Source organism: Nycticebus coucang, chromosome 18 (assembly GCF_027406575.1).
Source record: "Nycticebus coucang isolate mNycCou1 chromosome 18, mNycCou1.pri, whole genome shotgun sequence".
Lineage (NCBI taxonomy): Eukaryota > Metazoa > Chordata > Mammalia > Primates > Lorisidae > Nycticebus > Nycticebus coucang.
This window is the reverse complement of record NC_069797.1, coordinates 55,596,705-55,740,883: the sequence shown is the minus strand read 5'-3', so window position 1 is coordinate 55,740,883 and position 144,179 is coordinate 55,596,705. Positions and strand designations below refer to the sequence as shown.

General features: G+C 40.6%; 2 protein-coding genes, 1 non-coding gene and 2 pseudogenes across 10 annotated transcripts; 2 read left to right on the top strand and 3 right to left on the bottom strand.

Annotated features, from left to right (window-relative positions):
• Positions 1-5,094: 5,094 nt before the first annotated feature.
• ZPBP2 (zona pellucida binding protein 2) lies at positions 5,095-22,724 on the bottom strand. 6 transcript variants are annotated; one of them, XM_053570321.1, is made up of 9 exons: positions 22,528-22,724; positions 22,322-22,387; positions 21,030-21,155; positions 19,923-20,084; positions 18,066-18,284; positions 17,447-17,529; positions 15,922-16,102; positions 14,590-14,719; positions 5,096-5,426 (listed from the first exon to the last, which is right to left on the bottom strand). In XM_053570321.1, exons 1-8 carry the CDS (start codon positions 22,574-22,576, stop codon positions 14,625-14,627), a joined length of 981 nt encoding a protein of 326 aa, XP_053426296.1. In that variant the 5' UTR covers positions 22,577-22,724; the 3' UTR covers positions 5,096-5,426; positions 14,590-14,624. The 6 variants fall into 6 exon arrangements, with proteins under 6 accessions (XP_053426298.1, XP_053426296.1, XP_053426295.1 ...); XM_053570323.1 differs by lacking the exon at positions 14,590-14,719 and having other exon boundaries at positions 5,095-5,426; XM_053570320.1 differs by lacking the exon at positions 5,096-5,426 and having other exon boundaries at positions 13,486-14,719.
• A 3,727-nt stretch (positions 22,725-26,451) lies between these two features.
• Positions 26,452-142,343, top strand: IKZF3 (IKAROS family zinc finger 3). 3 transcript variants are annotated; one of them, XM_053570029.1, is made up of 8 exons: positions 26,452-26,617; positions 68,537-68,590; positions 71,088-71,189; positions 106,546-106,806; positions 107,991-108,158; positions 110,847-110,963; positions 123,259-123,375; positions 137,324-142,343. In XM_053570029.1, exons 1-8 carry the CDS (start codon positions 26,611-26,613, stop codon positions 138,025-138,027), a joined length of 1,530 nt encoding a protein of 509 aa, XP_053426004.1. In that variant the 5' UTR covers positions 26,452-26,610; the 3' UTR covers positions 138,028-142,343. The 3 variants fall into 3 exon arrangements, with proteins under 3 accessions (XP_053426004.1, XP_053426005.1, XP_053426006.1); XM_053570030.1 differs by lacking the exon at positions 110,847-110,963; XM_053570031.1 differs by lacking the exons at positions 26,452-26,617; positions 68,537-68,590; positions 71,088-71,189; ... (1 more) ...; positions 107,991-108,158; positions 110,847-110,963 and adding an exon at positions 122,935-123,141.
• LOC128571424 (small Cajal body-specific RNA 13) lies at positions 46,367-46,591 on the bottom strand. Its single transcript, XR_008375840.1, has one exon. It is a non-coding gene; the product is annotated as a small Cajal body-specific RNA 13 (non-coding RNA).
• LOC128570657 (riboflavin kinase-like) lies at positions 113,687-114,158 on the top strand (annotated as a pseudogene).
• On the bottom strand, positions 125,946-126,361 carry LOC128570656 (ATP synthase-coupling factor 6, mitochondrial-like; annotated as a pseudogene).
• Positions 142,344-144,179: the final 1,836 nt, after the last annotated feature.

Genomic DNA, 144,179 nt, shown 5'->3' with positions numbered 1-144,179 from the left:
TCCTGGCTTAGAAAAAAAAAAATCATAAACTCAACAGCAGTGCCTATATTCTGTGGAATTTTCTATGGCAAGGGGAACAAAAGTCAAACCAGAATCACGTTGAAAAGAAGCAGGTGGCAATCTTGTGGGATGTAAAACCATCACTAGTTCACTTACACTGTTAGTTTCCCCTCACTGGGAAAAATGCTTAGTTAATATTTCTATTTTGCTGTATCTTAACTTGTCTAACAGGCACTTTGCCATTAAACTGCTTTGTTTGAAGAGCTCATGTAAAATGTTAGGAATAATCAGAACCTTTAAGATAAAACTTACTATCAAAGACAGACTAGTTAGTAATTAAGAGCCTAATTTCTGGAGACATCCAGTGTCAACTCTATCACTTTCTAGTTGAGTGACTTTGGGTGACTTACTTAACCGTCATGTGCCTCTGTTTTGACATCTATAAAATGTAGATCCTAATAGTATCTTCCTCCTATGATGAATGCTATTGATTACATCAAAAATACCTGGACCAGCTCCCGAGACACAGGACTCTATGTACGTACGTCAGTTAGTATTAAATGGCTGAGAGCACATGTGGCTTTTCTTTTCAGGCTTCCTAGGAGTCTGTCTCTCTTGGCTGGTGCTGGTGTTAGCTCTACCTTCAGGAAGAAACCATTCAGTTCTCATGGGGACAGAAATTACCCTTTATAATCTTAGCATTAAAATGTCCATGTTCACTTTCTTACTTTTATAAAATTCTGCTGTTTCAAAATGAGACATGCTGTTATAAATCAAAAAGAATAATGCATTAGTCTATCTCGGGATTCCATTCTCTTCATTAACCTGTATGCCTAATTTTTTTTATGCCATCAGCATAAAACTATCCAAACAACAGATTCATCCTCAGTGCAACAGACACATTCTGGATGTGGACTTCCTGTCCTGCTCATAATGCCGCGGCCAGCACTGTCCCCTGGGGATGCATACAGTACGTCATCTACCATCACGGCATGCTATACAGCACTGTGTCTGATCAAGGAAGTCACTTCACTGCTGCAAAGGCTATGAAGCCAGGGGCTTATGACCATGGAATTAGCTGGTCTTACCCCCTATCCCATCACCTAGAAGCGACCGGCCCACCAGTTGCTGGAGACTAGAGAAGTTCAACATGCTACCAGAGCCTGCCAAGGCAACAACCCAGAACCAGGAAGAAAATTCCTTTCTTCCTCATCCTCTTCTGACAAAGTTTATTAACTGGAAGGTAAAGTGGCTTACTAAAATTGGTTACAGTGTCCCTTGGTAGACAACATTCTGAAAGAAAGGGGTTCTGTTTTATAGGATGCAGTATATGCTTTGAATTAGAGACCACAATATAATGGTCTCTCCCTCATAGCCGGAAAAGTCCAGAAGTCAAAGGGTGGGTATGGGAGTGGATCCTCTCACTAGTGTACCAGCCTAATAATCCATTTTGCAGAATTTTTGCTTCCTATCCTGGGAACTTCAAGCTCTGCTGGTTTGGAGATCCTTGTCCCCAGTTGGGGGGATGCTTCCACCAGGGGACACAATAATGGTTCTTCCCTGATCTGTGCCACATGGACATTTTGGGTTCCATATATCACTGAACCAACAACTAGGGAAAAAAACAGGGGCAGGGGGAAAGGGTGTTGATTTATTGGCGGGAGTGACGGATCCCGATTACTAAGGATAAACGGGGTTGCTACATAAGGGAGGCTATCAAGACTATTTGGAACCCAGAAGATTCTCTGGGGTACCTCTTGTTCTTCCATGTCCCATAAAAAAGGTTAATAAAAAACTACATAAAACCCATCCCCCAAACCAAAAAATAACCACACAGCAACCAAACAACAACAACAACCCCCCCAAAAAACAAAGGAGTGGGCGTGCAGAACGCTGAGGACTTAAACCCTTTGGGAATGAAGGTTTCAGTCAGTCCACCAGATAAAGGGTGGATATGGGAGAGGATCTTCTCACTGGTGTACCGGCCTAATAATCTGGTACACTAACAAGAACCCACAGGGACGCTGAGGGGGAAGAAAGGATCCCTTGAGCCCAGGATGTGATGACCACTGCACTCTAGCAGGGTAACAGAATGAGACCCTATCTCCTCTTAAAACAAAAATAAAAACAACCCCTCCCTCAAAGAAAAAAAAACAACTCATGGTAGCTGAAGTTCTCGCTGAGGGCAAGAAAATATGGGACAAATAGCTGAAGAAGGAAGCCGTAGATACAAACTACTCATGACCAAACGCAAGAGCAAAGTAGCTCTGCCATATTTTCTTTTTGCTTTCTGTATTCACACTCTAATTTTAATATCCTCTCCTTCCCATTTCTAATTTTATATGCAAGTTGTTGGAAATTATTTACAAGTTAGTCTTTTTTTTTTTTTGTAGAGACAGAGTCTCACTGTACCGCCCTCGGGTAGAGTGCCGTGGTGTCACACGGCTCACAGCAACCTCTAACTCTTGGGCTTACGCGATTCTCTTGCCTCAGCCTCCCGAGCAGCTGGGACTACAGGCGCCCGCCACAACGCCCGGCTACTTTTTTTGTTGTTGTTGCAGTTTGGCCGGGGCTGGGTTTGAACCCGCCACCCTCAGCATATGGGGCCGGCGCCCTACTCACTGAGCCACAGGCGTCGCCCACAAGTTAGTCTTTAGGTAACAGTAACTGAATTTGAGAAATAACTGACATAAGCAATAGAAACAATGACGGTTGGGACTACGTCTCCCCACATTTTTTAGAAATGATGAGTATTTGTATGATGGCTAGATATATCATTATCTCCTTAGGTAGAAATACAAAATCATTTTGTCCATGTACAAGAAGAGTTCAAGTGTGTGTAGAAAGGGGCATGTGGAAGTTGAATAGTTAGACTGTATTAGTTATCAATTTTTTTGCCTCTCAAGTCCAAATTCATCCTTTTTGCCAGCTCCATGATAATGGATCTGGGCCTTTTAAATATTTTTTCTTTGTCAGGTGGCACAATAATAAACAGAAGGGGATGAGGAAGAAACTTTTCTTCCTGGTTCTGTGGTTCTGGGTTGTTGCCTTGGCAGGCTCTGGTAGTAGCAAGTTTAACTTCTCCAGTGTCCATATCCTGAAGCACATGGTGGGCCAGCAACTTCACTGGCAAGCCCTCCTCCTTCTGTGTTTCTGTAGCAGAGTGTCTCTGGTGAGAAACTTTCCCATGAACAGTTTTCCTTCGTATCCTAGAAGGTGGGTCTCAAGTTCCAGAAAGTTTTTAGCATCATCATACTTTTCTTCCTTCTAATGACCTATGGAGAGGTTCTCTTCAACAAGGTGGTAATGCTTTCAACTCAGTCCTAGTGGTAGTAGCTACTTTTTATATCTTCTGTTCCTATATTGCTTAGAGTTCTCTTCACATCTTACTAGCCAATTCCTTGTTATTCCAAACCTCTGTTATGGTTAATGTTATTTTAAAGTTCTCTATTCAAAGTACTGTTTTGACTCCAGAATGGACCCTGACTAATATATAAACCTACAATGTTAATAAATGGGAAATAATAAATATTGTTATATTAATTAGGCAGAGGAGAAATAAAATAGTCTTTGTGTGTTAATATAGACATTTAAAAAATATTGGGTAGTAAAAAAGTTGCAAAGGATACACATAACACTTAGTGTAAAAATTAAGTGGTTAAAGAACTTGGATAAGGATACCCATCAATTTCTGAGTAGTAACTAAGTCCTGGGATGGGTGAGGAAGGAAAATGGTGATAGTGGAGAAGTATAAAGAAGCTTTAAATGAAACTGTAATGTTTTCTTTTTCTTTTTTTTATCTTTATTGAAATTCATCTTTTTTTTTTATTGTTGGGGATTCATTGAGGGTACAAGAAACCAGGTTACGCTGATTGCATTTGTTAGGTAAAGTTCCACTTACAATCGTGTCTTGCCCTCAAAAGGTGTGGCACACACCAAGGCCCCACCCCCCTCACTCCTTCCCTCTCTCTGCTCTTCCTTTCCCCATCCCTCTCTCCTTCTTTCTCTCTCTGCTCTCGTAATGTTTTATTTTTCAAGATCTGAAGTAAACAAAAAACATTAAGAGTGTAATAAAAAAATGAGTATAATAAAAAGGGAATGAAAAATCCCATAATCTGCATTTAAAGCAATTTAGCAGAAAAAGGACAGCTTAAGTAACACTTGAACATTTCTTCCGGATAGTCTGACCAGGTTTACACACAGGAAACAAGTACACACATAATGGTAAGAATTTAAGGACAGTCTAGCTTGTAGTTAGTAAGAAAGCATAAGTTAAGATCAAAATGTCTAGTGTACACTCAGACTCTTATAAGAGATTTTATTAATCATTGATTAGAAAGGTATATAAATATTAGTCTTTAGCTCATAAATTCATAGAGGATAAATGTTTAAGAAATTTAACAGTTTTTTTTTTTTGTAGAGACAGTCTCACTGTACCGCCCTCGGGTAGAGTGCCGTGGCCTCACACGGCTCACAGCAACCTCTAACTCTTGGGCTTACGCGATTCTCCTGCCTCAGCCTCCCAAGCAGCTGGGACTACAGGCGCCCGCCACAACGCCCGGCTATTTTTTTGTTGCAGTTTGGCCGGGGCTGGGTTTGAACCCGCCACCCTCGGCATATGGGGCCGGTGCCCTACTCACTGAGCCACAGGTGCCGCCCGACAGTTTTATATTTTCAGAGATTTTCTTTTACTTCAGTAAACTAATACTTTCACATATGACCAGGAAATTTTACTAAATCTGGACCAAGTAAATCCATTGATTTTTTTAATTTTTTGTTTTTTGGTAGAGACAGAGCCTCACTTTACGGCCTTCAGTAGAGTGCCATGATGTCACAGGACTCACCGCAACCTCTAGCTCTTGGGCTTCCGCGATTCTCCTGCCTCAGCCTCCCAAGCAGCTGGGACTACAGGCGCCCACCACAACGCCCGGCTATTTTTTGGTTGCAGTTCAGTGGGGGCTGGATTTGAACCCGTCACCCTCGGTATATGGGGCCGGCACCCTACTCACTGAGCCACAGGCGCCACCCTCCATTGATTTTTTAATTGCTTCAGACAGAAGCATCTACAATACATGAAGATAAAGGCATCTGCAATTCAGAGCATAATGATACTAACACCACACACATGCCAAAACGATTGCTGGACCAGGCAAATGGAAACCAACTGTTTGTTTATTGTTAATAATCCACCAGTGTTGGAAAATACTCTTGCAGTAGTACAAAGTACATAATTTTATTCAATAGTGACTCTTTTGGTAGATACAGTTATGTGAAATGTGACATCTAAGTACTACAAGTGTACAAGATGAAAAAAAAAGGTAGTCTGAGACTTTTCCAGCATCAAATTTGGGGGATGCTGTTACAACTTCTGTTTCCACTGAGTAAGTCAGAAGATATAACTCTGTTGCCATGTCAGGACTTTATTTCTGTGATAATGAGATAAAGAGGATGACATTTAATTTAATTTTAATATTTCTGGGTTTACCATTTGCAAAATATTAATTCAAGACATGCTTTTTATCCTGCAATGTTATAATATTTAAACAGCTTACACTGGACCAGGGCTGGAGGATAGAAAACACAATGATATGAATAAATGGATAGGAGACAAATGTTCTCAAAGTTCAAAATATTTTAAACAGCAAGCAGTGTGTAACAAAAGTTTATCTTTGTATGCAGACTCAATTTAATTACTTCAGTTAATTATTACAGCTGTTCAACACATAGCAATGTGGGGGCATTCAAAGGGAGTACAGGAAGTTCTTGCATAGGAGTCTGTTATGTAACGGGGAGGGAGGGGAAAAGGCTACAGAAGATGGAAAAGATGAGACATTAAACTTAGATTTAATGCTGGAAGAGATAATATGGATCCCTTAACACAATCCCTTTATTTTACATATAAGGAAAGAGGCTTAAAAATATAAATTATCACAAGTGTGATTACATGCTAAAATTATCAGTGGGGGATGCTAAATTTAAGGAAGGAAGTGATCCTCGTGAGTGGAAGTGTTTTGAATAAAGTAGAATCAAAGAGGAAAGGGCATTCTACATATGAGGAATGATGCTGGAAGTGGTGGCTTACACCTGTAATCCCAGCACTGTGGGAGGCCGAGGGGGGAAGATTGCTTGAGCTCAGGAGTTCCAGACTTTTCTGAGTGAAAGTGAGACCCTGACTCATGAAAAAAAGAAAAACCCAGTTGGGCACCATGTGAGTGCCTGTAATCCCAGAGTCTTCTGGAGGCTGTAGGCGTCCAAGTCTGAGATTGCAGTGAGCTATGACTCCACTGCATTCTGTTCAGGGCACAGGGTGGGACTCTGTCTCAACAACAACAACAAAAACAAGGCAACACATGAGGAATGAGTGTAGTCTGTCTAGGAGGGAGGCAGCAAGATGAGTCTGGTTAGAGAAAAGGATTCAAACCGAGAAGACTCTTAGAGCTGGAAGACATCTTAAGACATCTTGTCCAACCTTTCCCCCAGTGTAGAAATGATAGCAGTAAAGGTTGAAAGGTCAACTGAAAGCAGACTGTAGAAGACCTTGGATGCTATTTTGGAGTTTGATCCTTTGTGCCAGTGCTTGTCAACCCCGCCCCCTTTTATTGCTCCTCTTAAGGGCCTTTTTATACTTTTTTCCCTCTAATTGCCTCCTCCTGAAATTTCAGTACTGCAGATATATTGTATATCTGCTTAAGCAATGTGACCCTTTGGAGAGCCACAAAACATTATAATGTCCAACATCTCCTGTCCTGAACCAGCCGTCACCTCCTTAGTGGCATAGGCACATATAAGCAATGGGTAGCTGCTGAGATGTTTAGGGGGCCTGAGTTTCCTCCCCCATTTTCCCTTTTCTCCCCTCACTTTGCCTTCCTTTCTTCCAAGTCTCTGCTTTCCTCTCAATAGACATGGACAGATATAACTGAATTATATTTTCTAATGTCCCTTGATCTTAACTAAAAATAAAAACAAAACAGAGAGTAAGATCACACTTGAACATTTTTCTTTAAAACTTTTTTTTTTTTGTGATAGAGCCTGTAGTTGTCGCCCTGGGTAGAGTGCTGTCCCATCACAGCTCACAGCAACCTCCAACTCCTGGGCTCAAGTGATTCTCCTGCCTCCGCCTCCCAAGTAGCTGGGACTACAGGCGCCCGCCACAACACCTTGCTATTTTTTGGTTGCAGCTGTCATTGTTGTTTGGCGGGCCCAGGCTGGATTCAAACCCACCAGCTCAGGTATATGAGGCTGGTGCCTTAGCCACTTGAGCCACAGACACTGAGCCTAATTTTTTTTTTTTTTTTACAGAGAGAGAAAACCAAAACCAAAGCCTCAATTTATCCCAAAACAAGCATTGCTTTCTTTTCCCCCTGGTTTTAGTCTGAGGACTCAGTGAGTCTGAACAGAAAAATGTCTCCCATTTCTTTTCTTTCTTTCTTTCTTTTTTTTTTTTTTGCAGTTTTTGGCCAGAGCTGGGTTTGAACCCACCACCTCTGACATATGGAGCTGGTACCTTACTCCGTTGAGCCACAGGGCTACCCCCATTTCTTTTATAGTATAGAGGGGTATCAAACCTTTCTTCTTTTCTGGGGCACATTAGAAGAATAAAAGTTGTCCTGGGCCACACATTAACTAGCGAGCACTAACAAAAGGTGATGAGCAAAAAAAGGTCCATGTACACTTTTCTCAGTATCTGATACCACGAATAAGCAAAACAGTACTCAAATAATCTGCATGTGGCCACAGGTTGGATAGACCTGGGACATTTGTTTTGGATCAGAGAGGACAAAGGATGAGTACTTATTTTATTTTATTTTTTTTTGAGACAGAGTCTCACTATGTCACCTTGGGTAGAGTGCTATGACATCACAGCTCACAGCAACCTCAAACTCTTGGGCTTAAGTGATTCTCTTGCCTCAGCCTCCCAAGTAGCTGAGACTATAGGAGCCCGCCACAATGCCCGGCCAATTTTTTTTTTTTTTTTGGTTATAGTTGCCATTGTTGTTTAGTTGGCCCTGGGCGGGTTCGAACCTGCCAGCCTGGGTGTATGTGGCCCGCACTGTAACCACTGTGCTATAGGTGCCAAGCCGAGTACTTGTTTTTAAAAAATGCTTTCATGGGGCGATGCCTGTGGCTCAGTGGGTAAGGTGCTAGTCCCATAAACCAAGGGTGGCAGGTTTGAGCCCACCCCTGGCCAAACTGCAACAACAACAACAAAAATAACTGGGCGTTATGGTGGGTGCCTGTAGTTCCAGCTACTTGGGAGGCTGAGGCAAGAGAATCGCTTAAGCCCAGGAGTTGGAGGTTGCTGTGAGCTGTTATGCCACAGCATTCTACTGAGGGCGATAAAGTGATACTCTGTCTCTATAATAAACAAATTAAATAAATAAATAAATAAAATAAAATGCTTTCGTGGTTCAGGCTGGGCACAGAGGTGCTTGCCTGTAGTCCCAGTTACTCATGCCTATAATCCTAGCACTCGGGGAGGCCAAGGCAGAAGGATCACTTGAGTTCAGGGGTTCAAGACCAGCTTGAGCAAGAGTGTGACTCCATCTCTAGTAAAAATAAAAAATTAGCCAGGTGTTGTGGTGGTCACTATAGTCCCAGCTACTCCAGAGGCTGTGGCAGGAGGATCACTTGAACCCAGGTGTTTTGAGGTTGCTGTGAATTAGGCTGATGCCATGGCACTTTAGCCTGGGCAAAAGTGTGAGACTCTTTCTCAAACAAACAAAAAGAAAATGAATTAACGTAATCCATTATATTAACAGGCTAAAGAAAAATCATATGACTGTATGAATAAATGTAGAAAAAGCATGTGACAAAATCTACTACCCATTCATGATAAAAACTCTCAGCAGATTAAGAATAGATTATTCAATTTAACAAAGAAAGTATACCAAAAAAGCCTATGGTTAACATCATACTTTATAGTGAGAAACTGTGATGTTTTCCTTCTAAGATTAGGAATGAGGCAAAGATGTTCCCCCTCACTACTCCTATTGAACATTGTACTGGAAGTCTTAGCTAATGCAATTAGAAAATAAGGGAAATAAAAGGTATATAGAATGCCAAGGAAGAAATAAAACTGTCTTTGTTTGCAGATGCTTATTGTCTATATAGAAAATCCCAAAGAGGCCGGGCGCCTAGCACTTTGAGAGGCCAAGGCAGGTGGATTGCTTGAGCTCCCGGGTTTGAGACCAGCCTGAGCAAAAAAAAAGAACCAAGACTCTGTCTCCACTAAAAATAGAAAAACTGACACAAGCGGATCGCTTGAGCCTGAGTTGGAAGTTGCTGTGAGCTATGATGCCATGACACTCTACCCAGGGCAACATCTTGAGAGTCTGTCTCAAAATAAAAAAAAAAAGAAAGAAAAGAAAAAGAAAAAAGAAAATCCCAAAGAATTCCTGGAACTGGATCTAAGTAATTACAATATAGTTACTGGATATACAGTTAATATAAAATAAATATAATATACAAAAGTCAATTGCTTCCCTATATGCCAGCAATGAAAACTTGAAATTTAAAATGAAAAACACAATACCATTCACATAAACACCAAAAAATTAAATATTTAGACATAAACCTAACAATATACATATAGAATCCATATGAGGAAAACTACAAAACTCCAATGAAAGAAATAAAAGAAACAAATGAAGAGATATTCCATGTTCATGGATGGGAAGACTCAATATTATTAATATGTCAATTCTGGCCAGGTGAAATGGCTCTTGCCTATAATCCTAGCACTTTGGGAGGGATTACACTTTCCTTCCAAAAGAGGAAGATTAGGAATGAGGCAAAGATGTTCCCCCTCACTATTCCTATTGAACATTGTACTGGAAGTCTTAGCTAATGCAATTAGAAAATAAGGGAAATAAAAGGTATATAGAATGGCAAGGAAGAAATAAAACTGTAGGAGGATCACTTGAGGCCAGCAATTCAAGATCAGCCTGAGAAACACAGTGAGATCCCCATATCTAAAAAAAAAAGCTGGGGGTAGTGGTGGGCACTTGCAGCCCTAGCTACTTAGAAGGCTGAGAGGTAGGGGGCTCACTTGAACCTAGGAGTAAAAAATCAAATACCAAAACCAAAACAAAACAAAAATCAAAACCAAAAAAAGTCAAGTCTCCCCAACTTGACTAGAGATTCAATGCAATTCAATCAAACTCTCAGCAAGTTATTTCACGATTATAGAAAAACTGATTCTGGCTCAGTGCCCATAGCACAGTGGTTATGGAGGCAGCCACATACACTGAAGCTGGTGGATTCGAGCCCTGCCTGGGGCCTGCTAAACAACAATGACACCTGCAACACAAAATAGCCAGGCGTTGTGATGGGCGCCTGTTGTCCCAGCTACTTGGGAGGCTGAGGCAAGAGAATCACTTAAGGCCAAGAGTTTGAGGTTTTGTGAGCTATGATGCCATGGCACTCTACCCAGGGTGACGAAGTGAGACTCTGTCTCAAAAAAAAAAAACAAAAACACACACACACACAAAAAAAAACAAAACAAAAAAACGGAACTGATTCTAAAGTTTATAGGGAAAGGCAAAAAGACTCAGAATAACAGAATACTGAAGACCAAGGTTAGAGGACTGGCACTACTCAAATTTAGGACTTAATATCCAGTAATCAAGATAGGCTGGTATTGCTAAAAGAAGAAACAAATTGATAATAGAGCAGAACAGAGAGCCCAGACAGACCAACACACATATAATCCAGTGAGATTTGATAAAAGAGCAAAGGCAGGCGGGGCATGCTGGCTCACCTCTATTATCCTTGCGCTCTCAGAGGCTAAGGCAGGGGGATCCCTTGAGCTCAGAAGTTCAAAACCAGCCTGAGCAAAAGCAAGACCCTATCTCTACTAAAAAATAGAAAAACTAGCCAGGTATTATGGTGGGCTCCTGTAGTTCCGGCTACGCAGGAGATTGAGGCAGGAGGATTACTCTGTCCCAAGAATCTGATGTTGCTGTGAGTCAAGCACTCTAGCCTGGGCAACAGAGTAAGACAAGACTCTGCCTCAAAAAAATAAGCAAGCAAGCAAACAAACAAACAAACAAAAAAGCACAAAAGCAATTCATTTGACGAAGAATAGTCTGTTCAACAAATGGTACCAGAACAACTGGATATCTATACCCAAAAAATGAATCTAGACATACAGCTTATATACTTTTGACTAAAGTATAACTAAAGGGCAGCGCCTGTGGCTCAATGGGCAGGGCCCAGGCCCCATACACGGACGGTGGTGGGTTCAAACCCGGCCCCGGCCAATCTGCAACAAAAAAAACAGCCAGGCGTTGTGGCAGGCACCTGTAGTCCCAGCTATTCATGAGGCTGAGGCAAAGGAATCGCCTGAGCCCAGGAGTTGGAGGTTGCTGTGAGCTGTGTGATGCCAAATCACTCTACAGTGGGCGATAAAGTGAAACTGTCTCCACAAAAAAAAAAAAAAGTGTATATATATATACACATATACACATATATATGTATGTATGTATATATAACTAAAAATGGATCTTAAACCTAAACATAAAATGCAAAACTGTATTAATTTGTAGAAGATTAACAGGAGAAAAATCTAGGTGGACTGCGGATTTGGCAATGAGTTTTCAGATATGACACCAAAAGCATAATCCATGAAAGAAAAAATTATTAAGTTGGACTTTATTAAAATTAAAAACTTCTCAGCTCTGGGCGGCACCTGTGGCTCAAGGACTAGGGTGCCGGTCCCATATGCCGGAGGTGGCGAGTTCAAACCCAGCCCTGGCCAAAAAAAAAAAAAAAAAAAAACTTCTCAGCTCTGCGTGAGGGCTGTGAGAGTAAAAAAAATAAATTTAATTTAAAACTTGTGCTCTGTGCGGGCGGTTCCTGTGGCTCAACGAGTAGGGCGCCGGCTCCATATGCCAGAGGTGCTGGGTTCAAACCCAGCCCTGGCCAAAAACTGCAACCAAAAAAAAAAAAAAAAAAAACTTCTGCTCTGTGAAAGACATTGTCAAAGGAATGAAGAAAGAATATGAGAAAATCTTTTTAAACATGTATCTCATAAAAAATTTGTATCCAAAATACACAAAAGAGGGCTGGTTAGGTGGGTCATGCCTGTAACCCTAGCACTCTGGGAGGCTGAGGTGGGAGGATCCCTTGAGCTTTGGAGTTTTAGACTAGCCTAAACAAAGCTAGGCCCCCTCTCTATAAAAAGAGAAAAATTAGCAGGACATAGTGGTGCATGTCTGTAATCCCTCACCCAGCTACTTGGGAGGGTGAGGTGGGAGAACTGCTGAAGCCCAGGAGTCTGAGGTTGCTGTGAACTAGGCTGAGACGATGGCACTCTAGCCTATGTGACAGAGTTAGATTCTGTCTAAACAAACAACCTTCCTCTGTCTTTTTCTCTCTCTCTCTGCATGGATTTCTTTGGGGAAAAAATAAATGCTCAAACAAAAATGTAAAAATGACCGAGGTATGCTGGCTCATTTGATAGTCCTAGCACTGTGGGAGGCTGAGGCGGGTGGATTGCCTGAGCTCAGGAGTTCGATACCAGCCTGAGCAAGAGGGAGACTCTATCTCTACTAAAACAAAAAAAAAAAGAAAGAAAGAAAAACTAGTCAGGCAGGCTTAGTGGCCCATGCCTGTAGTTTCAGGTACTTGGGAGGCAGAGGCAAGATTGCTCAAGCCCAAGACTTTGAGGTTGCTGTGAGCTATGACTCCACGGCACTCTATCCAGGGTGACAGAGTAAGACTCTGTCTGGAAAAAAAAAAAAAAGGAAAAATGTATTGGTTCTTTTTTGCAAACCCTAAAAAAAAATACATAAGTAACTCTTATAACTCAACAATAAGAGAATAAACAACCCAATTAAAAAATGGGCAAAAGATCTGGACACCTCACCAGATATACAGATGGCAAATGACCAAATGAAAAGATGCTCAACATCAGATGTTATTTAGGGACTGCAAATTAAAACAATAAAATACCATTCATTATACACCTAGCAGAATGGCCAAGATCCAAAAACTGACAATACCAAATGCTGGGGAAGATAAGGAAAAACAGGAACACTTACTTACTGCTGTAGAAATGTAAAATTGTAAACCACTTCAGGAGATAGTTTGGCAGTTTCTTTTAGAACCAAACACAGTCTTATCTAATGAGCCAGCAATCACATTCCTAGGTTACTCACCCAAGTGATGTGAAAACTTATGCCTACACAAAAATCTGCACACAAATGTTTACAACAGTTTTCTTCATAATCACCCAAAACTGCAAGCACCCAAGATATCCTTCAGCGGGTAAAAGGATAAACACCGTAAGATGCATCTATACAATGGTATATTATTCAGCAATAAAAAATGAGCTATCAAGTCATAAACAGACATGGCAGAACCTTAAATACTTACTGCTAAGTGGAAGAAACCAATCTGAAAAGTCTACATGTAGTCTACAACTATATGTCATTTTGGAAAAGGCAAAACAACATAGATAAGAAAAAATCAGTGGTTGCCATGGGCTTAGGGTGGGGAGGGATAAACAGGTGAAGCACAGGGGATTTTCAGGGTGGTAAAACTATTCTGTGTGAAACTGAAATGGCAGACACGTCATTAACCATTTGTCAAAACTCAAAGAACTTTACAACACAAAGAATGAATCTTAATATAAACTATGGACTATAGTTAATAACAACGTATGGATATTGGTTCATTAATTGCAACAAATGTGCTACCCAACGCAAGTGGTAATAATAGGGGAAATTGTGAGAAGGGATGAAAGTGTGGGGTGGAGTGGTATATTGAACTCTAACGTATCATCTGCTCAATTTTTCTGTAAATCTAAACTTATACTGAAAAAACAAAATCCATTATTTTATTTTATTTATTTATTTTTGGAGACAGAGTCTCATTTTGTTGCTGTTTGGTAGAGTGCTGTACCACCATAGCTCACAACAACCTCAAACTCTTGGGCTCAAGCAATTCTCTTGCCTTGGCCTCCCAAGTTACTGGGATCACAGGCACCTGCCACAGTGCCTAGTTATTTTTGGCCCTGGCTCAGGCTGGTCTCAAACCTGTGAACTCAGGCAATCCACTCACCTTGGCCTCCTAGACTGCAAGGATTAGAGGCATGAGCCACCTGTAAATCATCATGAGTTCACAGTGAATCCATTATTTTTAAAAATAAAAGCAAACAGACCAAAACAAATAATTGTTTGGTTTTAATTATAAAGGTAATATATACGCCTTTATTTCATATGAGTGATAACAATAAACAAATTAATATATAGAAGTATAAAATTTTTATTATATGATACTTTGCCACTCTTCTTAACCTTAATATAGTCTTAGGTACAAGAGCAACAGATTCCGTTTGTAAACAACAAAACATATTTCATTAAAAAATCATCCACTAATACTTAAAACTTTCCTTTCTTTGTATACTAGAGATACTGGGTGAAATTCCTTCTTAGAAATGCTATGCCAACTTTTAAAATTTCCATAAAGTATGTTTACCAGTGTTTTGGTCTTATTGATGTTACTTAATGGAAATATCTATGATGCTCTGGGATGTGAACAAATCATTTGTCCCCCACCTCCACAAGCGGGTAACAATGCTTTCACCTCTAGCCTTCATATTGCTGATTTTTGTTTGAAGTTTATGGGCAAGATTTAGCTCCGTAGATGTGGATGGAAATGCAGGGCTGACAAATAACATCAACATCGGGACTAAAAGTCCCAGGACTACAAACCACTGCAGAGAAAAACACATAGATTATTATAATTAAGAGTTATTTTATATCTCTATAACTTAGAGGTATTTTATTATAATAATACACATTTGCCTTCAATATTACACTATTTTTATATTATACTGAGTTATGTTCACCTAATTAAACTTCATAATTTGATGATCTTAAAGATAAGAGAAAGTTAGAATCCTATTTTTTCTTTTCTTTTCTTTTTTTGTTATTGAGACAGAGTCTCACTGTGTTGCCTTCGGTATGGTGTTGCAGCTCACGGTAACCTCAAACTCTTGGGCTCAAGCGATTCTCTTGCCTCGGCCTCCCTAGTAGCTGGGACTACAGGCGCCTGCTACAACGTCCAGGCTATTTTTTTTTTTTAGCAGACCCAGGCTGGGTTCGAACCCACCAGCCCTGGTGCATTTGGCCGGCACCCTACCCACTGAGCTACTGGTACTGCTAGAATTCTATTTTTTCTTTTAGATTGTAAAAGAATACTATTTTTTCCTTTAGCACCACTGTTTTCGCCCATGATGACATGATTGTGAGGTGCTTCAGCATTTTCCAGTATTCCTGCAGTGCCCCATTTATGACTTCCTATTCCTAGTTTTCTAGTTCCTATTTCCTACTTCTCTGTCTTCTAGGTAGAACCATTCTGTTTTCCTTCATAGTATAGTGACTTAAGTCAGAAACCACAGAAATGTTTTGTTATACAAAACAGTCCATTAGGAAGAATTAAGACATATTAAGATAATTATATTTTGGGGCGGCGCCTGTGGCTCAGTTGGTAGGGCGCTGGCCCCATATACCCAGGGTGGCGGATTCGAGCCCGGCCCTGGCCAAACTGCAACAAAAAAATAGCCGGGTGTCGTGGCGGGCGCCTGTAGTCCCAGCTACTTGGGAGGCTGAGGCAAGAGACTCGCCTAAGCCCAGGAGTTGGAGGTGAGCTGTGACAGCACGGTACTCTACTGAGGGTGACAAAGTGAGACTGTCTCAAAAAAAAAAAAAATAATAATTGTATTTTGAAATTTAGAGCTTTGAATGTTTATTTCCCTTCAGCTAAATATAAATTTTTGGTAAGAGAATCAGTGCAAAGATTCAATTCAATTATCCTAAGTGAATTACTCATCTATTTTCCTGACTATATAATCTAAATACTTATTTAATTTTTTCTTACTTCTTAAATACTTAGATATTTATATTTTATAATTACCGCAACAGGTAGCACAATTACTGTGTAGACCTTCATTTTTTCCAAAGCCTGGTCGACAGCTATCCAGACGTTCTACTTGAAAACTGTGGTCCACAAAATGCATAGCTGGTACAGTTTTATTAACGTGGTGGTAGAAAATGTATGTTTGACTCCGAAAAAATTCTTCTATTCGATTTCTTGCCTAAAATGTAAAATATCAGAGAGGAGTACAAGTACAAACCACGAACCAAATTTCTCCTCCAGTATCTACAGCAATAAGCTTGCCATACTTTATACAGCAGGTTAATTCCTGAAAAGTCGTGGTAATGCTAACAATTAACCTAGTCTTGACCTCATTAACTTGTCGATTCATATTCAATGGTTAAGAAAAAATTAAGGTTAAAAGAAACTTAAATGATTTGCATGCCTGTTGTATATACAGGTATAGATAACTGGGAGTTCCTTATTTCCATAAGATCATCAAGAAAAAAAGCCAATCAAACTGGAAAATAAGACATAAGACTTTTTTCTACACAGCACTACAAACTAATGATGTACATTTTATTTTTTGAGCATAGATTTAAGTAATAACTGATATTAAATCATAAATCATGCACAACATTAAGGGTATGGGCTCAGGAACTAGACCAGGGGAGTGAGGGATTTTTTTTTTTCTTTTTTTTTGAGACAGAGTCTCACTTTGTCGCCCTGTTGCAGTTGTCATTGTTTTTAGCCGGCCCGGGCCAGGTTTGAACTCGCCAGCCTCGGCATATGTGGCTGGCGCCGTAACCACTGTGCTATGGGTGCCCAGCCAAGTGAAGGGATTTTTAAAACTATATCCTCAGACTCTGAGGATAGCAGAGGACAGAGCAATTATTATGACCTGTATGGATACAATTTTGGAAGCACCATTGTTTTAGCCTATGATGACACGATTGTGAGGTGCTTCTTTAAGCTACTGTTTAATCATCATTTGGGGAACCAGGGACCCATCCTTCTGTTAGATAAAATTCACAGTATTATCTGAAGAGCTGTATAATATTCCAGATATACCTTTCCAAAATAACACATCTTGAAATAGCCAAGAATCTTACAATGTCAGTTAAAAAAACTGAAACCAAAAATCAATAAGACCTTATATTTAAGATTATTTTTAAAAAGAATAATTTTGGGGAGGCTTAAGCTCATGAGTTTGAGACCATCCTGAGCCAAAGCAAGACCCCATCTCTAAAAATAAGCTGGGGGTTGTGGTGGGTGCCTGTAGAATCAGCTACTTTGGAGGTTGAGACAAAGGATCACTTGAGCCCAAGCGTTTGAGGTTGCTGTGAGCTATGATGCCACAGTATTCTACAGAGGGTGACAAAGTGAGACTCTATCTCAAAAAAAAAATTTGCACTTACTTCTTAGAAATGTTTTTATTATTGATAAATACTTACAACACAGTGAAACAGATTTTTGAAGAAACATTTTAATTAATGGTTTACAAATATTTTTAAGTGGCTTTATTGACTACTCAAATACTTCTTCCTTACATTGAAATTCTCACCTGGAGGACATTATGATTGGTAATATCTTCACAGTCATCAGATTTATTGCATAAACTTCTCCATCCTGGTGCAAAAGGATTAACTAGAGAGGAAAATAATGATAGGTTCACAAGAGGATTCTAAAAAGTTCCAAACGTTTCAGTAAAGCTCCAAATGGTGAACTCAGTATGCATGCAGGCATGCATTTAATCCAGCTATCTAATCCTAGTAATAAAGTATGGTGCACGATTTGAATAATTTATACATTATGATTTCACTCCATCTGGGGGCTAATGTAAGTAACTACAAGGTTTTAAAATAAATTTGGTTATTTGGTTTGGTTACTCCTTTTTATTAAGTTCTAAAAATACAATTTAAAATTCTATAAGAAGTTATTAGCTCCACAGTTAAAAGCTATCTTAAATGATACTGATTTCAAAATGTTAATATATCATACATGAAGATAAATAGTGTGTTAATTTTCAAAACCATAACCAGGCTATGACCAACTATATACTTTAGTGGTTAACAAACATTTAAGACCTATTATTTATGAGATATGATATTAACATGGTAATTAATTTATAATCTATCCTGGTTCAGGACTAAATTCGTAAAGAAATGTTTAAAAAAGTTTACCTTGAAAGGCTATAAATAGCTCGTGTATGAGGCCACGTTCTGGAATTTCCACAGAATGACATTTATATGACGGTTCTATGACATGGCATGATAAATCAGACATTAGATTATCCAAGATTTTCTTTAGCACTCTAAAGAGAAGGTCATTATATCTTCCTACACAAGACTTCGTGGTAAAACGTACAGCCATCTGATATGAATAATCAGGTTCTCGATAGGCTTGAAAAAAGATGAGGATAAGAACAATTGTGCCAAGTAATAATAATTTTCTCTACCAATTTTCAAATAATGTGTAATAGATCCCATCAATCTTGCAAATAAGCATAACAACTTTGACTTATCTAATAAAATGTCTTATAAGTTTGTCTTCACAAACATATTCAAAGCTAATAACTTTTTTTTTAGAGACAGAGTCTTACTTTTATTACCCTTGGTAGAGTGCTGTAGTGTCACAGCTCACAGCAACCTCCAACTCTTGGACTTAGGCGATTCTCTTTTCTCAGCTTCCTCAGTAGCTGGGACTACAGGTGCCCACCACAATGCCCAGCTATTTTTTTTGTTGCAGTTTGGCCGGGGCCGGGTTCGAACCTGCCACCCTTGGTATATGGGGCTGGTGCCCTACCCACTCATCCACAGGCACCACCCGAAAGCTAATAACTTAGTATTATTTTCCTCTGATAGTATTTTGTATTATTTACTTAGTACAAGAGGTGAACTGGCTTCTGTGGGTTAGCTATATAGATCAGTTAACAAGTATTAAGCAGAAAAATAAGGCTTTTGGAGAGGGTCTTAATTTTCAGAAAGCATCATTTCTGTCAGCATAGTCCAGCAAAGTATCATTGACATACCTTTATAGCAGTGTTTTTCAACCTTTTTTTTCTCATGGCATACTTGAATCTATAGTTAAACTTCCCTGGCACACTTAAATGTTGATCAAAAAAAAAAAAAAAAGAGTAAAAAAATATACTTACTGTGGTTTGAACTTCTTTCAAAAGTAATTAATGATTGTGGCTTGGCACCCATAGCATAGTGGTTACAGTGCCTGCCACATGCACTGAGGGTAGCAGGTTCAAACCTGGCCCGGACCTGCTAAACAACAGCTAAATAATTGCAACAAAAAAACAGCTGGGCATTGTGGTGAGCCCCTGTAGTCACAGCTACTTGGGAGGCTGAGGCAAGAGAATCGCTTAAGCCCAAGAGTTTGAGGTTGCTGTGAGCTGTGATGCTACAGCACTCTACCGAAGGCGACATAGTCTCAAAAAAACAAAACAAAACAATGATCTTTAGAAATTTTCGCAGCACACTTAAGATCCTCTCATGGCACATCAGTGTGCTATAGCACACTAGCTGAAAATCACTGCTTTATAGAATTAAACATCAGTATTAAACTACCTGCCAAATTGTGATAAAGTAGATTATGCTTATATAGCTAGACAGTGGGAAATGGGGACATTATTGCCTATAACAAATTCATTTTCACTAAATGAAGAAACCATACACTTCTGATCTAATTAAATGTATACATTAAAATGTGCCTAAATTCTTGGCCAGGTGAAGAATGCCTGTAACCCCAGCACTTTGGGAGGCAGAAGCAGGAGGATAATTTGAGGCCAGGCATTTGAGACTAGCCTGGGCAACATAGCAAGATCCTGTCACTAAAAAAAAAAAAAAAAAAGAAATTAACTGGGCATGAGGTGTGCACCTATAGTCCCTGTTACCAGGGAGGCTGAGGCAGGAGAATCCCTTGAGACCAGGAGTTCAAGATTAAGGTAAGCTATGATCATGCTACTGTACTTAAGCCTGAGTGACACAGTGAAACCCTCTGTCTCTTAAAAAAAAAAGTGCCTAAATTCTTACCAAACAGCAGAAAGTCGTATCTCCTTTGTATTGTTTTTTCTTCTTGGGTTTCTGCCTTGACAGTCTTATAAGAAAAAGTACATGTGTAAAGTCCAGACAAAGGTTCCAGAAAATCTTTCACCAATAGCTCTCCTATTTTAGTTATATTTATTCGATTATTTCCTAAACAGAAACAGTAAATTACTTGGCTATTTAATATACAACAATTCAAACATTATTTACAAATACATATAAAAGTTAAAAAAAATGAACTATCATTAATAGTTCAAAAATCCAGCAAAATCTTAACTCTCATATTACTCTATGGAAAAACTACTACATAAGGGCATTTTTGAAATATATTTTAGTTTTCTTTGATTCATTTTTTGGCATTTAGTTTCATCTGGAAGTGAGATTACATTGCCCTGCAATATGATATGACTTCTTCACATATGATAAAAATTAATCAATAATGCTTAAATTTCAAGTCACTCTTCTAACATCATGAAAAATTACATACTTGATATTTCATCTCCTATTCCTGGTGCTACAAGGATAAATTTTATTATTATTTTTTTTTTTGTGAGACACTGTCTCATTGTTGCGTGGGCTGAGTGACCTCAAGTGATCCTCTCCCACCTTGGCCTCCCAAAGTTGCTAGGATTACAGGAAGGAGTCACTGTGTTTGGTTATAAAAGTTTAAGTTTTATAAAGACTTCTGAATTAACACAGCTCTGGGAGGTAGAGTACAAAAATTACTGCTTCAGTTTTGGCCTAAGGAGAAAATAAAGCATAGATCAAGACACATGACTTTTCTAAGGATGGAACAAGCGAAACTGCCAGCAAGATCCTATTTCTACAAAAAATAGAAAAATTGGCCAGATGTAGTGGCACTTGCTTGTAATCCCAGCTACTCAAGAGGCTGAGGGAGGACGATCATATGAGCCAAGGAATTCAAAGTTGCAGTGAGCTATAACAATACCATTGCCCTCTAGTCCAGGTAACAGAGTGAGATCTTGTCTCAAAAAACCAAAAAAATTAAATTTCAATTTGTTCTTTCCCATAAGTCATCATGCTTTTCTAAACAAAGTTCACATCATTAAAAAATAACATTAAAATCAAATTTACCTGTTAATGTCTTTTCATTAGGCCCAATCCATATGTAGGTGGGGTCCACTATTTCTTTCTTAGCATATTTAAAATCCATACAGATAAGGACTGGGCTATTTTGATGTAATTTTACATATATTTTCACTGTGACAAAATAAGATAATACATAACTACATTATATAGCAGACCTAAATTAATAAATACACTCTTAACATTTTGTCCCAAAGATACTAATTAGTTTTTTGAATTTCACTATTCTAAAAAATCAGCATAACATTTTGAATGCTAGTCTAAAGTCCTTTTTGCTTCTCATAGTAGGTTTTAAAAACTTCAGACTGTTAAAAGAGTATTTTTACTTTTTCTGTGTTATTATAGCTTTGTTTATAAAAGAATGTACATAACACATACAGAAGTTTACTTTAATGTACAAATTCAGATCATAATTTCTGATGGGTTAGTGGAATCAATTTAAAGTTCAGCAAAGGAGTTGAGCTTGGTTGCAAAATTATTTTAAAGATGATCATGGTCATCTCTAAGGGAAACTTGATATTTGGCTGCAAATTTCCTGTTAGGAACTACAATTAAGCCTACCTATATGGGGGCATAGTAGGAAGATATTTTGTAATTACTTAATACCTATTCTGTTGCGGTGGAAGCAGCGTTAGTATCTTGGAATCACTGCAGTCACACAAGATATTATCTGATAATTGTAAAGCCTACTGAATGCCAGGCTCTGAGCACATAAAGACACATTCCTACAATTTGGTTAGGGAATGGAAAGGGGAGAGGATCCAAACATAGAACGATTCCAGTGACAAATGCTTTGAACTGGCTCAGAGTTATCTCAAGTTAGCTATGTGACAGTTTTCCTTAGGAAGTATGCCAAAATTTCACCTCAGTGATAAATGAATATTTCAGCTGCACTTCATAAAGGGTGCCTAGGAATTCTAGTTGATAAGGGAGAGACAGGACATTGCAAACACTGGGACTTCCCTCCCTGAAATTAATCCTCTGAGCCGGCCCTCGCGCGTTGCAAAGTGGCAAAGACACCTAGAAGTGAAGTGGCATCAGAGAAAGAGGTCTGGATTGAATTCTAGCTCCTTGAGCCGTGTGGTTTTAGGCAAGGTACTACTACCACTAGGGTCGCTGTAATGAAAAGATGTGACAACCTTCGCGAACTACCAAGCATACAGTAGATGCTCAATAAACATTCGTTCTCTCTCCTTTTCCCTCAGTGGGAAGGACCTTAGCAGGCCCATGGCACCTCCAGCTCTTCTGATAAGCCCTGCGTGTGAAAAGATCCTCATTACCTGGGTGTCCTGGCTGGCCATAAACGTAGCCTTTTTTACTGAATAAGGACGATCGCTGCCATCCAACTGCGGAGGAAAGAAACCACTGACTTTTTAGTAAGAAGAGCCAGGGCTCAGAGTGGGGCGGGACGGGGAGAAGCCGAGGAGGCTGAACAGGGAACTTTGCACTGGGGAGAGGGCTGGGGACTGGGCGGGAGGAGCCCCACCTCCTGCGAGATACCAGAGCACCGCGGAGAATAGGACCCACGCTCGCATCACGGCTCAGGGACTAGCGTCACGGGAGGCGTTAAGGAACGGGCTCCTTCCTACCTCAACCCGAGCCCTACGCCTCCTCATCTCTCCTCCACAGAGCGGAACCAACCGCCGGGGTCGACTTCCCCTACCCGTCGGTCGCGACGGCGGGAGCGCCGCAGAGCGCGTGCGCACGGCGGTCCGCGTGTGCAGGGCGGGGCGAGTGCGCAGGAGAAGGGCGTCCCGCCCCCTCGCGCCCCCTCTGCTGCAGTCCCTTCGACGCTTCGCGCTTGGATCTGGCCCTTTTCTCCCGCGTTCTCGGCCGCGGAAGAATAAAGTAAACGGAAAAGAACCCAGGTCTCTGCATACTGGGGACTCCCTTAGCCTAGAGCCTGAAGAGATTAATGAGGGAGCACCACCGTGTGTCGCAAGGATGGTGGTGCGGTAGAGTGTCTAGGTAATGCGATCCCATTGGAACCTGAGGAAGGGAGAAGCTTGTATGAGTTTTCTCCTTACGTGAAGCATAAAGCCCTGCGTGGAAATGTCCTATGTCTTTCTTCCATGAACTCTGAAACTGTGTCCAATCTCTTTGAAACTGACACGCAACTGCATTGTATCCACAAAATTAAGATCCAGAAGACCCACTTAGTGCCCCAGCAAGAAGCCTTCAGACTTTCCCACTCTAGAGGAACACTGAATCTTCTTTTTCAACTTCAAGAAGGAGACGATGGGGGAGAGAACCCCAATGCAAATTTATCTAGGCTCCTGAAGTAAACTTGCTTTTTAAAAATGAGTCCGATCGAAAGGCAGGAATCCAAGATCTACTTTTCCCGTGGGGATGGATGATTTCTCAAAACCAGAGAGCTTCCTGCAGCTTTCACGGCTCCTTCTTGGCTACTTGTTTGGTGGCCTGAAAGGCCTTATGGGTTGTCTATTTCTTAGTAGCGGGACATTACTCTCAGTAGTGGTTTTGAGTAGGTTGGTAAGTAGACAGCCCAAGGTTCAGATAGGGTGCAGAATGGTTATTTTGGGTGAGATCAAGAGTTTTCAGTTTTATTTCCTTTAGCCGAGTCAGTACTTGGACTATCTTAGATGGTCCAGGAGCAACCTTTGTCAGTAATTTCAGTTTTAGTCACTGTTAATTTTACCTATACATTGTATGCCACGAACTGTGATTCGGTGAGTCAGACCCACCCATTGTCAGTTACTGAGTCTAGATTCGTGGTTTAATCTTAACTGTTCCCTTCTTAGGGGTGACAATGAAGAAAAATTTAGGCATTATCTCTAATTATCTACAAGTGTGTCATTCCAGTTTTAGTCGAAATACATTATAAAACCAATGTGTTTTATTGGCTTCCCAGTTACAAGTAATTGATCCTTTAATTCCTGAGTGATAAACTTTGAATCCTATAAGAAGAGACTCTGAATCCTAACCAAATGAGTAGTAGACTGTTGAAAGTATCCATCCACTCCTTTAACGTGAACTGTTTTTTAGAAAAGTTTTAGATTTACAGAAAAATGGCAAAGATAATAGTTTTCATTTCCCTCCATTTCCCTATTATCGTCATCTTAACATTGGCATGGTATACTTCTTGCAATTAATGAACCATTATTGATACATTATTATTAATTGAAGTCCATACTTTTTGCAGATTTCCTTAGTTTTTACATAATGTCCTTTTTCTGCTCCAGGATCCCATCTGGGATCCACATTATATTAATATTTAGTCATCATGTTTCCTTAAAGTCCTTTTGGCTGTGTCAGTTTCTCAGGCTATTGTTTTTGATGACCTTGATCTGGCCTTAACTGGTCAGGTATTTTGTAGAATGCCTCTCTACTGCAATTTGATATGTTTCTCATTATTTTACTGGGATTATGGAGTTTTGAGAGGAGGACCAAAGAGGTAAAGTGGCACTCTCATCACATTATATCAAGGTTTTGTACTATCAACATGCCTTATCACTGTTGATGTTAACCTTGGTCACCTGGCTGAGGCAGTGTGTTGGCTGGGTTTCTCCACTGTAAACTTACCCCCTCCTTCATACTGTACTCTTTAGAAGGAAGTCCCTACTTGCAGACCACACTAAAAGAGGGAGGATTTATGCTCCACCTCCTTGAGGGTGGGGTACCTACATGAATTATTTTACCCACCTGCTTTTTATCTATCCCCTAGTCTGACATACTCAGTATAGAACTATTTACAGAGTAGTAACATGTTCCACTGTTACAGTGCATAAAGAACTTTGTAATGGAAGATAACAAATTTCTTCACAACTTTTTAATAACCAAATAACTATTCATCCTCATGCCATCCCTGTGAAATTTTACAGTTCCTCTTCTGCTACTTTTGATGTGCTATTTTTGCTTTTAGAAACTAACAAACAACAAATTTCCCCTTTCACAACTAAAATTAGACCTAGTGTTTAGAGTATTTTCTCTAAAATTGATATCCTGCAGAACTCCGACTCATACAGCTATTGAGATACTACCGTGGTACTGTGATTTTAAAGCCAATGCGAGTTATTTGCTCATTTAAATGCACATATACATATTACATAAACTGCTTATGTCTATGCTTATACAAAGGTACTATTTAAAATAAACTAAAATTCATAAAAATACAAGGTACTATTAAAAGGTACTATTTAAAATAAACTAAAATTCATAAAATTACAGCATGCGTACATTAACTCCTGACTGTGGGTTTCTTCAGATATGGTCAGCTAATCCACAAACTCTTAATTTTATGGCCAAATATATTTGAATACATCAATAATATAATTTTGTAACAGGGGTGATAATGACCTTTTGGAAAATCACTCTTATATTTTTGTCTTCAGCGCACTGGGTATCTTCAAAAGGTCTCACTGAAGCCAGGTACAGTGGCAGGCATGTGCAGACCCAGCACTTTGGAAGACTGAGGTGGGAGGATTGTTTGAGCCCAGTTCAAGCCTGCAGTGAGCCATGATCTGGCTTCTGTACTCCAGCCTGGGCCACAGAGCAAGACTCTGCCTTTAAAAAATGAAAAAATAAAAAAATAAAGACTCACCTAAACAATGTCCCTTAGATCTCCATATGAAGAAAAATTCTGCTTTGAAAAACTGTTCTGTGGTCGCTTCCACTTTCCTCTCCCTATAGTCAAATGCGTGCTCTACATGGCGGTGAACACATTGGAAAAAGATGTTGATGGGTGTATTTCTGTGCACTAACGTCTTTAAGTTAATCTTACCATCTCACAATCCCCACCCTTCAGCTCTACTTTTTTTTTGTACTTTTTGATATATCATAAATGCATGTTGTAAAGTGTCCAATTTGGAAGAAGCCGGGTAATATAAAAATACAGGCTGTTAAACGCTCAAGCTAGCAGTGTTATATGAGTGGTGGCAAAAACCTCAAGTAGTTCCCAGTGGGAAAACAAAAGAGAATTGCTTCCAAAAATTAAAAAGTTGAGTTGATAAAAGTGCCTTTGGAACTTTCTGAAAATTTGGACCAAAGACTTTCATCATGTGAAATGAAAAACCGAGGCAGGGAAAAGAAAAGAAATAAGGCTTCAAATAAAGTGAGTTCTCATTGATGGTTTTCATGGTTATCATCCCCAAATCTAGACAAAAAGTTCCACAGCTTTGAATCTGAGCTTGCCAAGAAAGCGTGGCAGATTCCCCAGCCCCCCGCCCCCGCCCCCGCCGCCAACACTCTCGCAAGGTGGCATTTCTCATCCCCTATCCTTCTGAAATAGGCGTTTAGAAACTATTAACTGATGCGCCCTTTCCATCGGGGTTCCTGACATTCAAAAGCGGGCTGGAGGCGCGGAACCTGCAGCGCTCCGCGGTGAGCGTCCTTTAAAGTCGCCGCCAGCCAGCGCCGCTGTAACCCCGCGCACCGGCAGGTCGCCGGCTCCTATCCCTTTCTTGCAATCTGCGCCGACGCGGCGGCCGGATCCCGGGGACTCCCCGCGCCGGGAATCTCCCGCCAGCTGCGCGCCGCGTCCCGGCGACGGCAGGAGCACGTGGAGAGGCCGGGTAGCCTCAGTGGCAGCTCCAGCCCGGACCGGGGCGACATGGAAGGTGAGCCTCCCGCCCGCTTCTTCTCTAAGGGATCTTTGAGAAGCTCGACAGATGCACGTTGCAGCAAGAGTGCCTTCTGAATTTCGGTTTTGCTTCTATTTATTTCTTTTGTCAAAAGTGAATAGGTATTTCAGAGGGAAAAGCGTGTCAGACATCCCTTGTTTGTTCTCCCTTCGCCCTTTGGAGAGTGATAACTTCTCCACAATTTTGTTTCTTAGGAGTTGTCAGATATGAGGGGTCAACCTTGTCTGCAGAGGAAGGGCGCTTAGGGGCATCCCTGAAATGGCAGCACACATGGGTGGAAAAACTAACCCTTTGGATGTTTGGGAGTTTTTTTGGGTGTGTGTGTGGGGTGTTCCATGGCCTCAGTGTCTATTGGAAGTAGGATAATTGGAGTGACTCGTTTTGAATGAAAGGTGACTACTCTTTTCTTCTAAAGATAATATGGGAAAGGTAAATTTTAAAGTGGTTGGGACTTGGCAGTTCCCTTAGAACTTGATCTTCTTAAGAGCCTTCTGTACCAAAGGCAGATGTCAAGGTCACATTAAGAGTTTCATTTGAATTAATTTGGAAAGTCATAAAACTATCCTTGCTTCTCAAACATGTTTCAGTATTACTTCCTTGGGATAACTAAAATTCCACAATGTGATTGTAAACTCTTCAATAGTCTTTTCAACAAGTGTGTCTAAAACCTTGTAAATGGCAGATGTGTCTAAACTTGGGGAGGTGGTGGTATTTAAAGAATCAGGATTTGTGAGAAAAGTATTCTGTTAAAAACGAGATATTAAAAAGTGAGAACTGACACCTAGACAATTACAATGTTAATTTGCTAAATATTGTGAAGATCACAGATACAATAATCTCTTCACAATAATTAAAGGATTTCTCACTGGCAATGAACCTTCATTTTGGTAGCTTTAGTTCTAGAGTATATGAAGTTATTAAATATTATGAAAACTCTTTATGCTTTTTTTTTTTGAATGATCAGGGTTTAAAAAGACTTACAAATTTTGCACTTTGAACAGTTAAATAATGATTTGTGAAGTGTAATTTTTAACATTTAAAGGTTTCATTGACCGGGAACAGGGGGAAAAAAGTTAAGCTGCTGTAAACTATGGGAAAAGCACTTTTTATAAAATTTCTCATGCTTCAATTTTTACAAATGATTGATTTATTTTTGTAAAGTTATACATGAGTCCTCCAACACTGTTTTTCCTAGCCTTAACCATATCACTTCTCACGAATAATGTACAGAACTGTGTGAATCCGTAGAAGTGTTTCTCTTTAAATGTTAATACTACCAAATTCATATATTTAATGTGAAAGAAACTAAACTAAATAGTATATTTTAGGATATTGGTGTCCTAACAAAGACTTTTAGATAAGCCTAGATGAAGGCTTCCTGAAGAAAGGAATGAAAATTTGTGTAGAATTTAATTCAAAATTTATAGACTCTAAATGGAAAGAGAATATAGATAAGTAATTTTTAAAGTTGTCAATCTAGATGACTAGATTTAATTCATAAGTCTATGGAGATAGACAATATAGAGTAGGCTCCATGCAAAACTTAAACATTTAAATCAAAAAATGAAAGATGAAGGATGTGAGTTTGGCGATTCTCATGTCAAGTCCTTGAGGACAGAATTTTTGATACGGTAAAGTATCTAGTTTCCTATAACCACCCCAGGTTAACTAATCAGGTGCATGTTTTTGATATTTAAAATAAAGTATGTTTATATCAGCTTGATATCTTCATCTGGAACAGAGGTGTGACCTATTGGCAATGTAAGAAAGTAGAAAACTTTATGGAATACCTAAAGTTTTATTTTCTGCCTAATTTAGAGGTCGAATGAATAAACTGCAGTTTATTGTGAAATGTAATAGGGTATCATCAGTCATTCATCGTTTAATTAATCAACAGACATCTATTGAGACTTTCTATGTGTGAAGATGTCAGCTATAATAAACTTTTGAAATGGAAATCTTGTCATGTATAATTGAAAAGACTTAATGTATATCATAAATCAGAAGCCATACTTTTTTTCTTTTTTCACAATCTGGGGCCCTAAATAGTTTTGATCTAAAGACTCTTACAGATTGCTAAATTGTATTATTATTGTTTTTTAAAACATCCAGAGTGAGGCCAAAAAAATTTTATTATTTGTGCTGTAATTAATATCTCTCCTGTCTGATATGGTTGGGAAATGAGGTTATTCACAAATAGGAATTTCACAAGTAAGGCAGGTTTCTCATTGAATATAAAACCTTTTTATTTTAACAATATTGGATAGAGGTCTTTGAAGGGTATTTATTATACAGCCCACTGTTTTATGAACAAGATATACAAGAGACAACAATCATCTCGGTGACTCTGGGTCACTGTTCTGACCATCAGGAAATGTTTTGTTCTATAGTATATTCTCACAGGGGTTCTGAACTGTGTAGAGCCAAATGCCCCTGCCTGCACCAAATAGTCCCAGTTTATTGTACAATTTTTGTCTCCTTGATGTCAGCTGCTATTTCTCACTCTATGGATTTTGTGGTGGCCATTTTTTTGTTTGTTTTCAGTCCCTTTATATGTTCCTGGTGGTTGAGATTAGCAGAGATAGAGCCTCCAGGTGGTGAAGTTTACTTGCCCTCCATTATGAGACTATGGAGGATGAAATGGGAAAGTGTTAAGGAACAAAAGCCCCCCCAGAGACCATGGGGTCTTGTTAGAACATGATTTTTCAAAATTCCTATTTGCGCTTCCTGTAACCCAGTATATTAATTTATACTTCCATGTCTTTGCTAACATTTTCACCCCATTCTCTACCTGATTATGCCTACTCATCTTTCAAGCCTCTGCTCAGACGTTACTATGAGGGCTCTATGGGTGACCTCTTTCCAATCATCTCCCCTTAGCGCCTTTTCATTGATCACCCCCACATAGTTCCTCTCCTCTCTCTACTTAGGCTAAGGACTTCTTTCTGCACATACCTATGCCACACTGTATTGAAATTATTTATTGATTTAGGTGTTTATTCCCCTTCTGGTCTTTAAGTTTCTGGAGCGCAGAGACTGTGTCTTATTTTTGTATGCTCAGGACCAGGTTCACAGAAGGCCCTCAGAATTTGGTGTATTCAATAAAGAAAATAGTGCTGAAGGCTGGGTGTGGCAGCTCACGCCTGTAAATTTAGCACTCTTGGAGGCCAAGATCAAGGCAGGCCGATTGCTTGAGGTCAGGAGTTTGAGACAAGGCTAATAAAAAACTTAGCTGGGTGTTGTGGCACCTGCCTGTAGTCCTAGCTACTGGGGAGGCTGAGGCAAGAGGATCGCCTGGCTCAGGTGTTTGAGGTTGCTAAGATGATGCCACTACACTCTACCCAGGGCAACAGATTGAGACTCTGTCTTAAAAAATAAGAAAGAAAGGAAGGGAGGGATAGAGAGAGGAAGGGAGGGAAAGGGAAAGAAGAAAGGACAGAAGGAAAGAAAGAAAAGAAAAGAAGAAAGAAAGAAGTGCTGAAAGGTAATTTTCATTGTGTTTATTATAAAGCACTTTATTAAGTATTTTTTTGTAATTTGAAGATTGGTGCTAGCAATTCTTTGATAAAACTCAGTAATATTTTTAAGTTCTTAAATTATGCAACTGTAAGCAAATAAAAAGCAATGAACTGCCAGCCTGAGCAAGAGTGAGACCGTCCTAAAAACACATAGCTGGGCATTGTGGCAGGCTCTTGTAGTCCCAGCTACTTGGGAGACTGAGGCAAGAGAATCGCTTAAGCCCAGGAGTTTGAGGTTGCTGTGAGCTATGACAACCGTAGCACTCTACTAAGAGTGACAAAGTGAGACTCTGTCTCAAAAAAAAAAAAAATTTTTTTTATAAACTTTTCATTCACATATAAATGTATACACTTTTACTTATTGGGGACTAAAAGATTATTGATAGGTCTTTTATTAGACATCTAATATTAATTGGCTTCTATCTCAATCTGTGGTTTCTAGACTGGGTATGTAAAGATCTGAGTGATGATCATAGAAACCTGCTAGTAGTAGGTGCTCAATGAATGTTTTTTGTGTCCTAAGGATTCATTAATTTTTGTGAAAAGAGACCCAAAGTATCACAAGGCCATTAATGTTCACTTTGCTATATAGACTTTATTACATATAGCTCTCTATTAACTGGTACAGTTATACTAATTAAGATTTAAAATCATACAGATGACCCCAAGGCCTTTTGGATTGCTAAAAAAAGATGAAATAATAAGACAAGAATTCAATAATCACAATGTATTTCTGTTATGTGTACATTATTTGAAAAGTGATATTATAACTTTATTAATTATTATTTCTGTATAATCCATCAAAATACTTTAAGCCTGAATGATTCTGAATGCAATTCTTTTTTCACTGAAATCTACTTTTTGTATCCAAAATTAAAAAAATTTTTTAAATTAAAAAGTTCTTTTAAAAAAATTAATAGTCAAAAGAGGTATAGAGTAAATCAAAATAAGATGGACTAGGTACCCTATTATTTTGGATATATGTCCCATCAGGAGATATTTAAAAACTAAGTGCTTAATTATGGATATGAAACAGTAAAATGCACTTATGGGACAATACTCTTTACTCATTGTTATTACTTTTTTTTTTTGGTAGTTTTTGGCTGGGGCCTGGTTTGAACCCACCACCTCCAGTATATGGGGCTGGCGCCCTACTCCTTGAGTCACAGGCGCGGCCCACTGTTAATACTTTTTTAACAATGAGTTTAAAATAACAAATGTAGCTTACTGCTTGATATTTTAATAACAACGGAATTGGCAACATATCACAAATTGTACTTATAATAAGAAGTCTTTGATACATCAGGTTATTTGTGGTTTATAAAGGAAACTTTTTTTTTTTTTTTGTAGAGACAGAGTCTCACTTTATGGCCCTCGGTAGAGTGCCGTGGCCTCACACAGCTCACAGCAACCTCCAACTCCTGGGCTTAAGTGATTCTCTTGCCTCAGCCTCCCGAGCAGCTGGGACTACAGGCGCCCGCCACAACGCCCGGCTATTTTTTGGTTGCAGTTTGGCCGGGGCTGGGAACATAAAGGAAACTTTTAAGATAAGAGAAATAAAAACATTTCAATAGCATCACTGATGGAATAATGCAAAACTATATTTTCTACTCTTCATTCTTAATTATCTGTGTGACTGTCGATTTCCAAAGTGTAGGAAGGTCTTTATCACCAGTGATAGCTAGGATCCAGCCTAGTCCCCATCACATTTGTAGGACAGCAGACATATTTATTAAATAAATGAGAATGAGTCGCTTATGTGGTTAGTCCTTTGACTTTTTATTTGTTCATCTTTTATGGTATTGAGAGGAAGGAAGATAGTGACATTGAAACTGGTTAAATTTTTTTTTTTTTTGCAGTATTTGGCCAGGGCTGGGTTTGAACCCACCCCCTCCAGCATATGGGGCCGGCGCCCTACTCCTTTGAGCCATAGGCGCCACCCTGAAACTGGTTTTTAATTTTGCTGGTCAATTTGTCTAATGTGCTGTTAAAGTTTTAGTAGAAGAATTATCTCTGCTTTAGAAAAAAAGATACAGTGCCTTTTAAATTTGGGCTTTGTTTAAAAAAAATTTTTTTTTGAGACAGTCTCACTATGTTGTCCTGGGTAGAGTGCTGTGGCATCCTAGCTCACAGCAACCTCAAGGTCTTGGGCTTAAGCGATTCTCTTGCCTCAGCCTCCCGAGTAGCTGGGACTACAGGCATCTGCCACAACGCCCTGCTATTTTTTGGTTGCAATTGTCATTGTTGTTTGGCAAGCTCGGGCTGGATTCGAACCCGCCAGCTCCCTTGTATGTGGCTGGCACCTTAGCTACTAAGCTACAGGCTCTGAGTCAACTTTGTTTAAAAATTTTGATACATTCTTTATTTCACTCTTTACTGCAATTTCCATAGTAAATTATTTCTTCACAGCAAATGTTTTGAGTCTTAAAGTAGTTGAGAATACTTTATAACACTTAATTTGAGTTCTCTATCACAGCAATATCAGTTCAATTGAGAAATGATATCTATTTGAGATACTATTAATTTACCAGAGTATTTGAAGATACTATTAATTTACCAGAGTATTTGACGTATCTGAACAATTTCTTGTAATACTTGGTATATAGTCTGTGGATATGAGAAAATGACCACTATCACCAATTTATGTACATTTTTTATAGATTCAGATTTACATCATTGCTGATGGACAGTATCTCCTGTTTGAAAACTGGAAGTAACTAATTTTTATAATATTTTAACAATGAATCATTTTTGCTGGGCGTGGTGGCTCAGGCCTGTAATCCTAGCACTCTGGGAGGCTGAGGCGGGTGGATTGCCTGAGCTCACGGGTTCAAGTCCAGCTTGAGCAAGACCAAGACCCCACCTCTAAAAATAGCTGGGCGTTGTGGCGGGCGCCTGTAGTCCCAGCTACTGGGGTGGCTGAGGCAAGAGAATCACTTCAGCCCAGGAGTTTGAGGTTGCTATGAGCAGTGATGTGACGGCACTCTACCAAGGGCACTCTACCAAGGGTGACAAAGTGAGACTCTGTCTCAAAAAAATAAAGGAAAAAAAATCACCTGACCCCAACTTTTAGTGCTTATTCATTCACAGTTGATTTATATGTTTGCGTATAGTGTAGATAGTTCCACAAATGTGCTTCAGGAACCAACTTCATTTAAATTTCATTTGATGTTCACATAGAACTCCAAATTTTAGTGTATTGAATTGTATTTAGTGTATTAAAGACTAACAATGTCTGATCTCAAAATAAGACTTTTTTGCAGACTCTGAAAATATTAAAATTTTGTAAACATGATGAGTAGAACTGTGGTTCCGCACTGGTCTTTTTTTCTCTTGTGCTCATGTAAAATTATTTAAGTAATAATATTAGCTGGGTACAGCAGCTCATGCCTATTATCCTAGCACTCTGGGAGGCTGAGGCAGATGGATTGCTTGAGCTCACGAGTTCGAGACCAGCCTAAGTAAGAGTGAGACCCTGTCTCTAAAAAAAATAGCCAGGCGTTGTAGTGGGCACCTGTTGTCCCAGCTACTGGGAGGCTAAAGCAAAAGAATTACTTGAGCCTAGGAATTTGAGGTTGCTGTAAGCTATGACACCATGGCACTCTACCAAGGGTGACAAAATGAGACTGTCTCAAAAACAAAACAAAACAATAAAACAAAAAAGAAAAGAATGTTACTAAGTGTCCTATTTCCTATACTAATTTTTTTTTCTTGAGACAGAGTCTCACTATGTCGCCCTGGGTAGAGTGCCATGGCGTCACAGCTAACAGCAACCTCAAACTCTTGGGCTTAGGCGATTCTCTTGCCTCAGCCTCCCAAATAGCGGAGACTACAGTCGCCCGCTACAACACCCGGCTATTTTTTGGTTGCAGTTGTCATTGTTTAGCAGGCCCGAGCCGGGCTCCAACCCTCCAGCCTCAGAGTATGTGACTGGTGCTTTAACCACTGTGCTACAGCGCTGAACCTTTCCTGTGCTAATTTACTGCCTGGATGGGCTCAGGTGCTTGGGACAGGCTTTGTCACGCAGGATAGTACAAGGACGTGGAACTTGTTACATTATGATTATATATTTTAAGCCTTTTAAATGCTTATTATTAAGTCAGACTACTTGTCTGATTTTTATGTTCAGAACTAAAGAATCTGAATGTTAAATATTTTTAGTGATTCAACTTTGAAATGAAGATTATTTACCATCCTTTTTCAAATTTCTGGGAATAGTCCAATGAAAAACTATTCTGAAATAATAAGGTGAAACACTTGCAAGGGTAATAGTTTTTTATATGTATACATCTTCATTTTTTTCCATGTTGGCAAATAAGACAAAATACAGAAATAATTTACATGTTGTAGTCGATGGGTAGATTTGTAACTTTTAATCCACAGCTCTAGGTTTCTAGTTTTTGTTTGTTTAAAATAACCCTCTTATTCTCATTTTTGGCTGGTTTTTTAGTAATCATTGTATATTTGAAATTATTGTACTTGTACATTAGCAAGATATCCCTTTGCCGGTTTATATCTGGTAATCCATGCAAGATTTCATGTGAAAAAATGAAATCGCTCTTTTAAAAAGGTTTGAAAACTACTGGTGTAGAAACAGATGTTTTCATACTCAATAGTCTCTGGAACCAGGATTGTGTAAGATTCAGCAAGTTCTGAGGTAATTATGACCGTCTGAAATTAAACCCGTGGTCCTTAAGGCTAAATGACCTTCATCATAACCCAGAGCTCCCTAGTTCCACTGTGGCTACCAGTGACGTTATGCTGTACAACCATTCAAACCGAGAAATAAATGGCCCATTAGCCTACAGGAAACATTTGTCCAAAGCAGCTGTGTGCTAGTAGAATCAAGGAGGCCAGGTGAGAGAAATTATTCATAGATGTTATGAACCACTGGTTCTCTGCCTCTTTTAGTTTGTGAATTATTTCAGCAGGACAAAAGAATTTACAGACCATCCTAATTAACATTTTTACTTGCCACTATAAAAACAAAATCTCTCAGAATTAATAAGAATTAGGATAAGATACCACTTTAACATTTTCCATGCACTCTAGAAATAAAATTGTGACTTATTTGGAAAATTCAGTATGAAATAGACCCTTGGCATTTACAAATGTAACCTGCTATCACAACCCTTTGTCAGTGACTCTAAAAGGACATAGTAATACATGGTAATTTGTAAATGGTATAGCTTCTGTAAAAATTTAAAGAGGGTAATGTATATAAAACTCCCAGTTCAAATTTGAATGAATAGAGCTGGGAGAGCAGAGAGCACAAACCAGTACTTCAGTTTATAACTTCTGAGTGTGCCAAACCAATAGCATAGAATGTACCTGTCAGTAAAAGGAATTTGGAGATTTGCAAACATCAGTGATCTAATGTGGACCTACTTGTCCCAAACCTAAACAACTAGGAAATTGTTATGGGTAATCTATTTTGGGGAGGAAGGTACAATTTATATGATAGAAGAAATAATGATTGAATAAGTTGCTATTAGGAATTCATATAGTCGTTATAGATCTTATAGCTACTACTGTACACAGTGATGCTTGATGATTGTGAGATGACCTTGGGGTATTTTAGTGCTAGTCATACAGTTTAACAAGAATTAGGACTAGACACAAAAGCAAGACAAAAACTTATTTTTAGCAATAGAATACCCTTTTGTACCAAAGTCTTACATGGGATCGAATGCAAATACAGTGTTCTAAATGAGAGAGCCGGGAGGAAGCCAGAGATTATTGCTGGGCCTGTCTTCCTCCGCCATAGATCAGCACCTGCAGCAGCCCTCTGGAACCCTGGATTTCCACAGAACACATTTTCAAAACTGCTGATTCAGACTATTACTTTTTTCTACTGGTAGCCTTGCATCTAGACTTGCTTCTTTTAATCTACTTAGAGGATTGCTGCCAGAATGATGTTCCTGAACTTAACTCCCTTACTCAAAAACCATTTTAAGGGCTGGGTGCAGTTGCTCACGCCTGTAATCCCAGCACTTGGGAGGCTGAGGTGGGTGGATTGCCTGAGCTCACAGGTTCAAGACCAGCCTGAACCAGAGCGAGACCTCATCTCTAAAAATAGCCGGGTGTTGTGGTGGGCACCTGTCATCCCAGCTGCTTGGGAAGCTGAGGCAAGAGAATTGCTTAAGTCCAAGAGTTTGAGGTTGCTGTGAGCTGTGATGCCATAGCACTCTACTGAGGGCTACAAAGCAAGACTCTGTCTAAAAAATGAAAAAAACAAAAAAACCCAAACATTTTAAGTATTTCTAAGTTGGGCATTTAAGATACTCCACAATGTAGCTTCAATATACATTTCCTATGGCATACTTTCCAGAGTATTCCTATAGTATATTCTGTCCTCTAGTGTTCTTATTCTGGACCGCTTTTGTGTTCCCTCTACACACATCACTTTTCCTGACTCTTCATTTTTTCTAATGCTATTCTTCCAACTCAGCTAGTCCAAAAATGAGCTAATTCTCTCTCCAGCTGAAACCAACTTCTCCTGACTTTCCAATACTGTCAAGAGCACCACAGCCATGCCAATTGAAATCCTCATTCATCCCTTATGGTACATTCCAAATGCCATCTCCTTTAGGAAACCATTCCTTATTCTTTTACTGGAAGGAATCTCTCCCTTTTCTGAAACTTAGAAAACATTAGGAAACATTTTCAGTCTAATGACTTTTAAGATTCGAACTCCATTTTATGTTTAAACCTGAAGCATTTTTGAATGGTTTTAGTACCCTCTAACTTGTCTAGGATTGCAACTACCATATGCATTGAGGGAGGACAATTTTCTGTTTAGTTCAGAGACAAGACTTTTTTTACCATTATTCATGCAACTTGTATCCTTTTGCATTATTTAGCTGTTGCATTCATGGTGATTCTACACATACATCTGTCTACTTTATTTTTCTGTCTTCTGGAATAATTGTGTTGGTGCGTTTACTTTTTGAAATACAGATTAGTTTATTATCATTTCTTTTCTTTCAGTTGTCATTATGGTTGGGACTTTATTTTTTAAAAAGCTGTGGTTATATTTAATTTATAATGGTAAAAGAGGCATTATAGAGTGCCTCTTTTTTCTAAAAAAAGGACACTGGGTCATGATAGGTTGGAATCTCTGTTTATCACTGTTGTAGATAAACAGGAGTTACCCCTACTTCAAGAGACCAGCCGTAGCTTGAACAAAATAATGTGTATGAGGGCCGAGCGCTGTGGCTCATGCCTATAGCAGGGCGGGTGGATTGCTTGAGCTCATGAGTTCAAGACCAGCCTGAGCAAAAGTGAAACCCCATCTCTAGTAAAAATAGAACAACTGAGGCAAGAGGATTACTTGAGTTTGAGTTGGAGGTTGCTGTGAACTATGATGCCACAGCACTCTACCCAGGGCGACAGCTTGAGACTCTGTCTCAAACAAACAAACAAACAAGCAAACAAAAGAATAATTGGTACAAAATAATCCTGCACAATACTAGACACAGAGTTAGGATCCAGCAAACATTCGGTTTAGTGCACAGATCATTTACAAACATTCTTTAGATTCTCGCTAATTTAAGTATGGACTGTGGATTAGCAGCATCAGCATCATATGGGAATTAAATAAATATGGAATCTCAGGCTAGACTTAGTGAATACAATCTGCATTGTAACAAAATCCCCAGGAAATTGTTATGCGCATTAAAGTTTGACAAGCATTGTCTACACTTTGAACAGTATGAGTGAAACCTATCACCACTCTGATAGCACATGTTATGTCAGTGGATCATCTTTATATGTGTACTTAGCATATATTTTTTATTGTTTAAGTGCTGATTTTAAAAGATAGCTGAATAATGAAAGTTCTGCAGCATTTAATTTTGACTAATTTTGTAATTAAATATTTATTTCACAATATAATTCAAAAGTCAGAAATTTTCATTCGTTCTTCATTCAAAAAATATTTGTTAGGCTGGACGCTGTGACTCAGACCTGTAATCCTAGCACTCTGGGAGGCTGAGGAGGTAGATAGTCTGAGCTCAGGCGTTCAAGACCACCCTGAGCAATAGCAAGACCCTGTCTCTAAAAAAAAAAAAAAAAAAAAATAGCCAGATGTTATGGCGAAGGCCTTTTGTCCTAGCTACTTGGGAGGCTGAGGCAAGAGAATCGCTTGAGCCCAAAAGTTTGAGGTTGCTGTGAGCTGTGATGCTACAGCACTCTACTGAGGGTGACAAAGTGAGACTCTGTTTCAAAAAATATATATATTTATTGAATACTATTATATGCCATCTTTCAAAATATGAGCAACACAGTGGTAAACAAGATAGACAAAGATATGGCCCTCATAGAATTTAATCAAGTGAGAAAGATAGCCCCAAAAGCAAGTAATAACAACCGAAATAATTAAAATTATGCCAAGTAACTATGAAGGAAATAAAAAGAGTGCTAATATAGAGAATAATGGTAGGAGCAGGGTTGGGGCCCTCTCCTCTAAAGAAGAGGTCTGGCTAGAGATGGGAATGTGGTCATTCTGAGAACATAGGTGATATTTAAAGCCAAAGAAATGAATGAGATCTCTTAAACAGAGAATGTATTGAGAGAAGAATGCATTCAGGGGCCCTGAAAAATACCTCGTCTGGTCAGGTCAAAGAGGAGAAGGCAGTAAAAGAGAAAGAGCAGCCAGCCAGACAGGAAGAAAGCCAGCAAAGTGTAGTGTAACAGAATTCAAGAAAGAAGAAGATGTCATGGAGGAGTGAGTCCTCAGCTGTGTTGAGTGTAGCTGAGAAATCAAACAAGATAAGGACAAGTGTGGATTGGTTTGGGCAACATAAAACTTACTAGTGATGTTGGCAAAGTGGCTTCCTTGGAGTGGTGGGAGTGGAAACCAAAGTGGGTAAAGCGGGAATGGGCATAGAAGGAGTAAAAACGTTGATAACAGAGCGGCGCCTGTGGCTCAGTCAGTAAGGTGCCGGCCCCATATACCGAGGGTGGTGGGTTCAAACCCGGCCCCGGCCAAACTGCAACCAAAAAACAGCCGGGCGTTGTGGCGGGCGCCTGTAGTCCCAGCTACTCGGGAGGCTGAGGCAGGAGAATCACTTAAGCCCAGGAGTTGGAGGTTGCTGTGAGCTGTGTGAGGCCACGGCACTCTACCGAGGACCATAAAGTGACACTCTGTCTCTACAAAAAAAAACAAACGTTGATAACTGGCCATTTTCCAGAAGTTTAGCTACGAGGTGAAGAAGAGAAATCAGTGGGGCCATTGCTGGAGGTCAATATGGATTAAGAATGATTTTTTAGTTTGTTTTCCAGAAATAATTGACATCTACACTATCTGTAGCTAAAATTTACCGAAAAAATTAAAAGATGGCAACTGAAGTTGAAACAGATTTGGAAATCCCAGAATTAGCTATCACCGAAAATATCTTTGTATTTAGTTGGCACATGACATGTAAATCAATTTCCTCATCATGAGAATTTTTAAGCTATATGGAGCCTTTCAGTCAATGGTTGGTACAGAGAAATTTGTTTGAGACAGGGTCCCCTCCCTCTGCCACCCAGGCTGGAGTGCAGTGGCCGAATCATAGCTCACTGTAACCTTGAATTCCTGGGCTCAAGTGATTGCCTGGCTAGTTTTTTTATATTTTTGTACATATGAGGTCTCACTGCATTGCTCAGGCTGCTCTTGAACTCTTAGGCTCAAATGATCCTCCTGCCTTGCTCTCCCAAAGTGTGGGGTTACGAGCCCAAGCACTGTGTCTGACTGGTATAGGTATAATTTATAAAGATTCTATAGCAGAATCATGAGAAACTCTTGAAATTAAAAGTTTCTTTCAAAAGTGGGAAGTGGCTGCTATAATTGCATTTCTAAGTTTTAAAATTTTAAACATTTGAGGATGTTTGAGTGTTCAATGAAGTTGTTTTGTAGTATTATTATTATTATTTTTTTTTTTGAGACAAGAGTCTCACTCTTGCCCAGGCTAAAGTGCCATGGCTTCAGCCTAGTTCATAGCAACCTCAGACTTCTGGGATCAAGTGATCCTCTTGCCTCAGTCTGTGGAGTAGCTGGGACTACAGGCACCTGCCACAAAGCCCAGCTAACTTCTCTATTTTTAGTAGAGATAGGGTCTCACTGTTGCTCAGGCTGGTCTTGAACTTGTGTGCTCAGGTGATCCTCCTGTCTTGTCCTCCCAGAGTGCTAGGATTATAGGCATGAGCCACTGTGCCTGGCTTTCAGTAGGCTTTTTTTTTTTTTTTTTTAATAAGGGAATGACACATCCAATAGGTGCACATCTTGTGTATGTAGCTTTATTATTTTTTACCTACATACAACCTTCCAGATCAAGATACGGAACATTTGCATCACCTCAGAAAGTTTCCTGGTATCCCTTTGCTGTTAATATCTCCCTTTGCCCCAAGTTGAAAACTATTCAGCCTTCTATCATCCTAGATGAGTTTTCCCTTTCTTAAATTCCATATAAATTTGTTATACAGTATTATGCTTTTATTGTGCCTGGCTTCTTTTCCTTGACAGATTTTTGAGATCCATCCATGTTATTTGTTTATTCTCTTTTATTATTGGATAGTATGGATATACCACAATGTATTCATTATGCTGTTGATTGACATTTGATGGTGTCTGGTGTCCGGCTAGATTATGAACATTCTCGAACATGTCTCTTACTGGACATACACATATTTATACCTCCTATCTAGGACTAGGATTTCTGGGTCATAATCTGGGTGTATGTTTAGCTTCGAAACATACTGTGAAACAGTTTCCAAAGCTATTGGGCCAATTTACCCTCCCACAAGTCATGGCTGAGAGTTCAACTTGTTCTACATCAACACTTGCTATTGTCAATCTTTTTCATTTTAACCATTCTTATGAGTGTACAGTAGTATTTTACTGTGGTTTTAATTTGCATTTTTCTGATGAGTTGAGTCCTTTTCTGATGATGATTTTACTGTGGTTTTCATTTGCATTTTTCTGATGATGTTGAGTTCTTTTTGTTATGTTTATTGGCCATTTGGATAGCCTCTTCCCTGAAATGCCTAAAGTCAGCTAGTCATGTGGAGTTTTTTCTTTTGAAATTGCGTTGTGTTTTTTGTTATTGAATTTTTAGGGATTTTTCTTTTATATTTTGGAAATGTGTACTTTGTCAGATGTGTATTGTAAATAGTTTCTCCCAGTCTATAATTTGTTTTTTTAATCTGTTTGATTTTTTTTTTTTTTGAGACAGTCTTACTATGTTGCCCTTGGTAGAGTGTGATGGCGTCACAGCTCACAGCAACCTCCAACTCTTGGGCTTAAGCGATTCTCTCATCTCAGCCTCCCAAGTAGCTGGGACTACAGGTGTCCACACAATGCTTGGCTATTTTTTGTTGTTGCAGTTGTCATTGTTGTTTTTTTTAGCTGGCCCAGGCTGGGTTCAAACCCACCAGCCTAGGTGTACATGGCTGGCGCCATAACCACTGTGCTATGGGCGCGAGACTAATCTATTTGATTAAATAGAATTCTTTTTGTTGTTTTTTGAGATAGAGTCTTACTTTGTTGCCCTCTGCAGAGTGCGGTAGCATCATAGCTCACAGCAACCTCAAACTCTTGTGCACAAGTGATCCTCTTGCCTCAGCCTCTGGAGTAGCTGGAACTACAGACATCCACTACAATGCCCAGCTATTTTTTTTAGAGACAGGGTCTCACTTTTTCTCAGGCTGGTCTCGAACTCCTAAGCTCAGGCAATCCACTGCCTTGGCCACCACACCTGACCTAGAATTCTTATTTAATGAAGAATAATTTATCCTTTTTCCCCTTTTGTGATTAAGTGCTCCTTATTCCCTGTTTAAGACATCTTCACCTACTCCAAGGCCATGAAAATATTCTATTGTGTTTTCCTCTAGAAGTCTGATTGCTCCAACTTTAATATTTAGGTCTATTATCTATTTCAAAGAATGATTCTGTTTGGGGCCCTGGTCATTTTATAGCAGAAGCTAGACATTTTATGGTAATGAAATAAAAGTCTTGATTTGAATATGTTAGATTCAATCATTTTATTTTACTTATTTTTTTTGAGACAGTGTCTCACTTTGTCACCCTTGGTAAGAGTGCCGTGGTGTTATAGCTCACAGCAACCTCAAATTCCTGGGCTCAAGTAATTCTTTTGCCTCAGCCTCTCGAGTAGCTGGGACTACAGGTGCCAGCCACAACACCCGGTTATTTTTTAGAGTTGGGTGTCTTGCTCTGGCTCAGGCTGGTCTCGAACCTGTGAGCTGAGGCAATCCACCCACCTTGGCCTCCCAAGTGCTGGGATTATAGGCGTGAGCCACTGAGTCTGGCCCCAATTCAATCATTTTAGCACAAACTTTTAAAATAAAAAGTAGCAATGACATGAAAGGCTATATTCTTCCCTTTCTCTCTACATGTTCATTTGGTAGCATGAAATACACAAGGTAGAAATAGATTTATGTATATTTTTCTACAACTTGAGGATAACTGACCTTTCGAGAAAAGCTAACACTGGACATTAAATTTGTTGTTTTAGCTGCATTGTCAGCAATTCACTTGTGCCTCTCAGACTATAATTTCCTTGTTAAACACTTAATCTAAAGAGAAAAATGGAATGCTTTATTTAAGATAGGATAGGGCAAAAAAAAAAAAAAGATAGGGTAGGGCAGGAGAACTGAAATAATAGAGAGGGCTGTGTTTGATCTTGTGTTCTTAGAAAAGTAGTCTTGATATTTCTTAACCTTTGCCTTAGTCCAAGGATGTTGGGGAAGAAGTATTTCATGGCTGGAGGGATTACTCTCACTATAAGGCATGCTCTTTGTTTTTTTGAAAAATCTTCTTTTCTTCTCAATCAACAATAACCCAGTCAGTTGAGATGTTTGAAATTAGTTGGATCTAAATTTCTTCTAGTTCTAGCTTTCTTTTTTTTTTAATTTTTATTTATTTACTTATTTTTTGAGACAGAGTCTTGCTATGTTGCTCTTCGTCAAGTGCTGTGGTGTCATAGCTCACAGCAACCTCTAACTCTTGGGCTTAAGTGATTCTCTTGCCTCAGCCTCCCAAGTAGCTGGGACTACAGGTGCCTGTCACAACACCCAGGTATTTTTTTATGTTGTTGTTGTTGTCATTGTTGTTTTAGCAGGCCCAGGCCAGGTTTCAACCTGCTAACCCTGGTGTATGTGGCCAGTGCCCTAACCACTGAGCTACGGGCGCCAAACCCTAGTTCTAGCCTTCTAATATCTATAATCTATATAGGAGGACATTTAAAAACATGTGGCTCATGTCTGTAATCCTAGTACTCTTGGAGGCTGAGGCAGGTGGATTTCTTGAGCTTGAGAGTTCAAGACCAGCCTGAGCAAGCATGAAACCCCATCTCTAAAATAGCCAGATATTATGACAGGCACCTGTAGTCCCAGCTACTTGGGAGGCTGAGGTAAGAGGATCACTTGAGCCCAAGAGTTTGAGGTTGCCGTGAGCTGTGACACTACAGCACTCTATCGAGGGCAATAAAGTGAGACTCTGTCACAAATAAACAAAAAAGTATGATTTAAATTCTCTGAAATGGCAATGAAACTTAAGAGATGAATCTTGCTTCTCTTAATGTCGCTGACATTGTGCCCTTGGGCAGTTATTTGACTTTTATATATTTTTCTCATTCTTCATGTCTTGGATCTTGTCTGTAAAGGGGGAACATAAATGCATTGCAGCTATTTGTCTTCCGGAAATGTTATGAGGATACAAAGGAATCTCATTGCACTACTAGGCGGAGTGTTTACTGCCACATTTTACTTTTTATTTTTTTGAGACAAACTCTCACTCTATCACCCTGGGTAGAGTGCCGTGGCCTCCTAGCTCACAGCAACCTCAAACTTCTGAGCTCAAGTGATCCTCTTGCCCAGCCTCCCAGAGTGCTGGGATTACAGGCATGAGCCACACTGTGCCTGGCTTGTTGCCACATAGACAAACAAAAACCTATTTAGAAGAAAGCTCTCACCATGGTCAGGCACCTGAGTGGGAACATCTGAGTATTAATTTATCCTGTATGTTCCCAGAAAGCTGAACTATGGGCTGAAAGAGGAAATTTGAGTTCTGCTATATTTATAAGGAAGAAGGCTTTTCAACCATAAGTTTTTCTGAAATGGAAGGGAATAACCTCTGTATTATTGGAAATGGCTCTACAACCCAAGTAAGGGAATATTAGAGGACATTCAAGCATCAGGTGACAGAAGGACAGATGAGCTGGTTAAAATAACCACGTCAGTCTTAGTATTCTAATTTCGTTGGTTAAAGGGGTCCCTTTCATTCTACAAACTGTTCTTGTAATGTTAAATTCCAGGAATGATTGTATGTAGCGGTGATAAAGAGAATTGGCTAGGGATTTTTCAGAAAGGGTAGTAACACATCTCTGCCACAGTGTTAATGTTGCAGTTGTGAAAACATCCTTGTAGTCAGCGCCTCAATTTCCAAAGCAGTTAAAAAGGGAAAATGGGCATTTTATTTTTTTATTTTTTAAATGTGCATTTTAGATAAGAGAATTTTTTTTTTTTTTTTAAAGCATAAGGATAAGGGAGTTAGTTTACTGTGAGGAAGACAGAAAAGAATATCAACATTCGGGGACAGCTTTCCGACACCAGAAAGCACCAGAGCTTCTGGCAGCTGGCAAACTCAGAACAGGATGCTTTCGGGGATCTGACCTTTCGCTTTTCTTGATTGCCTGCATTTCCTACTGGAAAAACAGACCATGGAGTAGAGAGTAATATGATCTCTGAAACTAAGAGGAGAATTTTGTTAGCTAGTATTCTTTCTTTGTTTTTTTTTTTTAGTATTCTTAATTGAATGATACTTAATAGGACAGTATTAGAAATAAAGGCAAATTTATAACAATTTGAGTTCAGAACATGGTTTGATCTTTTTTGCTAATGTAAATATTGAGTTTGTTCGTAGATCATTGATATTAGAGCCAAGAGGTAGACATTCCTGTCTGAACTTGGATGAAATACAGTTTACATTTTATTTGTAACCTCACCCTTTCATTCTGCAGCCTATGAAATGCTAGGCTAGCTGAGAAAAACCTGGGTATCTCAACTAAAAATTCTAACTGTTGAAATTTTTTACATGGCATCTTTCTCCATGAAAAGATAATCTGAAGGGATAAAAAAAATTGAATTTGTCGTCTCTTTGTAAGCATGTGATGAAGACTTGTTTCCCATGCTGGTAGAAAACGATTTGAGATTGCTGATATAGCTGTGAATAGCTAGCAGTAGTAGAGTGCTGTGAAAAGCTACAAGAAAAATGACCTTTCACATTTACAGTCAAATATATCTGTCAGCTATCTCAGTAATAGAATAGCTATGTCCTTTAGAAGATTTGTTATTTAAGAGATAAGGTGTTGGGGGGGTGGAGGGGTAGGAAGGAAGGGGATTGGTGTGCGGTCACCTACACTGTCACAGTGTAAAAGGTACACGGCACCTCCTGGGTGAGGGGCACAGCTACAACAGGGACCTTACCCAGCAAATGCAAACATGGTAACTTAATTGTACCCTCATATTAATCTGAAATTTAAAAAAAAACAAACAAGCGCCAGAAGAAAAACGATGTAAGGCGTTAACAGAAAACACTTATAATTTAATTCAATGTTAAAACATATCAGGAGATGGGTTTGTTTAGTTGTAGAACAAGCAGAAGGGCAAATGGTATAGAACAGTGGTAACTAGGCTTTCTTCAAGATTACAGCTTTGACCTTTAAATGAGATAAGAAGATGGTTTTATCTAATGATACCAAAAAGTCCTGATGAAAACGTGATGCTAAATATATATTCGTGCACATACATGTAAGTGCATTTTAAAATTTTTTATCCAGATGTTTGGCATCATGTGGTGGGGTATTTTTGCCCTCTGAAAAGTCACAATAATTTTCAGTCTGTGAAATTTGTAAAGTGCTTTGTATGAAAGATGTTGTCTACACCCTTAATTTTTTTGATTACTTCATTATTTAAAACCTCATCTTTTCCCTGAAATTCCAATTGCAGAGCTTTGGAGGTAATTGAAGGTAATTTGAAGGTAAATAGAAGGTCATTGTTATGCTGTTTCCGGAATAATTCGTTTTTAAGTTTTGATTGATACTTAAGTTTTCCTCTTTTCTCATGTTCCAGAGGGTTTTTTTTTTTTTTTTTTTGGAAAGAATTTAATAGGTGTATCATTAAGTATACCAGATGCTGGACTTCTAAAACTTATACTTCAGTATAAAAGCATTTCTATACATTTCTGTTCATGATGCTTGTCCCTCTGATTTACCTGAAATCAATGAATCTAAGAACTATCAGGGGAAAATTGCACATGGAACCGCTGGCTCTTGAGCAGGCATGCCTCAGCGTCCCCTGAAGTATGCTTTTTCTGCAAGTCTGGTGTGCTCCAGGGTACCACCAACCCAGTGTGGCTCGAAGATTACAGATTACCAGAGGGTTTTTTTTTTTTTTAACTTTCTAATTTCTAGATTATTTTACTTCATTAAAAAATTCATATTATTGGCTTGGCCCCTGTAGCTCAAGCGGCTAGGGTGCCAGCCACATACACTGGAAGTGGCAGGTTCAAGCCCAGCCCAGGCCTGCAAACAGCAATGACAACTACAACCAAAAAATAGCCGGGCATTGTGGTGGGCACCTGTAGTTCCAGGTACTTGGGAGGCTGAGGCAGGAGAATTGCTTAAACCCTAAAAAAGAATTTGAGGTTGCTGTGAGCTGTGATTTCACAGCACTCTACGGAGGGTGACATAGTGAGACTCTTTCTCAAAAAAAAAATTATATTGCTTTTAACAGATCGCAATTGCATATGTTTATGGGATATGATATGTTTTGGTATATGTATCACATCCATCAATTCACTTACTTATCTTTTTTGGTGGTGAAACATTTGAAATTTGCTGTTTTAGCAATTTTTAAATATATAATACATTATTATTTATTATTATTTTTAAGACAGAGTCTCACTATGTCACCCTAGAGTGCTGTGACATCACAGCTCACAGCAACCTCCAACTCTTGGGCTTAAGTGATTCTCCTGCCTCAGCCTCCCGAGTAGCTGGGACTACAGGCACCTGCCACAATGCCCGGCTATTTTTTTTTTTGTTGTTGTTGTTGTTGCAGTTGTCGTTGTTTAGCTGGCCTGGGCCGGGTTCGAACCTGCCACCCTCGGTGCATGTGGCCAGCACTGTAACCACTGTGCTACAGGCGCCAAGCCTATAACACATTATTATTAACTGTAGTGACCTTGCCGTGCAGTAGATCTCCTTCTGTCTAACTGAACTTTGTACCCTTTTCTCCAGCATCTCCCCATTACCCCAATCCCAGCCTCTGGAAACCGTCATTCTACCTTTTACTTCCATGAGTTTGACTTTTTAGATTCCACGCATGTGAGTGGAACAGTATTTGTTTTTCTGTGCCTGGCTTATTACACTTCACGTGATGTCCTCCTGGTTCATCCATGTTGTTAAAAATGACAGACTTTCCTTTTTTTTCAAAGCTGAATAATATTCTGTTGTGTATAGACACCGTATATTCTTTATCCATTCATCCACCGATGGACACTTAGGTTGTTTCCATGTCTTGGCTCTTACGAATAGTGCTAACCTGATTCAGAGTTTTTAGTGCTTGTTTTTAATAGATAGCTTCCCAGTAGTACCCTGAATCCCCGAAAATGAGAGTGTCTTATTTTAAGGTGTGCTCCCAAAGATGCGCTAAGTCTTATTTTCAGGGGACGTCTTATCTTTCCTGTAAGTAGGTCTTATTTTCGGAGGATGTCTTATTTTCGGGGAAACAGGTCAAGAGAGTCTAGCCAGGCATCCTCAAACTTTTTAAACAGGGGGCCAGTTCACTGTCCCTCAGACCGTTGGAGGGCCGGACTATAGTTTAAAAAAAAAACTATGAACAGATTCCTATGCATAGTGCACATATCTTATTTTGAAGTAAAAAAACAAAACGGGAACAAATACAATCACACCGCCTCATGTGGCCCGCGGGCCGCAGTTTGAGGACGCCCTGGGAGCAGTGATGTGCAATAGAATTTTGTGTGATGATAAAAATGTTCTTTATACGCGTCCTACACTAAGGTAGCCACACATTCTGTTGAGTGGTTGGAATGTGGCTGTTGTGCCTGAGAAAGGACATTTTAAATTAAAAAAAAAAAAAAAATAGCCACACGTGGCTAGTGGCTACCGTGTTGGATGGTACAATATTAGTATTAGTACTAGACCGAGAACAGGGCTCCCCACACTTTTTCTGTAAATGACCAGATAGCATATGTGTTGGGCTTTGTGGGTCATAGACTTTCTGTTGCAACCTCTCAACTCTACAGTTGTTGCACAAAATTATCCAAAAACAGTCTGGGTAAGTCAGTGTTCCAATAACATTTTATAGATGGGCTCTGAAATTTGAATTTCATAAAGTTTTTGAGTATCTTGAAATTATATTCTTCTGATTTTTTCTGAATCATTTAAAAATGTAAAATCCAGTTGCTGCAACTGACACTATTTCATTCCTTTGTATTGCGGGTGCATTGAAAAAGCCTTGACTTCAGGATTTTAGGGTGCCGAAGTATAACAGAAACATTTGTACCCCCTTCATATTTTGAAATTTACAAAGAGGAAAAAATGTAAAAACCATTCTTAGTTCACAGGCCATGGAAAAAGGCAGCTGAGCTATAGTTTGCTGAACCTTGATCTAGAGTGTTCATAGGGATCAACCATAGAAATGTAAAAATCCATGTGTTTATCCAATGAATATTCATGGAGTGTCCATCATCAGTGGGCACTGGTTTGAGGGCCAAGGACAGAGCAATACAAAACAGACAACATCCTTGTTCTCATGGTGCTTAACATTCTGGTGGCAGAGAGACAGATAAAAATAAAACGAAAGATGGTGATAAAGGTGAAATTATATAAAGAAAAAGCAAGGAAGAGAAAGAGTGACAGTGGAAGATGGCATTTTGTATAGGATAATTAGGTAAAGCTGACTTGATACGGTGACATTTAAGAAGACCCCTGAATGAAGAGAAGTAAGCCAGGTGCCTTCCGGGGGAGGAGCCCTCAGGCAGAAGCTTGCTTTACCTGTGCAAGTAAAGGGAGTGATTTGGAAAATTGATGAGATTAATATTTCGACAAAATTAACTCACTCCAAGATTATTCCATCAGTTTTAATTTTCATTTCATATGTATAAAGCAAAAAACTATATTCCTTTCCTTCTTTTTCTTTCTTTCTTTTTTTTTTTTTGAAACAGAGTCTTGCTCTGTTGGCGGGGCTAGAGTGCAAGGGCATCATCATAGCTCACTGCAACCTCAAGTTCCTGGGCTCAAGTGATCCTGCTGCCACGGTCTCCTGAAGTAGCTAGGTCTACAGGCATGTGCCACCACACCCAGCTGATTGTCTTTTTTTCTATTTTTTGAAGAGATGAGATCTGACTGTGTTGCTCAGGCTGGTCTCAAACTCCTGGCCTCAAATGATCCTCTTACCTCACCCTCCCAAAGTGTTAGGGTTATAGGCACGAACCACTGTGCTGGGCCTGGAAAACTATATTTCTTTTTTTTTGACACAGAGTCTTACTATGTCGCCCTTGGTAGAGTACCGTGGTGTTAGGGCTCACAGCAACCTCAAATTCTTGCTTCAGTGATTCTCCTGCCTCAGCCTCCCACCTAGCTGGGACCATAGGCGCCCACCACAATGCTCACCTATTTTTTTTGTTATTGTTGTAGTTGTCACTGTTTGGCAGGCCCGGCTGGATTCGAACCTTCCAGCTCTGGTATATGTGGCCAATGCCCTAGCTGCTGAGCCACAGGCACCAAGCCAGGGAAAACTACATTTCTATCCAAAGCAATATAGGGAGCCTTATACTTAGCTTTCTGGAGCATTCTTTTGGAAAATATTTTGGAAAATATTTTAAATATGCTCATGTTGACTGCCTACACATAAAAATACCCAAGTAGACTCTGTCAAATGGAAACTTTTACTGAATTTTGGGGGGACTGAAGTGTAAAGAAATACAAAATGATGAATTAAAAACTAAGAAGTTTTTGCTGCATTTAGTCATAGTTAACAAATTTCTGGTCTTCAGGTGGGAATTCCTTTACCCTCAGTCTACTATTATTTCTGATGGGCTTCATGTTCTCATAAAGATCTTTCGGTGTAAGGGGAAAATGTACTTCAATCTGTTTTGTCCTCATGTTTTAAATATTTCTTAGTGCTTAAGAAGAACATTCATGTGGCCTGATTATAGATGGTTTGAATGTTGCTTTTAAGTTAGGAATGCTAAGGTAGTCAGAATCTCCTTTTTCTTTTAGGAGCTATACGAAGTTACTTCTGGTGCTATTTACAGGACCCAGAGTACACTTGAAAAAATATTGAGAGCTATTTAAATGTCATTGTCAGAGGGTTTTAAAGGTTCAGAGGACCAGGACTTTTTGCCTTCAGTTCACCAAATCAAAAAGCCACCTTGCTGTGTAGTCACTAAAAGCTGTTCCCACATAAAGGTTGCACATATGAAACCTTTGAGCTAGTTTTCTTTCTTTATTTTTTTTCCTATTAAGAATCCTTTCAGTGTGCAGTTGAAAGTTTCAGTTAGCTTTTTTTTTTTTAAATTACAAAAGAACCACTATCAAACTTACAGAAAAGTTTCAATACAATACAAAAAAACTATTTTTTCCACAGGTATTGAGAGTAAGTTGCTGACACAATGCCTTAGCCCTCTTCAATAACCTCAGTGTGTCTGTCCCACCTTCTCCTACGTAACCACGGTAAGGCCATCAAGACCATGAAATTAACATTGATAACACGACTACCCTTCTGTCCTCAGACCTTATCCAGGTTTCTCTATAATGCCCTTTACTGTAAGGGACTTCAGATTTGGTTGTGTCTCTTCACTCTCCTTCGGTCTGGAACGGTTCTCAGTCTGCCATTGACATTGACACATTGGAGGATTACAAACCAGTGGCTTTGTAAACTAACCCTCAGAATCTGTTCCTTTCCTCATGATTTGATTCATGTTTCGCCTCTCTGGCAGGAATTTCACAGAAGGGATGCCATGCTCTTTTGACTATCAGGAAGCCTAAACTTTCTAATATCATTTTTAATAACGATCCCCTGTAACGTTGCTCAGTTACAGTGGTGGCAAACAGGCTTCTCCACCATATGGGTACTCTTCCACCTCTGTAACTAGTAAGTATTTTTGGAGATAAGCACTTTGAAACCATATACATACCCTATTTGTCATCAGACTTTCAGCTTATTCACTTATTAATAACAATGGACTCATAATTTCTGTTTGTCCCTCCAGGGGGATATAATCTAATCAAAATAACTTTCATTATTTTGATGCTCTTGTGTCCCAGATTTGGCCAATGGAAAGCCTTTCAGCATGACTTCTTTTTTTTTTTATTGTTGGGGATTCATTGAGGGTACAATAAGCCAGGTTACACTGATTGCAATTGTTAGGTAAAGTCCCTCTTGCAATCATGTCTTGCCCCCAGAAAGTGTGACACACACCAAGGCCCCACCCACCTCCCTCCTTCCCTCTTTCTGTCCCCCCCATAACCATAACTGTCATTAATTGTCCTCATATCAAAATTGAGTACATAGGATTCATGCTTCTCCATTCTTGTGATGCTTTACTAAGAATAATGTCTTCCACGTCCATCCAGGTTAATATGAAGGATGTACAGTCTCCATTTTTTTTAGTGGCTGAATAGTATTCCATGGTATACATATACCACAGCTTGTTAATCCATTCCCGGGTTGGTGGGCATTTAGGCTGTTTCCACATTTTGGCGATTGTAAATTGAGCTGCAATAAACAGTCTAGTACAAGTGTCCTTATGATAAAAGGATTTCTTTCCTTCTGGGTAGATGCTCAGTAATGGGATTGCAGGATCAAATGGGAGGTCTAGCTTGAGTGCTTTGAGGTTTCTCCATACTTCCTTCCAGAAAGGTTGTACTAGTTTGCAGTCCCACCAGCAGTGTAAAAGTGTTCCCTTCTCTCCACATCCACGCCAGCATCTGCAGTTTTGAGATTTTGTGATGTGGGCCATTCTCACTGGGGTTAGATGATATCTCAGGGTTGTTTTGATTTGCATTTCTCTAATATATAGAGATGATGAACATTTTTTCATGTGTTTGTTAGCCATTCGTCTGTCGTCTTTAGAGAAAGTTCTATTCATGTCTCTTGCCCATTGATATATGGGATTGTTGGCCTTTTTCATGTGGATTACTTTGAGTTCTCTATAGATCCTGGTTATCAAGCTTTTGTCTGATTGAAAATATGCAAATATCCTTTCCCATTGTGTAGGTTGTCTCTTTGCTTTGGTTATTGTCTCCTTAGCTGTACAGAAGCTTTTCAGTTTAATGAAGTCCCATTTGTTTATTTTTATTGTTGTTGCAATTGCCATGGCAGTCTTCTTCATGAAGGCTTTCCCCAGGCCAATATCTTCCAGTGTTTTTCCTATGCTTTCTTGGAGGATTTTTATTGTTTCATGCCTTAAGTTTAAGTCCTTTATCCATCTTGAATCAATTTTTGTGAGTGGGGAAAGGCGTGGGTCCAGTTTCAGTCTTTTACATGTAGACATCCAGTTCTCCCAACACCATTTATTGAATAGGGAGTCTTTCCCCCAAGGTATGTTCTTGTTTGGTTTATCAAAGATTAGGTGGTTGTAAAATGTTAGTTTCATTTCTTGGTTTTCAATTCGATTCCAAGTGTCTATGTCTCTGTTTTTGTGCCAGTACCATGCTGTCTTGAGCACTATGGCTTTGTAGTACAGACTAAAATCTGGTATGCTGATGCCCCCAGCTTTATTTTTGTTACAGAGAACTGCCTTAGCTATACGGGGTTTTTTCCAGTTCCATACAAAACGCAGAATCATTTTTTCCAAATCTTGAAAGTGCGATGTTGGTATTTTGATAGGAATGGCATTGAATAGGTAGATTGCTTTGGGAAGTATAGACATTTTAACAATGTTGATTCTTCCCATCCATGAGCATGGTATGTTCTTCCATTTGTTAATATCCTCTGCTATTTCCTTTCTGAGGATTTCATAGTTTTCTTTATAGAGGTCCTTCACCTCCTTCGTTAGGTATATTCCTAGGTATTTCATTTTCTTTGAGACTATGGTGAAGGGAGTTGTGTCCTTAATTAGCTTCTCATCTTGACTGTTATTGGTGTACACAAAGGCTACTGACTTGTGGACATTGATTTTATATCCTGAAACATTACTGTATTTTTTGATGACTTCTAGGAGTCTTGTGGTTGAGTCTTTGGGCTTCTCTAAGTATAAGATCATGTCGTCAGCAAAGAGGGAGAGTTTGACCTCCTCTGCTCCCATTTGGATTCCCGTTATTTCCTTGTCTTGCCTAATTGTATTGGCTAGAACTTCCAGCACTATGTTGAATAGTAAAGGTGACAGAGGACAACCTTGTCTGGTTCCAGTTCTAAGAGGAAAAGCTTTGAGTTTTACTCCATTCAGTAAAATATTGGCTGTGGGTTTGTCATAGATAGCTTCAATCAGTTTTAGAAATGTGCCACCTATGCCTATACTCTTCAGTGTTCTAATTAGAAAAGGATGCTGGATTTTATCAAATGCTTTTTCTGCATCTATTGAGAGGATCATGTGATCTTTATTTTTGCCTCTGTTAATATGGTGGATAACGTTTATAGACTCGCGTATGTTAAACCAGCCTTGCATCCCTGGGATGAAGCCTACTTGATCATGATGAATGACTTTTTTGATGATAAGCTGTAATCTATTGGCTAGGATTTTGTTGAGAATTTTTGCGTCTATGTTCATGAGTGAGATTGGTCTGAAATTCTCCTTTTTGTTTGGGTCTTTTCCTGGTTTTGGTATCAGGGTGATGTTTGCTTCATAGAATGTGTTGGGGAAGATTCCTTCTTCCTCAATTTTTTGGAATAATTTCTGCAGTACAGGAATAAGCTCATCCTTGAAGGTTTGATAGAATTCTGGAGTGAAGCCATCTGGACCAGGGCATTTTTTGGTTGGAAGATTTTTTATTGTTTCTTTGATCTCAGTGCTTGAAATTAGTCTGTTCAGGAGCTCTATTTCTTCCTGGCTGAGTCTAGGGGGAAGGTGTGATTCCAAATATTGATCCATTTCTTTCACATTGTCAAATTTCTGGGCATAGAGTTTCTGGTAGTATTCAGAGATGATCTCTTGTATCTCTGTGGGATCAGTTGTTATTTCCCCTTTATCATTTCTGATTGAGGTTACTAGAGATTTTACTTTTCTATTCCTCGTTAGTCTGGCCAATGGTTTATCTATTTTATTTATTTTTTCAAAAAACCAACTCCTTGTTTCATTAATTTTCTGAATGATTTTTTTGTTTTCAATTTCATTGATCTCTGATTTGATTTTGGATATTTCTTTTCTTCTACTGAGTTTAGGCTTAGATTGTTCTTCTTTTTCCAATTCCATAAGATCTCTTGTGAGATTGTTGATGTGCTCTCTTTCTGTTTTTCGAATGTAGGCATCTAAAGCGATGAATTTTCCTCTCAAAACTGCTTTTGCAGTATCCCACAGGTTTTGGTAGCTTGTGTCTTCATTGTTGTTATGCTCAAGGAAGTTAATGATTTCCTGTTTTATTTCTTCCTTCACCCATCTGTTATTCAACAGAAGATTGTTTAGTTTCCATGCCTTTGGGTGGGGTCGAGCATTTTTGTTAGAGTTGAGTTCCACCTTTAGTGCCTTATGGTCTGAGAAGATATAAGGTAAAATTTCAATTCTTTTGATTCTGTTGATATTTGTTTTGTGTCCCAGGATATGATCAATTTTGGAGAATGTTCCATGGGATGATGAGAAGAATGTATATTCTTTATCTTTGGGATGGAGTGTTCTATATGTGTCTATCAAGCACAGTTGTTCTAGGGTCTCATTTAAGTCTCTTATATCCTTGTTTAATTTCTGTTTAGAGGATCTGTCCAGCTCTGTAAGAGGAGTGTTAAGGTCCCCTGTTATTATGGTATTATCAGATATCATATTGCTCAGACTGAGTAAGGTCTGTTTCAAGAATCTGGGAGCATTTAAATTGGGTGCATAGATATTTAGAATTGAAATATCTTCTTGTTGTATTTTTCCCTTGACCAATATAAAGTGACCATCTTTGTCTTTAGTTGCTTTAAATCCACGTGTATCTGAAAATAAGATTGCAACTCCTCTTTTCTTCTGAATTCCATTTGCCTGAAAAATTGTCTTCCAACCCTTGACGCGGAGCTTTAATTTGTCTTTAGAAGCCAGGTATGTTTCTTGCAGACAGCAAATGGATGGCTTGTGTTTTTTAATCCAGTCAACCAATCTATGTCTCTTCAGTGGGGAATTCAAGCCATTAACATTTATTGAGATAATTGATAAGTGTGGTAGTATTCTATTCGTCTTATTTTGTGAGAGTCCATTGCTTAGTTTTATCTTTTGCATCAGTGTGAAGGTTTGCTTCTGTCCTTTAATTTCTGAGTTCTTACTTTGCTGCTGATCCATTGCGGTGGTCAGTGTGCAGAACAGGTTGAAGTATTTCCTGTAGAGCTGGTCTTGTTGTGGCGAATTTCCTCAATGTTTGTATATCCGTAAATGATTTGATTTCTCCGTCAATTTTGAAGCTTAGCTTAGCAGGGTACAGAATTCTGGGCTGGAAATTGTTCTGTTTAAGTAGATTAAAGGTAGATGACCATTGTCTTCTTGCTTGAAAAGTTTCATTAGAGAAGTCTGCGGTCAATCTGATGGATTTGCCCCTGTAGGTCAACTGGCGCTTACTCCTGGCAGCTTGCAGAATCTTTTCTTTTGTCTTGACTTTGGACAGGTTCATCACAATGTGTCTTGGAGAAGCTCGATTAGAGTTGAGGTGACCTGGGGTCCGATATCCCTCTGAAAGCAGTGTGTCAGAATCTTTGGTGATATTTGGGAAATTTTCTTTTATAATATTCTCTAGTATGGCTTCCATTCCTCTGGGGCATTCTTCTTCCCCTTCTGGAATTCCTATAACTCGTATGTTGGAACGCTTCATAAAGTCCCACAATTCTGACAGTGAACGTTCTGCTTTCTCTCTCTTCTTTTCTGCCTCTTTTACTATCTGAGTTATCTCAAAAACTTTGTCTTCTACCTCTGAAATTCTTTCTTCTGCATGGTCTAACCTGTTGCTGATACTTTCCATTGCATCTTTAAGTTCCCTGATTGACTGTTTCATTTCCTTCAGCTCTGCTATATCCTTTTTATATTCTTCATATCGTTCATCTCTGATTTGATTCTGTTTTTGGATTTCCTTTTGGTTATTTTCCACTTTATTAGCAGTTTCCTTCATTGTTTCCATCATTTCTTTCATTGTTTTCAACATGTGTATTCTAAATTCCCTTTCTGTCATTCCTAACATTTCTGTATAGGTGGAATCCTCTTCAGTAGCTACCTCATGGTCCCTTGGTGGGGTTGTTCTGGACTGGTTCTTCATGTTGCCTGGAGTTTTCTGCTGATTCTTCCTCATGGGTGATTTCTTTTATCTGTTTCCTTGCCCTAATTTTCCTTTCACTTCCTCTTCCTCTTTAAGTTCTCGTGCCTGTGGAAGTTGCGGGAGGGTTAGACGGATTGAACACACGCGACCACTTGCCGGTTTTCCACTGTTTTAGTCCTCCTCTTGGGGTCCAGAAGTCTCTCGCTGACTCCCTGTATCCTCTCAGGGGTGATGATAGGCAGATCCCACCAGCCAGAGATGCCTGGAGTCCTATATCCCCAGACTCCCAGTATGACTTCTATATCTTTTTTAAGGGGAGGAGACAGGGTCTTCTTCTGTTTCCCAGGCTGGAGTGTAATGGCATAGTCGTAGCTCTCAAACTCCTGTGCTCAAGCAATCTTCCTGCCTCAGTTCCAAGTAGCTGGGACCATAGACAACACACCACCATGTCTGGCTAATTCTTCTTCTTATTATTCTTCTCCTCCTCCTATTTCTTCTTCTTCTTCTTCTCCTCCTCCTCCTCTTTCTCTTTCTCCTTCTTTTTTTGTTAAGAGACGGGGTCTCGCTCTGTTTCCCAGGCTGGTCTTGAACACCTGAGCTCAGGTGCTCCTCGGGCCTCAGCTTCCTGAGTCGCCAGGATTGCACGCACCTAGCCAACTTCTATAAGCTTTTAAGATATTCTCTTCATTTCTGTAAGCACTTCCTTGCTTTATGGGACAGCAAAAAGTTCTGAACTCATCTTGTACTTTACCTGCTCCAACCCTGGAACCATCCATTTCTCAAAGGATCCTGATTCCTTTATGTGGAGAATGATATTTTGACTGATATCTGCTATCTAGATGCTAGAGGCTACTGTAGTGTCCCTGCTCCCAAATGCCATCAGTGGACAAGGCTAGGGATGTACACCCACATACACATTTACATCTGTGTCTTATATCTTTTTAGAAATAGTGAAAGCTATGAGGTCATGCCAGTGCCTCTAGTTCCAAGGCAGTATTACAGGTTTCCATATTTGTAACTCTCTAACAGAGACACTTGGCTCTCATTATCCTTGTAATACTGATTTCATCAATCCTCCTTTAGATAACCAATCACCCATGGCTGCTGCCTTCTCCTACTTGGCACACGCGCTCTCTTTGCCTCGTTTGGCTGACATCCCATATCATAGCCTGCGCTCTGGGTGGACATGCTTCTCCACTGCTTGGGCTTTGACATCCCCACAGAAGACTCCCTCTAAAATGTGGATGCCCTCTTGACCCTACTCAAGATCTGGCACTATGCATGGGATCACTCCAGTGCATAGACGTTCTCATTCTAATTGGGCTCCATGCTGCCAGCCCCCACTCTCCCAATGTGAGTGACCCACTCCTCCTTTTTAGGCCCTACAATCCCATACCAGACCTCCCTCACAGATGCACAGATGTCCTCACTATGGCCAGGCCCTGACTCCCCAGGCTAGTCCGTCCCTCAGCCTGGACGCCCTCTTCATCCCTCTCAGAGTCCAACACTCCGAGTCAGTCGCGCTCCCTGTCCTCCTCGCCCTGTTCGGGCTCTGCCTTCCCAAGCTATCTGTCCTTCCATGTGGAAACCCTGATGCACACTGACCGCTCTGCACGGGCACGCTCATGCTGGTTGGTCTCCAGCAGCCCACCCAGGACGCCCCCGTTTCCTCTCATCCTGCTTGGAATTTGACACCCCATGCCAACCTATCCCTTTCTTTATTTTTAAAATATGTTCATTTCCTTTGCCTATGCTTTATTGCTAATATCTAGTGGCTGATATGTTAAAAATTTTAAATCAGGATAGAGTGTAAATTCAGTGACTGTATTCTTCAAGGCCATACTTAGAAAATGACCTGATTATAGCATACAGTATTTGAAACCAGTACTATCCTGAATAGTTTTGGATAAATGTTCACTATTAAAACAAAGAACAGCCAGATGTGGTGGCTCACACCTTAAGGATCACTCAAGTTCAGGACCAGCTGGGGAAAGAGTAAGACCCTGTCTCTACAAAAAATAGAAAAATCAGCTAGGCACTGTGGTGGGTGCCTGGAGTCCCAGTTACTTGCGAGGCTCAGGCAGGGGGATGGATTGAGCTGAGGAATTTGAGGTTGCTGTGAGTGAAGTTGATGCCATGGCACTCTAGCCTGGGGGAACAGTGTAAAACTCTGTCTCCAAAAAAAAGAAAAGGACAAAAATGAGTTTTAGGGCAGCGCCCATAGCTCAATGGATAGGACGCCAGCCACATACACAGAGGCTGGCAGGTTCGAACCTGGCCCAGCGCCAGCTGGGACAACAATGACAACTGCAACAACATAAAAAGATAGCCGGGCGTTGTGGCAGGCACCTGTGGTCCCAGCTACTTGGGAGGCTGAGGCAAGAGAATCGCTTAAGCCTAGGAGTTTAAGGTTGCTGTGAGCTGTGACGCTACAGCACTCTACCCAGGGCACAGCTTGAGATTCTGTCTCAAAACCAAAAAAAAAGTGAGTTTTAATTTCTGCTAATGGAGGCATATTTCTTTTTGAAACAACCTTCCCATAGGTAACAATTATAGATTCCCAGCAAACTATTTAAACATTTATCACCTGAAGGCATTGGAAAAGTGACCAAAAGCAGCCAGTTTTATTACTTTTTGCCCAAGGAAAGGCCCCCATTTTTACCTCAAGGTGGCTAGAACTTGGTTATAAAATCCACAGTCTTACTGGCTTGACCAACCATAGCAACCACACCTGGGAAGTGGGGGAGAGGGATGAGATCCTGAACTGGAAAAAGACAGGGAGGGCTTTTTGTGTGTATAAATTCTCTGGTTGATCCTTGAAGTATACATATATAGCTTCACACTCTGAGTACCCCATCTGAGGCTAAAATAACTAAACAAAGGTTTTGCTTCTGCAAAGGTGACCAACTCATCCTAATTTCTCTGGGACTATGAAAGTTCTGGAAACTCCCCCATCCAGGTGTACTGGAACATTTAGTCTGCCTGGCTGCTGTCCACCAGTGTTGAGACAAATTTGAATTTGGGCCCAAGCAAGTTAATGGCATGCTTTAGAAAAGTAAAACAAGCAAAGAAAAACTCCTATACACTTCAGAGGAACATAAAAGAAATAATTCAGAGTTTCTATAATATATCACCCACTATGACCAATATATGATACAAAATTATTAGGTCACATGAAGAAGCAGAAAAATGTGACTACACTTGAGAGAAATGGAAAATAGTGGTGACTAACACTAAGATGACATGGATATTTGAATTGGCAGAGAAGAATTTAAGCCCCTGTTATAATTATACTCAAGGATGTAAGGGCAATATGCTTTTTGTTTTGAAATAGAGTCTCAAGTTGTTGCCCTTGGTAGAGTGCCGTGGCGTCACAGCTCACATCAACCTCAAACTCTTGGGCTTAAGTGATTCTCTTGCCTCAGCTTGACAGGTAGCTGGGACTACAGGCACCCGCCACAATGCTGGGCTATTTTTTTGTTGTTGTTGCAGTTGTCATTGTTGTTTTAGCAGGCCGGGGCTGGGTTCCAACCTGCCAGCCTTGGTGTATGTGGTCGGCGCCCTATCCACTGAGCCACAGGTGCCGCCCAGCAATATGCTTTTAATGAATTAACAAGTAGGGAATCTCAGCAGAAAAACTATGATAAAGAACAAAATGGAAATTCTTTTAAAAATTACAATATCTGGCTCAGCGCCTGTAGCTCAGCAGCTAGGACGCCAGCCACATACACCAGAGCTGGAGGGTTTGAATTCAGCCCGGGCCTGCCAAACAACAATGACAACTACAACCAAAACATAGCCAGGTGTTGTGGTGGGTGCCTGTAGTCTCAGCTACTTGGGAGGCTGAGGCAAAAGAATCGCTTAAGCCCAAGAGTTTGAGGTTGCTATGAGCTATGACGCCATAGCACTCTACCCAGAGCGACATAGTGAGACTCTGTCTCAAAAAAAAAAAAAAAAAAGACAATATCTGAAACATTGGATAGACTCCACAGCAAATTAAGTGACAGATAAAAGAGGGGGTGAACTTGAAGATATAATAATAGAAATTATTTACTCTGAATAGCAGAGAGAAGAAAACATTGGGGAAAAAGATCAGAGCCTCAGGGAACAATGGGAAAATAAGTAAAGGTCTAGCACACATGTAATTGTAATTGTAGAGGAAAGCAGTGAGAAAAATTGTTTAAAGAAATTATGATTGAAAAATTCTCAAGTTTGGTGAAAAACATAACTTTACAGATTTAACAAGTTCTTTGACTCCAAATGGGATAAATGCAAATAAAATTATACCTAGACATAAAGTGGAAAAAAATTACACTTAGGCATATAATAGTCAAACCACTGAAAACCAAAAGTATGGAGAAAATCTTGAAAGGATTCAGAGAAAAATAACACATCATATATAGAAAAGCAATGATACGTGGCTCGGTGCCTGTGGCTCAAGTGGCTAAGGCACCAGCCACATACACCTGGGCTGGCGGGTTTGAATCCAGCCCGGGCCTGCCACACAACAATGATAGCTGCAACCAAAAAATAGCTGGGCATTGTGGCGGTTGCCTGTGGTCCCAGTTACTTGGGAGGCAGAGGCAGGAGAATCACTTGAGCCCAGAAGTTTGAGGTTGCTGTGAGCTATGATGTCACGGTATTCGACCCAGGGTGACAGCTTGAGGCTCTGTCTCAAAAAAAAAAAAAAAAAAAAAACAAGAGCAATGATACAAGGTTCCACTAATTTCTCATCAGAAACAATAGAAGCTGGAAGACAGTGGAATGCCATCTATAAAGAGCTAGAAGAAAAAAAAAACACCAAAACTCTGTTGACTCAGAATTCTATTTCTAGTAAAAGTAACCTGTCATTTTGAAGGCAAAATAAAGCCATTTATAAATAAGTGAAAGCTTAGAAAATTTGTCCTTCCCATAGTTGCCTACTAGAAATGATAAAGGAAATTCTTCAGCCTGAATGGAAATGACACTAGATGGGCACTTAGGTTTTTATGAAAAAAATGAAAAGCACCAGAAATATTAAATATGTGGGTTAATAGAAGTGCTGTTTTTTCCTCTTAATCTTTATAATTTGACTGTTTCAAGCAAAGATTAATAACATTGTGTTGTGAGGTGTATAGCACATGTAGATGGGAAACACATGATAGCTATAGTATAAAGGTTGGAGGGTGGGATGGGCCAAGATGAGAGAGACTCTCCGCATTTTGTGTGAAGTAGTGTCATTTAACTCTAAGAACACTGTGGAAAATTAAAGATGTGTCTTATAACCTCAAAACCAGGAAGAAATAGACAAATCAGGAAATCTTTCTGAAGATCTGCACATTCTTCTTTCAGAAACTAGACAACTAGCCAAAAATTAATAAAGCCATAGATCTGAATGATGCTCACTGTCAACTACCTCGATCTAATTGACGTGTCTAAAACAGGACACCCAACAAGTGAAGAATATACTATATTTTGCAGTGTCTGTTGTGCATGTTTTTGCCCAAATTTTTGAGGGAGAAATAAGGATGCACATTATACGGGATTAGTACTAATTCAATGTTTATATAAATGGTTTTAATTCTTTATCTAAGCTTATGCATTAACAGTGTAACTCTAGAAAGCAGTAAGGGTGTCCATAAGCAAAATAATACCCTGGAACACAGTAATCAGTTTTCTTGAACTTGCGATGAACTTGGCAATGAAAGCATTTTCAGCCAATGAAGAGTGACAGATTTCTCTTTGTACACTTTAGACGGGAGCTAGCAAGCTAGGTGATGTTTTTAGAAAATTCCTTTATAATACAAAAAACAAGTACCTAAGTATAAATAATAAAAATTAGAATTAAAAAATTAAAACAAGCTCAGCATGGTGGTCAGACCTGTAATCCTAGCACTCTGGGAGGCCAAGGTGGTAAGATTGCTTGAACTCAGTAGTTTGAGACCAGCCTAAGCAACGTGAACTCCTGTCTCTACAAAAATAGAAAAATTAGCTGGGCCTGGTGGTGGGTGCCTTTAAGTCCTAGCTACTTGGGAAGCTGAGGCAGGAAGATTGCTTGAGCCCAGAAGTTAGAGGTTACTGTGAGTAAGGCTGAGGCCATGGCACTCTACCCTGGAAAGTGAGACCCTATCTCTACAAAAATAGATAAATTATCTGGGCACGTGGTGGGTGCCTTTTAGTCCTAGCTACATGGAAAGCTGGGGCAAGAGAGTTGTTTGAGCCCAGAAGTTAGAGGTTGCTGTGAGTGAGGCTGAGGCCATGGCACTCTAGTCTGGGCAACAGAGCAAGACTGTCTCAAAAAAAAAGTTAAAATGAAAGATTTTTTTCCTGAAAGTCTGGACCAAAAACATGGGTGCCCATTATCTATAGGAGATCATTATACAAAATGTAGTGCGTACTTTTCAACTACGTACTGCACATTCACCAAGAAAACAGGTTTTAATAAATTCATAAGAACTGAAATCATACACACTCTATTCTCTGACGGTAGTGTAATGGAATTAAAAATCAATAAGTTAACTAGATAATCTGCTAATTCCCCCAAGTATCTGGAAATTAAAAATGTATAAATAACCAGTAGATCAAAGAAGTCACAAGGGAAATTAGAAGTGAATTATAATGAAAATAAAATACCAAGCTTTATGAGATACAGTTAAAGCATATTTAGAGGAACACTTACAGCTTTATGTGCTGATAATTAGAAAAGAAGAATCAAATCAGTCACCAAAGTTTCACCTCAAGCGGCCAGAAAAAGAGAGCAAATTAAGTCTAAAGTAAACAGAGGGAAGAAAATAATAAAGAGGAGAAATCAGTAACGTTGAAAACTGACAAACATTAGAGAATATTAAGCAAGGCAGAAATTGGTTCCTTGAAGATTTTATTTATTTATTTAGACAGTCTTACTCTGTCGCCCTGGGTAGAGTGTGGTGGCACCATCGCTCACAGCAACCTCAAACTCTTGGGCTCAAGAGATTCTCTTGCCTCAGCCTCATGAGTAGCTGGGACTACAGGCGCCCGCCACAATGCCCAGCTAGTTTTAGAGACAGGGTCTTGCTCTTTCTCAGGCTGGTCTTAATCCCTGAGGTGAGGTGATCCACCCGTCTCCACCTCCCAGAGAGTTAGGATTTTAAGCATGAGCCACTGTGCCCCGCCACAAGGAAATGTTACAAACAATTTGATGCCAATAAATTTGATTACTTAGTTAAAGTGGATAAATTCTTCAAAAAATGCAAGTTGGCAAAACTAAATACAAAATAGAATTTAAAAAAATTGACAATGGGCCTATATCTATCAAAGAAATTAAGATTGTTATCAAAAGAAAACTCCACGCCCAAATAGTAGCACAGGTGAATTGTATCAAATATATAAAGGGAAAATGAAATTGATCTCACACAATTCTTTCAGAAAATAAAGGGGTAAGAGGCAGTACCCGTAGCTCCGAGGGTAGGGTCCTGGCCATATACACTGAGGCAGGCAGGTTTCAACCTGGCCCAGGCCTGCTAAACAACAATGACAACTGCAACAACAACAAAAAAAAATAGCTGGGCGTTGTGGCGGGCACCTGTAGTCCCAGCTACTCTGGAGGCTGAGGCAAGAGAATCGCTTAAGCCCAAGAGCTTGAGGTTGCTGTGAGCTGTGACGCCATAGCACTCTACCCAGGGGACATAGTGAGACTCTGTCTCAAGAAAAAAAAAAAAAAAGAAAGAAAGGAAGAAAATAAAGGGGAAAAGAATGTTACCAAGCTCTGATACCAAAACCTACCTAAAACATTAAAGAAAAAGAAAAGTAGAGGCCAAAATTGCTCATGAACATAGATGCATAAATCTTTAGTAAACTGTTGGTAATTTGATCCAGCAACGTATAAAACAGAAAATATGTTGTAACCAAGCAGGGGTTTATTTGAGAGTACAAAGGATGTAATTATCTCAGGAGTGAAATCAATGTAATTCATCAAAGTAATAAAATAAAGGAGGAAATATTATATAATTTCGATAGACGCAGAAAGAGTATTTGACAACCTAGCACTTTCAGAAGCCAAGGTGGGAGGATTGCTTGAGGCCAGGAGACAAGCCTGAGCAAGAGACCCCCAATATCTACAAAAAATAGAAAAATTAGCCAGATGTGGGGTTGCCCACCCCTCTACTCCCACCTACATGGGAGGCTGAGGCAGGAGGATCACTTGAGCCGAGGAGTTTGAGGTTGCAGTGAGCTATGATGATGCCATTGCACTCCAGCCCAGGCAACAGAGAGAAACCCTGACTGAAAAAAACAAACAAAACTCTTGGCAGATTAGGGATAGAAAGAAACTTCTTGGGCTCTATGAAAAACTATAATTAAAATCATAATTCATGATGAAATATTGAACAGTTACCCCCTAAGACTGGAAACAAGGAAAGAATGTCCATTCTCTTCATTTCTATTCGATTGTACTAACAATTCCACCTGTGAAATAAAGCAAGCAGTTGAAGGCATAAAGACTGGAAAGGAAGACATAAAATTGTCTTATTCTGAAGATGACATGATTACTTACTTATTTGAAAATCCTACAGAATATACCAAGCAACTACTAAAATTAATAAATGAATCTAGTAAGATCTCAGTATACAAGGTCAATATACAAAATCAATTGCATGTTTATATACTACCTATTAAACAATTAAAATATTTACATTTCACCTCCTAATAGCATCATAAAGCATATAATATTTAGAAATAGATTTAACAAAAAAACATTTAAGACCTGTATATCAAAACTATGAAATCCTAGCCTGAGCTAGAATGAAACCTCATCTCTAAAAATAGCTGGGTGTGTGGTGAGTGCCTGTAGTCCCAGCTACTTGGGAGGCTGAGGCAAGAAAATTTGAGGTTACTGTGAGCCAAGGGTGACAAAGTGAGACTGTCTCAAAATAAAGTAAAATAAAATAAAATAATAATTTACATGAGATTGCAAAGGATCTAAAATAGCCGAAGAGATATTTAAAGGAGGGTTTATGCTCCCTGACTCCACAGCTTTCCTGTAGAGCATCAAGACATGATGGTACTGGTGTTATAATAGGTAGTATACCACTGGAACAGAATGAAGAACTAAAATATAAACTTGCACTCTCAAAGTCATTTGATTTTTTTGACAAAGGCACCAAAGCAATCCAATAGAGAAAGACAAGTCTCAGCAAATGGTGCTGAAACAATTGAATATCCTTATGGAAAACAACCTCAAATTCTATCTCATACTTAGAAGAAAGTTTACTCAATATGGATCACAGAGTGAAACATAAAAGCCAAAGCTCTGAAGCTTATAGAGGAAAAAGAGAGAATATCATCACAAATTGGGATAGATGCTTTAAATTTGAAGAATTGAACTTCAAAGTTTAAAACTCTTGGATATCAGGGCGGGGCCTGTGGCTCAAGGAGTAGGGCGCTGGCCCAATATGCCGGGGGTGGTGGGTTCAAACCCAACCTCGGCCAAAACTGCAAAAACAACAACAACAACAAAAAAAACCTCTTGGATATCAAGACACTATTAAAGAAAATGAATAAGCAAGTCACAGACTAGAAGAAAATATTACCAAAATATATTTCTGCCAAAGGACTGGTATTAGTCATCTATAAAGAACTCCTAAAACATAATAAAAATACAAACAAATAAAAATGAGTAAAAGACTTGAACAAGGATGATCATGCCACTTCATCGGGAGAAAAACAAATCCCAATTGCGGAACATTCTACAAAATACATGGTAACCTGACCAGTACTCCTCAAAACTGTCAAGGTCATCAAAACAAGGAAATCCTGAGAAACTGTCTCAGGGAAGAGGAGACTAAGGTGACGTGGTTGCCAAATGTAATGGAAGATCCTGAATGGGATCCTGGAGCAAAAAGAGGACATTGGATGAAAACTAAGGGAATCTAAATACTTAGCAATAATGTATCAACATTTGTTCATCAATTATTACAAATGTGCCACATTTATGTAAGATGTTAACAATACGGAAAAAATGAGTAAATTAGGATAGGGTATCTGGAACTGTATGTACTATCTTAGCAAATTTTCTGTAAACTTAAAACTATTCTAAAATTTAATTAAAAGTTTATTATCTAAAAAGGACAACTATCACAGTAGTTTTATTTATAATACCCCAAATTGGAAACTGTTTAGATGTCTATCCACAGAAGAATGGATAAACTGGGGTATTCATATGATGGAATACTAGTAAGCAATCAAAAAGAATGAACTAAAAATCACCACAAAATAGGCTCGGCACCAGCAACATACACTGAAGGTGGCAGGTTCAAACCTGGCCTCAGCCAACTAAACAACTGCAACAACAACAACAAAATAGCTGGGCGTTGTGGCGGATGCCTGTAGTCCCAGCTACTTGGGAGGCTGAGGCAAGAGAATCGCTGAAGCCCGGAAGTTTGAGGTTGCTGTGAGCTGTGATGTCACGTCACTCTACCGAAAGTGACAAAACAAAACCACAAAATGGATGTATTTCAAAACATTAGATTGAGTGGAAGAAGCCTCAGGCGAAAGAGTTTATACCATATGTCTGTGTGATTCTGTTTTTATGAAGTTCTAAAATAGTCTAAACTAGTTATGGTGGAAAGAAATCAAAATAGTAGTTGTCTCTGGAGGATTTGGGTGGGGCTTAACTAGGAAGAGGCATGAGGGACCTTTTCTGGGATCGTGGTAATGTTCTGCATCTTGATAGGGGTTTGCATTACACAAGGACATGCGTTTTTAACTCTCATTCACTGTATGTAAATTTTACCTTCAAAAATCTTGTAAACAAATACTGAATTCTAGTTAGTAATATGCACGTGGAAGTGTTAGGAGTGATGTATACTGTTATCTGCAACTTATTTTGAACTGCATCAAAAAAGTAAGATGGTTTGGTAGATGGATTGAATGATTAATAGGTAGAAAGGTAGGTGATAAAGCAAAAATAGTGAAATGTTAACTGTAGAATCTAGTTGGTGGGCATTGGCCATTCACTGTGCAATTTGTGTAAGTTTTCTTCCTGCATGTTTGAAAATGTTCACAGTAAAATATAGGGGGAAGAATAAATGATATCTGAAATTCTCTCTAATGGGACCCAACCTCTAACAGAATGTTCTTAGAGTGATATTGCTTCATAGATATTGTTACTTCCCTCCCTCCCTTCCTTCCTTTTTTTTTTTTTTTTTTTTTGAGATGTAGTCTCACTCTGTTGCCCTGGGTAGAGTGCAGTGGTGGCATAGCTCACAGCAACCTCAAACTCTTGGCTCAAGAGATCCTCTTGCCTCAGCCTCCAAAGTAGCTGAAACTACAGGCACCCACTACAATACCCAACTAATTTTTCTATCTAAAATTTTTTCTAATATATATATATATATTTTTAATAGAGACAGGATCTCACTTTTGGTCAGGCCAACCTCGAACTCCTGAGCTCAGGCATCCACCCACCTCAGCCTCCTAGAATGCCAGGATTATAGATGTGAGTGCTGGGCCTCGATAATTTTTTTTTTTTTTTTGGAGACAGGGTCTCGCTATGTCATCCTTGGTAGAGTTCCGTGGCTTCACAGCTCACAGCAACCTCAAACTCCTGGGCTTAAGTGATTCTCTTGCCTCAGCCTCCCAAGTAGCTGGGACTACAGGCGCCCGGCTATTTTTTGGCTGTAGTCGCCATTGTTGTTTGGCAGGCCCGGGCTGGGTTGGAACCTGCCAGCCCAGTGTATGTGGCTGGTGCCCTACCTGCTGAGCTATAGGCGCTGAGCCCCTTGATAATTACTTTCATTCTCCTTGAGACACTTTTACAAATAGTACAGGGGAAGATTAGTCCTGCTCTGAAAAGAGGAATTTTGTTGCTAAGTTTTCCAAAATGATATTCTTATTAAATTTGGAATGCTCGAAGATGTAGAAAATGTATCCAAAGTAGCTAATATTTATAATCTCTTTCTTTTTAGATATACAACCAAATGTGGATCTGAAAAGCACTCAGGAGCAGGCTGTACCCACAGGTAACATCGGGTCTTTTCTCTTTATAAATAAATCTTTTCTAAAAATACCAAAGTAAAAACTGTGCTTATTCCCAGCTGCTCGGGAGGCTGAGGCAGGAGAATCGCTTAAGCCCAGGAGTTGGAGGTTGCTGTGAGCTGTGTGAGGCCACGGCACTCTACAGAGGGCCATAAAGTGAGACTCTGTCTCTACAAAAAAAAAAAAAAAAAGAATGCTGTGGAAATGCATTTGTTTAAAATCTTTCTGATTAAAAAAAAAATCCGTTTAGAGCATGTAAGTTCTTTAGCATCATAGGGTCAAACCATACCTTCCCTAATGTTGATCACTGAGCTTTTTTCTTTATTTTTTTCAACTGTTTTTGATAAAAACAGTTTCTGTCAAATAATAGAATAGCTTGTATTTGAATGGCTTGTGTTTTTTACTCTAGAACAGTGCTCAGCAAACTTTTTTGTAAAGAATCAGATAGTAAATATTTTAGACTTTGCTGGCCACATGTGGTCTCTGTTGCATATTCTTCTTTGCATTTTTTCATACCCCTTTAAAAATTTAAAAACCATTTTTACCTCCTGGGCCCGTATAGAAACAGGTTATGGTCTGACTTGGCTGACTCATGGTCTAGAACTGCGGTTCTCAACCTGTGGGTCATGACCCCTTTGGGGGTTAAAAGACCCTTTCACAGAGGTCGCCTAAGACCATCCTGCATATCAGATCTTTACATATGTAGCAGAATTACAGTTATGAATTATGAAAATAATTTTATGGTTGGGGTCACCACAACAAGAGGAACTGTATGAAAGGGTCACGGCATTAGGAAGGTTGAGAACCACTGGTCTAGAATAAACTATAAACATTTAAAATAATTTATTTCTAGGAGAAGAAATAAGACCAAATATTCTTAACTGTTTTTCTGTCATGGACTTCTCTAAATAAAGTGTTTAAATGCTTTAAATAAACAGTACAAAAGGGAAATTACATCAAAATAGTTGTCAGACGTTAAATTGATAAATTTGTAAAAAAATTAAAATAAAATAATTTATTTCCTAAAAATAACTGGTACATTTTCTTCATCGATTAACTCATTTGGTATGAATCAAAACTTAGTTTTACTACAAAATTTATCACTTACGTGCCTTTTTGTGTTAGTGTGAGTTGTAAGCTCATATTTTAATTGAATTTGAACCTCATATAAATTTCTCAGGTGTCTTTTAGTCATTTTGGACTTGAGAAAAATGAACCAGTGTTTAGATCAGTATCTTAGAGTTCATAGGCATACCTTATAATATGCAAAAATTAGAAACTCATTAGAGACTCATAAATCAAAAAGAAGGGGTGCGTAGTGACCACATTTTCAAGGCCTCTGAGCGATGGATTTTGTGAAACGTGTTTCCATTTCACTCCTGTATTCTGGTAAATGTCCCATTCCACCTGTTCAGTCATGGCTGTGGCTCAAAGAGATGTCACTGCAGGGTTTCTAGTCACTTCCCCTACGTCAACCCAGCTTCAATGCTACAGGATTCAGTGTCTTTGACTATTTGCTGCATTGATAGGTACTCAGTCAATATTTTATTGAATATGGGGAAGGAGTTGGATAAAAAATGAGAAAATTTTCATCTCATTTCTTCTTCTATCATTTTTTGTTCAGTTGTGACAATAGTTCTTGTATGTGAGAATAATTCCAAGCATGTTACTCCTATTACTCTTACTTCCAGGATTATCAGTATTTATTTTACAAAATCATATTTTCCTCAGACTTGATTTTCGAATAAGGTTTCTGTTTATTTAAGCATGCTTTTATTATTTGTGCACCCTTCCATGTATGAACTCCCGTAACACTTCGTATCTGTTTGAATCCCTTGTCAGAGTCCACCTTGCATTGTACACATGGGTTTCTTTTAAGTATATCTGCCAAGTCTGAGCTCCTTGGGGACAGGCCTAATGATTTATTCATATCTGTAGCCTCATCAGCATTTAGTAACTATTCAAAGAAATAAAGTAACTTGGGGTCCAATATGTTTTCCAGAGAATTACATTTATAATGTGAACAGAAGGGGAAAATAGACTTTGGCATACAGAAGCTTACAGACTGCCTCTTAGGAGAGCATCTTTCCCAAATTTGGTCAGTGTTTTCAGGTTCTATATTAATCACCATTACACATGAACACTTCTTGAGCATAGATAGCAATGGTACCTGCTGGCTATCATGAGATACACCCCCAACGAAGAGAGAAATTTTGTCCAGAAGGAACGTAAGTATATTTTAACTCAGGTGAAAGTTGTTTTTAGGAAAGTTGTGTGAATGGAAGGATGTGTGAACCCTGGGCATATTTCTGAACCTCAAGAGTTTTTGTATATATCCCTTTTGGGTAATATGTAAAAGGGGATACTGTCTTCTCTGAAGGATTATGTGAGGCTGAAAGTTAAATGGGAGTCCACTTAATTACGTATTTCTAAAAATCCTTTAAAGTTGACTGTATACCTAAAAGTCTTTTTGTCTTTTAGAAAGTCCAGAAGATTTGAATGACTACAATTTAACCAAACGTCATGAAATAGAAAATGTGGACAGTGCAGAAGCCCCAACCAATGACGATGAAGATATAGGAGGTGAGCCATGGTGTATGGACTAGAAACGAACGGTTATAGATATGGTCAAGGCCAAGAATGAAGATGAAATCAGCTTTCCAAAGAAAACTTGGGTTTGTGGGTTTGTGTTCAGTTAGGAGTGATTTAGTTCTGTTCATTTCACAAATATTTCCATGCAATAGTTATAGGAGCGGGTGTGGTGGCTCACACCTGTAGTCCTAGCACTCTCAGAGGCCAAGGCAGGTGGATTGCTTGCGCTCAGGAGTTCAAGACCAGCCTGAGCAAGAGCAAGACCTTGTCTCTAAAAATAGCCAGGGATTGCAGTGGGGGCCTGTAGTTCTAGCCACTTGGGAGGCTGAGGCAAGAGGATTGCTTGAGCTCAAGACTTTGAGGTTGCTGTGAGCTGTGATGTCACCGCACTCTATCAAGGGTGACAAAGTGAGACTCTGTCTCCAAAAAGAAAAAGAAAAAAAGATAGTCACAGGATATCAGCGATTTTTTTTTGGCAATTTATTTATTTATTCTTCTTTTCTTTCTTTTTTTTTTTTTTTAGTTCTGCCCAAAAGAAAGGCAGAATATTTTTTTTTATTTTGATTTTGGATTAATATGAGGGTACAAATGATTAGGTTGTATGTGTGCATATGTTAGGTAAAGTCCTTGTAGTTGTGTACATCACCCAGGAGGTGTGCCACACACCCTTACTTTGTGCCCATTAGGTAGGAACACACCAATGTGGGAGGCAGTGAGGATAAGGGAGGAGATTGGTGTGTTGAAGTCCCCCCCAACTTGAATTGAATTGAGTTTGTCTCTTGTGTGAGTGTGTATTAGTTCGTCTACTGGTTTCATATTGGTATTGAGTACATTGGATACTTGCTTTTCCATTCTTGTGAGACTTTACTAAAGAAAATTTTCTCCAGCTCTGTCCAGGTTAATAGAAAAGATGTAAAGTCTCCATCTTCTTATGGCTGAATAGTATTCGATGGTATCTACACCAGAGTTTATTAATCCATTCATGGGCTGATGGTCACTTGGGCTGTTTGTAAATTGAGCTGTGATAAAGTCTAGTGCAGATGTCCTTATGATAAAATGATTTCTTTTCTTCTGGATAGATGCCTCCTAATGGGATTATGAGATCAAATGGAAGGTCTATTTTGAGTTCTTTGAAGATTTTTCCATACTTCTTTCCAAAGAGGTTGTATTAGTTTGCAGTTCCACCCCAACAATGTGAAAGTGTTCCTTTCTCTCCACATCCACGCCAGCATCTGCAGCTTTGGGACTTTGTGATGTCCCAAAGCTGCAGATGGGCTATTCTCACTGGGGTTGATATTGGCAAATTTTGACAATTTAAGCTGATTATTTAGTGTTCAAGACATAGTAACTTCATTTTTTTTTATTTTGAGACAGCATCTCACTCTGTTGACCTAGGCTAGAATCCCTTGGCATCAGACTAGCTTACAGCAACCTCAAACTTCTGGGCTCAAGTGATCCTCTGGCCTCAGCCTCCTGAGTCGCTAGCTCTACAGGTGCTTGCCATGATGCCCAGCTAATTTTTTTCTGTTTTTAGTAGAGACAGGGTCTCACTCTTGCTCAGGCTGGTCTTCAACTCCTGAGCTCAAGTAATCCACCTGTCTCAGCCTCCCAGAGAGGTAGGATTACAGGTGTGAGCCACCACACCCGGCCTATTCACTTCATTTTTAAAATAATGTTTATTTTACTCTTTCCTATTATAAAATTAATACATGTTTATCATATAAGTTTGTCTGGGCATTTCCTCCAATTCTGCAGACAATCACTGGGTATCCAACAATTCAGTTCAGTTCACTTCTGACACTAACTCTCAGTGTCAAGGCAGATCCCTCAGGTGAAGGCCTCAGTTGCACAGTGCTACCCCACTTCAGTTCCCGGGTTACCTGCACTTCTATCTGACCTGGCTACCAAGTCAGGGGTTCCCACAACCCCCCTCGTGTCAATAATTTGCTAGAATGACTCGCGGGAATTGTTACCCAACCCATTTGTTTACTATTCCTTTACTCTCAGCTCTATTCTTCCTTCTATTTATACCAAACTTTGGAAGGAATGTTAGGTTTGGCCAGTGCGCTGGTCTAGATTGCAAGCAGCAAAGCTCATTAGCAAGTATCTCTCCCTCAGTCCACTCCCGTAATACATGTAGGATAGGGTTGCAGAGGACTGAACCAATTGGGCTGTTTCTCCCACTGGGTAATAGAGCTGCATTCCCTGCTAACCCCAATTTTGCCAGACGAGGTGAAAGCACAGCTTTCCTAATCAGGCCTTTAGGAATTCTGACATAAAGGTTTAAAACTATAGTCACAGCTTCTTGCTCAGGAATCATCTCGGTGACTAGCACTTATAGTTGCAGCCCTGGTCCTGCAACCACTGAATCCAGCAGGAAAGAGAAGACCAACTGATGACTAGAAAGAAAAAAAGGATCGTCATCCCAGCACTGTCTTCCTTCTTGGGAAGAATTGTATGATCATACCAGCATCCTCCCCAACTCCCTCTTCTCTAGCTCAACCCGAAAACAGAGGAATCTACCGAGTAGGGAACCTGCCTTAGCTCATGTTATGTGTGAGCATATGGTGGTAAAGATGGGTAAACCAGCCCTTCATGCCTGTGTCTCCCTCTGTTTTAGCCAACTAATGTTTCAACTGATGGCTGCAATTCTCTATCAAATTATTTCTCTGAGGAGGATATCTCTTTGTCCATTGTTTGACATTATGGGCTATAAACAAAGAGTGTTTCTGGGTCTAAAGAAATGTCACTTGGCAGTCCACATAGGTGCAGTGTCTTCTGTTCTGGTTCTTTCATGATACTCTGACCATTTGCATCCTCCACCAGGTGAGCAAAGTCCAGTCCAGAGTCAGTGTTTATCTTTGTCAAAACCCATTCATAGCGCCCCCAGAGCATTGCGCTGGTCCCTCAATGCAGGCCACTTGCCAGCGATGGACAGGGCCTCTCCCACTAGCCCCACCCTGCACCAGGGAATCTAACCCATAGCCATCTGCGGTTTCTCTCTTGTCAACAGAATGCTTTGTTGACATTTTGTGCCTCAGATGGTATGAAAGGAATATGCCCCAATTCAACCTTTCTTCTGCATAACTGCATCGCCCCCACCATGTCTACTCATTTCACAGACCCAGGTGGGCACCTCAAGCCAGCATACCATGATAGCTACTCCTTGGTTCCAGTCGCCTTCTGAACCTGGAAGAGAGTTCTTTGGCTAGGCATCTGCATGTCCTACTTTAATGCAAACCTCTGAGTCCTATCATGATCTCCATGGCTGTGTCCCATGTGGGAATCTCTTACAGTGGTTCTCAACCTTTGGGTCGCCACCCACAGGAGTTGTATTAAAGGGCTGCGGCATTAGGAAGGTTGAGAACCACTGCTTTAATAGGTCAAGTTTCCATTGCCGTTGCTGCCTTGGGTATTTGCCATCACTAGAGTATTGGCCAGGGTATTGGCCATCACCATGAATCAGTAGAAACTGAAACATGAGGGCATTATGATCATTCAGTAATCTATTACTGCTGGGAGAACAGCGTGTAACTCAGCCCACTGAGACGATTTTTTTTTTTTACCTTCTTCAGTAACAGTGGTAGTTTTCCAAACAGGATGTTGTCCATTGACCTTAGAACTGTCATCCACAAACTGAGTAGCTCTTCGTTGCTTAGTCAAAGGTCAGTTGGCAGGGCACTGTCCAGATGATGATAGAATCCAGCAGCCCCTCACACCACAGAGTCAGCCCTAGGTGATAAGAGGCTTCCTACTCATGAGTATCCTGTCCTTACATTCCCCAGTAGGAAAATCCAACATAAACCATTTCAATTTCATTATGGAACTTATCTGGTCATTGCCCTCCCCATTGGAGCATCTCTCTGAATCACCCAAGACATCACTGGTATTTTAGGTTTTAAGATTATTTTCTGAGGGTGAGTGTGGTGGCTTACACCTGTAATAATAGCACTTTGGAAGGCCGAGGTGGGAGGATCACTTGCGCTCAGGAGTTCCAGACCAGCCTGAGCAAGAGCGAGACCCTGTCTCTACTAAAAATAAGCAAATAAGCCAGGTATTGTGGTGGGCACCTGAGGTTCCAGCTACTCAGGAGGGAGGGAATCATTTTATACCCTCCCATTTTATACCCTCATGTGCAAAAGGCCTTTTGGGCCTCTAGTGAGGGGTCAAACCAAGGAACTCTGGCCCTTTTGTCCATTTCTATCATTATTAGGCCGGGCTGGGTATCTCAAGCCTATAATTATAGCACTCTGGGAGGCCGAGGTGGGTGGATGGATTGCCTGAGCTCATGAATTCAAGAACAGCCTGAGGGAGAGGAAGACCTCATCTCTATGAAAAAATAGAAAATCTAGCCAGGCATTGTGGGGCACACCTGTAGTCCCAGCTACTTGGGAGGCTAAGGCAAGAGGATTGCTTGAGCCCAAGAGTTTGAGCCTGCTGTGAGCTAAGACGCCATGGCACTCTACCCAGGGTGACAGAGTGAGACTGTCTCAAAAAATAATTTTTTTTTTTAAATCATGATTAATCTACTTGACTATTGCCCCAGGTAATTTCAGATTGGATTTCTCATTGTAATCTTTAACTTCTGGCTTTATAATTTTTTACAAACTGGGCAAATAGAATGAACTTGTTTAGGGTTCTTTAAAGGTAAAAGGACCAGCAACGGATGCATTGGGTCTGCGCAGTCTGCGGTAGTAAGACCTTTGTTTCACCCTTATCAGTGTCTGTTTCATTTATCCCATTTCCCTGGGAATGAATCACCTGACTTTACCTCCCTTCTTCCTCTTGGTTTCATCCTTATCAAAGTTTCCTTTATTCACCTTATTTCTTAATAATCATTTTAAAATGCCCACCTTGGGGGGATGAATCCTTTGACTCTCCTCTCTCTCTGCCTCTCCCCGTTTTCTTGTTAATTAATCTAACATTTTTGTTAGCATCTGTGAGCCTCACAAAGGAAAGCTGAGAAATCAGATTCAGTAGGGCTTCTTGGACTGTTGCTCAGTTGCACGCAGTAAAGTTACATGAGGTGTCCATGCAAAAGGGCCCCCCTGTATCAACTGTATTTTCTCAGATTCTGTATTTTTCTATGTCACATCCACTCTTCACAGGGCCAATTATATTACCTATATTTTCTTTTTTTTTTTGAGACAGAGTCTCAAGCTGTCTCCCTGGCTAGAGTGCTGTGGCATCATAGCTCACAGCAACTTCCAACTCTTGGCCTCAGGTGATCCTTAGATGCCTCAGTTTTTCTATTTTTAGTAGAGACGAGGTCCTGCTTTTGCTCAGGCTGGTCTTCAACTTGGGAGCTCAAGTAACCCCACCCGCCTTGGCCTCCCAGAGTGCTAGGATTACAGGTGTGTGCCACCACGCCTGGCCAATTTTTGTATTTTTTGTATTCTCAATTCTCTGGCATTTGGGGGCCTTACAGACCTAAAGAGAGATTGCTTCTCCCAGAGATGGCCAATTCGTAGAGATAAAGGGCTTGACCAGGAGCATGCTTTTCATATACAAACCAACCAATCCTGAGACTATGCCCCCAATTATATCTAACTACTTACTTAACTTTCATATACCAAGCTGGCATTCCTCCTGCCTAGATCATCCCAGGACCAGGTACCAGACAACTAGAGACCATCCCTATGCCTCCAAACTGGCCAGAATTATTCAAACTAGCCAGTCCTAAACTGTTTATGCTGCCCTGCCTTGCCTTTCCCACAGAAACCCCAGTAAAGACTATGTCCTAACCTCCCTCTCTCTTCTCCTCTGCCTCCTGACTCACATTGGTGCTTTCCCCTGGAGCCTGCATGGCATAGAGTGACCCCTTCTCTGGGTCCTGTGTGTGTAATAAACTTCCTTTCAAGCCTTGTTCCCGTTTTCTTTGTAGCTGCACTGCCTTTACCATACCGTATGCAACATGTATTTTCTTAGACGTGCCCTTAACCATGGCATGTACCATGACCTGGTAGTGGGCATGTTCAGTGGGTGAATATATCTTCATTATCACAAATCCAATCTCACATGACTTGCGTGTGTGAAGAGGATCAGCTGCTTCATCCAGGGTGCTCCACTCCATAGGGTAGATAGACCTTAACCGTGGCTTTTATACAGCCTACTAGACTAACGCTCCCTCAGAAATAGGCTGCTATGTGTCCGGATCATATGCAGACAAATGTGATCTTTTCAGAGGGAGCTGTGGGCTCTGTATCAACCCAAATAGCATCTTCTGCTCTGTAGCATTTAAAAACCAAGATCCTGGCCCTAGATTAGTTATTTTTCACAGCCCAGTTTAGTAAAGGTTCTTCAGGAAGCTGATGCTATTAACCTACAAAATAAACGAACTCTTTTACACTGTACTCCCTGGTTTCGGTTGTTTCTTGGTTTTGCCCTTCACTACCTGGACCAGAGGTCTGAGAGGTATTTTCTGTCGTTCCCACATCATTTTTCCCTTTAGGGGCGACGTTGAATTTAGCATCCAAAGCTCAGGCCAACCAGGCTCTGAGCTTGGTCCATCATCAAGGTCAACCTCGCAATCTCTTTTACTTTCATTTTAGCTATTACTAATAACAGAAACTATAGGATTGCCTTCTTAACTTTTTTGCTTATTCATTTGCGTTTTCTTATGCATCCAGTGAGCCAGTACCCCAGTTGGGTTCATCTCTAAATTCCACTGATAATTTTGTTGTTGTTGTTGCAGTTTTTGGCCAGGGCGGGGCCGGCGCCCTACTCCTTTGAGCCACAGGCGCCGCCCTTAACTCATCATTTTTGTCTTTAGTAACTGACTATGGCACAAAGGCTGCTCCATACCATGGGTGACCACATGAAAACCCAGGAACCAAAGGTTCCTCAGTCCCCTATACTTTCATCCTTTTTATTCCAAACATACTTCTGTGACCCAGGGCTGGTCTAGCAAATCCTACTCCTGACACTAATTCTGGAGTGTCTTCAACACCAACAGCGGATTCTCGAGACAATTCAGTTGTTGGGTGTCCAATGATTCAACTCAGTTCTGATACTAACTCTGGGTTAGTACAGAGCCCACGGATTAAAGGCTCTGTCCTACAAGACTACCCTAACTTCAGATGTCAGTCACAAGTACCCAGTCCCCAGGTTACCCACACGCCTGTCCAACTTGGAAAAATTTGAGGTTTCCCACAACCCTCTCTCAGGTTTGGTAATTTGCTAGAATGACTCACAGAACCCAAGACATTGCTTTACTTACTATTACCAGTTTGTTATAAGGACTCAGCTCAGGAATAGCTAAATGGAAGAGATGCACAGGGCAAGGGAGGGGAGGAAGGAGAACAGACATGTCGTGTTTTCTCTGGACATGTCACCCTTCCCACACCTCCTGGTGTTCATCAACCTGGAAGTTCTCTGAGTATTATTGTTCAAGAGTTTTTAGGTAACTCAATCTCCAGCCCCACCCCATCCTCTTCTCTGTGGTCCTTGGTGGAGCTGAAAGTTCCAGCCCTCTAATTAGGTGGTCTTTCACCAGCCCCGTCCTGAGGCTATCCAGGGACCCAATCTAATTTCACCTCACTAGGATAAACTCAGGGTGCTTGTTATGAATGAGAAAAGACACTCCAATCATTTGGGTTAATCCCAAGGGTTTTAGGAGCGCCTGTGCCCGAAACTGGGAGCAAGATCCAAGACCAAATACATTTTTTTGTATTCTACTACAATTTGGAAAGTTCACAAAAGTAGAGAAAGAAAAACCCACCTCTATTCTATCAGCATTATGGAATACTTGCAGGCTTTTTTGTGAATTTTGAGCACTGTATTTGTATTAACATTGCTCCCAGTATATGCTGATATTTATGGTGATAAGTCTAAACACAATTGCTTTTTGAATGTCACTCAGATCTCATCTTAAATGTCATTTCTTCAGAGAAGCTTTCCCGGACACCCTAGTTGCTACTTTAACACAATACCCTATTTTCATACTCTGCACGACACTTATCACAGATAATTTTGGAGTTTTGTTTGTTTTCTCTCTCCTTCCACCCTTCAACAACCAGGCTCCTGGCTTTTTTTACTGCCAGGTGTTTACAGCACCTAGAGTAGTACCTGGCTTGTAGTAGGTGTGTAATAAATTACTGAGTTGAGTGAGTGACTGAACGAAAATTCTAGGTTGATTATATGTGTGTGTATATATATGTATGTTACTTAAAGGGTGAAAAGAAAATAGTTTCTTGGGGACTTTTGCTGTTGTCTTAGATTTCTTAAGGGACCAAGAAATGGCGTTCTTTGCCTGAGACTTCGGAGATTCAAATCACAGCTTCAACCAACATTCCAGCTCTGCCGAGCTATACATTCATTTGTACCAGTTTTTAACCACAGAGACAGAAAAATGCTGCCTGGCACAGGATGTGGTCATTTGTGCTGAGGAAAGGCATATGGTGTTATATCAGCTTCATGCAACTTCTTGAAGATGACATCCATGGAGCCACGCTCAGAATGAGGCAAATGATAGCTGGTATTTTTTTCTGAGTTAGGGTTTCTGAGTTCTAGTAGTTAACATCATTACATTGTATTTGAAATAGTGACCCCTATACAATTGTTGGTTTGCGATTTTTTTTTTTGAGACAGAGTCTCACTGTGTTGCACTCAGTAGAGTGCTGTGGCATCACAGCTCACAGCAACCTCAAACTCTTGGGCTTAAGTGATTCTCTTGCCTCTGCCTCCCAGGTAGCTGGGACTACAGGCATCCACCACAATGCCTGGTTATTTTTTTTGTTGTTGTTGTCATTATTGTTTAGCTGGCCTGGGCTGGGTTTGAACCCGGCTCCCTTGGTGTATGTGGCTGGCGCCATTAACCACTGTGCTACAGGCTCCGAGCCTGGTTTGGGAATTTAAAGTTTATATTGTAAATTTGTTTTGGGCTCAGAAGTGGCCTAGGAGTTTTCTTCCTCAGGTAGGAGAGGGCAAGGGGGACAGATTAAATAACCAAACATCAACAAGAAACTAATAATTTCCAAAACAAATATTGTAAGGTATAGCATTACAATAATATAAGGCGTACTGAAGTGGCGTAGCATTGCTTTAGGAATCCATACAATAGATTGTAGGCCTCTATGCATTTTGACCCTGCTCTAGAAATGTTACCAAAGAGAAAAGAAAGGGAAATTTCCGCCTTTGTGATCCATTCAGTTTGGGTCCTTTTTGACATTGTAGCTGCCTATGCCATGTCTTTCTTTCTTTCTTTTTTTTATAGAGACAGGGTCTCACTTTATCACCCTCGGTAGAGTGCCATGGCGTCACAGCTCATAGCAACCTCCAACTCTTGGGCTCAGGCGATTCTCTTGCCTCAGCCTCCCAAGTAGCCTCCCAACAGATGCCTGCCACAACACAAAAAACACAATTTTTTTGTTGCAGTTTGGCCGGGCACTGGGTTTGAACCCACCACCCTTGGTATATGGGGCCAGCGCCCTACCCACTGAGCCACAAACGCTGCCCAACCTATGCCATTTCTATCACCTTACCTCTAACTACATGGCAGTGGAATGGAATGGAATATCTACACATAGAAATTATTTTTCCCAGTTGCTAGGGATCTGGGAGTGTCAGCAAGTTCTTGGTAGGGACTAGAAGATAGGATCAATCATTCCAAATCATTTGAAAAAGAGAAAAGAGACAGTTCTTTCCTATAAACCTCACCGAGAAAGAAATGAACAGGCTATTTTTATGTTGGAACATGATTCTTTTATGTCACGATTAATCTCCAAACTGATCGCAGTAGTCCTGCCTGAGCTGCAGGTTGCTTTCTGAGGTTTCAGTTACCTGTGGTCAGCCACGGTCCAAAAATAAGTAAGCACAATTAGATATTTTGCGAGAGAGTGTGAGAGAGAGGGAGGGAGACAACATTCACAAGATTTTGAGGACAATGGATTGTTATAACTGTTCTATTTTATTAGTAGCTATTATTGCTAGTCTCTTACTGTGTGCAATTTATAAATTACATCTATTATAGGTTTGTATATGTGGGAAAAAACATAGGGTACAGTCAGGTGCCACGTAATGCTTCGATCAAAGACGGATGTATAATGGTGGCCCCATAGGATTATAATACCATGCTTTTACTGTACCTTTCCTATATTTAGGTACATTTAGATGTACAAATACCAGTGTTTTGCAGTTGCCTACAGTGTTCAGTATAGTAGCATGCTGTCCAGGTAACATGCTGTATAGATTTGAAGCCTGGGAGCAATAGGCTACACGACATAGCTTAGGTGTGTAGTAGGCTGTATCATCTAGGGTTGTGTAAGTACAGTCTATAATGTTCACACAATGACAAAATTTCCTAACAACACATTTTCAGAATGTGTCCCTCCATTGTAAAGTAGCACATTTAGTAACTATGGAAGTTTCAGGCATCCACCAGGAGTCTTGGGACATGTCCCCTGTGGATGAGGGAGGCTGACTGTATGGCATTATTAATTTTGGCACTTAATCTGGGTCATATACCTTTCAAAAAGGTGGTTACCAGGACCCTGATTTTTTAAAAATATATAACATGATTGGTAGGTGCATATGATACACACTAAACTATAAAAACAGTAGAACTGAAAGGTTCTATTGCCAGATAGAAGATATACCTATTCCATAGTAAGGTACTGCTGTTATGTGCAGCACAGGGTAACATTAAGACTAGAGTTAGAAGGATAAGTTACACCCAGAAGTTTGAGACTAGCCTGGACAACACAGCAAGACCCCATCTCAAAAATAGCGACAACAAAATAAGTCCTGGTACAGAGGCTGAGACGGGAAGATTGCATGAGGCTGGGAGTTTGAGACTAGCCTGAGCAACACAGTGAGACCTCATCTCTACAAAAATCTCTTTAAAATTAGCCAGGTGTGGTGGTATGCACCTGTAGAGACTGGGGTGGTAGGATGTCTTGAGCCCAGAAGTTCAAAGTTAATTGAGCTATGATCAGGCCACTGCACTCTAGCCTGGGCCATAGAGCAAGAACCCATATCTGCAAACAAAACAAAACAGGTCATTAGGTAAATTTAGCTATAATGTAATAACAATTATAAAAAACACACTTGAGAGCCAGGCATAGTGGTGCACATCTATAATCCAGCGTCCCAGCTACTTAGAAGGCTGAGGCAGGATTGCTTGAGCCCAGAAGTTCAAGACCAGCCTAGACAACATAGCAAAACCCCATCTTGCTATGTTTAGAGAATGCTTTAGAGAATTTTGTTTAAGTTTAATGGAAGCATTTTTAAAATATCCTTTGAAAGGTTTTTTAAAACTAAGACCTGTCTGGAGTGTTTTAAATTCAGAATAATTGTAATCATGTTTGTATGTTAAAAAATAAAACGTCATGTTCATCTTTATGCTTCCAGCTTTTAGAAAATTATCAGGCCCTGAGAGAAACACTCACTTTACTTTTCTCTTGTGGAAAACAGACTAATTTTTAACGAGGAAAAAGTCTTCACCCAACTAGAGTTTGAAAAACAAAATAAAAATATTTGGAGAAAACATTTTTAAAATACTAACATTTAACATAAATGCACTTGTTTCCCACATCACAGACCTGGTAGTAATTTTTTACAATATATTCCCAGAAGTTTAGTGCAGGTGTTGGCAAACTTTTCCTGAAAAAGCCAAATATTAAATGTCTTAAGCTTTTTGGGCCACATAATCTCTGTTATAATTTCTAAATTCTGCCATTGCAGTGTAAACCAGTCGTAGAAGATACAGAAATGCTTGGCATGGCTTTGTGCCAATAAATCTTTATTTACGAAAATAGTTATTGGTTTGGATTTGATATGTAGGCCATAATTTGCTTGCTTCTGGCATGGTGTATACATTTAATGTGTGATGAAAGCCAGTGCAGTGGCTCACACTTGTAACTCTGGGAGGTGGGTGGATTGCCTGAGCTCAGAAGTTTGAGACCAGCCTGAGCAAGAGCAAGAATCAATCTCTACAAAAAATAGAAAAACTAGCTGGGTGTCATGGTGGATGTCTGTAGTCCCCACTACTTGGGAGGGTGAAGCAGGGGGATCACTTGAGCCCAAGTGTTTGATGTTGCCGTGAGCTATGATCTCACAGCACTCTACCCAGGGCGACAGAGTGAGACTCTGTCTCAAAAAAAATGTGTGATGAGTTAAGAAAGCTTTTGATTCTTCTAAGGAAGAGTGTTCATATGTACACTTCAAAAGGGCATCTGTGGGGACTTTTAACACTATTATTTAAAAAATTAGAGGGCGGTGCCTGTGGCTCAGTGAGTAGGGCGCCGGCCCCATATGCCGAGGGTGGCGGGTTCGGACCCAGCCCCGGCCAAACTGCAACAGAAAAATAGCCGGGCGTTGTGGTACGCGTCTGTAGTCCCAGCTGCTCAGGAGGCTGAGGCAAGAGAATCGCATAAGCCCAAGAGTTAGAGGTTGCTATGAGCCGTGTGACGCCATGGCACTTTATCCGAGGGCGGTACAGTGAGACTCTTGTCTCTACAAAAAAAAAAAAAATTAGAATAATATATACCACTAACAACTCTGTTTATCACACCTTTATATAATTGATAGAGTTCTGCACCACTACCATTTACAGAAATTAATTCAGCAAGAATAAAACTATAGGTGGGCCGGGTGCAGAGGCTCACACCTGTAATCCTGGTGCTTTGGGAGGCCGAGGCTGGAGGATAAGTTGAGCTCAAGTGTTTGAGACCAGCCTGAGCAAGAGTGGGACACTGTCTCTACAAAAATAGAAGAATTAGCTGGGTGTCATGGTGCACTTCTATAGTCCCAGCTACTCGGGAGGCTGAGGCAGGAGGATCACTTGATCTCAGGATCTTCAGGTTGCAGTGAGCTATTATGACACCACTGTTCTCTACCCCAAGAGACAGAGCAAGACCCTGTCTCGAAAAAGAAAAACAAAACAAAAAACCTATATATGGATTAAGTGTCGTGTTACCACTTAGTTGGCACCTCCTTTATTACTGAAAATTTGAATCTGACAGGCTAATGCACTGGCAATATTTATTATCAACTCCAGTTTATTTCTTCCACGAGGACTTCTGACATTATCTCAGCTCCCCCAGTGTAGTCAAAGAGTTGAGTTTTTGTAGTATGTTTGATTAGTATTTAAGAACCTAATTATATTCTATCTGAAATTGTCCTTGTACATGACAAGACTTTACTCCTCTACGTTATAAACTTTTTGGAAAAAGGGGAGCCTAGTGGCCCACATTTACATCTTTCTAACAGTATGAAGTGGTATAATCCAACTGGATTGAAAAACATAGAAATGAAGAGGTTCAGCCGGGTGCGGTGGCTCATGCCTGTAATTCTAGCACTGTGGGAGGCTGAGGAGGGAGAATTGCTTGAGCTCAGGAGTTGGAGACTTGCCTGAGTGAGAGTGAGACCCCCGACTCATGAAAAAAAGTGGAAAAGCCCAGCTGGGTGCCTGTAATTCCAGCGGCTTCCGGGGGCTCAGGGCATAGGGTGGGACTCTATCTCAAAAAAAAAAAAAAGCAAAGAAATAAAAAATAAGCAAGGAAATAAAATTTAAAAAAACAAAATACTACTACTACTACTGCTAATGATGATGATGATGAAGAGGTTCAGAGTTCTTTTTTAGCCTGGTCATCACCTCCTTTGAACAATTGTTATTTTTCCTCTTCCTAAGGACCAACTGAAACTGTCTTCAGATGATCTGGAGCAATAGGAGGTAACCCGGGGATCCCCAAGTCTTTATTTGTGGTTAGCATCCAGTGAGTACTGGGAGTGTCATAGGCACTTTGCTGGATATAGAAGATATTGAGAACTTCCTCTTGGATCTGAAATGTCAGAGAGAAGCTGAGATGTCAAAAGCAGAATTTAAAGCAGTATTAGAACATCTCATGAGAAAAGATATCCCTGTTGCTTCATCTGGCCTGTGCTCACAGAGGAATACAATCAAGTAAACGCCTCTGAGTATAAGGGCTAGAGATAAATGGTGTACCCAGGGATAGTGACTAGGGAGGGAAGGGACCCAAGATGGTGAAATGCCATCCTAGAGTAAAAGGAGGAATAAGGGAGGTAGAACTTCTCACAGCCTGTTGTTTCAGTCTTCTTTCTGCCTCTGAAATTGGATTCCCATCTTGGCCATCTCCCACATGCGTTGTGTCAATAGCATTATTTTCCCTCTTTGAATCACTGGGGAATATACATTTAGTTACAGATCCCTTGCCTTTAATTCTCTACTTCCCACCATTTTTCAATAGCCCCTATCAGCCACCATCTGTTTCATATGCTGTTTGTTCTAGAGCTGCTCTCAGGGCCAAAAGTACACAGTGTACCTCGATACCCATCAACATCACCTGTTTACCCTTTGCATTGGTTTTTCAGGACTTTCATAACAAATTACCACAAACTGCGTGACTTACAATTTATTCTCACACAGTTCTGAAGGCTAGAAGTCAGCAGGACATGCTCCCTGTGAAGGCACCAGAGAAGAGCCCTTCCTGGCCTCTCTCTAGCTTCTGGGGCCTCCAGCAGTCCTTGCTGTTCTTTGGCTTGTGGCCCTTTAACTCCATTCTCTGCCTCTGTCGTCACCTGGCCGTCTTCCCTGTGTGTATCTCTCTGTGTCCTCTGCTCTTAGAAGGACTCTGGTCACTGGATGTAGAGCCCACCTTCACCCAGCGTGACCTCATCCTAACTAATTACATCTACAAAGACCCTATTTCTAAATAAAGTCACATTCTGAGATTCCAGACATACATGAGTTTTGGAGAGACACCATTCCCCACACTATACCCATCTTCTCTTGACTCTTTACGATTGAATATCAAATATACCTGAGGCTCCAGCAGTGCTGCTCAGCGCACACAAATGCGTGCTTCAAAAGGAAGTGCTGTTTTTTATCAAAATATTACATCTTTCTTTTTAATTAATTGTACCGAGGCGATCTGTGTATGTATTTAATTAATTCTGCCCTCTAAGAGTTATTGATTCCATGAGAAACGTTGAACGTAATCGTTTTTTGAAAGGCTTCAACTTTTCTCTGTCGTGACCCTGTGCAGTGTAAATGCTTAGATCAAAGATAAGAACTTTAATTGGAAAGTTTGCTGAAAAAATAATCCTTCCCCCCTTAGGCGATGTAGTTCCCAACTTTAGTAGTAGTTCTCAATCTTTTTTGAGGTGTGCAACATTTTTGTGCTTAGAAGAAGTACAGACCGCTTGGATACTTCTGAAAGGAGAAAAAAAGCCACGTGTGCGGTTTATGGATGCTAATTACTGCTACATCTAGATGTGTGAAGGAGGTTGCTGGAGCGAGCTGGGAGAGACCAAGTCAGCCTTGCCTGGGCGCTGCTGAGGCTTCAGCCGTGCTGCTCAGCACACGCAACTATGTGCTTCAAAAGGAAGTGCCGTTTTTTATCAAAATATTACATCTCTCAAGCCCAGATCAAGACCTGTCACTCATGGGATGCAGGGGTTATCTTACAAAAACTGCAGTGCTTTGCTGCAGAAGTTCACTCACAGGGGATTTCTGTAAGTGCTCACCATGGGCAGAGCTCGACAGCTTGTACTGTGTCGAACGGGTAAGTTCTGTTGGTGATAAAACCAAGACATCACTCCTGAATCTTTTTTGTTTTTTTAACTCAGTGGACAAAAAAACACTTCTGGAGTTTTTTCCCTTAACCAAGCTGCGTAGCTCGGCGAACTAAAAGGGATGTATGTATATGTATGGCATCTGCAAAAGAGGAATGAATGATTCCAGTGGTTAACAGAAAAAAAGACTTGCCCGCTGTCAGTGGATCCTCTGGAGAGTTTTCTCCCCTTCTTTTTGCTTTTCTTTATCTGTGGAGCAGTAGTGTTGGTGCGTCCTTCCAGGCCGGTTAACGGAATGCGGGAAACATCCTCATGGACCTGCCTCCTTTCATAGCAGCTTCTCTTGGCCAAGTGGGTTTTGTTGCTTCAATAAAGTTTGGTGCCAGGCATGGCGACCTGGGCCTTTGTGTCCTGTGATAACTACATGAAGGTACCTTGCTTAAGGGAAAATGACAAGTCCTGGATGTGCTAGAGCCAGCTCATAGTTGCTTGTTAAATTTTCGCGAATTTTTTTTTTTTTGGTAGTTTTTGGCCAGGGCCGGCATTGAACCCATAACCTCTGGCATATGGGGCCGGTGCCCTACTTCTTTGAGCCACAGGCGCCACCCAATTTTCAGGAATTTAGTGAGCTGGCGGACTTCACCTTGGTAGTTTGAAAATGACCATGGTGGAGTACTTTTACCACGGAAATCAACACATTGATTTCCCTGCCCCTCTCCCGCATTTACCAGTAGACTGAGGACTGAACAAAATCCTGTCCTGCCTCACCAGGGCATTCGTTTCTGTAAGTTGTCAGCCCAGAGGGCTTGTTTTAGAATGTTTTAATTTTTGGTAATTTCCATGAAAATAGTGTTGGAGATGATAAATGTACATGAGATCTCTCCAGAACATAATAGGCAGGATCCAGAAATTTTATTTGGTAAAATATGGGAGTCACATGATTGTGAAGTTAGTGAAATATGGTCGTTTTGGGTGCATGCTGTTACAAAAAGCAGAAAGCAACAGTAGTGAAGCTTAGGCTGGACACGACTGAGCGTATGTTATACTTGAACAGCCCCACGTGGTCATGAGGCAGTTACTTCCTACTCACTCCCATAACATGAGAACCTGAGCTTGCTTTTGTCTGAGAGGCAGGAAGGAGTTGACAATTGGAGGCAATCACCAATCCTGATATGGCCGAATCGGTACAAATTTGTTGTGGAGGGTCTTACTGTACTTGAGTATGTCTCAAAGACATGGTAAGGGCAGTCTTCTATAGTTGTATTCTTCTTTTATGCCAGAGTTTTGGGAATATAGTAAATGCTCAGTATTTATCCAATTTTCTTTCTGCTTTTCCTCCATTCCCTCGTTCCCTGCATTATTCACACGTGCTCACTAATGACTGTTGGTGGGTGAGGTGAAGTGGAGAAGAGTGCATGAGTGTGTTTTGGCAGTAGGCATTGTTTTTAGCAATGTTCGTCAAACACTAGGAAGACTCTTCAAAGATTGCTTGGGGATGGATAATTTTAAGAGAATCAATTTTCAGGTCCTCATCTTGAGCGTGTTCTCCTCTTAAAATTGATCTCCCCACAAGACTGCTGCCACAGAGGTTCTTCCACAATGATCCTTTTCTACTTTATAAAGAAAATATCTCTCACCCCTCTCTAAGGTATAATTAATTCCAGGATGCCAAACAAAGAGTCAATCAAATAACTTCTTGAATAAAACTTTCATAAGTTATTCCTCTTCCATCCTTCTCTTGAGATACATTCCCAATAAATTTTACTTATTGATGGATTGATTGATTAAGACAGAGTCTCACTTTGTCACCCCGGGTAGAGTGCCAGGGTGCTCACAACAACCTCAAACTCTTCATCTCAAGTGATCCTCTTGACTCAGCCTCCCAAGTGGCTGGGACTACAGGCGCCCACCACAACATCAGCTATTTTCACAGACAGGGTCTCACTCTGGCTCAGGCTGGTCTCAATCTCCTGAGCTCAAGTAATCCACCCACCTCAGCCTTCCAGAGTACTAGGATAACAAGCATGAGCCACCACACCTGGCCCCAATTTTGCTTTTTTAAAAATGTTATTTTTATTTTTTAATTTTTTTTTCATTATTTTTTAATTTTTGAGACAGGGTCTTTACTCCATCATCCAGACTACTGTGCAGTGATGCGATTATGGCTCATTGCAACCTCAAACTCCTGGGCCCGGCCATCCTCGCACCTCGGTTTCCCCATGTGCTTGGATTACAGGTGTGAGTCACTGCAGCCAGCTATAAATTTTACATTTTATATTTGATAATTATTGACCAAGAATAACACACTTACATTGTTTAATCGATTATATGCTAACAATTATAATGATAATTCGATCCAGAAGGAATTTTTTGACATGTAGCTATATAACTTTATTTTTATGGTGGTTGTTTTTTTTGCTGCAGAGATGTATAATGGAATGAGCAATAGAGGACAAGCATTTTAGAGCAGTATATTAGGATAAAATTCTATTGGCAAGGTGAAATGGAAATAAAAGTTCCAGGAGAAATTTTATGATTTTTTGGACAAGATTATATATTTTTAAAAATATATAATCTGTCTTAAAATGATGGAGTAAATCAAATCACTAATTTTTATATCCTAACAGATACATTTGAAAGGATGTGGTTAACAGTTTAAACAATCATTATTTACAATAAATAAACATATACTTTTATTTAAGAATATTTAAACTTATGAAAAATGGTAAATGTGAACTTAATATCTATGTACTGTCCACTACATATAAAGGAGAAACATAATATTTTAAAATTCGCTTCCAGATACTTAAGCAAAAAGTTTTAATGTCAATCATTGTCATTGATACATAAAATGTACAAAGTATAGCACAGTAGTGCCTCCAATTTAAGCCTGAGTCTATTTAAGGGCCTAAGGCAGGGATTCTTTTTTTGTGTGTGTGTTTTTTTTTTTTTTTGGCCGGGGCTGGGTTTGAACCCGCTACCTCTGGCATATGGGACCGGCGCCCTACTCCTTGAGCCACAGGCGCCGCCCAAGGCAGAGATTCTTAACCAGACATTTTGGGGTTTGAGAAACTTCTCAATAGTATGTGAAATTTTGTGTGTAAGGGTATGTGTCCATTCTTCTGGGTAAAGAGTCTAGTTCTCAAAGAGGTCCACAACCCAGAAAAGATGAAAAAGATCTGACCAAAGCATAGGTCTTAAGGCTCTACACTTCACTGTTTCCATAATAGTTTTATAAGTACTGGTCTGTGAAACTGCTTCCAGAATAAACAAATTTGGTTCAGTTATTTGTGTATAAAAAAAATGTATACGAATTATGAAAAATCTTGAAAGGGACGTAATCCCTCTTTCTTTGTCACTATCCTGAAACCTATCCTAGGGAAATCTTTTAATTTTATTCCTTGCTTATTCAAAGGCTCTTCCTTTTTCTTAATTTTGATGGGGAAAATTTCAAATGTTTCATGCATAGAAAAATTCCAGATAGAAGTTCAGAAAACAGTTTTTAAAGGAGTAGACATCATCTGTCCCTGACCGTTCTGTTGCGTGGTTTCTTCCAGGATCTAATCAGCAGGCAAGCAATAGATTGACATAGTATTCAGGCTTAGAATTAGGAAAATTACATTGAAAGTGACTAACAACACCGTAGTTTTAAAGCTTTGGATTTCAAAGTGTCACACCATGCAGCAGATGAATGAAGCTGTCAGAGCTGGGCCTGAAGGAAGACCCTGGTAATCCAGCCCTTGGTGTATAACCTTCAAACACCAATAAACAAGATTATCTGGATTTAACATGTGACCTTTCTCATTTTGACTGGTAGGTCCAGATGTTTTCTCATTTCACTGCCTTCTTGAAATCTGCTTTAACCGACTGCAGTTGGATCTAGATTTGAGGTTGCAGGAATGACAGTTCTGAAAACTGTATCCTGCAGTGGGTGATGCTGTCTAAACAGCAACATATGGAGACCTGTGGTTTAATAATTAAAAATAATTTGTGACCTTACCCTTAAAAGATTCGTTAATTATGTCAACTGAATGAGCAAAAGTGGGATCATGATAAATATTTCACTATATTCATCAGTCTGGTGGCATTAAAGGCATTGACAAGATTTTTTAGAACCAGCCTTTTCTGCACCTGCGTCTACAGAAGCAGAAATCCCAGCCATGCTTTTGTTACCCTTTGTTATCTCTCTAGGAAATTGATGGCAGCCTTAGAGAAAATAGGAAAGGCTCTTTATTAACTTCTCTTAAGTCGTCTAGGCTTGTGGCCATACTTCCCATCCACCAAAACTTGGAAACAGCTTAAAGGCCTGTTTTTACCACTCTTCATTGCTTGAAGCCCATAGCTACTTCTGGCATTTTTATATGATCCCTTTCTTACTCACCATCAGTGTGATATCCCAGTTCTAGTCATTCAGGTTGTACTAGTTCTCTCTCTGAGATGGAATAGAAAAGATAATTCTTTATTGTCTTCTTTTTATCTAGGGAGAGATCTCTCACATCCCTGAGTAAACCCTTAGAGGACTTCCCCATGTGCGCTTATGCTGCTGCCTCGGTAGATAGATAGTTCTCCTTAACTAATCAATAATCACAGCCTAGCAAAGCACACGCAATAATTAGCAGCCTAGAAAGTGCGAGAGTATGGTCCGTAAAAACACAAAATATGACAAAAAAGTAATACAGTTAGAAAATCTGGATCCTTACGGATTTAAGCACAATTTAGAAAGATGGCAAAACTCAGTAGTTAGATTACTTGTCTGAAATTGATAATAGAATAACTTAGTATGGGAGATGATCTAGCTTTTATAAAAACTTGATTGTTTTAGCCTCATTTTCTATGGCCAAGTAGCAGATGGACCTTGTTTTCTTCAACCAATTGTTTTTGTTCATTTTATCGAAAGGGCAGGAAATCATTTGCACAGGGACAAAAGGAGTTAAAGACAGTCTTAAGAAGATGTGTCATATGGGAGTAATGATAGCTCAAAAACTAGCCTTGTCCCCCTGCTTCTTACAGCAGCCAGCAGGTAACCAAACTCTCCCCTCTGAGACAGTCATCATCTGGCTGGCTAGCTATCGGTTTTGTTTGTTTTGTTTTTCTGTACAGATGTCTTCTTTTTTGACCACTTTAATGTGATTATAATTTCCACACGTTTTATTTTTTAGTAAATTTACCGAGTTGTGAAACTGCCATGTTTTAGACCATTTCCATCACCTCCAAAAGACCCCTTGTACCTATTTGCTGTTAATCCCCATTCTTACCTCCAGCCTCTGGTACCTCCAGGCAAACTCTGATCTTATTTCTGTCCCTATCAATTTACTGTTTCTGGACGTGTTTCACGTAAATAGAAGAATGCGCTAGGTAGTGTTTTGCTTCTGGTTTCTTTTACTCAGCGCAGTGTTTTTGAAGTTCCTCTGTGTTGCTGCATCTATCAGTAGTTTGTATCTTTTTATTTCTGAATAGTACTCCATTGTAGTGGTACGGTACAGTGTGTTTATTAATTTACCCATTGACGGATATTCAGATTGTTTACATTTTGGGGCTGTTCTGAATGGGGCTGCTATGAACATTTATGTAGCAGTCTTTATGTAGACACATGTCTTCATTGATTTCAAGTGATACCTAGGAGTGGAACTGTTAGGTTGTATGGTAAATTTATGTTTAATTTTGTAAGAAACTGCCTATATTATTGATTGCTGTGTAATAAATTACTCCAAACTTTAGCAGTTTAAAACAATACAATATATCATCTCAAGAATATGAGCCCAGCCTATCTGGGTCCTCTGCTTCAGAATTTCTCCCAAGACTGCAATTAGTCAAGATTAATCTCTCTAGAGATGTTGACCTGGAGGATGTGGTTTTATCTGAAGGATTGACTGGGGAAGGATCAGCTTCTAGACTCACTCACGTGGTGGTTGTCAGGAGTCCGTTCCTGAGGGTTGTCAGACTGAGGGCCTCATTTGCTCACTGGAGGTTGGCCAGGTCCTCGCTGTGTGGGCTCACCGCTTACTTCATCAGAGAAGCACACGAGGGGTGAGGGACACTACAGATAGAGAGAAAGAGACTGCAAACGAGATGGAAGTCACCGTCTTTTATAACCTAGACACAGAAGTAACATCTTCCATCACTTTTGCCCTTTTTTTTTTTTTTATTGGAGATGGAGTCTCACTCTGTTGCCCTGGGGAGAGTGCCATGGCATCATAGCTCACAGCAACCTCAAACTCCTGGGTTCAGGTGATTCTCTTGCCTCAGCTCCTGAGTAGCTGGGATGATAGGAGCTGGCACAATGCCAGGCAAGTTTTTCAATTTTTAGTAGAGATGATGTCTTGCTCTGCTCAGGCTGATCTCAAACTCCTGAGCTCAGGTGATCTATCCCCCTTGGCCTCCTGAATGTACAGGCATGAGCCACTGTGTCCAGCCCTTTTGCCATGTTCTGTTCATCAGAAACAATTCACGTAGGTCCAGCCCATACTCAAGGGGAGAAGATTACACAGGGGTATGAATACCAGGAAGCAGAGATCATTGGGAGCCATTTTAGAAAGCTGCCTACCATATGGCCAAACTGTTTTCCAAATGGTGGCACCATTTTACATTCCCTCTAGCAATGGATGAGGGTTCCATTTTTCTTCACATCCTTGCCAACACTCATTATTGTGTGTCTTTTCAACAACAGCCATTCTAGCAGGTGTGAAGTGGTATCTCATTGTGGCTTTCATTTGCATTTCTCTGATGACTAATGATGTTAAGCATCTTTTCACTGGTCTGTTGTTCATTTGTATAATTTCTTTGGTGAAATGTCAATGCAAATCTTTTGTGTATTTTTAAGTTGTATTGTTTGTCTTTGTGTTAAATCATAAAATATTTTCATTTGTGAATCATGTTTTTGGTGTCATATCTAAGAAATATTTGCCTAGCTTAAGGTCACAAACATATTATGTGATAGCTGATGCTATGTCTTTTTTTATTATTATTAAATCATAGCTGTGTACATTAATGCAATCATGGGGTACAATGTGCTGGTTTTATATACAATTTGAAATATTTTCATCAAACTGGTTAACATAGCTTCATGGCATTTTCTTAGTTATTGTGTTCAGACATTTATATTCTGCATTTAGTAAGTTTCACCTGTACCCTTCTAAGGTGCATGTGGAACGTCTTTACATGCATTGTGATACTTAATTTCATCACCATAACAACCCTGTTAGGTGTAGATATTATCATTATTACGCAAATGAGAAAATTCATAGAGAGCTGCGCCTGTGGCTCAAGGAGTAGGGCGCTGGCCCCATATACCAAAGGTGATGGGTTCAAACTCAGCCCGGCCAAAAACTGCAAAGAAAAAAGAAAGAAAGAAAGAAAGAAAATTCATAGAAGTCAAATGACTTGCCAAAGTTACACAGCTAGTTAGTGCAGCTTGAACTAATGTTCCATCTTACTCCCAAGCCCATGCTCTTTTACTAGAAACTTAAAAAAAAAAAAATGGCATTCGAATCTATTTTCAGTGGGAAAACTAAGAGTTAACTATCCTATTGTCCCTTCCCTGTAATTATTAGTACCCGTTCTGATATTATTTGAATACCGTTAGTAGAAGCCTCTCTATTTGTGATCATCAGAAGTTGCCATTTGAAATGGAAGGGGCATGTACTCCAGTCTGTTGCCCAGATTCTATTCTAGTTTCATCCTGCCAGACAGTATTCCATCCACAGTTTCTGGTAGAGCGAGGACGCATCTTTGCTTGCAGCCTGGAAGTCTGTTACTGGGCAGCTGTTATGCAGTTGTTAGACTTCACCCTCAGGGAGGAGCATGTTCCAGTGACAAGACAGCTTATTTCCTTGTGGGCTTTTAATGTTGTAAATTCACCTCACAGAAGTCAGTGCTGAGTTGCTTCCACTATTTCTCAGTACCCTAATTCCGTTATTTGAAAACCAGAGAGGGGAGAAGGGAGGGGGCAGGGAGGGACAGAAGTCTAAATAGTATGTTACAGATGGTAAATGTTATATTATTTTTATATATTTTATTTTGATTAATTTAACGTTGAAAAGAGCAAGAATCTTCTAATTTTTAATCCTTAAGCTCATTTTCCTCTCCTCCAAAAATCCTTCATACCCTTTGGTCTGATTGATATTCTTTAAGTTAATTTATTGTTTCCTTCTACTCTGGGCTAATGTGTTAGCTTTAGGCAAAATTGCAATGCGTATAATTTTTAAAACACTGTCAGTCCTGATTTTGTACTCGAAGCAAAGAACAGAATAATTGTTCATCCTTTCCTTTCTTCTTACCTTCTTTCTTCCTTACTTCAGTTTATTTGGTGAGCAGTCACTGAGCCTCCGTACCAAGCACAGTGTTAAATGTTGAGGATACAAGACTGAATAAGACACAGACATTGACGTAAAGTGACTGCTATAGAGAAGGAAAAACAGAGACTCTTACAGGAGTAGTTGATTTGGAAAGGAGGAAGAAGGAAAACAAAGAATGAGCTAGTTTGCAACTTGTTGAGTGTGAAATAAGTACAGGAAATCCAGGAAGTGATTGGAAGTATATGTCTGGAGCGCAGCAAAGAGTTCTATGGGAGATGCAGATTTGAGAGTCAACAGCAATAAGAAGTTGGATCAGGAAAATAGTAAAGTGAAAAGCCCAAAGTTCCAAGAAATTGGTCCCTGGAGATCATATACACCTAAGAGACAGAGAAAAAGGAGTAAACAGAGGAACTAAATATATGAGGGAGGAATTGAACCAGCAAAACGAATACAGGAGGGACTGGCCAGTGACATTCTACTGAAAGTGTTGGAGTAGGAGGGTGAGAAGCCAGAGTACAGCAGGGGAGAAGTCAGCTGGAGAACTGGTTATCACTGTGGGGCGTAGGCCTTATTCTGGTGTATTGCGAGAAGAAACTTTGTCAGCCTCCGAATGTTGTAGACAAGTTAGGAATGTGATTTCCTAATTGGTTTACTGTATCTTTTCCCCTATCTAGAATGGTCATTATCACTAACTGGGTTCAAGCTGCCCCAGGAGTTCATTCATTCAATTTGTAAAGGAGCTAGGCCCTCTGATAGTTTCTGGAGACACAAATATGATTGAAACCTGGTCCCTGCCTTGAAGATACTCTTAATGTCTATGGGCAATAAACATGTTAACTATCATATAACACAACACATACTATATACAAAGGACTGCTAATGCTTTTGATATAAAAGACATTTTGACTCCTTCCCTTACCTGTGATCTCTTGAGTTTGGTATTGTGACATCAGAATGTTTTTAACCAATTCAATTGTACTTGGATGGCAATTTTTGAATTTTTCTAAGAATTATATTTTAACATGCTTTAAACATTTTTATTGAATGCTGTTTAAAAAAAGAGTGAATTTTCTATGCAAGATAATTTCTTTTTTTATTGTTGGGGATTCATTGAGGGTACAATAAGCCAGGTTACACTCATTGCATTTGTTAGGTAAAGTCCCTCTTGCAATCATGTCTTGCCCCCAGAAGGTGTGGCACACACCAAGGCCCCACCCCTCTCCCTCCTTCCCTCTCTCTGCTTTTCCTTCCCCCCCATGACCTTAATTATCGTTAATTGTCCTCATATCAAAATTGAGTACATAGGATTCATGCTTCTCCATTCTTGTGATATGCAAGATAATTTTAAATGAATTTTTTTCTTCTGGATTTATAAATGCAATTTCCGCCAGGTGCATACTTTAGTATGTTTAGGCAACATTTAGAACTTCAAAACTTGAGCCTCTTTAAATGCGTTTTGATGTTATTTTGAAAGATAGCAGTTATTTCTCAAAAATATATAAAAGAATGTAATACATAGGGGCGGCACCTGTGGCTCAAAGGCGTAGGGTGCCAGCCCCATATGCAGGAGGTGGCAGGTTCAAACCCAGCCCTGGCCAAAAACTGCAAAATAAATAAATAAATAAATAATAAATTTTTAAAAATGTTTTTTAAAAAATGTAATACATAGATTAAAACAATCGATAAATAAAGTTATATACATATAATTAACCAGAAATGAAACAGTGTATTTGTAGACTGTTGTGTAGTTTAGAAAGAATTTTCTCACATGGGGTTCTTCAGTCTTTACAATCTAGATAAAGAGTTGCATCTGACCTCATGGCATTTGAAGAGCTTAGCCTAGATGAGCAACTGAAACCTTACCTACTGCTGTTGTGTAAGATATTGCTGTTGTTAAAAGTAGTAAATACCCACCAGGAGGAAAAAAGTCATAAATATCTTCTTTTAATGAGGAAGCAAAGAATTACACTGAAATCATTAAACAAAATTATTTTTATTCTTAGGCCAACGAATGAGCTATTTGATACTCAGAAAATAAGACAAAAATTAACGTTATCAGTAAAATTGAGGGGGGCTCCTTTGCAACTGAAACTTTTTCGTATTTTCGGGCTAAGGCTCTTGTATTTGAAGGGGCATGATTTACTAATCACCAGTTTAACTTCTTTAAGGGAGAATTTTAAAGTCTGATGAGGGCATGTTTTAATGGGAACTTAAACCAATAGAATATTATCCAAACTTGTTATCTTTTATTTTGCTGCTATTGAGATATTAATATTTTATTTTTTATTATTTTGATTCACCTTTTCCGGTTTTGTCCTCATTTTAAAATAGTCATTTTTAAAAGGAATAGATGTCCATCCTTTTAGATTTTAAAAGAGGACAAAGAGGAAAATGTAATGGATTCTGTAAATCAATGACCAAAGGTTTAGTTTGCATTGAAACTTTATAAGATTACTGGTTAGCAAATACTAAAACTTAATTCTTTAGTTCTCAAAATATCATAGGGTTTTCTTTCTCACTGCTTTATACACAAAAGTTTAAATTAGAAAATGACCCATTATTTTGGAGTTCTTGTTCCTGATACAAAGAGGTCATTGCAGGAAAGAAGTATAGACATTAATTTTATAAAGAAAACTATTCTAGTTCATCTAGGTTGGGTGATAGCAACAAACTCTGTAGACTAAATACCTACAATACGTATATCTCCAGTTTTGCTCTTTAGTGCTTCAAGCTTCTAAATCCTATTAACAGCTGTCAAAACCTGGTAAACTATTTAGATGCTTTCACAATTTGTTTAATTGGATAGTTAGAAAATGGCATGCTAGAAAAGCCCACCCCACCCCCCTTTCTTTTAGCCTGGCTGAACATCTGTAGCATTAGGGCCTCATTATCTCTGAATTGGCATAGCAAATCAGTAGCATCATTAAAATGCCACATTAAGATGATTAAGCTTCTTTGTTATCCAGTTGACTTTTGCATGTGCTGAGGATTTCATGGTTATGACCCCCGATCCTTGTAAAACACTTCAACAACATCACCCTTTTGTGCCTTCCCTAATAGCCTCTGTCTTTTGTCCCTTTTCACAATCTCTTTGGCAAACCTGAGGCTATGACTTCAAAATGTTGTCCTTCTCAGAGTTGGATTCTCAGGTCTCGTAGCTCAGGGTGGCAATTCAGAACCTTCTTTTTATTCTTAGTAACAACGAGCTATCCAAGACACCCAAGTTGCCTGTTTGGTTTGCCATCTTTGATAGGTTCTTCCCTCCAACCGAGCATTTTATGTGCCTGTAAAAACAAACTGGGGCACAGTTGGCTGAGACTGCTATTGCCCCTGAAGGATTTAGATGTTGGATCCTTTCCAGGACCCATTGTTTTTGCAGTGTCTCAGGTGAAACCAAAAATGTCTACTCTGGAGTGCAAGCCTTTCATGTGATAACCATCACCCCAGGAAATGAAACCATGTGCATCAGCCCCAGTGAGCCAAACCTTTGTTCTCTTCAGCCTACAAAATTCTCTCTGGGGGGTGTGTGTGTTAGTGTGTGTCATCTTCCTAAGAGGCCTCCAGAACACAGACAAAGCTGGGAACAATTGTACCCCAAAGCAGCTCCTTTAGAAAGAAGTTAAGTTTAATCTAATTTCCTAGGGGTTAGATTCAATTTAGACCTCTTTCCCCCCTCTGGGATTGTATAGCAATTACCTTTATCAGCAATTTATGATTTGGTATGTTCTTGGCTCTATAAGTTCAATTATGAAAACTTTACTCAGGAAGCCCTTTAAGATATTTTATTAGGAAATAGATCATATTTGTAAAAAAGGCAAATAATTACATGTATCGTTTAAAGAACAACAACGAAACAAGCATCCATACTACCACCACCTGACTTGAGAAATAAAATTTTGCTGGTACCTGTGAAGATTCCTGATGGTTTTTGAAGTATCAGTTTAAGGCATGTGTCTCAGAAGCCTCGTACATATTGTAAGAAGATTAGAATTTACAAAACCGAAATGGGGAACTGTTCACATTTCAAAAGGTTTATTCATTTTTCAAAAGACTTCAGGATGCTCTGAGGCAGTTCTCCAAATATACGTATATTCAAGTATTTTCGCCAAATCTTCAAGATTTTCTCCCTTCATTAATTAGGTCAGTTGTTTCCAGTCACTGACAACTGAAAATCAGAGAAAAATAAACATCTCGGAATAGATAATTTAAGTCAGTGGGACAGTATTATTGGTGTTACATGAAACATTTTACGAGCACATCAACTATATAAAGACAAATCTGAAGTGGCTGGTTACATCATGCTAAATATAAGCAAAATGAAATAGGTGAGCGAGAACCAAGTAAAGGAAGTTTTTGTTTGGTCTTATTTTCTGGGGAAGGATATCCAGGAAGACTCCATGGAAGAAGCGGTATTTAGACTCCATCTGGAAGTTTGAATAGAATATTGATGTGGTAGAGGGCAGAGGTGTGGGAAAGGGCAGATGAGAGGCTTAGAGAACTGTCATAAGTCAGATTGCTGCTGTGCTTCTCAAACTTTAATGTAGGGATGACTCCTTGAGGATCTTGTTAAAATGCAAATTCTGGTTTAGTAGGATGGAGGCTTGAGCATCTACATTTCTGAAAAAAAGCTTCAGGGAATGGCAGAAGTGCTGGTCCAAGGACTTGACTTGGAGTGGCAAAGTTCCAGCACAGAGGTTAAGGTGATTCAAGAAGACTGAGAAATGAGATGATCAGGTAGGCTTGGGGCAGGTTCTGGACAGGCACTTGAATGCCTTACTACAGTGTTTGGCCTTTATTCTGTAAGCAAATGAAATCGTGGAACGTTCCTAAATAAGGGTTTCATTGCTACAGGATGATTGATCTGGCGGTAGCATGTAGTATGACAGAGTTTTGCTCATACTACAAACTAGTTAGGAGGCTAACACCATGATGTAGTCATGTACCAAGAATTTATTGGATGTCTACTTCATGTAGGTCACTGTGTCAAACTCTAGAGCTGTGATTCTCAACCACCATTATGCGTAAGATTTACCTAAGGAATATGTTTTAAAATGAGTATTTCTAGCCCCCATACCCAGACTAAGAGATCTATGGTGGGAGCCCCAGAATTTCTATTTTAAAACCACGCAACCTCCGTCTTACAGTTTCAGTAGTGTCATAGGGAATATTTAGTTAAAAAACCAAACACAAAACCTGTATAGCTTCTGCCCACAGGTAGCTTATATGTTGACAGAGGAGATGAGGTGAGTTTGTAAGTCACTCAGAGGAGGAAAGAACAGGTTGTTTTCCAGCTAGGGGGATCAGGGAAGGCATAGTATGAAGAAGAGAGTATTAGTTTCACCTTAAAAGATGTGTAGGATTTGGGCTGGGTGTGGTGACTTACTCCTATAATCCTAGCACTCTTAGAGGCTGAGGCCAGAGGATCCCTTGAGCTCAGGAGTTCCAGACCAGCCAAGCAAGTGCTAGACCCTGTCTCTACAAATATCGAAAAATTAACCAGGTGTTGTGCCTGGAGACTGTAGTCCCAGGTACTTGGGAGGCTGAGGTAGGAGGATCGCTTGAGCCCAGGAGTTTGAGGTTTCTGTGAGCTATGATGATGCCATGGCACTCCAGCCTGGGCAACAGATTGAGACTCTGTCTCAAAAAAAAAAAAAAAGAGATGTGTAGGATTCAGACCTGTAGCCATGTCAGTGAGAGACATTTTAAACAATGGAAATAATACAGACAAAACCAAGAACACTTAATATGTAGAAGTTCTTTAGTTTGGTTAAACATATCTTGAGTAGTCGAAATTAACATTCCAAAGATAGGTTGGGGCCAGATGTTAAAAGGCCTTTTAAATTCTCTGTTTGTGAGTTTGGACTTTATTTTGTTGGCAGTGGAGAATATTGAAGATTTTTGTCAGGGCCATGACATGACCAGAGCTATATTTTGGGAAGAGCAATCTTGTGGCAGTGTACAAGAAGAGCTGGAAAGGAGAGAGACCGGGTGCAGAAGGCCAGGGTGGAGGCTACAGCAGCAGATCGTGGGAAAAGGAACAGGGTCTGAGGATTAGGATCATGGCCACACAGAATGGTGAAGTGAAGAAACAGACTGGAGGTTGACTGCAAAGATAGAACCAATGGAGGATTCAATGAGAAAGGAGAGATAACTGGAAGGATTCTAGGTTGAGGAACTGGGAAAATACCTGGGAAATGGAAGACTGAAGAAGGGGAGAGAGAGAAATATTTGGGGCTTAATTATGTAAGTTGCTAGTTGCAGCCTTAAGAATGGATGGAATTGCCATAGGAGAGGTGTGTAGAGGGAAGAAAAAAAGAAGGTTATGGGCAATATTTAGGACACGGAGGAAAGAAGCTAGAAAGAAGGAAGCAAACAAGAAATAGTGGTTCATAGTGTCAAGAGGCACAGAGAAGTTGGGGTGCATGGCATAGAAAAAGGCATTGGATTTGGGGATCAGGAGATTATTGTGATCTTCAAGGGAGAAGCCTCAGTGAATTATGGAGGTAGAAACCAGATTGGAGGGAATTTTGAGTCAGATTTGAGGATGTAACCGTAGATCACCTTTGCAGTAAATCTGTCTAGGAAGAAATGTTGAGAGAGGATGAGTTTAGGCATGATGTGATGAGGTTAAACTACATTGCAAATGGAAAAGAAAAGTGCTTGCGTCTCGAGAACCTGAGGACATAGAGCTGATAGATCTTGGAGACTGGCTTGATGTGGAAGGGATTCCACGGTTTTAAGACTTGGACGGGAAGAAGAGAGATGCCATTGATCAATATAAATAAGTTATAAATTATTAATGGAAGCAAACTTGGTTTCAAAGATGATAAGTTTGATTTTAGACATGTTCAGTCATCTTTTCTAGGGGTATTAAGTATAATGCCCACCTTTTCTCTGCTCCCAGTGTCTTCCAAGGACTAGAGTGAGAATCTCTTTATTAAAGCAGACTGTATCTCTCCCCGCTGTTTTGGTGGCTGGGCGCTAAGCTTCCAAATCTCTCAGGAATCTCATTCATACCTGAGATTCTAATTTATTCTAATATCTAACTCTGTTAACCTTCACATAGCAAACCATAATAAATTGCTGGTCCCCAATAACCATGCAGAGAGGTCATCCAGGTGATTTATCTCAAACTGGTAAGACTCCAAAGGCAAACCAGCAACCAGGAACGTTTTTGTTCCAGCAAGTCCAAAGGACTTCCCTAATGCCCAGTACATGTGACTCTTCTGCTTTCCATTAGGGCCCTGGGTCTCCAATACCATCTTCCTTGCTCTAGAGCTAAGTCCTCAAGGACTAAAGCCAAGATCTGATTTTGAGCCAGGAATGTGAAGTATTGAGTTCCAGGTCTGGGCTACTAAGGCCAAAATTCCGAGGAAAGGAGCAGCTTTCTAATATTTTCAGAAAGATCCAGCACATTGATCTGACTATTTTTTAATGTTCAATGGCCATGGAGTGGCCCGAGTCTTTTACTACTCACATTTTCTAACCAAAATAAAAAGGATCCTTTTTCTGCTGGCCCTTTCTGTCTGCTGTTTTTGGTTTTCAGTAGCTGAAATTTTCCGTTGAGGTTCTTTTCAACGCCTACATGCAAACTGAAGAGCCACTCAAGCTTTGGTGGGATGTTACCCACAGCTGGAGGGATGCAGGAAGGGAGGAGGGTATAAGCCTCAGGTGCATCTTTCCCTTAAAAAAAAAAATTTTTTTTTTTTAACTTAAGCAAATCACTTCCATATGAAGGTAAGCAAGACCTGGCCAGAGAAAGAAAGAAATGAACTTCTTCCAAAGGAGGAAAACAGATATCCATTCATGTAGGTGGATAACCCAGCTACAAAGGATGGGCAGGATTAAAACGTTGAATGTTATCCTGCAGCCCCACATCTCTGCAGAAGAGTGAAAGGTTGTGAACCGTGAACTGTGGCGAGAAGCAGGGAAACGGCGTCACAGCCATGGCTCCTCTGATGGTGGTTAGGCCCTGTCTTGCTCTATTAAGCAAACACAGTTATTGTAGATGAAAGGTAATCTTGATAGAAGTGAAAATTGAAACTTGGGTTAAAGGGAGCCAGCCAGGCACAGCTGCAGTTGGACTTCCTCCTGCGTGGCTACAGGAGCAACACTCACTGATGTTTTTTGGAAGGGGTGTGGTTTTTGTTAATATCTTTTTTTTTTTTCAGAGTGTCTTTGGGCTTTAACATCTATACCACTGATGGAAGGATGTGGAATATAGTTGGTTAAGAAGGCCTGTAGACTTCATGTGTCTAGCGTGTGAGGTTGAATCCAAGTGATTGGTAGTTCAGGGTTAAGATGAGCATTCAAGTCACACTTCTGCAAGTAACTGGCTGTGTAACCTTGGAAAAACATCATTGAAAAGGTCTCTGCTCCCAGATTTCCTAGTCCAGTAGAGAAGAAGGTTGGATTAGTGGGTCTCTAAATTCTCTGCCAACCCTAAATTCCATCGATTTGTGATTCTTCATGGGGATGTACAACTTCGTATTTCTAAGGACCAATGTCTGAAAAAATAAGCATTTGGCTGGGTACGGTGGCTGACATCTGTAATCCTAGCACTCTGGGAGGCCAAGGTGGGTGGATTGCCTGAGCCCAGGAGTTTGAGACCAACCTGAGCAAAAGTGAGACCCCCATCTCTACTAAAAATAGAAAAACTAGCCAGGCATCATGGTGGGCACCTGTAGTCTCAACTTCTTGGGAGGCTGAGGCAAGAGGATTGCTTGAGCCCAGGAATCTGAGCTTGCTGTGAATTATGACACCACAGCACTGTACCCAGGGCACAGAGGGAGACTCTATCTCAAAAAGAGAAAAGAAAAACCCAGTTACAACCTAAGAATAGGAGGAAGGGGGAAAGGGAGGGGAGGGTGGGGGAAGGTGGGTAAAGGGAAGGGGATTGGTGGGATTACACCAGCGGTGCATCTTACCAGGGTATATGTGAAACTTGGTAAACGGTCTGTGAAGCTAGTGAATGATGCCCCATGATTATATCAATGTACACAGCTATGATTTAATAAAAAAATGAAACAAAATAAATAGTGATCAAAAAAAAAGAAAAACAAAAAAACAATTTTATTTTAATTATATGTATGGATTATTTAAAATAAAATTTAGCTCTTAACTCCTCTGGAATTTTTTAGTTTTATGAAGTAGGAAGCTAACTGCATTTTGTCTCCAAAAATATAAATGATTGTTCCATATATTGATCAAGACCATATGTTGATTCTTTTAATCCACTGACGTGAAATGCCACTTACAGCAATTCTATTATAATAAATTGCCATATATACTTGGAAAAAAAAAAGAAAAGAAAAAGTATGCATGGCTCAGCACCTGTGACTCAAGCAGCTAAGGCGCTAGCCACATACACCTGAGCTGGCGGGTTCGAATCCAGTCAGGGCCCACCAAACAACGACGGCTGCAACCAAAAAATAGCTGGGCATTGTGGCAGGCGCCTGTAGTCACAGCTACTTGGGAGGCGGAGAATCGCTTGAGCCCAGGAGTTGGCAGTTGCTGTGAGCTGTGATGCCACAGCACTCTAACCAGGGTGACAGCTTGAGGCTGTGTCTCAAAAAAAAAAAGAAAAAAGAAGCATATTTTTTCTTTTGGTAGAGACAGAATCTCACTTTACTGCCCTCGGTAGAGTGCCGTGGCGTCACACAGCTCACAGTAACCCCCAACTCCTGGGCTTAGGCAATTCTCCTACCTCAGCCTCCCGAGTAGCTGGGACTACAGGCGCCTGCCACAACGCCCGGCTATTTTTTTGTTGCAGTTTGGCCAAGGCCGGGTTTGAACCCGCCACCCTCGGTATATGGGGCCGGCGCCCTGCTCACTGAGCCACAGGCGCCGCCCAGCATATTTTTTCTTAAAATATGTTAAGTATATAAGAAAAATCTCTTACAAATGTTTATTATTATTATATCAGGTAAAAATTTAGGTTTTGTTAGTGTCAGTATATAAATTTGTCTTCATTTCTTTCTTTCTTTTTTTTAATTGAGACAGTCTTACTTTGTCACCTTGGGTAGAGCTGACATCATAGCTCACAGCAACCTCAAACTCTTGGGCTCAAGTGATCTTCTTGCCTCAAGTCTCCCCAGTAGCTGGGACTTCAAGTGCCCACCACAACACAGAGCTATGTCTTCATTTTTCATGTTCTTCAGCATAAGAATATTACAGCTCTTTTTAAAATAATTGTATGTATTTATATTACAACTCTTTTGAAGACCATATACTTGGTTAGCCAAATTACTTAGTCCAGTCCCTCCTTTCCTATTCAATCCTACAATGCCAGTGTCTTGCGTTCAGTCTCCCTAACTTGGGTACATGTATCCCTGCCCTTATTTAGGCTGAGCCCCATTTACCTGCATCACGGAAGTGGTTCCTTAGGTTACATTAAAGAATTACTTTTCCTAGTCCAGTGTGGAAGCACGATACACTCCCAGCCACTTGGGAGGCTGAGGCAGGAGGATCACTGGAGTCCAGGAGTTCAGGGCCACGGGAAGCTATCATCTCACCTGTGAATAGTCACTGCTCTCCAGCCTGGGTGACAGAGTAAGACCCCATATCTAGAAAAACAATTATTTTTATCTTTCTAGACACTATTTCACTAGTACCGACAGGTTTCTATAGATTCACTGTTGTGCCTTTTTCAGTTCCAAGGGAGAGAGGTAAGATGTGTTTTAGCAATTCTTATACATGGAAGGTGAAGAGGCAAAGCTTGGCTTAAAATCAGAAAAACCCTGGTTTTCAACTCTCATAAATTCAACTCTCAATCCTAACGACTTAAATTGGACGCATTTGGAAAATTTAAATAGTATTTTTCTCCTTAAAACCTAAGGGTATGAGGCGGCGCCTGTGGCTCAGCGAGTAGGGCGCTGGCCCCATATACCGAGGGTGGCGGGTTCAAACCCAGCCCCGGCCAAACTGCAACAACAACAACAACAAAAAAAATAGCCGGGCGTTGTGGCGGGCGCCTGTAGTCCCAGCTGCTCGGGAGGCTGAGGCAAGAGAATCGCGTAAGCCCAAGAGCTGGAGGTTGCTGTGAGCCATGTGATGCCGCGGCACTCTACCAAGGGTGGTACAGTGAGACTCTGTCTCTACAAAAACAAAACAAAGAAAACCTAAGGGTATATGACCTTACTTTTTAAACTTCAGCCACACACACACATCAAAAGAAAAAAAGGTATTAAATCTGAGAACCTTTCATCTCTCCCAGTGCTGGAGAAGAGTTGCTGAAAATGTTGGTTTTGCAGTCACTTTGACCAGTCTTAACTAAAACCTATAGTCTCTGATTTGTTGGATAGTCTGTTACCTATTTTTATTCAGAGTATGTGTCTTCCTCTGACTGTGGGTCTGACTTCCAAAAACGTGTGATCATCCTAATTGTGTTCTCTTGCTTTGTAAGTGTTCTGTCGGCTTCTTTTGGCATTTAATTGCCACGTGTGGATCTTGGCTTTCTGAGCTGCTTTGATTGCTCCAAGTACAGTCACTGTTCATTTCTTGCATTTTCTTCCCTGCAGATGATTCGATGAAAGTGAAAGATGAATACAGTGAAAGAGATGAGAGTGTTTTAAAGGCAGAACCCATGGGAAATGCAGAAGAGCCTGACATTCCGTACAGCTATTCAAGAGAATATAATGAATATGAAAACGTTAAGTTGGAGAGACATACTGTCTCCTGTGACAGTGGCAGGCCAACCAGTGGAAAGATGAACTGCGATGTGTGTGGATTATCCTGCATTAGCTTCAATGTCTTAATGGTTCATAAGCGGAGCCATACTGGTAAATAGTCTCCTTTTTCTTCTTTTCTTTCTTGAGACTGAATCTCACACTATTGCCCTGGGTAGAGTGCATAGCCCACTGCAACCTCTAACTCCTGGGCTCCAGCAATCTTTCTGCCTCAGCCTCCCAAGTATCTGAGACTACAGGTGTATGCCACCACGCTTGGCTAATTTTTCTATTTTTAGCAGAGACAGGGTTTCTTTTCTATTTTTGGTAGAGACAGGGTCTCACGTCTTGCTCAAGGCTGGTCTCGAACTCCTGATCTTAAAGCGATCCTCCCACCTCAGCCTCCCAGAGTGCTATAATTACAGGTGTAAGCCACTGTGCCTGGCCATTTTTATTCATTCTTCTGAAAACTATCCTAATGCAGCCATGTGAGAAGTGGTGGAATTTGGGACTTTCGATTACTCCCGTTGATTTTTGCTATAATTCTGATGCATCTCTTTCTCTCTGCATTATCATCTATTCAGTGATTTTTTTTTTATTCCTGTTTTGCCATGCATTTGGCAAACATTGCAAAAGCTATGAATAAAAAAAGAATGTAGAGAGCCCAGTGTTCTAGGTCAGCTAAATACTTTTCTTCCCATTTAGAAGTAGGAGTTGATTATGTTTCTTAGCCATCTTTCCTGTATTTTTGCATAACACTTTTATTAAAAGCAGATCTCCTTACTATATTGGGTTCAGATTTAGCAGATGAAAGGATATTGTTTTAAAGAATTTATCTTCAGACAATAAACAGATAGTCTATAGGAATGCATGCAGATGCAGTAACCCCACTGAGCCAATAGATTCCATCTGACAGCTGATGAGACTTTAAAAAGAAGACTATCTGGTCCTCCACTTAGGGAGTTAGTCGGTGACTTTTTTCCCAAGGAAGATTATACTCAAAAGGAATATTTAGTAATGTTAAAAACTTATATCTAGAAAGCACTTCTAGAGCTACTCTTGTTTCTTTGCTCTGATTCAAGACAAGATGATACCTAAAATAGCTTTGCTAGGTGAGTGCTTTTTCTTTCATATGGGAAGATTCCATAAGTCTAAGCTTGCCTTGCAATGCAGCTCCCACCTGATCCCATTCTGAACAGAAACTATCTGAAAGATGAGCTTTGGCCAGAGGCATCTAATCTGTGCCTGTGTATCTCCACTTGCCTAGTGATCAGAAATCTTTTTTGTCCTTTTTCAAGGTGAACGCCCGTTCCAGTGTAATCAGTGCGGGGCATCTTTTACTCAGAAAGGTAACCTCCTCCGCCACATTAAACTGCACACAGGGGAAAAACCTTTTAAGTGTCACCTCTGCAACTATGCGTGCCAGAGACGAGATGCACTCACGGGGCATCTTAGAACACATTCTGGTAAGTGAGAGAAATGAGCATTCCATGTCTAGTAACCGCCTTCCGCATGGCCTGGTGTGAAAACTAGAAAGAGTTAAGCATGGAGGTTTTAATCTGTCATTCTTGTTCTGAAGGGTTACAACAGCAGAGACCTCTAGGGCTAATTACACTTCCATTAAGGCATTAATTGCTCTCCGTCTGCCTCAGTGGAGATGATCATCGTCCCACCATCCTTACTTCCCTGGAGAACAACAGACAGAAAGAACCTGCTTGACAAAAAGACTTGTTTTAATTTTTGTGAGAAATTACAGCCATCAGTATTTTTCTTTTCTTTCTTTCTTTCTTTTTTTTTTTTGTATGAGACACAGTCTTAGACTGTCTCCCCGCTAGAATACAGTGGCGTCATCATAGCTCACAGCAACCTCAAACTCTGGGGCTCAAGTGATCCTCCTGCCTTGGCCTCCCGGAGTGCTAAGATTACAGGTGTGAGCCACCATGCCCAGCCCATTTTTTGATGGTAAACTTTATTAAAAGATTATTCCTAATACAGACACACACTTTCCACTCAGAAGACTGGACAAGTAAATGATACACAGTTTGTAAATTATGAAAAACTGTAATCCAGATATAAATCATTATTTGTAGTTACTTTTTGGTCATTCTGGGCTAACTTTCTTAAACCCAACTGTTGGTCTTGATCAGCCTACTTATTTTTAAATCTCTAAAAGATGAGCAGCAGTGAGGATTCATAAAAAGCTATGTGCCCTTTTGATGTTTTTACTCCTTATTTTGACCAAGAAAGATAATATTTTTTTCAACATCTAGAATTTCCCTCTTAGAAAAATAAGACTGAGGTTTTTCTTTTTTTTTTTTTTTTTCAAATTTGGGACCTCATGTTCTTGATGTTATCTGACAAAATTTTAATTGAAAAAAAAAAAAGTTTTGTTTTTATGTTAATCCACATCTACTGCTTTGACTAAACCCCAGCCTCAAACTCGAAACTGGTTACAATTCAGAGACTGGGATTAAACAAGTCAGCCTCAGCAAAACCTAGCACGAGAAATCTTAAGTAGCAAAGGAAAGGTTTCTTTTCTTTTACAGCTCATTTTTCTTTTTCTTTTCTTCCTTTTTTTTTTTTTAGACAGAGCCTCAAGCTGTCACCCTGGGTAGAGAGTGCTATGGCATCACAGCTCACAGCAACCTCCAACTCCTGGGCTTAAGCAATTCTCTTGCCTCAGCCTCCCAAGTAGCTGGGACTATAGGCACCCGCCACAATGCCCGACTATTTTTTGGTTGTAGTTGTCATTGTTGTTTGGTAGGCCCAGGCTGGAATTGAACCCGCCAGCTCTAGGGTATGTGCCTGGCACCTTAGCTGCTTGAGCTACAGGCTCAAAGCCTATAGCTCATTTTTCAAAGTAATGAATTAAGGATGGGTTTTATTTTAAAAAAATTAGAATGGTTCTGTTGCCTTTTTGAAGTAAGAAACAATAGTAGGCATTTTTAGACAGATTCTAAATGACCTCAAATTATGCAGAAACTTAACATTTTTAGCCCTAGCAAACCTGCATTTATTTTAATTTGGGATGTCATAAAGACCTTTTAGCTCTTTAAATCCCCAAACCTCAAGAGAAGTTAGAAAATAAAAATTGCAGTCCCTAAAACTCTGACACGTTTACTGAATATATTTTATTAACAAATAAAAAGTCTAGCTTTGGCTCAGCACCTGTAGCTCAGCAGTTAGGGCAGGAGCCACATACACTGGAGCTGGCAGGTTCGAATCCAGCCCGGGGCCCACCAAACAACAATGACAACTACAACCTAAAAACAGCCAGGCGTTGTGGCAGGTGCCTGTAGTCTGAGGCAAGAGAATTGCTTAAGCCCAAGAGTTGGCGGTAGCTATGAGCTGTTACGCCACGGCACTCAACCCAGGGTGACAGCTTGAGGCTCTGTCTCAAAAAAATAAAAAATAAAAAAGGCTAGCTTTTCACAGAGTAGATATACTTAACATATTTCCAGCAATAAAGCATTTGGGGAGTTGGGAGGATGAAGGTATCCTCGATTGGATGGGTAAACTTTTGAAGAAACTTTTGCTTCATTTTAGATATTTAGATGAAGTCATTTTTGCAATTCATTCTTATTTCTATTATTCAAAAATATCCTTCATTAGCTCAATTTGTATCGTTTAATCTAAACTATAGCCTATTTGCTACTGCCACTTGGTAAGGACAAGCTAACTTTATTTAAATATGTCAATATTCCCCAAAGGCCATCAATTTCTAGTAGAATGGCTAACTTAAACAAACTCCAGCATTCCTTAGTTACAGTCGATGGACATCACAAAATAAGGAGTTTCTTCCTATTTTATTCTTATTGCATATACTCTCCTTGAAGAATAAAGGGCCCTATTTTCTTTTTCCTGAAGAAACAAGATTTGACCTGGAGTCAGAACACTATGCTAAATGGTAAAATCATTAAGTCCAAATCCTTTCATCTGTGACAGGAGGTGATCCTTTTGAAGAATACCCTGACGTAATAATTAATCATAAACCATGACCTTATTTCAGCTAAATAAATTTGAAAGCAAGATAAAATTTAAGAGTATCCAAGTCCACTGGCATGAACTGTGGTCACAGAGCCCCAACGTACCCTCTGTACGGAACTCCCGTAACCCTTGGGGGTTACTGAGCGTTCCTTGTGCTCTCCCCCCAGTTGAGAAACCCTACAAATGTGAGTTTTGCGGAAGGAGTTACAAGCAGAGAAGTTCCCTTGAGGAGCACAAGGAGCGATGCCGCACTTTTCTTTCAAGCACTGACTTGGGGGACACTGGTGAGTTCATGCAACACACGCATTCCATAGACATTTAGTGATCATCTGCTGTCCTAGAAGGCCAGATAGGTTAGTAAGGAACAAGACAAAAAATCCTGCCCTTGGGGAGTTCATAGTTTCATCACGGCAGACAGATTATAAACAAAGTAAATAAGCAAATTATCTATTAGAAGGCTAGAAGGTTGTTAAGTGCTATTGAGAAAAATGAAGGAGGTATTGAGGGGTGAGGGTGAGTTAGGGAAGGCTTCAGGGAGGTAATATTTCAATAGACCGAATAGGAGGAAGAGTGAGCCCTGCAGATAACTAGGGAACAGCAATGAAAAGGTCCTGGGGCACAAATTGAAGACCTGTCAATAGTCTTGTGCAGATGGAACAGAGTGAGTAATGGGATATGAAGCCAGAGAGGAAATGGGAAATCAGATCTTATCAGGTCTTATAAGCCTTCCTAAAGACTTTGGCTTTTACTCTGAGTGAAACCCACAACCCCCTCCCTCCTTCACTCCCTCTACGCCCTCATTCCCCACCCCCCTACCATGTATTAGGTCATCTACTGCCTTCATATTAGAATAGAGTACACTGGATTCTTGCTTCTCCATTCTTGGGAGGCTTTACTAAGAAGAATGTGTTCCACCTCCATCCAGGTTAATGCAAAAGATGTAAAGTCTCCATCTCTTTTAATGGCTGAATAGTATTCCATGGTGTACACATACCACAGCTTGTTAATCCATTCCTGGGTTGGTGGGCATTTAGGTTGTTTCCACATTTTAGTGATTGTAAATTGAGCTACAATAAACAGTCTAGTGCAAATGTCCTTATGGAGAAATGAGTATTGAAACTGTTCCCATCTTGAATGAGAGGAAATTTCTGTTTCAGATAAAGTCCAAATAACAGTGTTAGGAGCTGGCCAACTGAATTCTTTTAGTTTGCACTGTTTCTGTTTTTTATCCTGATGGCATCTTTGGTTTTATCAAGGAGTTGGATTTCCTCCTTCTTTCTTTCTTTTTTTTTGGAGGCAGAGTCTCACTCTGTCACCCTGGGTAGAGTGTGGTGGCATCACAGCTCACAGTAACCTCAAACTCCTGGGCTACAGTGGTTCTCTTGCCTCAGCCTCCTAAGAAGCTGGGACTACAGGTGCCAGCCACAATGCCCAGCTAGTTTTAGTAGAGATGGGGTCTCTCTTGTTCAGTCTGGCCTGGAACTACTGAGTGATCCACTGGTCTCAGAGAACTAGAATTATAAGCATGAACCACTGAGCCTGACTTTCCTCCTTATTTCTAAAGAGAAATACTTTACTCCCTTAAAAATGCAAACAGGCTGGACCTGGTGATGAGCACCTATATTCCCAGCTACTTGGAAGGCTGAGGCTGGAACATCCCTTGAGCCCAGCAATTTGAGTCCAGCGTGGGTAACATAGTGAGACCTTATCTCTTAAAAAAACAAAAAAAGTCAATGACCAGGAGCCGTGGCTCATGACTGGGAGACTGAGGTGGGTGGATTGCTTAAGCTCATGAGCTATACTAAAAATGAAAAACTGAGGCTGAGGATCCTTGAGCCCAAGAGTTCAAGGTTGCTGTGAGCTATGATGCTACAGCACTCTACTCAGGATAGCAAAGTGAGACTCTGTCTCAATAAATAAATAAATATATATATATTTGTGGGGGGCGCCTATAGTCCCAGCTAATCAGGAGGCTGGAGCAAAAGAATCACTTGAGCCCAAGAGTTTGAAGTTGATTTGAACTATGATGCCACGGCACTCTACCCAGGGGGACACGGTGAGACAAGACTCTATCTCCCCCAAATAAATGAACGAAAATAAAAAATAAAAACAAACTTAACACTTGGGTTTTGACCTCTTAAAGTAACATGCTTCACGTGAGCAGTACTTACCCAGTGACAGAGCACCAGCATCTCTACTTGGCAATTCCACATTTCAGACATAAGCCAAGCTTACTGTGAGAAATTCCCGGGGTTATGAAAATCCACGATTTTCCAAATAGAATCCTATTTAAATCTAGAAAGATGAAAGAGAACATCTCATCCCACCTCTTCCTTTTAGAGGTAAGGAAATTGAAACTCATCAAAATTCATTGACTGACTGGGATTCCACAGTGTGCATGAAAAAAAAAATTCAGTGACTTACTGAAAAATCACTAGGGCTTAAGTTTTTGTGATAAGCCTTATTTTTTATTTTCAAAAATTTTAGATGTAATTCACATACTATAAAATTCACCTTTTTAAAAGTGCACAGTTCTGGCTCAGTGCCTGTAGTTCAGTGGTTAGGGCGCTGGCCACATGCACTGGGGCTGGCGTGTTGAACCCAGCCCGGGCCTGCTAAACAGTAATGACAACTACTGCAACAACAACAACAACAAAAATAGCCAGCGTTGTGGCCAGCACCTGTAGTCCCAACAGCTCGGGAGGCTGAGGCAAGAGAATCGCTTAAGCCCAAGAGTTTGAGTTTGCTGTGAGCTGTGACAGTACAGCACTCTACTGAGGGCAACATGGTGAGACTCTGTCTCAAAGAAAAAGAAAAAAAAAGTGCACAGTTCAGAGTCCCTGGGTAGCTTCCCTTAGCTGGGTCAGCAGCGTGAGGGACCCACCGGGGCATGTCATCAGCAACTCCCTACCCCTGGTGCAGCCACTGGCTGGCAGAGCTCACGCAGGAGTCTCCCGGCTGGTCTGAGGGTCCGGGCACCGTCTCAACGGCAGCTGGTATCGACGGCGTCATGAGGCACCTGCTGTACTTCTGCCTGGGCCAAGTGGTGCCGGGCTTTGGATAAGGCTCCGAGCAGCACCACCCAGGTAATCTTCCTGAGCAAGTAGTAGATAATCTCCCAGCTGATGCATCCACTGGCATATATTGTGGTTGGGCCAGCACTGGAAGTGAAGATGTCCACAAGTTGGTGGTGAGCATAGGCTGGAACCCGTTCCTCAAGAATACAAAAAAGCCCGTGGCTGTAGGAAGCTCACGTCTTGCATGTCTTCAAAGAGGACTTCTACGGGGAAATTCTCAATGTGGCCATCTCTGGCTACCTCAGACCAGAAAAAGACTTTAATTCTTCAGAGTCCCTTATTTCAGCAATTCAAGGTGATACTGAAGAAGCTAAGAAATGATTAGATCTACCAGAACATTTGAAACCCAAAAAAGACAGTGTCTTTCAGGTTCCTAAAAGCAGACTAATGAATGGCCACTGATAAAATATTATCCTGTTTATCCATTCACTGATTTCTAGCATTTCACTGTTTATAACTGTCCAGTCTCATCTTGGTTATATTTTAAAAATCATTTTCCTTCCACTGGTATTAAACAGTATGGTAGTAGTTACCATATTGCACTTCACCTATCAAATTAAACCCATCATGATTTTTTTATGTACTGCGTTGATTAAAATATACCACTAAAAAGGCAGAAAAAAATAAAGTGCACACTTCAGCCATTTTTAGTATATTCATAAGGTTGTACAACCATCAGCACTATCTAATTCCAGAACATTTTCGTCACCCCAGAAGCAATGTTGTATTCTTAGCGGTCACTCCCTCTTGACCTCCCCCCCAAGCACCCACAACTCTATTAACACTTACTGTCTCTGAGGATTTGCCTGTTCTGGACATTCCACATACATGTCCAGATGGAATCACAATATGTGGCCTTTTGTGTCCAGCTCCTTCACTAAGCATGATGTTTCTTTTTTACTTTTTTTTTAAAACAGCCTCAAGCTGTCACCCTGGGTAGAGTGCTGTAGCATCACAGCTCACAGCAACCTCCAGTTCCTGGGCTCAAGCGATTCTCTTGCCTCTGCCTCCTAAGTAGCTGGGACTACAGGCTCCTGCTACAATGCCCGGCTATTTTTTGGTTGCAGCCGTCATTGTTGTTTGGTGGGCCCAGGCTGGATTCGAACCCGCCAGCTCAGGTGAATGTGGCTGGCACCTTAGCCGCTTGAGCCACGGGCGCTGAGCCGAGCATGATGTTTCTGAAGCTCATCGATGTTGATGCGTGTCTCAGTACCTCCTTCCTTTTTGTGGCTGGATAATATTCCATTGTACGGACTTACTACAATCTATTTATTCATTCATCAGCTAGTAGGTTTTTTTTCCCACTTTTTGGCTTGATTGCTGTATTTCTTAAAGGTTATATATTATCTGGTTAGCAAAAGAAATATAGTAACACACATATTAATAGACACACCCTCCTGGAAATAAGGGGGAAGTTGGTTACCTGATTCTGGGTGGCACATCCCTGTAATTCCAAGGTGGGAGGATTGCTTGTGGCCAGGAGTTCGAGAACAGCCTGGACAGCATAGTTGAGAGTTCATCTCTGCAAAAATTTAAGGATTAGCCAGGTATGGTAGTGAGCATCTGTATCCCAGCTACTTGGGAGCCTGAGGTAGGAAGATTTTCCTGAGTCCAGGAGTTCAAGGTTGCAGTGAGTTATGACCCTGTCACTGCACTCCAGCCTGGGTAACGGAGCAAGACCTTGTCTCAAAAAAAAAAATATATATATATATATATATTTTGAAGTAAGGTCACCACCTTACTTCCAATTCCCACTTTTTTTTTCAGAATTTCAAATTAGGAAAAGTATGCAAAGTAATATTTGAGTTATCTGCAGTGGTATTAGATGATTCAGGAAAGGCTGAAATACAGAGGCTGAGTTAATTTGCATTTCATAGGGTGGTTCTATGGATTCATGAAACTTTAGGTCTCAGCAAAAAAAAAAAAGGTTAACTAAGTCAACAAGATTTGACTTTTTTAAAGAAACATATATATTGTAATGGTGGTTTCAGTTTACAAAATGTGTAAAGTCACAGCTTAATCAAATATAAATACTGCATGTCCGTCAACATAGTATCCTTTATATTTCAATGGTGTCCATGATTTTTCCTGAGATCTAAAATGTGAAAATTTTTTAATTTGACAGAAGCCAATCTTTTAATTATTGCTACTGATCCCTATATGATTTCCATTTATGTTTCCTTTTTAAGATTGGGAGGCTGGTGTGGAATAGTGTTCCATTCCAAGCCTGACTGATCGTATGCCATCATCCGTCATGTTTACAGAAACGATGCTGCATTACATCTGTAGAGGCAGCACTCACTGTCAAGTGCGTCTTGTAAGTTGAAGTGCATCATAGTGTGAGGGCCTTGCAGACAGATGAAGAGGTCTTGGAGTGAAGACCAGCCTGCGAAGGAAGACAGGAGTTGAGCAACAAGGCTTTCAGCCTTGCCAGTCATTTCCTTTTATTCAGCTAGCATTTGTTGAGTTCTCTATGTGCCAGACTGTGTATCAAAACTGTAAAGAGGACTAAAAATGAAGCCTGTATCCTTTTTTTTTTTTTTTTTTGAGACAGGGCCTGTCACTTGGGCTAAAGTGCAGTGGTATAATCATAGCTCACTGCAATCTCAAGCTCCAGTGTTCAAGTGATCCTCCTGGCTCAGTCTCCCAAGTAGCTGGGACTACAGGTATTCACCACCATGGTCAGCTAAATTTTTTAAAATTTATTGTAGAGACAAGGTCTCTCTATGTTGCTCAAGCTGGTCTCAAACTCCTAGCCTCAAACAATCCTCCTGGCCTCTTGCCTTGGCCTCCCAAAGTGCTAGGATTCCAAGAGTGAGCCAACAGAGCCAGCCAAACCCCTGCCCTTCAAGAACTCACCATCCAACAAGACACTTGATCTATAAGTATAACGCAGAGGTCTAATAGAGACACATGTGATATTACTACTTCAGGCTAGGTTTCTAAGCCAGACATCACCAGTGACATCATGAAAATATTCCAGTTCTGCTTTGCTGTCTTACTGGAGTGTATACGAAAAGAAGGATCGAGGCTTGTTCCAGAAGGGGCTAACAACTGGCATAGAGGCATAGAGATTCATTTAGTCTCATTTCACACAAATTATGAACACTTGTAGCGGGACGTAATTTTGTCTAACCACGAATTCTAGCAATCATAAAATTTTAAAGTAATCATTTATGGATTTAGAAGTCAAAACCCTTCATCTTTATTCTCATTGTCTCAGGGAAGCTGACACAAGCGTGAGGGTTTGAAAATAAACTTAATATTTGCACTAATGTGGCAGACCAAGGAAAATGTTAAAAAATTTTTTTTCTCTATTTTCCCAACCTGTACTTTTTAAAAATCAGTACTACCCCACAGGTAGTATTCATTTTACTTGCTCAGCAAAGCCAACAGTTTTATGTAATTTGTGTTAGCAGCTACCTCTGTCTGATAGCAATCTCTTGTTAGACAATTCTTATTGCACAATAACAGCATTTTGTTCCACTCTCCATTAGCTACTACTGACTGACCACACCGTAGAAGAGAAAGGAACACCATTGAACACTTAAGTTCCATTGAACACTTCAAGATCTAATGAAAGATTTTGAACAAAGCCAAAATACATCCGTGGAATTAAATTATAATTATATAGTTAAATCGGCAAGGACTTTGAGCTAGAAATTGCATCATGGAAACAGCTAACTAAAAACAAGGCAAACTATTAAGGCTTGTGCAAGGGAATAAAGATAGTAACCTATTCTGTAATTGTGACTTTGTGTTACATTTTATTATTTCTTTTTTCAACATGTCTCTAAAAATCACTTTGCTAATGAAAACTGGTATATCCACTGTTTAGTAAGCAAGTGATATGAAAGGAAGTTGATCCACAATTATAGTCCCACTCCTTCTATGCTCTCTCATGAACCAAATGTACGAATTGCTTCTTGCCAACAGCCCATATTCCCCACACCCACCCCTTGCAACGTTAAACTGCCAAACACCACCCAGGGACGGATTTCCTATTCCGTCATTTAAACCCATTATCTTATTCCCTTACTATCTTGCCAAATTGGTTTCTCTCTACTTACGTTTCTGAGACATGATGCGGCGAAATAACAAGTCGAGACTATATAAATAGACAGTTGGGTCCTAAAGTTGGAGCAGAGGACCAAAACCCAGTAGCCCTCTTTTTTCTTCTTTTCTTTTTAGTGTACGGCCTAAATTCCTAGTGTGATCCCAAAGAGACTGCCCAACTCCAGAGCATTTCTTTTGTTTTTAAAGAAACACAGTGTAGCTCTGGCTGTAATCCTAGCACTCTGGGAGGCTGAGGCAGGTGGCTAGCTTGAGCTCACAAGTTCGAGACCAGCCTGAGCAAGAGTGAGACCCCGTCTCTATTAAAAACAGAAAAAACTAGCCAGGCATGGAGGTGGGTGCATGTAGTCCCAGCTACTTGGGAGGCTGAGACAGGAGAATTGCTCAAGCCCAAGAGTTTGAGGTTGCTGTGAGCTATGATGCTACAGCACTCTACACCGGGCGACAGAGTGAGACTCTGTCTTAAAAAAAATAAAAAATAAAGGGTACTCATTTAGTGGTATTGTGCATCAGCTCTCCAGCAATTGGAAGGCAAAAGACTAACAGTTTAGGAAAGAAAATGAAAGTGCACCACACTCAATTGAAAATTAGCCTTTGTCTAGCTTACCAATTGGAAGACATAGTTGGCTCAGTAAAAGTGAGCTGAATCTCTAGCGTGTGTTCAATGAAGGTTGGAATCTTGGAGTTGATATTTTGAGTAAGTGATCCAGGAAGAGGCTGTGGGTGAACAGGTGTCCTCTAGATTAGCTTCAGAGGATTTCTTTCAACCTAACCAGAGTTGTGGAAATGGGAACGTCTCCTCCCAAGCCTCAAAATATGTTCATCCATGAACACGGTGGAATTTTATTCTTTCATATGTCATGCACTGTCACTGATTTACAGATTTACCTGGAAATAACTGTCAAGACCAGCTTGGTGGGTAACCAGGAATAAAAGGTGATGTTATCTCAGCAGGTTGCCATTTAGAAATGTGCCCTAATTACGGTTATTTAGGTCAACGTGTCCACACTTCAGCATCCTCCCAAATGTAGAGGATGTTGATTACGTGTCCTCAGAAAGCTGCTTGTTCTGATTGATAGTGAGTTTGGTAAATTAAAAATAGTGACTACCAAGAAACAAATGGGAAAACCAGACTGGCGGCCTGATGCCTGGGGTAAGTCCTGGGTGATGATTTGGCCATGAGAGGAGGGACCACAAGAGACTAATGAGAATAGTGGTAAAATGGAGATAAAAGCTAAAAATATGCAGAGTACTGTTCTTTATTCCCTTTTCAGTATATATTCTTTTTCTTTTTCTTTCTTCCTCTTTTTTTTTTTTTTTTTTTCAGAGACAAGGTCTTGCTCTGTCACCCAGGCTGGAGTGCAGTGGCTCGATTATAGTTCACTCCAACCTCTAATGCCTGGGCTCAGGTGATCCTCCCACCTCAGCCTCCTGAGTAGCTGGGAGTACAGGTGCATGCCACCATGCCCAGCTAATTCTTTTATAGTTTTTAGAGACAGGGTCTCACTATGTTGCCAGGGTGGTCTTGAACTCTTGGCCTGAAGTGATTCTCTCACCTGAGCTTCCCAAAGCAGTGGGACTACAGGCATCCATTGAGCCCAGCCTCATTATAAATATGTTTTTGATAATAAATACAGGGGTAGGGGAGGGAGCCTTACTTGGGTTTAATCTTCTCAGAGTGATTTGAATCAGAATGAATGTTCCTAGTTAAAACACAAACTTAGCTGCTTCTTCTCCACTTTTTATTTCAAATTCCAGGCTTTGTTTTTCATTTCTCTGCTCTTGGGCTTTGGGTAGTGCCATATCTGGTGGTGGTTTGTGTGAAAGGAAATAATATATATAATAGTTTCCTGTTTGGTCATTTTTAACCTATCCCTATACTGGACAGAATTTGACCCACTTTACTCAATAGCAGTGTCTCATCACTAAAGTGCCAATTATTGACAACTGCTGGCCAGCAGAGTCTTAGTACTTTACCACTAGCCATACCCCCACCCAGGCCCTTATCCTGACCCTTATTGTCATTTACACAAATCACTGGTAATCCTTAGAGTAGAGGTTATGATTTATCTCTGTGGCACCTACAATTATTATTTTTCTTTTTTTTAATTAAATCATAGGTGTGTACATTAATGCAATCATGGGGCACCATACACTGGTTTTATATACAATTTGAAATATTTTCATCAAACTGGTTAACATGGCCTTCCTGGCACTTTCTTAGTTATTGTGTTGAGACATTTATATTTTACATTTAGTAAGTTTCACATGTAACCTTGCAAGAGACACCGTAGGTGTGGTCCCGCCAATTACCCTCCCTCCACCCATCCTCCCCCTCCCCTCCCCTCCCTTTCCACCATGGAATATTACGCAGCCTTAAAGAAAGATGGAGACTTCACCTCTTTCATGTTGACATGGATGGGGCTGGAACATATTCTTCTTAGCAAAGTATCTCAAGAATGGAAGAAAAAGTATCCAGTGTACTCAGCCCTACTATGAAACCAATTTATAGCTTTCATATGAAAGCTATAACCCAATTATAACCTATAATTATTTTTTTTTACCTACAATTATTTTTGACAAGAAACTCAAGTCTACCAAATATTGTCATTACCATTACCCTCTTATTCATTTCAGTGGCAGATTTCACTTTATTCCCAAATTAAAAAAAAAAAAAGCCTGAGCTTTATAACGTATTGTGTAATAACTGGCATAGTTTTTTTAATGCCAATAAAAAAATGAAAGATGTTTAATACTTTGAATTCTCTTTTTCTGACGTGACTTTTGTTCTCACCCTGCCCATCCTTGACACGTTGCCTGGGAGGTCTTTCTCTGTTACTCATTTACTGCAAAAGTGGCCAGTTCTTCTCTCTGTGGGCAAGGCCACTTGTGGTAATGAAGGTATGAGGGACCATGGATTAGTGATGTTGTTTCTGTGTATCAGAATCTCTTCACACAGCACACACGGCATACTCTTCAACTGTACAGCGAATACTGACAGTTCCCAAATCTGTGTCTGTACTGGGGGAGGAGGAAAATTCCATTCTGCAGTCATTTCTTGCTTTTTACTCTACTCCTTTCAACTAATTCCAGTTTATTCTTCTTCAGAGCCATTGGCAATGGATGGATAGATGCTTCATTTGAGTTTGGACCTCCTGAAATAGTTATGATAAAACAGAGAAAATGTTTATAGCATCACAGCAGGTTTGCTTAGGGCAGGGGAAGTAAACTGCAACCCTTGGGCCATATGCAGACATCAGCGTGTTTGTGTACACATTTTTAAAGTGTTGTGGGACAGTTTAAAAAAGAATGAGGACAGAGATTACATATGCCTTACAAAATTTAAAGTATTTATGGTCTGGCCCTTTACAGAAAGTTTGCTGATGCCTCAGGATGGCATCATGTATTAAAATTGAAAGCCTTGGATCAAGGAAGGAGGCTCATGCCTCCCAGCACTTTGGGAGGCTCAGGTGAGATCTGATGATGCCACTGTGCTCTCACCTGGGCAACAGAGCAAGACCCTGTCCCTTAAAAAAATAAATTAAAGGGCAGCGCCTATGGCTCAACAGAATGGGGCGTCAGCCCCATATGTCGGAGGTGGCAGGTTCAAACCCAGCCCCAGTCAAAAACTGCAAAAAAAAAAAAATTATTTTTTAATTAAAAGCCTTATATTTAAAGCAGCTGGTGTCTCTTTGAACTTTTGACATGAAGTGTTAATTGGGTACTACCTTCTGTACCAAGGTAAGTTGTACTATATTCCAATTTACTTTTTTTTTTTTGGTGGTTTTTGGCCAGGGCTGGGTTTGAACCCGCCAGCTCTGGCATATGGGACCGTCGCCCTACTCCTTGAGCCACAGGCGCCCCCCATACTTTTTTTTTTAAGACAGAGTCTCAAGCTGTCACCCTGGGTAGAGTGCTGTGACGTCACAGCTCACAGCAACCTCCAACTTGGGCTCAAGTGATCCTCTTGCCTTAGTTAGAGACGGGGGTCTTGTTTTTATGCAGGCTGGTCTTGAACTCATGAGCTCAAGCAATCCACCTGCCTTGGCCTCCCAGGGTGCTAGGATTACAGGCATGAGCCACCATGCCTGGCCGCAATTGACTGTTTCAATTGAGTAGATATTGGCACTCCTTAAGTACTTTTCTACTGGTTCTCAATTCTGCCTGCATTTTATTTATTTTTATTTATTTATTTATTTATTTATTTATTTATTTTTGGAGACAGAATCTCACTTTGTCACCCTCAGTAGAGTGCTGTGGCATCATAGCTCACAGCAACCTCAAACTCTTGGGCTCAAGTGATTCTTTTGCCTCAGCTTTCCAAGTAGCTGGGACTACAGGCACCTGCCACAACATCCACCTTTTATTTTTTTTAAGAGACAGGGTCTCACTCTGGCTCAGGTTGGTCTCCAACTCCTGAGCTCAGGTGATCCACTTGGCCTCCCAAAGTGCTAGGATTACAGGAGTGAGCCACTGGGCTGGGCCTCTGGCTACATTTTAAAACTATCTAGAGAGCTTTGAAAATACTGTTGCCTAGGCCCCTGAACCAGAGGGGCCTGGGCATAGGTATTTCTTATATGCACTTCGGGTGGTTCGAACGTGTCTCCAGGTCCCAGACCTACACCACCCAAAGGTCTATTCATGGATTGACAAATAGCCTATATTCATAGGCAGTTCGTATTCAGATTTTTCATTAGAAATTTAATAGGGATGCATTAAAATTGTTCTTTAAATTCCAGACAGAAGTGTTGCTCAGAGAAATTTTAACAGAGACAATTTTGAAATGTGAAGAGCATATGAAACAGATAGTGCAGAGCCCAGAGAAACAGAATTTGAAAGACAGAAACTAAGAGGTGCACACTGAGAAAAGAAAGAAAGGGGGGGGGAGAAAGAAAGAAGGAAACCACTCAGAATTTCAATACACAAATCACTGAGTAGATTTCTTGCTATCTGGGTGAGTGTGTCTATTTTCAAAAGTGCTATTAACATAAACAGAGCAGTAAATCTGGGGCAACATGCTTTTTTCTTTCAAAGTTGTTAAGAAGAATTATATCAGTCTGCAGGTGTCACACGCAGTTACTCAGAATCAGAAACACGGCTGATGGGGGTTAGAAGATCTCCATCTATCTTTTTGCAACCAACCACGTCCAGGCTGTTTAGTTAATACTTCCTCTTGCTAATGAAGGCACTGGTTGGGGATGGGTCGAGCTTTCCCATCTCAGCATAAGACTGCAAGATTTGAATGTGCCCCGGTGTCAGCTTCACTGACCACAGCAGGTGCCCCAGGCAAGAATCCGAGCAGTAACAACAGGTAACAACAACAGAGTGCGCGTCAGACTTCGGACACTTCTCCTTCCAGTTTATTTCCTTTTCTCTTCATTTACCAATGTATTCTTTTCCCTCTTGTTTTTATATTTTTCCAAACCAGCAAGTGCGGAGGCAAGACACATCAAAGCAGAGATGGGAAGTGAAAGAGCTCTCGTTCTGGACAGATTAGCAAGCAATGTGGCAAAACGAAAAAGCTCAATGCCTCAGAAATTCATTGGTAAGAATACAAACGTTTTTCCTGCTGTTGTTAGCAGATAGTTTGAATGAGATAATGCAGGAGGCTTACTACACAGGCCCTTCCTAGCTTAACCTTTGTTAAAGTAATTGGTTTTCCATTGGCCACTTTTTTTCTCTGTGGTTCATTTTCATAGCTCTAGCAAACAGAATATAATATAGATATTAACTAAAGGATCATAACAGAAGATGGGAGTATTTGGTATCCTATTTCCAAAATGGATATGATGTTAAAAATGCTGTTCCTTCTTCTTTACTTTGAATGACATATGTTGTGTGAGAGAGTTTATGCAATTTACACCAGTAAGATGTTTGAGATAGCATTTTTGTAATCTTTTGTAATTATATTTTACAAGTTGGTTCGTTAGCATGCTCAAACTTTTTTTCACGCTCTAAAACATATTGCCATATTTTCTTGAGTTTGATTGAAAATTGGCTTTCAGGGAAAGTGGTTGGGCAAACATAGATTTAAATAACAAGGTTTGATTTAATCATTTGTCTTACTGGAGTTAATTTTTATGCCATTGGTTTTCACGTTGTCAAAAAATACAGCAGAACAAGATGGCTATGAAATAATTATGTTCATTAAAGTGTTGGGACTTCCAAATGGCAGAGATATTTTGCTGAACTCTCCCAGATGTTTACGTAAATGTGACCGTGATATTTAAAATATTTGTGAAGTAGACAGCTGAAATTGAATGTATCAGTTTTGCTGTAACTGAACAGAAATAGTTATCACACAAAAATAGACTCCCTCAACACCAATAATATTTTAGAAACCTGTCAGTCTCTTTTTCCAAAGCTGCTTGCTGCTAATTTCTTACTTTAGTCCTTTTGTGTTTACTTTTCTCCATGGATTTTTACAGATATTAAATGCCTGCCTGGTTTTTAAATCTACCTAAATTTTATAGTTGTCTAGATAATGTTTTTACAGCCTCACATTCTATGTGAATTATAGAGCTATATTGAAAGAACTCATAAATTTAAAAATTACTTAAGTTGGTATTTCTGATTATTTATTTTATTTTGATTAACTGAAAGGTTTTTATATACTTTTAATCACATTAAGAATAAATTGTGTTGGGCCAGGAGTAGTGGCTCATGCCTAACATTTTGGAGGGCCAAGGCAGGTGGATTGCTTGAGACTAGGAGTTTGAGACCAGCCTGAGCAAGAGCGAGACCCTATCTCTACTAAAAATAGAAAAATTAGCCAAGCATTGTGGTGGATGCCTGTAGCCCAGCTACTTGGGAGGCTGAGGCAGGAAGATGGCTCAAGCTGGGGAGTTTGAGGTTGTGGTGAGGTATGATGACGCCACTGCACTCTAGCTGGGTGACAGAGCAAGACCCTATCTCAAAAGAAAAGGTAAATTGTGTCATACTGAAGTTGTTATATTTCAGTTTAGGGAAATCCTCTTCTTTTTGCTGTCTTGCCTCTCTTTGGTGAGGATTTGGGGTTGGGGGATGTGTTGATTTCCACGTAGAGTTTAGGCGCAGTAGACCAATTGTGATTCCAAGACACGGTCTTTAAACAGTCCCTGTATATCTTTGGAACTTTACTTATGAGAAGAGGATTTGACTGGATTATAAAAGAAATCTTAGATCATTGTTCTATGCCAGTATTTTAATATGGGGAAAGTTTTGACTCTAGAAATGGGTGAAGCTGATAGGAGGAGGGACAGGAGAGATGGGCAAGAAAAAATATGTAAAGTGAATTAATTTCAATCCAGTTGTGGTCAGTGTCTTTTGGCATAAGAGAACTAAAATTTGCCTGAAGGTACTTCATACTTACAGCTGCCCTAAACCTGTAACTGAGCTAAATAAAGCCCTACTTAATAAAAGCTGCTTTGGCATTTTCATGGGCTCAAAATGCGGCATGTTTCATAGGTACCGATTCCTGTCCTGTAGCTTGTCGCCTCAGGGATCCGTTTGATTTGTCTGTTACCATTGAGACCAGAGGATTTTTTCACTTCACCACTTCCAGGCTCATGAGCGATGCTGATCTGGCAGGTTCTGATTTCTCTCATCTTCTGAACCATCACGTTCTGTCTGTGCTAGAATCAGAAACCTAGTAGGGTTGGCTCTCTATGAGCTGAGGTAGCAACGTCAGGGTTTCAGGGCCCAGAATAACCAGGGGCTATAGTGCAATAAGAAAAACACCGGATTAAAAGCCAAAAAGACCCAGGTTCCAATCCTAGCTCTGTCATTTTTGAACTGTGTGTGCTTAGACAAATTAGGCAACCTTTCTGGGCCTCTGTTTACCCGTCTGTGAAATGAGGAGACTGATAGGTGATAAATTGACCAGGAAGATCCCTCCAATCTCCAGGTGTGTGAGAGGAATTCGAAAAGAAACCTTAGATAGCAATTACGAAAAGCACTTTGTGTTTATAAAACCCCTGTGTGTAACTTCAGGTAACTTTTTTCACAAAGCTATACAGATAGGATGTTTATGTTATTATCTATAGCCTGTGTTTTAAGGGACTTTTTTTGTTTGTTTTTTTTTTACACTCAATATCACCTAATAATTTTGGAATCAGAATTAAAAGAACACTTGAGAGGTGTAAAATGTATGTCTATTCTGAAACTTCTGATTAGTTGTACAACTAATCCATAACAAATTGACACATTGATTTTACTTTATTTCTTCAGGCCTGGGGTTTCTCCATGGCTTCAAATTTGGGATCTTCAGATTTGAAGTTAGGGAGTGTATTCATGTCTGTTTTACCATACATTTGCTTAAGCTTAAAAAGCTCCCTATCCAGGTCTGGCTAATACGCTGGGCCAGCATCAACAGGTCCCCCAGATGCCTGTCACTTAGATCTGTATTTTCTAATCTTGTCCATGAAGAGTTTCTGTAAAGGATCAAGTTTCTTATTAAATGCCACTGCTATAAAACCGATGTTCCTCCAAAAATGGACGGAGACTGCCAATCAAATGACAGAGGAGAACCTGGAGAGCCTCTGAAGAATCATGGTGATTCTATGTTACTTGCACACAGTCCCGAATTACCAAAGCCACCACCACCTCCACCGTTCTCTGTTTTAAGTTTTTTTAAGCTTTGTGCAGTGGCAATACCTTAGCCAATGAGGTTTATCTGAGGTGCAATTATTGCTAATTAAGTTTATTTGAGGAAGCTATTGTTAAATCTTAGACTTTAAAAAACAGTTGCATTAGCTCCTCAATCATATCTTCTGCTTGTTCATTTGTTCTCTTGTTCATGGGTTCATCATACAGATAGATGGTTACGAGCTCTTGTCATATACATGGTATTCTTGTTCTTGGCACTGTTCTAATATTCTTGCTTTAACTTATATTCTAAATCTTTGAGAGATTTTTTTCAAATAAAAGAAACTCCTTAAATCATTTAACTGAATCAATCTTCGTGATAGAAAACAGTAATGTCAGCCGGGCATGGTGGCTCACGCCTGTAATCCTAGCACTCTGAGGGCCCGAGATGGGAAGATGGCTTGAGCTCAGGAGTTTAAGACCATCCTGACCAACAGTGAGACCCTGTCTCTACTAAAAATAGAAAAATTGGCCAACTGTTGTGGTGGGTGCCTGTAGTCCCAGCTACTCAGAAGGCTGAGGCAGGAGGACCACTTAAGCCCAGGAGTTTGAGGTTGCTATGAGCTGGGCTGATGCCATGGTACTCTACCCAGGGAAACAGAGTGAGATTCTGTTTCAAAAAACAACAACAAAAGAAAAACCCATTAAAATGTAATGAAAACCAAAAAAAGAAAATAAAATAATAATATCCAGGAAATGGAAAAAAGGAACATTATCTGTGATACTGGGAAGTGCTACAAAATACATAAGGCTGTGTTTTCTTTCTCTTTTCCCTCTCTCCTGTTTTCTTCTGTCCTCTTCCCTCCCCCTCGCCTCACTTCTTCTCTCCTGTCCTCTCTCTTCCTCTCCCCTCCTTCTCCTCTCCCCTCCTCTCCTTTCTCCTCTATTTCCTCTCCAAGGCACTGTTTTCTGAAAAGGTTCCTCTGCCAGGGTACTGGCGATGTAAGGTGTGAAGGAAGAATGAGTCACTCCCTTTAATCCTTGCTGATGGGTGCACAACACTCAGACCAGCCTTGGTTTTCCTGACCTCTTGAACTGTGAGGGTAAAGGTGAAATTATACCATCAGGTCAGCCCATTACTTGCCCAGCAGGCTAGACATAATTACCACTAGTAGCATTTTTCATCCATTAGAAATGAACTGGGGAAGAGGGACAGATTGGATTAAGTCTAAATGCATTTTCGAAACACAAAAACATGCTTCTATTGAAGAATAAGAGTACAGTAAAATCGCACAAGTAGGAGAAAAATAAACGTCTTTTCTAATTCTCTAAGAAGTTTTGTATCACATTGTGTCAAATGAGAAATAATTTCACACACATCCATCAGAAATCAGCATCTTTACATTGTCAAAATAATTGTTTTGTTCTTTTCAAAGGACACGAAGACCTTACTTTGAGTGTCCTATCCCTTTTAGAGGTTTTCCATTCTCTGAACCTTATTCTCCTGTTATAAACTTACTTGACTAACTTCAAAGTAGGTCATCCTCAAAAACTTGGCTCAAAATGGAGGCTGGATTTCTCTCTTGCATGAGGAGAAAAATGACTACATTTCTGCATATTTCTTTTTCTTGATTTTCATTCTTTGCTGAGAAACTGACGTGCTAACCAGAGTGGTTACCATAGCATCTCCTTATTATTTTAAACTTCATATATTATTTATTAAAGGAAGTTTTAACGTTGAAAAGAGCATGAAAAAAGATCTCACCTGTGGTAAACATGTTAGTGAGGTTTTGACACTTCAACAAACCATTGGTTCTCCCTGTGAAGTAACAATGAGAAATTTTCTGCTTTGGTTAACAGAGCAACAGGAAGCAATTTTAATACCTGTTTCTAAGGGCAAAAAGTATCTTCTCCCAACCCTTCCCGAAGGCTTGATGTCCATAATCCTGCAAGCATGACAATGTCATAGCGTTTTAGGGATTTTAGGAACCACCAGTGGAACTCTTTTGCTGAGGAGAGGAGGGGCACCTGAGAGATGAATGACAGCTGTTGGGTGACAGAACAAGGCCAGATCTTGGTGTATAAGGCAAAGCTGTCCAGGCCTTTCCTTCCCCAGGAGGTCACCAAGAGCAGGGCATGTCATGGGAGCCACATGGGGGCTTTGGACGGCAAGGAGTCTGCTCTAGTTATAGCTGATGGCACTTCAAGAAAAGTCCCTTGAAGAAGGGTGATTGTTCTCCCTCAAGGGTGGTTTCTTTGAGAAAAGAACAGTCTTCTCCTGGCGACTCTATCAGGACAGATAACATCCACATAACACTTTCCGGTGTCTCACGGAGCACAAAGACATCTGCAACAACAAAACGTGCTCTCCAGCCTGGTTTTCCTCACCTGGCCCCTACAGCCTTCCGTGCTCTCTCCCCCTGCTGCTGCTGGTTCTCCGGCTCCCCTCTGTTCCACTTCCTGGGAGATCAGAGGCATAATGACTGTGGACATTTCATTTCCCCAACATACCTGCCTTTTTTTTTGTTTGTTTGGATATATGCTTTTTTATTTTTATTTTTTTTGAGACAGAGTGTCACTATGTCGCCCTCGGTAGAGTGCCGTGGTGTCACAGCTCACAGCAACCTCAAACTCTTGGGCTTACACGATTCTCTTGCCTCAGCCTCCTGAGCAGCTGGGACAACCTCAAACTCTTGGGCTTACACGATTCTCTTGCCTCAGCCTCCCAAGTAGCTGGGACTACAGGCACCCACCTCAATGCTCAGCTATTGGATATTTGCTTTTAGTAAAGGTAAGCCATAATGCGTAGGGAAATTATACGAAGTAGCAGCAAACACATTTATGTGACTTAAAGAAACTTAGAGGCTTAAAACCTGAATAGTTCATGTTACCCCACCATGGTGACTATATCAGATTCCTTTTCTAAAGGCTCAGTCATATTTCCCCCCACTTCGAAAAAACCTTTCAGTGGCTCCCGATGGAGTAAAATCCAAACTGTTCAGTCAGGCATTCTGAGCCTTCCACAACTTACCTTTTCTAATTTTATCATTTCAGCCAACTAGTCCCTTGCTTCAGTCACAGTGAACTTCTCCCCCTTCTCTGTAATATTTTCCCATGTCTGTGAAATCATTCTTTCCAGGCTGTCTGGATGCCCTCCCTCACGTCTGCCTGTGAAGATACAACTGTCCACGTCCCCTTACCCCTGGGTTCCCTCTCTGCTCTCTTCTCCCTCGGCATTCAAGGCAAGCCTCATAGTCTGCTTCTTGTCATAGATATGACCATCTCTACCACAATCATTACCACCACCTCTGATTACAAGGAAACTTTATTTTATTTCATTTTTTTGAGACAGAGTCTCACTTGGTCACCCTGGGTAGAGTGCCCTGGCATCATAGCTCACAGAAACCTCAAACTCCTGGGCTCAAGTGATCCTCTTGCCTCAGCCTCCCAGGTAGCTGGGACTCCCACTGACACCTGTCACAACACCCTGCTAATTTTTCTAATTTTAGTAGCGACAGGGTCTTGCTCTTGCTCTGGCTGGTCTTGAACTCTTGAGCTCAAGCAATCCACCAACCTTGGCCACCCAGACTGCTAGCTTTACAGGCGTGAGCCACCGTTCCCGGCCTACAAGGAAACTTTAAAGAACGTAATAGATGATTATTAGCCTCATGTTATGTGCGGCCTATGTGAGAAAAGGTTGGTAATTTTCTCTCTCCACTCTCTTGCTGTTCCACTACATATATACTTCATTCTACCGCATAACATTAAGGATACTGGTTTGTAATGAAATTGTGTAAATGCTGCTTTGCTATCGGATTGCAACTATGTTTATATTCCTCAAAGCACCTAACATAGTCCTAAGCAAATAATATTAATAATAGATCTACCACTTTTTGAATACTTACGTATGCCTGGCACTCTGTTAAGCACTTTATAGACATCACAGCAACCCTGTATCCTATACTTCTTGAATTCGTGTCCTGGGCCATGTGGGAAAAATGCACGGTTGCTACCACTCAGCCCCTGTTGGCACTGTTTACAGGAACCACCCTAACACAGAGTCTGACGTCACTGCTGGTGGTGGACTGTGCAGCCACAGGGAAGAGAGCAGCCAGGAAACAGCAGTCAGCATTCCAACATAGCCTGAGATACGTGGGCTTGCAACCTGGCTTGCATTCTGGTTCTCCATTCACCAACTGAACAGCCTTGGAAAGTGAAATCAGCCTGTTTGTGCTGTAGACTTGACTACAGAGAGGGTAATTCATACCTCCCAAAGTATGAAGCAATATGCAAAATAGTAGAATGGCACTGTGTATCCCATAGGTGCTCAATAAATAGCAGGTATTATTAAGTTATGTATAAGGCACAGTGCTAGGTACTGTGAAGTATTAAAACTAGCAAAAAAACTAGAAGAAAACAGATGAGAGTGGTGGGGGATTTTTTGTTTGTTTTTTTGAGACAGAATCTCCCTCAGTCACCCTGATAGAGTGGTTTCATAGCTCACAGCAAATTCAGACTCTTGGGCTCAAGTGATCTTGCTTCAGCCTCCCGAGTAACCAGGCCTACAGGTGCCCACCACCACACCCACTGGTTTTTCTACTTTTAGTAGAGACAGGTCTCGCTCTTGCTCAGGCTGGTCTCATACTCCTAATTTTAGGCAATTCCTCCCACCTCAGCCTCCCAGAGTGCTAGGAATACAGGCATGGCGGGTCTTGACCCTGCATCCTGAACACCAAGGTCTGAATCCCCATGCTCAGGGAAGGGCCCTTTTAGCTCTCATCTGTGATTCTGTACTTTCACGTTGGCAGTTAGATGCCAACAACCATATGTCCTGACCACATTGCAGCAATTCCAAGTGGGCAGTTACTCGGTTTAGAGTTAACCAAAGACTAGATATTAGAGATTGATACCTTTTGAAAGAATCATAGGTAGGGAATGGCCCAACTTGGCGGCCTGGGTTTCTAAATTTAGGACTTGTTGTTGCCATTCGAATGTTCATTGGAAGAAAACCTCTACTTCAGCCTGAAGCTGGTATCATGAATCATTCAAAGGTGTGGTGTGATTTTGACTAGAAGCTGGACCAGATGCTCTGTGCAGGTTTGGAAGCAGTTACATTCTTGTGGTTTGACTAACCTTTTTTATGAGTGTGTTACTAAAGAAACGTGAGCTGTTGGCTTTTCAATTACTGTAGCTTACCCCTTCTGAGTTTCATACACATTGAGTCATCGTGTCTACAGGTGACTGATAATCATCTGCACTGCTCAAGTTACCGTAACTCAGAGATGAGGGGATCTGATGATTGCGGGTTACAAGCACGTGAAGATCTGAGGCTCTCCCATCCTCTTAACAATGAACTGTGTTAACCACAGAACTCAGTCACATATTTCCACTCATCCAGGGGTTTATTTTCCTCTGAATGTTTTGTCTCTTACAACTTTAGCACTCAGCTGTTTTCTGACATAGGCTGCAGGTGGGATAGATCGTGAACTTGTAGGCCTGGCTAAGTAAAGCAAACTCTTAAGGGGAAGGGATAAAAGCAGAGTTTGTGATGTCCCTATCCCACCTGGAAACTTTCTAGAGCTTCTGTGTTAAGAGAAAAGATAAAAAGATTCTTAAGGACCCTGAGTACGTAGGGTGTTGAGTAAAGCTGGCCATGCTGGAAAATCATCAATCACTTTGAAAAGGCAAGGAAACCAAAGTTCATCATTTCTGTGTCACTTAATGGGGGAATGAATGTTTGTGACCTTAGTTGGCTTTCATGTTCTCAGTATCATTCTTCCAGATGGCCTTGACAAAAGAAATACCAATCTGGTAGTTGAAAATAAAAACGATTGATTACTTTGGCAAAGGTCCATTATTCTATTTCTTCTTACTGAGTCGCCAAGATCGTGTGTGTGCATTTTTTTTTTCTCTCAGGTATTTGTCTAGAAACTATTAGGTGGACCTTAAGGTAGTGGGGGTGCAAGACAAATCCATCTGATTAGAATAGACCCTTTTAGGGGCTGGGCATGGGGACTCAGGCCTGTGATCCCAGCACTCTGGGAGGCTAAGGAGGGTGGATTGCCTGAGCTCACAAGTTGGAGACCAGCACCAGCCTGAGCCAGAGCAAGACCTCATCTCTAAAAATAGCTGGGCGTTCTGGCAGGTGCCTATAGTCCCAGCTACTTGGGAGGCTGAGACAAGAAAATCACTTAAGCCTAAGAGTTTGAGGTTGCTGTGAGCTGTGATGCCACGGCACTCTGCTGAGGGCGACAAAGTGAGACTCTGTCTCAAATAAATAAATAAAAGAATAGACCTTTTTGCTGGATTTTTCTGGCTTCAACTTGTCACTGTTGTGGTCCCTCTTACGCATTGCTGTTACATTGAACACAAACTTCTCTTTCTCCAGGGCATGTAGCTGTTTGCTGTGTGTTCAGATCCAAACCCTATAATTCAGAATGCCTATGATTTGGTCCTACCATGTGTTATCTTTTTTTTGGTGTTTCCCCATATGTGGCTGCAGACCACTGGGAGGCACACAGGGCATTTTAAACACCTTAATCTCAGGTCAGCAGTGGCTCACACCGGTAATCCCAGCATTCTGGGAGACTAAGGGGGAAGGATCACTTGAGCTCAGAAGTTTGAGACCAGCCTAAGCAAGAGCAAGACTCTGTCTCTACTAAAAATAGAAATATTAGCCGGGCATTGTGGCAGGTGCCTGTAGTTCCAGCTACTTGGGAGACTGAAGCAGAAGGATCACTTGAACACAGGAGTCTGAGGTTGTTGCGAGCTAGGCTGACGCCACTCCACTCTAGCCTGAGTGATAGAGCAAGACTCTCTCTCAAAAAAACCCAACACCTTAATCCATATGACAAGAAAATTATTTTCTTTTCAGTTGCCTTTCAGTCCCCCTGATTAAACCAAGGAGAAAGATTTAGACTTAATTTGATGCTCGTTGTCTTCAACGCTAATCTCACACTCGGTAATCTCTCTTTTTAATAAAGAGAGAGGGGATTTTAGTTTCCAAGTCCTCAAGGTAGTAGCTGATCAAAATTTAATAAATTACTGTTTCATTGTCTTTATTTTTTGTAGTTAACTTTCACTTGTGGCAAATGATTCTGGTTTTCCACTTATGTTAGTGATATAAAGTTTCCTTAAAAAACAAATTTATGTTAGAAAAACAAAGAAAGAAAATGTGAGCTGAATCAAACAAAGAAAAAAACCCTAGCATTTACCAAGAGTTTTCCGCGTGGCAGTCCCTGAGTTCAAGCACTTTCCAATGACCTACGAGGTAGATAGGATTATTATCACCATCGTATTTGAGAACGGAGCACAGACGGTTAAGTAACTTGTTCAAGGTCATGTAAGTAATGACTGATGGAGCCAGCTTCAAACCCAGTTCATTTCACTCTAGAACTCCTTCTCCCAACCCCACTGCCCTGCGCATGGATAATGCAGAATGTGAAGGAATGATGAAGTCAAAAATACTTTATTCCACACTTCTTGATAGAGCTTCAACCAGATGAAATGTTAATCATCCCTGTGCATGCCCTGTGTAGTCCCACTTTTCTGCCTGCATTCCTGCTCAGTTTATACCACGTTGTCTTGCTCTTGCCTGTATATCACCTTATCATTCTTTGTACAGAAGACATGTTACTCCCTTGCCTAAATACGTCAAATGTGACATTTACAATAAAAGTAAAGGTCTCCATAGAGCAAAGCAGCCCTTTTACAATTTTGAACCTAGGCCAGGCGTCGTTCAAAATATTAAATTATAGGCTCACGCCTGTAGTCTTAACACTCTGGGAAGCTGAGGAGGGTGGATTGCCTGAGCTCAGGAGTTCGAGACCAGCCAGAGCAAGAGCAAGACCCCGTCTCTACTAAAAATAGAAAAGTTAACCAAGTATTATGGTGGGCACCTGTAGTCCCAGTTACTCAGGAGGCTGAGGTAGGAGGATTGCTCAAGCCTGAGAGTTTGAGAGTTTCAGGTAGCTGTGAACTATGATGGCACCATGGCACCAACCCAGGGCAACAGAATGAGACTCTGTCTCAAAAAAAAAAAAATGAACTTGCACTTTTTCTCCAATTTTTTAAAATGTCTATATCAAAAGTCTTATTTCTTATCCACTAGATTGGCGACACCTCAAAACAGAAAGTGGTTCTTCCAATCCTTTTGTTTTATTGTGAGTTTTCTTTTCTTTTTTTTTTTTTTTTCATTGCTGGACATTTTACTGTATGGCAGTGACAAATTTTGGAACCACAACATGCCTAGGAAATGTTACAGAAAATAAGGATATGGGCTCGGCGCCTGCGGCTCAAGCAGCTAAGGCGCCAGCCACATACACCTGAGCTGGCGGGTTCGAATCCAGCCTGGGCCCGCCAAACAACAATGATGCTGCAACCAAAAAATAGCCGGGTGTTGTGGCAGGCACCTGTAGTCCCAGCTACTCAGGAGGCGGAGGCAGGAGAATCACTTGAGCCCAGGAGTTGGCAGTTGCTGTGAGCTGTGATGCCACAGCACTCTACCCAGGGTGACAGCTTGAGGCTCTGTCTCAAAAAAAAAAGAAAGAAAAGAAGGATATGGTTCAGCAGATCTCTCCAGAATCCAAGGTCAGCCTCACGTCCAGCACTTGACTCATCTTCCGCTCTTTCTCTTCCTTCTCCCCACTGCTCACAGCCAGGCACATCTGCCACTGCTGCCGACCCTGCCCCTGCCTTCCTTGTGGCCAGAGAGGCTCCGTTTTCTAACACACAACACCCAGACATCCTGAAGGTGGCTAAACTCTGTTTTCAAAATTTCTCAGCAGTTTGACACGATGAGTAGGAGAGGATGACCACAAATACCTTTTTTCAGTTGAGGGTGAGATAGGTCCTAATATTTACATATGTGTTCAGGATACTTTTGTCAAGCAAAGGAAGAGTAACACTTTGGGAAAGGGACAAGGATCATGACCTCTCTCTCAAGAAAGCTTTTTAAAACTTTCTACATTTGAGGCTCCTTTACTTCAATCTCAGTCAGCCAGGTGATTTGTGAGTTTGGGGAGTGGCAAGCTGAAGTTTGGGGGCTATTTTCTCTACCACTGTAGCTTTTTTTTTTTTTTTTTAGTAAAACAAAGAGAAATTGTATTTAATAACAAAAAGAGCACTTCCAAAGAGAGTTGGAAGTGGGTCCCTTTCATGAATGAGAATAGGTGAGAGAGAAAAACTGCCGAGGCCCAGCATGGTGACTCACACTTGTAATCTTAGCACTTTGGGAGGCCGAGGCAGCAGGATTAGTCGAGCTCAGGAGTTGAGACCAGCCTGAGCAAGAGTAAGACCTTGTCCTTACTAAAAATAGAAAAATTATCTGCCATTGTGGCAGGTGCTTGCAGTCCCAGCTACTAGGGAGGCTGAGGCAAGAGAATCACCTGACCCCAAGAGTTTGAGGTTGCTGTGAGATGTGACGCCATAGCACTCTACCAAGGGTGACAAAGTGAGACTCTGTCTCAAAAAATAATAAAATAAAATAGAATAAATTAAAATTAAATTAAATGCTGCTGAGTCTAGTAGCAGAGCATCCCCACACTTTCCAACATTTCTGTCCTCTGGGGTGCCTGATACTACAAGCAGAAGATGATAAGTGTAATAAGAGTTGGGAGTTGGGTGGCGCCTGTGGCTCTGTGGGTAGGGCACCAGCCCATATGCCGAGGGTGGGGGGTTCAAACCCGGCCCCAGCAAAATTGCAACAAAAAAATAGCCGGGTGTTGTGGTGGGTGCCTGTAGTCTCAGCGACTCAGGAGGCTGAGGCAAGAGAATCATCTGAGCCTAGGAGATGGAGGTTGCTGTGAGCTGTGATGCCACAGCACTCTGTCTCTACAAAAATAAGAAAAAATAGAGGACGGTGCCTGTGGCTCAAAGGAGTAGGGCGCCAGCCCCATATGCTGGAGGTGGTGGGTTCAAACCCAGCCCCGACCAAAAACTGCAAAAAAAAAAAAGAGAGAGAGTTGGGAGTTGACTGGGTCTTAAGGACAGTGGCAGCTGCCCTGTCCATCTGTGTCCCGTCCTGGGGTGCTCCTGCTTCTTTTCCTCCTCTTCTCTCTCGGCTCCCCTCTGATACATGCAATGGGTGTACCACACAATGTGACCTCAACTAACCACATCTCTGCCCTTCGCCTATGCCTGCTGGCTTTCTTTGGACTGTCCAGACATGTTGCTCTTGACCAGTGTGTCCTGAGACTGCAGCACCACCTGCGCCCCTCCTGCCCGGGTTGGGTATTCTTGAGCCGCAGGCAACTTAACCTTCTTCCCTTTTTTGAGGTCTCTCGAAAATAGTTTTACAAACTCTCTGCCTTTGTGTTGTTTCCTTTAAAACCCTTTCTTTGGGGTGGCGCCTGTGGCTCAGTCGGTAAGGCGCCGGCCCCATATACCGAGGGTGGCGGGTTCAAACCCGGCCCCGGCTGAACTGCAACCAAAAAATAGCTGGGCCTTGTGGCGGGCGCCTGTAGTCCCAGCTACTTGGGAGGCTGAGGCAAGAGAATCGCTTAAACCCAGGAGTTGGAGGTTGCTGTGAGCTGTGTGATGCCACGGCACTCTACTGAGGGCCATAAAGTGAGACTCTGTCTCTACAAAAAAAGAAAAAAAACAACCCTTTCTTTGGCTGGGTGAGGTGGCTCCCACATGTAATCCCAGTACTTGGGAGGCCGAGGCGGGTGGACTGCTTGAGCTCAGGAGTTCGAGACGAGCCTGAGCCAGAGCGAGACCCCCATCTCTAAAAAAAATGGCTGGGCATTGTGGTGGGCACCTGTAGTCCCAGCTACTTGGGAGGCTGAGGCAAGAGAATCGCTTAAGCCCAAGAATTTGAGGTTGCTGTGAGCTGCGATGCCGCAGCTCTCTACCGAGGGTGACAAAGTAAGAAGTCTACCAAAAAAAAAAAAAAAATTTACGAAAACCCTTTCTTTCCCTTGTTCCAGGTGAGAAGCGCCACTGCTTTGATGTCAACTATAATTCCAGCTATATGTATGACAAAGAGAGTGAGCTCATCCAGACCCGGATGATGGACCAAGCCATCAATAACGCCATCAGCTATCTGGGCGCCGAAGCCCTGCGCCCGTTAGTCCAGACCCCGCCTGCCCCCACCTCCGAGATGGTTCCAGTCATCAGCAGCATGTATCCCATAGCCCTCACCCGGGCTGAGATGCCGAATGGTGCCCCTCAGGAGATTGAAAAGAAGGGCATCCACCTTGCAGAGAAGAGTGTGCCTTCTGAAAGAGGCCTCTCGCCCAACAACAGTGGCCACGACTCCACAGACACGGACAGCAACCACGAAGAACGCCAGAACCACATCTATCAGCAGAATCACTTGGCCCTTCCCCGCGCCCGCAACGGCATGCCACTTCTGAAGGAGGTCCCTCGTTCTTACGAACTCCTCAAGCCCCCACCCATCTGCCCGAGAGACTCCATCAGAGTGATCAACAAAGAGGGGGAGGTGATGGATGTGTATCGGTGTGACCACTGTCGCGTCCTCTTCCTGGATTATGTGATGTTCACTATTCACATGGGCTGCCACGGCTTTCGTGACCCTTTTGAGTGTAACATGTGTGGATATCGAAGCCATGATCGCTATGAGTTCTCATCTCACATAGCCAGAGGAGAGCACAGAGCCATGCTGAAGTGAATATGTCATCCCAAAGATTGTCCCAGTAACCCCACCTCACAGATTGCTCTCAAAACACGCTCCACGTGCTCCAAGCTCCTTTTCGAAGCATTTTTAGTATCCAAAGCATCGCGTTTACATGGGTAGCCAGAGAAACACTTGTCTTCATTCAGAAATTATTTGTAGATCAACCAGGTTATTACTTTTGAAGAACCTTTGTTTTCCCATCAAGGACTTAAATTGTATGGAATTTAAAAGTCAAAGAAGTATTTGGTTATTATTCTGCATCAACAGAATAGGCAGCCATTGAAGTTTGTTGCCAGTCAGAACAGCTCCCCAGCTGTGCTGCAAGAAACGTTCTTTCTGAGACACATAAGCTGTATGTGAAGAAGCTTTTTGGTCATATGCCCAAATCCACAAAGAGGAAGAACTGACTAGCTGACCCTGCTGGGAAGCCTTGATCTTTTCCACTTAACACAGGCAGAGGGGTTAGGATATAATCTCCCCACACCAAATAGAGTCTAAGAGTAAGAAAAAGAACAGCCATAAAATAAGTATTTGTTCCAAGTAACCAAAGATCCCTTTCTCCATCAATTTCACTACCTGTCAAATAATAGTAATAGTAACAAGCCATCTGATCACAGTTCTGCTCCTACCCTCTGCCCTTCCATCTCCAGTGAAAAGCTGAGCTACTTCGAGCTGAACCATGTGTCTACAGGAGAAATTCTGTATTGATGGTTTTAAACCTAAACCATCACTGAAACTCCAAGAAGTTGTCCACTGTGCCATCCCTTTCTTTTAATCAAGATTGGTTGAGCAGGGGTCTGAGGAGGGAAATGATTTGGCAGCACCAATAGAAAAAAAAAGAAAGGGGCGGCGCCTGTGGCTCAGTCAGTAAGGCGCAGGCCCCATATACTGAGGGTGGTGGGTTCAAACCCGGCCCCGGCCAAACTGCAACCAAAAAATAGCCGGGTGTTGTGGCGGGCGCCTGTAGTCCCAGCTACTCGGGAGGCTGAGGCAAGAGAATCGCTTAAGCCCAGGAGTTGGAGGTTGCTGTGAGCTGTGTGAGGCCACGGCACTCTACCGAGGGCCATAAAGTGACACTCTGTCTCTACAAAAAAAAAAAAAAAAAGAAAGAAAGAAAGAAAAGAAAAGAAGTATAACCACCTAAGGTGTTGGTCTTCTTTATGGAACTTTGGTGGTACAGACCCTAAGCAAATATGCCAGTGATTTTTTTTCCACAAAATGTTATCAAAGAATCTCAAAAGTACAGCTTAGCCTCCCCTTCCCCACGGAGGAGGAATCAAGGAGAGACGCTGTGTGTTATTGTTTCATCAGAACCAAGCTTCAGGATGGGGTGAGAAACGGGGCATCTCCACTGATGGGTTCTCCTTGGTCAGGCTCCCATTTAAACAGCGCTACTTGGGGCGAGGCCTGTGGCTCAGTGAGTAGGGTGCTGGCCCCATATACCGAGGGTGGCGGGTTCAAACCCGGCCCCGGCCAAACTGCAACAAAAAAATGCTGGGCGTTGTGGCAGGTGCCTATAGTCCCAGCTACTCGGGAGGCTGAGGCAAGGGAATCGCCTAAGCCCAAGAGCTGGAGGTTGCTGTGAGCTATGACGCCACGGCACTCTCCCGAGGGTGATGGAGTGAAACTCTGTCTCTAAAAAAATAAATAAACAGAGCTACTATTTTCCACAAAAATTCCTGAAAGTCTGATAATCTAGATTCTGCAGATGTATCGGTCACCTTTGTCACTAATAATGGGGACATACTATCCAGGAGGAATGCTGTGATCATTGTAAAATGAACACTGGAAGAGAGGTGACAAAATCTGTTGGCTAGTTCCGTATTTGCCACTAATTAGCTGTGTGACTTTGAGCCAATCGTTTTAACTCTTAAAACTCAGTTTCCTCCTCCATAAACTAAGAATTGGATTTAAGACCTTTTCTAAGGTCCTTGCCAATCTAAAATTTTCATGTGAATATGCAGTAGTCACAAGTTATTTTTTAAACCTCTTGATGTGTGGATATTAAACAGAGGAGCATATATATAAGAATACGTTTCACATTTCTTTGGTGTGAAAATGGCAAGGTGTTAAGTTTTTCCTTTAACCACTGAGTTGTGAATGTAAAAGAAGATGGTGGGGAGGAACAAAAAACAGGAAGGTATTTTGGTCTTGCCCCAAAGTGTATTTTTTTTTTTCTTTTTAAGAACTTGTGTTAGGGAAAATAAATTCTGCTTCCATGGACAACTTCGTGAGCCTATTTACAAATTAAGAGGCAGCTTTGTGAACATCTCTACCAGAGCCAAGAATCCCAAATTCCTAGTAGATTAGCGTTTTCTTTCTAAAGGGTTTATGCATTCGGCTCAAACTCAACTTGTCTGTGTGCTGCCAGTAATTAAAATGTTCCACCTCAGACTGCACAAATGGCTTATCCTTTGTAGCATGGCGTCTGTCTCAGGAAAAAAAAAAAAAAAAGGTTTTATGAAATTCCATGGCAACAGTCCCAACATGTTTGAGATCTCAACTAAAGGACTAGATGTATTTTGGTGTGTAGTCTTCAGTATATCACTGTATTTCCATAATACTAGACTCTAAGTTATGCCAGATTGCTTACACCCATTGTGAAAGAGGAGTTGCTCATTATATCCTTGAAATATCACACATCCTGTTGACTCCCTGAGGGACAAGACAAAGATTTTAGAAGTAGGGATTAGTAGGAGAGAAAGGTAGGGAAAGAGAGCCTTTCCACTGGATTAGTGTTAAAGTCTTAGCTGAACAGAGCAACTTTTGCATCTCAAAATGGTGCAACTGAGGTCCATTCCACCAACAAAGAATTCTAAGAATTTATACATTCTTAAGTCTTGAAGTTGAACCAGGAACAAATGGTTGCCACCACACAGGTAAACACTTCTTTCTGTACATACTCCTTAGGCTCTAATGATCCCTGCCCCACTTGCTGGGAGCAGGGGGTAATGAAGAGAGAGAATGCCTAATAAGAAGGCTGAGTCAGATTTGCACCTGCCACTGCTGGGCCGTGAAATCCTCCTATAGCAGCTTCAGGCAGTATCTTCACATTCTCACGCAGACTCCTTCTGAACATGACCTCTGTAGATCTCGATTTCACTTCCCACCAACTCCCTTACCAGGCAGGCCTTGCACCTCACACCCAGCAGGCCACAACCTGAGGAACAGGAAAATTCCCTTCCAGCCAAGGTAACAGAATGGGGGTGAGGGAAGAAAAGAAATAGTTTTTTGTTTGTTTTGTTGGTTTATTTATAGATGAGATTTCCCTGTGCTGCCCAGGCTGGCCTGCAACTCCTGGGCTCGAGCAATCCTCCCACTCAGCTTACCAAGTAGCTGAGTTTATAGGTGTGTGCCACTGAGCCAGCCCTCCAATCAGGATTTCCTATCAGGATTTGAAGCACGGCAAATCTTAGTTCCTGCTGAGAGAAAAATAAAGGAAAATGTCTTAGTGTTAGACTCCATCACCACCAGAAAAAAATATATACATCGATAAATCTACCAGTCTTTAGATTCCTAAAATTATCCTCCCAAAAAGTCTTGGCACAGAGAAGCCATCTAATTTTATGCTTTGTTAGCTATTCTGAGATGTTCCTGACACAGCTTCTGACTTTGTCAGTGATAATATTTATCACCTATGGGGGAGGGGCTGTTTTTTATTTTTATTTTTGAGATAGTGTCTCACCGTGTCAGCTGGGCTAGCGGGCAGTGGCATCATGATAACTCACTGCAGCCCCAATCTCCTGGGCTCACCCAATCCTCCCACCTTGGCTTCCCAAAGTACTAGGATTACAGGCAGGTGTCGCTGCTCAGCCAAAACATATTGCCTTTTAAACGCAGCACTTCACATGTTGGTAGGCCCCCACTTAACAGGGGCCCAGATATAAAATGACCTTGCATTTATTTTGCAAAGAAAAATATTTAAAAATACAAAATTTTACTCAAACACTGTTATTATCAAAGCTCACAAAGTTTTTCCAAGTAGGATCTGTACCACCATTATTCTCCTCCGCTTCCCACCCCACCCCACTGCTGAATGTGAGGTTTAGAAAGTTTTAAAGGAAAAAGCAGTATTTTGTTATATACCACATCACAGGTGGTAAGACCACAATGGAAACGTTTCTTTAAAGTTGTAACTTTAAAGTGTACCCCACCGAGAAGAGGTATGTTGGTCTCTAATGGAGATTTGGAAACTCTGGGACACTCGAGATTTATGAAAGAGCTTGGACATCTTTGGGGACTCAAAAGACTCAGAGTTAGGACTTGTGAGCCCAAGAAGAGAAAAGGGGAGTGGTGAAAATTTTGTTCTAGGGTGGCACCTGTGGCTCAATGGAGTAGGGCGCCAGCCCCATATGCCGGAGGTGGCGGGTTCAAACCCAGCCCCATCCAAAAACTGCAAAAAAAAAAAAAAGAAAATTTTGTTCTAAAAAATAGCATCAGGAACAGAAGAAAAGAAGCAATATATAGTAATATTTCTTACCTTTTAGAGAATCAGATGATATTTTTGTGTTCACACAGAAAGTATAATTCAGACAATCTCTATAGACAGAGATCAGACAAGTAGAATGATTCAGGATTTAAGTGCCTATATAGAGGACAATTTTGACCTGTAACCAAAGAATAGTTCTGGGTCACCCTAGGAAAAGGACCCTGTTGATTACCAATGATCTGTGAATTACCAATGATTCTGTGAATTGCCAATGATTCTGTGAATTACCAATGATCCCAGGATTGGGGACTGCTGACTCAAGAACATGGACTCAAAAGACCCTACAAGAGAGGTGTGGGCTTTAAAGCTCATAAAGTAACGCAAGAGTGTACCTTTAATTTACTCAAGCTGTATATAGCCTGTGCCCTGCCATGCACTCATGATAATTAACAAGTTTTTGCACTTTGAATAAGTTGGATGCAACTTATTCAAGCCTCTGAATACTGTATTATAAGAGTCTTATGCATTGATACTGTTTGAGTTGCTGTTTGAAACTGAAACATGAATGGTTTGATTAAAAATGTAAGGATGTAACAGTATCTGCCTTCTAAGGGTGTTGTGAGGTTTTATGTAATTTTGTCTATTGGGTAATGTTACTTTGGGGCAGGGTGTGGATTATGTTGGATGATTGCAAATTTCCTACTGTGTGTCCTGGATTTGAAGACAAGAAGAATATTCCAAGACCATACTAGGACCATAGTGTTAACAATTCCTTTACAAATGGAGGCAATTGATCTCTTACAGTTTCCCTCATGTTGTCTTAATGCTTATGACATTATGGGTAGAGAATCTGCTGACCTTTAGAACCAATGTGAGTTAACCACATGCTACAGACACTTCACAGCGTTGCCCCCAGGGAAGTAGAAAAGCTTTGCACTCCTGCTATCTAAGCCCTCAACCATTAAGTCCCCCAAGAACTTGAGTTTCCTCAGATGGTTCTCACTGTTCATCATCTCTCACTGACCCCACTCCAGAAAGCCTAGGGAGCAGTCCCACCATGTCGCCCACCTGCCCAGGCCCTGGCCACACATCTGTGGAGCCAATTTCAGATTCTGAATGCAAGTGCATCTTTGCTTCTTCCCCTCCTGAAAAGACTGAAAACTCAACATTTCAACATGTTAGGGAAATGGGGCAGCCTCAACGATGACTGATCCCATCGCCAGTGACTCATTTATGCAAGGACTTTTCCAGGCTAGCAGACAAGGCCATTTTTGGTGGGCCTGCTTCTGTGGTTCACAGAAACCAAATTACTGTGGGTTGCAAAGAATTAGCAGGTCATTTAAAAAGCAGACATCCCTTCACCCAGACTGTGGTTTTGTATGCTCAGCTTCTCAGTCTATGAGCTTTGCTGAAGGATCATTTGGCTACTGGAAAAACCATAGCTTATTTTTAATTTCTGGTTGCCAAAGCCACCACACGTGTGGTCTGTGGATGACCATTCTCTGCAGAATGACGAGGGAGGAACAGAACATGGTTTGGGGCTCGGGTGGCCTTCCCACTGGGAGGGAGGGAGGGTGCCCTGACTGTGGGTTTTGACACAGCCTGTGCTCACAGCCTCTCCTCCCATCTGTGTTTCTCAGAAAAGCCCCCTTCTCCACTGCCCAGCAGCGACTCCCTGTCACTCCTCTGGAGTGTGACCTGTGATCCAACCATTTGG

Coding starts and splice junctions, on each gene's coding strand:
- ZPBP2 (XM_053570321.1), bottom strand. CDS start 22,576: ATGCGAGCGTGGGTCCTATTCTCCGCGGTGCTCTGGTATCTCGCAGGA. Junction 20,085..21,029: donor TAATGAAAAGACATTAACAG/GTAAATTTGATT, acceptor GTTTCTGTTTAG/GAAATAATCGAATAAATATA. Junction 14,720..15,921: donor TAATTGTGCTACCTGTTGCG/GTAATTATAAAA, acceptor TTTTCTCTGCAG/TGGTTTGTAGTCCTGGGACT.
- IKZF3 (XM_053570029.1), top strand. Junction 68,591..71,087: donor GGAGCAGGCTGTACCCACAG/GTAACATCGGGT, acceptor TTTGTCTTTTAG/AAAGTCCAGAAGATTTGAAT. Junction 108,159..110,846: donor GCATCTTAGAACACATTCTG/GTAAGTGAGAGA, acceptor CTCTCCCCCCAG/TTGAGAAACCCTACAAATGT.